General features: G+C 34.6%; 12 protein-coding genes, 1 long non-coding RNA gene and 1 other non-coding gene across 20 annotated transcripts; 6 read left to right on the top strand and 8 right to left on the bottom strand.

Moving 5' to 3' along the window:
* Window positions 1-4,677: 4,677 nt before the first annotated feature.
* On the top strand, window positions 4,678-6,778 carry LOC100248242 (probable membrane metalloprotease ARASP2, chloroplastic). Its single transcript, XM_010658904.3, has one exon. The coding sequence runs from the start codon at window positions 5,028-5,030 to the stop codon at window positions 6,396-6,398; it is 1,371 nt and encodes a 456-aa protein (XP_010657206.1). The 5' UTR covers window positions 4,678-5,027; the 3' UTR covers window positions 6,399-6,778.
* Window positions 6,779-9,809: 3,031 nt separating this feature from the next.
* LOC100253438 (transcription factor MYB101) lies at window positions 9,810-12,195 on the top strand. The gene is made up of 3 exons (XM_002268933.4): window positions 9,810-10,586; window positions 10,768-11,698; window positions 11,793-12,195. The coding sequence occupies exons 1-3, from the start codon at window positions 10,251-10,253 to the stop codon at window positions 12,083-12,085; spliced, it is 1,560 nt and encodes a 519-aa protein (XP_002268969.1). The 5' UTR covers window positions 9,810-10,250; the 3' UTR covers window positions 12,086-12,195.
* A 2,481-nt stretch (window positions 12,196-14,676) lies between these two features.
* LOC100258580 (2-alkenal reductase (NADP(+)-dependent)) lies at window positions 14,677-28,583 on the bottom strand. The gene is made up of 7 exons (XM_010658902.3): window positions 28,529-28,583; window positions 16,539-16,821; window positions 16,280-16,460; window positions 16,020-16,186; window positions 15,477-15,559; window positions 15,232-15,358; window positions 14,677-15,054 (listed from the first exon to the last, which is right to left on the bottom strand). The coding sequence occupies exons 2-7, from the start codon at window positions 16,809-16,811 to the stop codon at window positions 14,800-14,802; spliced, it is 1,086 nt and encodes a 361-aa protein (XP_010657204.1). The 5' UTR covers window positions 16,812-16,821; window positions 28,529-28,583; the 3' UTR covers window positions 14,677-14,799.
* Window positions 28,584-31,477: 2,894 nt separating this feature from the next.
* On the bottom strand, window positions 31,478-35,609 carry LOC100253369 (2-alkenal reductase (NADP(+)-dependent)). The gene is made up of 6 exons (XM_002268850.4): window positions 34,968-35,609; window positions 34,710-34,890; window positions 34,444-34,610; window positions 32,218-32,300; window positions 31,973-32,099; window positions 31,478-31,842 (listed from the first exon to the last, which is right to left on the bottom strand). The coding sequence occupies exons 1-6, from the start codon at window positions 35,238-35,240 to the stop codon at window positions 31,588-31,590; spliced, it is 1,086 nt and encodes a 361-aa protein (XP_002268886.1). The 5' UTR covers window positions 35,241-35,609; the 3' UTR covers window positions 31,478-31,587.
* An 8,551-nt stretch (window positions 35,610-44,160) lies between these two features.
* On the top strand, window positions 44,161-45,026 carry LOC132254748 (uncharacterized). The gene is made up of 2 exons (XR_009467077.1): window positions 44,161-44,203; window positions 44,553-45,026. It is a non-coding gene; the product is annotated as an uncharacterized LOC132254748 (long non-coding RNA).
* Window positions 45,027-45,137: 111 nt separating this feature from the next.
* Window positions 45,138-48,199, bottom strand: LOC100258507 (autophagy-related protein 8C-like). The gene is made up of 6 exons (XM_002268648.5): window positions 48,075-48,199; window positions 47,908-47,967; window positions 46,290-46,345; window positions 46,153-46,205; window positions 45,538-45,656; window positions 45,138-45,439 (listed from the first exon to the last, which is right to left on the bottom strand). The coding sequence occupies exons 2-6, from the start codon at window positions 47,942-47,944 to the stop codon at window positions 45,339-45,341; spliced, it is 366 nt and encodes a 121-aa protein (XP_002268684.1). The 5' UTR covers window positions 47,945-47,967; window positions 48,075-48,199; the 3' UTR covers window positions 45,138-45,338.
* Window positions 48,200-52,144: 3,945 nt separating this feature from the next.
* On the top strand, window positions 52,145-52,247 carry MIR171C (microRNA MIR171c). Its single transcript, NR_127784.1, has one exon. It is a non-coding gene; the product is annotated as a microRNA MIR171c (primary transcript).
* A 2,074-nt stretch (window positions 52,248-54,321) lies between these two features.
* Window positions 54,322-59,652, bottom strand: LOC100263657 (probable beta-1,3-galactosyltransferase 2). 3 transcript variants are annotated; one of them, XM_010658900.3, is made up of 11 exons: window positions 58,971-59,652; window positions 57,859-57,955; window positions 57,690-57,757; window positions 57,381-57,592; window positions 57,198-57,261; window positions 56,661-56,733; window positions 56,406-56,526; window positions 55,968-56,055; window positions 55,760-55,885; window positions 55,532-55,641; window positions 54,322-54,861 (listed from the first exon to the last, which is right to left on the bottom strand). In XM_010658900.3, exons 1-11 carry the CDS (start codon window positions 59,078-59,080, stop codon window positions 54,713-54,715), a joined length of 1,218 nt encoding a protein of 405 aa, XP_010657202.1. In that variant the 5' UTR covers window positions 59,081-59,652; the 3' UTR covers window positions 54,322-54,712. The 3 variants fall into 3 exon arrangements, with proteins under 3 accessions (XP_010657202.1, XP_002268282.1, XP_010657203.1); XM_002268246.5 differs by having other exon boundaries at window positions 57,690-57,763; window positions 58,971-59,528; XM_010658901.3 differs by having other exon boundaries at window positions 57,690-57,754; window positions 58,971-59,527.
* Window positions 59,653-65,660: 6,008 nt separating this feature from the next.
* On the bottom strand, window positions 65,661-67,291 carry LOC100256858 (probable protein S-acyltransferase 6). The gene is made up of 5 exons (XM_002268687.4): window positions 66,905-67,291; window positions 66,626-66,793; window positions 66,285-66,533; window positions 65,976-66,209; window positions 65,661-65,879 (listed from the first exon to the last, which is right to left on the bottom strand). Exons 1-5 carry the CDS (start codon window positions 67,190-67,192, stop codon window positions 65,739-65,741), a joined length of 1,080 nt encoding a protein of 359 aa, XP_002268723.1. The 5' UTR covers window positions 67,193-67,291; the 3' UTR covers window positions 65,661-65,738.
* Window positions 67,292-67,424: 133 nt separating this feature from the next.
* Window positions 67,425-75,313, top strand: LOC100261955 (protein RRP6-like 3). Of its 2 annotated transcripts, none has more exons than XM_010658898.3 (12): window positions 67,425-67,737; window positions 67,839-68,080; window positions 68,177-68,275; window positions 68,515-68,598; window positions 68,707-68,793; window positions 68,880-69,000; window positions 71,195-71,382; window positions 71,485-71,529; window positions 72,114-72,625; window positions 72,714-73,212; window positions 73,601-74,235; window positions 74,996-75,313. In XM_010658898.3, the coding sequence occupies exons 1-12, from the start codon at window positions 67,515-67,517 to the stop codon at window positions 75,066-75,068; spliced, it is 2,808 nt and encodes a 935-aa protein (XP_010657200.1). In that variant the 5' UTR covers window positions 67,425-67,514; the 3' UTR covers window positions 75,069-75,313. The 2 variants fall into 2 exon arrangements, with proteins under 2 accessions (XP_010657200.1, XP_010657201.1); XM_010658899.3 differs by having other exon boundaries at window positions 74,967-75,313.
* A 524-nt stretch (window positions 75,314-75,837) lies between these two features.
* Window positions 75,838-90,807, bottom strand: LOC100251665 (NEDD8-activating enzyme E1 regulatory subunit AXR1). Of its 3 annotated transcripts, none has more exons than XM_002267379.5 (15): window positions 90,674-90,807; window positions 83,794-83,966; window positions 83,559-83,722; window positions 82,726-82,836; window positions 82,479-82,558; window positions 82,136-82,286; window positions 81,956-82,049; window positions 81,111-81,199; window positions 79,852-79,925; window positions 79,580-79,742; window positions 77,763-77,848; window positions 77,292-77,375; window positions 77,004-77,184; window positions 76,263-76,382; window positions 75,838-76,167 (listed from the first exon to the last, which is right to left on the bottom strand). In XM_002267379.5, exons 1-14 carry the CDS (start codon window positions 90,709-90,711, stop codon window positions 76,299-76,301), a joined length of 1,572 nt encoding a protein of 523 aa, XP_002267415.1. In that variant the 5' UTR covers window positions 90,712-90,807; the 3' UTR covers window positions 75,838-76,167; window positions 76,263-76,298. The 3 variants fall into 3 exon arrangements, with proteins under 3 accessions (XP_002267415.1, XP_010657199.1, XP_059597075.1); XM_010658897.3 differs by having other exon boundaries at window positions 76,267-76,382; XM_059741092.1 differs by lacking the exon at window positions 90,674-90,807 and adding an exon at window positions 90,579-90,656 and having other exon boundaries at window positions 76,267-76,382.
* Window positions 90,808-92,657: 1,850 nt separating this feature from the next.
* On the bottom strand, window positions 92,658-93,807 carry LOC100241395 (uncharacterized). The gene is made up of 4 exons (XM_002267431.4): window positions 93,505-93,807; window positions 93,201-93,282; window positions 92,915-93,073; window positions 92,658-92,821 (listed from the first exon to the last, which is right to left on the bottom strand). The coding sequence occupies exons 1-4, from the start codon at window positions 93,688-93,690 to the stop codon at window positions 92,754-92,756; spliced, it is 495 nt and encodes a 164-aa protein (XP_002267467.1). The 5' UTR covers window positions 93,691-93,807; the 3' UTR covers window positions 92,658-92,753.
* Window positions 93,808-97,759: 3,952 nt separating this feature from the next.
* Window positions 97,760-99,261, bottom strand: GRIP31 (ripening-related protein-like). Its single transcript, NM_001281214.1, is given in 2 exon segments — window positions 97,760-98,646; window positions 99,167-99,261. Coding segments are annotated over 2 exon segments (522 nt in total). The 5' UTR covers window positions 99,182-99,261; the 3' UTR covers window positions 97,760-98,139.
* Window positions 99,262-109,383: 10,122 nt separating this feature from the next.
* Window positions 109,384-112,637, top strand: LOC100244819 (rho GDP-dissociation inhibitor 1). Of its 2 annotated transcripts, none has more exons than XM_010658896.3 (5): window positions 109,384-110,089; window positions 110,264-110,330; window positions 111,521-111,730; window positions 111,830-111,954; window positions 112,336-112,637. In XM_010658896.3, exons 1-5 carry the CDS (start codon window positions 109,859-109,861, stop codon window positions 112,411-112,413), a joined length of 711 nt encoding a protein of 236 aa, XP_010657198.1. In that variant the 5' UTR covers window positions 109,384-109,858; the 3' UTR covers window positions 112,414-112,637. The 2 variants fall into 2 exon arrangements, with proteins under 2 accessions (XP_010657198.1, XP_002268608.3); XM_002268572.5 differs by having other exon boundaries at window positions 109,397-110,089; window positions 111,521-111,739.
* Window positions 112,638-116,967: the final 4,330 nt, after the last annotated feature.

Genomic DNA, 116,967 nt, shown 5'->3' with positions numbered 1-116,967 from the left:
TAGAAATTGAAACTATTGAGATGATAAATTGTGAGTCCATCTCTCAGTTGATCTTTGGATGATATGTGAAGAAAAGCCAAATGAGCCTCGCACCAAAGACAAAATGATAATCAATAGAAATGTCTTTCATTTTTTAAGGAAACACCAGATTGACGGGCAAGTATGTAGCCCTAATATTCTCATAGAATATACTTGACTCTTGAGTGAAAGACATGCCTGTTAAGCTCACTAAGTAAATTTTGAAGCCAAAGAACTTTAGTTGCATAGGATGAAGTCGAGATAAAACAGCATAGGCTATCGTGGAAGTACAATCATCCCTATTGCAAGCCTAATTCGCATATGAAAAGGCACTTAAGTTAAGAACTTGGTTTTATTTTCGAAACAAGTCATAGTGAATGGTTTTGTTTCAAGTGTCACAACAATTGTTTAGCAGTGCTCAAGTGAGGTTCAGTGGGATTATGCATGAATTGGGCATTTGCTCATCAAGGCATAAGAGACATCAAGACATATGAGGAAAAGATATCGCATGTAATTAAGGCACAAATAACTTGAAAATACTTTGTGACATTTGCAAGTGGAGAACCAACAGATAGAGTGAGCGGTCAAGTATTGAACATTGGTGTGGTGATATCTATTTTGATGCAAATCTTGCTTGTTTTCATAAAGAGGTCATCATAATACTTACATTGTGTGAGTCGAAGACTAGTTGTAGTGGATAACACCTCAATAATGTGAAATAGTACAAAATCATTAAGTCTTTTACGAAAAACATGTTAGGTAAGGCTTGAAAAAAATTAGGCAATGAGAACATCATTATTTCCTATAACATTAAGGTTTTTAGTGTAGACAAGGAAGTACATATATAGTAATAGTCACAAATTTATAAATAACAAAAGAAGCGTCATTTTTGGAGTCAAGAAATCCAAAAGAAATTAGAAACCCTTTAAGTTTATTGTACTATGCCCATGGTGCTTGTTTTAGATCATAAGTAGCTTTCCTTAGCTTGAAAGACAAATGAGCAGAGTACATGAATCCTGACGGTTGTTGTATGAAGACTTCCTTGGTGAGACTGTCATGCAAAAAGACATTATTGATGTCTAATTATCGAATTAGCTAGTCATTTACAAGGGTAATACTAATAATGAGATGTATTGTGATTGGTTTAACAATTGGATTGAAAGTGTCATGGTAGTCCAAACCAATATTTTGATGAAATCCCTTAGCTATTTAATGTGGAAAACTCATTTGCAACCAACAACATTTTGAGTAGGGTTTGAAGCCACTAAATCCAAAGTGTCATTTTTGAGGAGTACATTGGGTTCGTCATACATAACTTACCACTAGTTGTTAGATTTGAGTGTCTTAGTAATAAATGTTGGTTCAATGAACTTGGTTATGGGATGCTTGATTGTGATGTGATTAAGGACCTTAGGTTTAAAGATGATATTCTTGAACTTGGTGGCCATGGTGTGGGTGGAGAATGAAGGTAATTTTTTTTTTGCTTTTTAAGGAGGACCAAGGCCAAGGTGGGGCTGTGGTAGAGAAAATGGACAAAGAAAAGGCTGGTTAGATAGAGGAGTAACACCTATTTTAGTTGTCATAGAGGTTGTTAGTGTCAATGACTATCGAGCAGCAAGGCATGCATTCAAGAAGGGTGGTAACATAGCAATATCTACATGGGGAGTAGATGGCGTGGTGGACTTGCTCATGGATTGATACAAAACTATAGTTGTAGGGGAGAAAGGAGTTGAGAGATGAGGATGAGGAATAGTACCATTCATGAAGATTGAGAGCGGTTTTAGTGGATGTGGCAATTTTGGAGTACGGAGAAACTGTTTTAATGAATTGAACATGGAAATGATATATTATAAACATTTTAGGATCCAAACAAATATAAGAATAACTTTGACTAGGAGAACATCCTAATAAGATGCATAGTTGAGACTTTGGATCAAGTTTGGTGGATGTATATGGTTTGAGCCACAAAAAGCATAAGCACCCAAATTTTTTTAATTTCCCATATCTATAAGATAGGTTATTGTGTGAAGCATAGGAACTCCAGTAGTGATGGGGGAGGAACACGTCAATTGTGCAATAGGGTAAGGCTTGTTTCAACGATGTGTTTATGATGTTATTTGACTAAATCATTATTTTGGGGAGTACGTGGCAACATCTCAAGGTGTTGAATTCTAAAGTCAGAAAAAAAGTTTTTAAGTGCAACATGCTCATCACTAAAAGTTTTAAAGTATTTTCTCAACAAATAATTTACAATGATGAAATGCTAAATAAACATCTAAGTTAAGATACAATATTGGAGGCAACCATGCATGCATATTTTATAAAATGATCAACAAAGATGATATAATAGTTATACCCATCATTAATTGACACAACATGAGGGGGCTCTTAAACATCTATGCAAACAATGCCAAAAGGACCATTGCTTTGAAGACTTGATCATTATCTAAATGGAATACAATGACTCTTATTACAATAACAAAACTCTCAAAAGAAACCAGGGGCAAAGTTAGATGACAACAATACAAGACCAAAGCAAGTAAGGAAAGTTGTAATTTTGGGAGAGGGGTGCCTAAGCTGAATATACTAAGTACTAAGTGATGCTTTTATGCTCACACATGCAAAGGAATTGTAGATCAACCATTGGATAAATGTTTAGGACTTGGCTTCTCATAGATATCATGCCCATTTGGATTACAAAGTAGGTATGTCATTGTGCACAAATCCTTAACACTAAAGAAAACTAAGAAAGAATTCAATAGATGCATGATTAGCTAGTTTTATGAAACTTGAAAATAGAAATCAAGTTCTTTTTCATAAAGGGTACACGTAACACATTGGAAAGTGAAAAATTATTGGACAAAAAAATATGACCAACATGGGTAATTGAAAGGCCTGAACCATCGCCTATCTCAATGTCATTGGGACCTTCATAGTCTTGATGAATAGAGAGATCAGAGAGTATGAAGGTGACACACACTTTACAATCCACAATCTAGTTTATGTTGGTTAGTGCATAGGTAGTGGTGAGGTTGGCTGATGCTTTAAAAGGGTAAAGATGAGGACAACAATTATAGAATTTATAGGCATCATGCCCACATTTGCCATAGATTTGGCAAATAATAGGTTAGAAACAATAGACAAAATGGTGAGAGAGAAATAATAGTTTTCCTATCATGGTAGATTGGTAGAGGTAAAAAGAGAAGCTTAGACATGTTTGAGGGGTAAGGTTTCTTATTGTTACGGGGAGTAGGCTTAAGTGGGTTAGTGCAATTGAGATTCACAATAGGTGATTTAGGTTCGAGAATGACAACAACATAGTAGAAAGATCCCATGGTATATAAGCTTATCATACAATTCCTTCAATAAAATGATGGACTTTGAGTTTGTAGACTACCATGAGCCATTTGTAGGCAGACCCTAGACCATAGGTACTATAAAAAACAAAGGTCAACATCCTTGAAAAGAGCACCAAGAGCAACAAGTTCTTAAAAAATACTCTTAATGGACAATAAGAATTTGGCAATAGATTTGGAGCATGAGTGATTCAAGATAATTAATCCTTAAGATAAATGATATAATAGTGAGATTTCTTCGTGTACAACAAGAATTTGCAACCCCATGCTACAATCAATAAAATGAATCAAAAGGTCAATTAAGTCTTCAAAGTTAGTGTCCTCTTGACATTGTTCATATGATATTTCTAAATAGATCAACAATTAAATTAAGGGAAAGAGTTAGTACAATACTATTATATATACTGGGTTTAACAATTTTTTCATTTTTTTTTTTTGCCTAAATCCAACCCAAATCGCAAATTAGGCCCAACCCAATTAAAATTAGGTGAGCCAACCTTAGAGTTGGGCCCGAGTTTATTGATTGTAACAACCAAATGTAAGAAATTCAAGTTTTCCCTTTTTCAAGATTGGTTGAAGCGAAGCCAACATAACATGGTTTAACATTTTAAATCCCTTTGCCACAAAAACAAGGATCTAATTTTTTTTTTTTTACACCATCTTGAGTAACTTCATCTTATAATTTAATTCAAATTACATTAAGAATGAGAATGGAAGATGAATTAAATGTTATACATCAACATGGTTGGATTGTTTTTTAAAATGAAAATTAGAGTAAAAAATTTGTTTCCTTGGAAACCAAAATTTATTTTTCTTGAGATTTCGGTTCATCTTTTTATGTGGTATTATGATCCACTTTTATTCGGATCTTGCTTTTGTTCATATTCCCGTACCATGCCCTAACATACCAAAAATCTTTCAAATTTGTAATTCATGTGCAAAAATATTCTTATTATTAAAATAAAGAATATTTGGTATATAAATACTATATTTTAAGTATAGTACACCAATAAAGTAGTTTTACTAACCAGGCATAAGGGATAAATGTTTTATAAATTTATAATTTATCTGTCACTAATTTTAGAGTTATCAATTTGTTAGTATGAGTTGAAAAGCCCAATATTTTTGAAGGTCACAATTACTTCTCTTTTTTTTTCTGAAGTATGAAATAAAAAATCAATGCCCCTCAGTAGATAAGAAGATCCTCCAAGTAGGTGATAAGTACAGGTGTCAAATTTTGATTGGAAAAAAATGTGAAAAGTCAAAGCTTCAACTCTTGCTTGACCTCTATTCTTCTTGTCCTCTCTTTCAGCCATTTCTACGTGGCAACCTTAAGTGAGATTCTCTTTCCCACACCACCAGTCAAAGTCGGCCAGATTCCGGCGATCGGCGGCCACATCTCCGGCGACCCAGATAAGTTGGGTCTCCACTTATGGATCACACATTTCAAACCCCAAAAAGGGCCATCCCAACGGCACAAATGGATGTGGAAAAGTAATGAGAGAGAAAAGACACCTCACTCACTTCTCCTCCACACAGACCCAAAAAAAAAAAAAGTGAATTATCCGATCTCTCTTGCATCTCCGACCATTCTCCTCTCATTATTAGCCCAAACTCTTCCTTCTTAATACCCTTGAAAAAACCCAAGAAAAGATGCTCATAACCTTCTCATCTTCACCACCATCTTCGTCCTTTTCACTCATCAGATTCATCAATTCAAAATCACCCATTTCAGAGTTGGGTCTAAAACCCAGAACCCATGTCTCAAAATCTCTGTCTTCTTCCATTTGTTATTCGTTTTGCTCATCATCAAACCTCAGTTTTCATTCCAAGAACCATTTTTTCTGCGAGAAGAGTAGGTACCCTCATGGGAAGAGAGGAAATTTCAGGTCTTGGGCTATGGCCGGGTTTGATTTTGGGAGCTTGGAGAGTGCTCAGTCTGTTGTGGAGGCAGCTGCTGTGTTGACAGCCATCATTATTGTTCATGAAAGTGGTCATTTTCTTGCTGCATATCTTCAGGGGATTCATGTAAGTAAATTTGCAGTTGGGTTTGGTCCAATTTTAGCTAAGTTTAACTCAAACAATGTAGAGTATTCCATTAGAGCATTTCCTCTTGGTGGATTTGTGGGGTTTCCTGATAATGATCCAGAGAGTGATATTCCGGTGGATGATGAAAATTTACTTAAGAATAGACCAATCTTGGATAGGGTTCTTGTCATTTCAGCAGGCGTAATTGCAAATATAATATTTGCCTATGTGATAATCTTTGTTCAAGTATTGTCTGTTGGATTGCCTGTACAAGAGGCCTTTCCTGGGGTGCTTGTGCCTGAGGTTCGAGCCTTGTCGGCTGCTTCCCGAGATGGATTGCTTCCAGGCGATATAATTCTTGCTGTTAATGGTATTGAATTGCCAAAATCAGGGTCTAGTTCAGTTTCTGAACTTGTTGATGCCATTAAGGGAAGTCCTAAAAGAAATGTGTTGCTCAAGGTTGAGAGGGGAAAGAAGGATTTTGAAATTGGGGTTACCCCTGATGAGAATTCAGATGGAACAGGTAGAATAGGAGTTCAGTTATCTCCAAATATTAAAATTTCAAAAGTTAGGCCAAAAAATTTTCTTGAGGCTTATAATTTTGCTGGAAAGGAATTCTGGGGTCTCTCTTCTAATGTTTTGGAGAGCTTGAAACAGACTTTCCTCAACTTTTCACAAACCGCCAGTAAGGTCTCGGGTCCAGTTGCGATTATTGCTGTTGGTGCAGAAGTTGCAAGGTCAAACACTGATGGGCTCTACCAATTTGCAGCCATCCTAAATCTTAACCTTGCAGTAATAAACCTTCTCCCATTACCTGCTTTAGATGGGGGGTCGTTGTTCTTGATACTTCTAGAGGCAGCCAGGGGTGGGAGAAAGCTCCCTTTGGAATTAGAGCAGCGGATTATGTCATCAGGGATCATGCTTGTTATACTTCTTGGTTTGTTCCTTATTGTTCGAGATACATTAAACCTTGATTTCATCAAAGAGCTATTATGATTTCTTGCAATGTCTTGGAAGCTCGAATATGGGTTGGCTTGGAAAAGGTTTCACTCAAAGCTCTTGAAGATCAGCTTGGTTTCCTGCAATGCATCATGGGCGGGACCAGACTGAGTTGGATTTGGATGCTTGACATGACTAGTTGCTTTGTACAAGACATTATGTGGGAGGTAGTTCACGGCTTCTTCTCCAATTTGTTTCATCCCTTGTGGATCATCCTACTTATAGTCTTGTCAATCATAATACTAGCATGGCTTATTCAACTCCAAATGTCTCATTTCAACTCTTATTACAATCTACAAATATACATGTAGCAATCACTATTCTGTTACAATTGATTCTTGGTAATTATTGGAATTGAATGTTATGAGTTGAAATTAGATCTTTGGTCTATATATTCTTCTGGGTCCAGTCCTAGTGAACTTTAAGATACAGAGAGGAACTGGAAGTGTTCCTTAGTAGTAAAAATTGTCAAAAAGCTTTAAAGTATTCCATTGTGTTTCCTTGATCCTATTTTGTTTCCTAAATTTGTTGCCAATGACTAATTTGATATTTGATAGTACGAGGCCTTACCTTGCTATGCTCCTTTAATGCCTTTTTGGTTTTGGTTTAGCATCAAGACTCTCCTTTCCTCTGTTATCAACATCATCAGGCAAATTAGACTTACCTTTCCTTTCTTTGTGAGCCATTGCCAGATCAATTAGCCCAAGTGTCAGCTAGTGCAACCATCCAAGAATGATCTGTACAAGAATTGAAATTGATGAATTATGACTAAAACCTAGATATCAGTTTAGAGGTTCATTGCATCCCCAGCTTTTCCTGTTTTTGGATAAATTTGGTGCATGAGTAAGTTACTAAGTTTGATCATGTGGTAAGTGTTTGAAACTTAAATGATTTTAGAACCTGTTGCTAATACCAGCTGGTATACTCTCTTCAAACTGCTACTATTTATTCTCAATTGCTGTAGATTATGTAGTCAAGTGGTTAGTCAATCTAGTATCAACAGCATCTGCAAAATTGTGGGTGTCGGCTCTTGCCGGAGACAAGAAAAGGAAGGCATTAAGTTGATCAAAAGAAAAGGGTGGTGGCTGTTTTGATCATCTACAGCCAAGCTATCTAAGATCAAAGTTTTGAGGCTGGTTTATACCGTGGAAAAGTTTCCCATGGTGTAGTCCACCGAAGCCTGAGGAGCAGGGGGACCGAGAACAACATCAGCCCTTTTGTGGAGACATGAAATTATCAATTAAAACATTGCAGATTGGGAAGCTGAAACTTTCTGGGATTGTTGTAAGAGGATACAGATGTTTTAGAGTTGCAGAGCTCTAGAGATTATATCGGTGTAAGGTGAAGCATAAAGATTAAAAAGGACACAAATAAGAGAAAGGTACTCAGTTATCCGGCAAATTTCATCACCCTATAAACCATTATTTATAGGCATGGGCTATGCGGTCATCCGCAAAACCCTGAATTTTAACACTTCCCCCATCCTAGTAGAAGGGTATGCCTCTTCATCTTCTTCAAAACATCATTGGGTAAAATCTTGTAAGAAAAACTTTAATAGAAGGAAATTGAAAAGTATAATATTCTTTAAATGCTATTAGGTTGCTATGATTGTCTTAAAATTTAGCAAAGACAAAGCTTAGATGAAAAGGGGCAGAGATTACGTTGGTTTGATGGCGATGCTGTCCCATGAAGTCGAGGCAACGTCAGAAATGTCGTCGTGGCATGACTGGCAGTGAAGTGGAGAGGTGCTCGCCGATGGACGGTGAGACCATGGGGCAAGTCGTGGTGCCATGTTGGTGTGAGGAGTCTAGAGAAATGGGTTGATGCTGAAAATTTGTTGACCTCATTGTAATATTTTCAAGTTGGGGCAAAACTATACATTACTGGAAAATTAATGGAGAGTAGTATGTTTGGTCATGTACAATTTGTTTAACACATTAATGTGCCAATTGCACTTAACGTAGGGAACTTCTTCTTTGTTTACTTCTTTAAAATGACATGGGTCGAGCCACATAAGAGATGAGTAAATGTGATTTGTTTATATGAAAGCATTTCAAAACTTTACCTATATATGTCAACCAGTAAAAGTAGTATTCCATTTAATGAATGTTCGATTTATAGCTCAAGATAATATTTTATTTCTAAAATTTTTTATTTCAAATTCTTTCTTTAAATAATTAACTATTTTTGTGAGCTATTTAAAAGTTTCTATAAGATTCAAATCATCCACATATACTATAATTATTGTAAATTTGATTTAATATTTTAATAAAAATATACAAGCAAATTCAATTATTCACCTACCTTCTTTTTTTTTTTTTTCACCATATACATTAATATTTTAATTTTATTATAGATTCACATCTCTTTAAATAGAAAAAGGGCCACTTAAAAAACCAAATAATTAAAATACCATGCAAATATTTTTATATTCATATTTTAATAAAATGTATATTTAAATTATAAATATACCTTAACTAGTATATAATAAATAATGAGCAAATTAATATCAATCCCTTGAAGGATACGTTTTTTTTTTTCATATAATTATTTTTTATATTTTCTCCAATAGAAGAAAGAAAGACATGTTATTTAATATTATTTTATAAATAAAAAAAGGTTATTTAAGAAAATAATAAACTATGATGCAATTAATTTTATATTTTCTTATTTTTTTTAAATACAGACCAAAAATAAATTACTATATTTAGAATACAAACACATAATCAATAATTTAACATTTCGTAATAATACTATGTGAAAGTAAAGCATATTATTTAGTGTTATTGGTGAAGTACGTGTGTGAATTAAGAGTCCATTCGACAATAATTATCGTAATTATCAAAAATATTTTTGGTTTAAAAAGTATTATTTTAAAAAAAAAATATGAAGTGTTTGACAAATTTTAGAAAGACTTTTAAAATTTTTTAAAATTATTTATAATATTAAAAAAATCACTTATAATATTTTTTGACTTAAAAATAGATTTCAAAAAAAAGTATTTCCACTAAAAATATTTCAAATAAATACACTTTTAAACATATTTTGAATATAGATAATCCTTATTGTACATGAAAACATAGTACTTGGTTGTATTGAATAAAAATTTATTATATGCATTAAATATTATATTGTCATTATTATTATTATTATTATTATTATTATTATTATTATTATTATTATTATTATTATATAGATGTAGTTATTATTAATTTTTGTTTCTTATAATTCCAATAAAATACGAAAAATGAAATAAATTTAATATTATAATCATTTTGGGTGTTGTCTCATAAATTGTTTATAAAAGAATTATAAAAAAATGTACCAAAAATAGAAAATGGGGGTGGGTTGAGAAAACGCGTATAAATTACGTATGCATGTGGGCTGTAGCATGCAAAACGGAGCGAATTACAAGCTTTCACCTCTAAATTCTCAGAAGCGTCTCTGTGGGGGGCTTCTCTCACCACCCCCAAACCCCAGCTTCGCTTTCCACAGCTCATCTCTCTTTGCTCTCCTCTCACTCTTCATCCTTTTTCCTCTATCAATTACCCTCTGTGTCGCTCTTTCTCTCTCTGTGTATCTGTTTTTCTCTATCTCTCCCCCTCTGACCCATAATCAGAAGAGGAGGAGGAGAGGAGGAACAGCCACAGCCCTCATTTTCTCTCTTTCTCTCACATTCTCTCCTCTGTTTTTTGTCTGTATTTTGGAGAGGGGAGAGAATTGAATTCAACTTCTCTGCCAAACCCTCTCCCAAGAAAAAGAAATAAATTACGACCATATATATATATATACATATCTATATAGATACATATATAAAGTTTTGTGAAGCAGTAGAAAGCAAAAAAGAAAATGATAAGCAACAGCGGTGGTGGTGGTGCGTTGAGCGATGATGCGACGTCTGGGATGGGCGGCAATGGAGGGGCTAATCAGGGGCTGAAGAAGGGACCGTGGACGACGGCAGAGGACGCGGTGCTGGTGGAGTATGTGAAGAGACATGGAGAGGGGAACTGGAACTCTGTGCAGAAGAATTCAGGGCTGTCCAGGTGTGGGAAGAGTTGTAGGCTGAGATGGGCTAACCACTTGAGGCCTAATCTCAAGAAGGGTGCATTCTCTCCTGAAGAAGAGAGACTCATTGTTGAACTCCATGCTAAGCTTGGTAACAAATGGGCTCGCATGGCTGCTCAGGTTTGATAATTATTCTCTTTTCTTCTTCTGTTTGTGTTTTCATTTTCCTCCTCTCACCATACCTGTTCAGATTTTGATGTTTCCATCTCTCTTTTGGTTTTTTCTTTGGTTTTTTTTATGACCCATCTGGACTTTTCCTCTCTATTTATCCTCTGTTGATTCTTCTTTTCTTTGTCTTCAGTTACCAGGTCGAACAGACAACGAAATCAAGAACTACTGGAACACAAGGGTGAAGAGACGGCAGCGAGCTGGTCTGCCTTTGTATCCGCAAGGAGTTCAGAAGGAAGCACTTCACCAGCAGCAGCAGCAGCCCGTACTGTCCCATTCTTCATCTTCTATGTTTTCACCATTCCTGTCATCACCTCAGCAGACAAAGCCCAGTTTCAATCCTACTCTCTCGCTTTTCGATCAGGTCAATTTCACAACTTCTGCAAATCCTATAAGCAGCCACGCCAATTCATCTTTTCTCAGCAACCCCTCTTCCCAGTTTAAGTTTTTCCCCAACAACAATGCCGGTTATACTATGCCGTTGTCCCCTGTTTCACCATTCCAATCCTCGATGTCTTCTCTCTACAACCATAGCCTCACTCCATCCCAACTTCTCTCCCAGTCTCCAGTTCAGTTCAATTCTGGCAGCTTTGACGGCAGTTTCAATCTAAATCAGCCAATTGTGGGATCCCAATTTCACCCAATTGTTGCAGTTCCGGGGATGAATCTGAAACTTCCTGCATCCCCATCTCCACTACAACAAACCACCTCTGCTTCCTCAGGCGCAACCGGGGACGATTACATGATATCACAGTCAACCACTGCTAATACTTATGTGGTTGCTCAGCCACTGTCACAGGACACTAGTGGTTTGCTGGATGATATGTTGAAGGAGGCTGAAACTTTGTCCCGAAATGAGAATTCCAAGGAGGAAAACTGTGTAGTGCAGTTTGGGAATGCGCAAGCTGAGGACAACTCCATGGCTGCATCAAACAAGGGAAAACATGTCCTTGATGGGATTGTGCAGAACGGAGCTGGTCAGCATATGTGGTCTGCTTACGGGAACCGCCAGGCCACTCCTGAGAACCAGTGGGCTGATTCCTGCGCTGCTCAGGCACATGCTGGTGAGTTCATGTAAAGGTGTTCGATGAAATTCGCATCGATTTCAATATTGTTTGTAGCTCCAGATTTTGAACATATGGCTTGTTGGTCACACAGGGATGAAGCGAAAGAAGGAACAAATGGAGGAGATTGCTTGCATGGATGATGATCTGTTGAGCCTACTAGACTGGCACCATGGCTATGGAGATGTATCAATTGGTCAGCTTACAAATGGGATTGGTGCTAACATGGGACTTGACCATACTTCACCCTTCTCAGCCCCCGCAGCCACCACCACCGCTGCCACTGCTGCCACCGCCACCGCCACCGCCACCACCAGCACCACCAACCCGAGCCTTAAACAGGGCATGGAGTCATGCGAATGGTACACCATGCCTAGCATTTGTTAAACAACTCTTTTTGGGAACACTTAACATTTTATTCAAAGGCAGTAGTTTTATGGGTCTTAAGTTCAATGATTGTTTGAGATTAACTTTTCTTACCATTTGCAAAAGAAACAAAAAAAGGAAAAAGATTTGTACATTATTGTAAAACTTTGTGATATTCTATACTTAGCTATTTAGAGTATGACATTCATTGTTGATTTTGATACTTTTACTGCAGAGTAATGCCATAAATTGCCGGACAACTTCTCCAAACAGGTTCTTCCAAGGGTATAAAGGCCTTAATTTTGTAAAAAGATTTCATGTGGTGCTACTCCAAGGAGTCTTTATTGAATGGGTCTCTTAAATAATTAGTTGCTTTGTGTGAAGAATAGATACAAAAATGCAAGTAGGTTCTTTTTCTTTGGTAGAAAAAAAAAAAAAAAAAAAACACATTGTGCTAGTCAAAAGAACCATTCTCTTTTGGTAAATGAATCCCAAATTTTGGGCATGACATGATAGTTATTTGAGATAGTGTGAATGGAGTTGTGGCATGACATATATTTTCCTCAATTTAGGGGTGGGGGGCAATCCGGATAGACCCAATTGGCCCATACATATCTTTATCCCGGAATCTCGGTATTTGCTAAATTTGGAGGAGCTTTAGTGAGGGGGCATGGCCTCAACATGGCTTTTATGAACTCTTTGGTTGTGAAACGTCCCTATTTTTAGAGGGAGAAAAGGGGGGTTCATGCAGGGCATCCTTTCCCCAGCTATGGCCCAATTCTCTCTATTCGTATGTGTGAGATCAGAAAACATAGGAGCTGCTTGGGTGATGGGTGACCATGGCAACACGCTTCACGTTCTCTTACCTTTCCCTTTTTGTATCTTGTGATTGATTTTTTATCATAGTGATGCATGCATCCCCCAAGTGGAGTGATAAGATCATAAAATTTGCCCCAAGTAAAAACCTAGGGTGCAAGAGACAAGTTCCTAAGACTTGTAAGGACAATTCATATGTTTTAAAGCAAAAGGGTTGGTGATCAAAGGAAGGCAACATCCATTCGTATCATCATAGATAGTTTCCGAGTCTATCCTTGACCAATATTATTTAGAATTTTATGATTCGTTTTCTCTTTAATTTACAATGAAGATATTTATTTATATGATAAAAAAATTATATCAATTTTTTTTAGTAAGAATGAATGTGAGAATCAAGAAGGTCACCTCATGCCTATTATAAACAATATTTTAGCATTGCGAAAATAATGAAGAAAGAAAAAAAAAACATTGATATATTGGGAAGGTACTAAAAAGGAAAAAAAAATATTAAAAGAAAATTATTTTTTAATATTTGGTTTTTTTATTAAAAATATGAAAGAAAATTAAATATAATTAAAATTAGTTTGAAAGTTATATATATATTTTCAAATCATTGAATACTTATATGGTATAGTTAAAATAAATTAAATAAATTTAAAATACGATATGAAAAGATTTATTGAATTTAAATATATTTTTTTATTTTTTATTTCTCGCATTCTCTTGGATTTTTCAAAAACCAAATTAAACTTATATGTTTGCTCATGACTTTTCAATAGAGTTTTTACTCCGTAAAATAAATTTCTAAAAAAAAAAAAAAAGGCACCAAGAAGATGTCAAATCAAACCATCCATGGTAAAAGATCATCAAAGGAAAAAAGTTCTATCTTTTTTTTTTTTTATATCACTTTCTAGATGTTTTAGTGGGCACAGAGATTGCATGTTTATATGCTGGTGAAGGCATTACCCACACCAGTGACACCACCCCATTTCAAGCCATTGATTCCTCTTCCCCACAAACCTTGTGTTTCCTTTGCTTCACTTCCTACTTTCCTAGTCTTAATTTTTCCCTTTTTCCAAACTTCTTCTGCATCCACATTAATTATTAACTATGAATCTTCAACACTCATATACTCTCTCTTTTTATGTATGGAATCTTCACTACATTAAGGACTAGTCTAGGATATAGAATTTCTTTTCATAAAGCCCACTTGAGAAAATCACACCAATTTTGTGGCCTTGATCACTTATTCAAGCGGAATTGAAAGAGGAAAATGGCATTTATAGCTTTCTCAAGGCCAATTTTCAAGCAAACCCAAATCAGCATTCTTCCCATAACACAACTAGAAACAAATAACCCTTAAAAGCATGAAATACTGGTCCATTTTTATTCGATTCTGGAGTTGAAAGCTTAATTCAGATTGAGAAATCAAAAGGGTTTCTTTCAAACCATCCATTAATTGTCTAATCAGATGTGCTTCACCATGTTTTACACCTATTGGTGTCAAAGAACAGTATGGCTAAAAGTCTCAAACCATTCCTCCTGAATGGGAGTCCAGCGCTTGCATGGTTAGCTTACCTCTTTGCTGAAAAGAATACCATTTCAAGCCAAGTATTGACTTGTCTCTTTGCAAAAGCACTTTCAGATTGGAATCAAGCTGTCCCTTCTCCACTGTAAGGTCTAACCATATGTTTCTTGATCTATTCCCTCGGAATTGAAGCTACTTCAAGATTTTCAAAACATAATATGAAAAAAAAAAAAAAAAAAAGCCTGGAATATTCAAACAATAACAGTCATTATTTCATATGAAGCACCAAGGCTTAGAAATCCAGAGATATATATATAGTGTATTCAATGCAAACATAGAATCCTAAAATATAGTCCTTGATCCCGAAAGAATAGTGTTGGTAAGGATAAAATTATGGCTTAACTTGTATGACTACTTTTCCAATGTTAGAGCTAGAGAATATGGATCCCAAGCTCTCAATGAAGCTCTCAATTCCATAGTAGATTTTGTGTTTGGATCTTAGCTTCCCTTCTTTTGTGTAGGTCACCATCGCCTTTGTAAAATCGTCAAACCGATCCATATGAGAACCCATCAAATACCCTTCAATTCTCACTTCCTTTCCCACAATATTCAGTAGATTCCTGACCCCTTCTCTTTCTGTCCAAACCTGCATAAAATGATTAATCAGTAGTAGAAAACCAACCAAAAATACAGGTAGCAAATATACTTCACATGTAAGTTTACATATGGGAGCATGTAAACTTCATAGAGGTGGAAGGAATGTTTTAAGCCTCTCAGAGTTACTCCCTGGCCAGGTCGTATTCAACTTGAGAAGATGATGTACCTGATTATATTGAGATATCATTCCAGAGACTGCTATGCGGGCACGGGCATTAACATGGTTGAGGACTGCCTCAAGCATTTTACCACCAACATTGTCGAGGTAGAGGTCGATACCATTAGGGAAATACCTGCATTATTCAATGAATTTCATCCATTCAGTCATGTGAATTGATGTTTACAGTAAAAATCTACATATTTGGCCATGCATGGACAAGTTATAATTGGCAAATTCATACGAAGTCTTACTTGCTTAAAGCAGCATCAAAATCTGCCTCTTTGTTGTAGTTGAATGCCTCATCATATCCAAACTCCTCTTTCAATAGTTTCACCTGCATGGAGTTCATTGAAAGGGGCAAAAGTAATCAAGACATAGAAAATAATTTTTTTTAAATATTTAAATTATTTATAATAAAAGTTTGTTTCTGCATATGATTTAAAAATAATTTTCTATTTTTAAAAACAAAAAATAGTTTTAAAAAATTTATAACATTATTTACTTCTTGCTTTTTAAAAATAAAAATAAAAATAAGATAGTGTTTATTTTTTTACTTAATTCTAAACATAAATTTAAGACTTAATAGTCTATTTTTATTAAATATTAAAAACCAAAGAAAAAATCAATATGGTTTTTTTTATTTGTAAAATAATTTAAAATAAGTCAAAAAATGAAAAAATAAACTACTTAAATTCTAAAAATAAATTATTTTCAACAAAAAAAAAACCAAAAAAATAAACACTCTCTAAATCTTTTTATTTGATATTTCTCGTTATCTCTATGTATTACCATACCTTTTCATCAGTTCCGGTACTACCCACAACTCTACAACCTTTGAATTTAGCTAGTTGTCCGGCGAACATTCCAACACCACCGGCTGCTGCGGAGATGAACACGTTGGATCCCGACTTAGGGTTGCCAATCACTTCAATTGCCACCCATGCAGCAAATCCAGGAACCCCTACCACGTGAGCCACATTGCAAGTGAGGTCAAACTGGGATTTTACCAAAAACGCCAGTGCCTAAATCAATAATTTCGTATCCCAACGCTTACCTAGAGCACTGAGATAAGTCGAAATTTCAATCCCAGCCGTTTGATCAACCACTTGCAAAGAAGTAGCCTCTATGATGAAGTACTCCGAGAAGGGGAAAAAAGAGGTACTAACGAGGTCACCCTTGGAAAATTTACTGCTTTTTGACCGAATTACCCTTCCGATTCCACATGTCGTTATCACCTGCTTTTCCAGTTTGAACTAAGAAAAAAATTCCACAAAATGAAAAAAGATATGAAAGTTGAGTTGTGATATATGAACCTCATCAAGGGCAAATTGGGAAAAGTAGAGCCCTTCGTCTTGACCGCTCATTCTTCCTCGGAGATACGGGTCGACGGAAACCCAGAGGAGCTCGACAGCCACATGGTCCTTGGGGATTGAGTCAGCGTCGAGTGATAGTTTTGTGGTGCGAAGTTTGAGGTGATCAGACGTTGGAATGCCTTTGGCGGCGTAGGCTACCATAACCCATTCTCGTGACTCCACCATGGTTAGGTTCTCATGACCACCATTGTCAACACCTTCAAGGCCAGCCATCTCCCACTTTCTGCGATGGAACTTGAGTGCCTTCAGTGAATGATCCTTATAGAAGAATGGAACTTCAGTGCCTATGGTGAAGGATACTTATAGAAAGGTGGGTGACGATGCGACTCATAGAGAAGAGTGAGACAGACACAAGCTCACGGCGGTGCCTTAACATGGTAGTGGTTTAAGGGAAATCATTCTATTCAAGGAAAATGAGACAGAAAAAGAAATAAAGAAAATATTATGGAAAAAAATAAGAAAAATTTGTAAATAAAAATTTTATGATCACCATTTTCTTTTCTTATATTTTTTTTTTCAAATTTTTTCATTACTAAATAAGAAAAATTTTAAGTAATATATAATAAGAAAGTCAATGCAAATAAATATAAAACAAATATTACAATAAAGTAGAAAAAAATATTACATAAATAATTTATAGTAAATAAAAATAATATGTTACTTGTTATAAATGGATACGGTAATGGTGTATTACAACACAATTATCCATGATGACTTTAACTTTCTTTTTTTGGTAAAGAATTAAATATCATATTTAATTGTGAATAACAATACAATTACGTGTCATCAACTCCTATGAACAAGAGACTTATATAAATTATATATAGAACTTTTTTTATAACCATGGTTGTTAGTATCATACAATATATCTGGATATATAAATACTTCAACAAGACACGGAAGTTGTATCATAAGAAAATTATCAAATCATACATCTAGATATATAAAGATTTTAATAGGACTCGTAAATTGTATCATGAGAAAGTTTGCATCGTGTAATGCAATGTGTGTATCGAATTATACATATTGTAATAAAATTGGATTTATATAAAATATTTTATTTGAAATTTAATTTTAAAATTTTATTAATAATTTGCAGTAATAATTTTTTGTTATTGATATTAATTTATTTAAATAATTAAATTTATTAAAAGTTATATTAATAATTTATCTTATCAAATTAATTTTAATTTATAAAATATTATAACTTCATTCATTTTTTTATATTTTAGAAAATTTTGAATAAATTTATATTTTTAATATTTTAAAATAAAAAAATTTATATATTTTTTATTTTCATCGCTTGAGCATATGTTACGATTGTATAGTCATATCAATGCAAATTTTTTACTCCGAAAGCCAGCCTGGGACAACAACTAAAAAGATAAATATTATTTTGTTTTAATATTTAATTTATATTAAAGTTCAAATTAATCTTTACACAAAGCAGAGTAGACAATCCCAAACAACTAAAAAGGCAAAATATTATTTTGTTTTAATGTTTGTTTAATATTAAAAATAAAAACAGTCTCTAACTAGGCAACCCAAATGAGAGTGTGGGTCAAGTGAACTGGCAAGAACATCCTAATAGTGTTTCTTTCATGGTTGTTGAGGTCATTTCAAAAGTATTTTCGAAAATAATTTTTAAAAATTCAAAATTATTATGGTTTATAGAACAAATGTCTCCTTTGGTACCTAAAATCCTCTTTAACTTGTTTTGTATTTTCTAAGTATGTTTTAAAAATAATGGTTGTACAAAGCACCTTATTTTTTATAATTTTTCATATTTATATAATAAATTTTTAAAACGGTCAACACAAAATAGCTTAAAACAACTAAAACAGGTGAATATAAAACAAACAAAAACAACTAAAACATGTTTTTTTGAAAACACCAACTTTTTTGTTTTCTAATTATTAAACATGTTTTTTAGTTCTAAACAATCTGCACTATGCCAAAAAATTTTACAAGGATAGTGTAATATTTTAAAATATTAAAACGAAAACCGTTTTCTCAAAATTAATTATAAAACCATTAGATTTTATGTAAATCTCTCTTTCATGGTAAAAATAAATAAATTCATCTTTTAAAAAATGAGTTTAGTATAAAAAATTTCAATGTAAAAATTAAACTCGTCATTTAAGAAACTAACGCTAAAAGTAAATTAAATGATCAAAACAAAGTATTTTTATATTTACCTTTTAAAAAATCAATTTTTAAAACTAAAGAAAGACCCACTCTATCCGATCACATATTAAGTTAAGAGCATATTTGGTGAATGGAAATAAATATTTTGTTTTTATTCCTATTTTACCTAAAATAAGAATGAATTTGATGATTCTAATCCATATGTTTGGATGCACCTAGAAATGTGGGGTTGGAATTTCTATTTTATTGTTAGGTAACAACAAGACTAGGAATGAAAAAAGAATTGGCAATAATATACATCTGCAGTTTAAAATAATTTATATTTTTATTTAAAACAAAACAACTTTGAGAGTTTTTTTAACTAAACAATAAATGTTTGTTTGGGCATAGAAACAATATTCTATTTTTAAAAACAAAATGGTAGTTTTAAAAAATTTATATCACTGTTTGGTTTTATTCCCTAAAAAGAGTTTAAAAAAAAATAAAAGACAATTGTTTCATAAAAAAAGTACATGTTTTTATTGGCTTTTAAAATTAAAAGGAAAACATAAAGAAATAAAAATAATTAAGTGGGACATAGTTAACGCTTTTAAATTCTTCAACAAATCTTCTAGTTTTTAAAAATAATTTAGAATTCAAGAAATTGATTAAGTAATTACAAAATAAATAAAAAATTTCAAAATGCTTTTGTGGATCCACATTTATTTTTCACATGTGTTCCCACTCGATGATAAGATTCGTTTTTTTTATTTGAAAATTTTTTATTTTTGAAAAACAATTTGAAGTCACTACTTATTTTTGTTTTATTTTTAAAAGGAAAAATAAAATAAGAAGTAAAAAAACTCTAAGTGTGACTCTTAGAAAGTAAAAGCATGTCTTAGAAAAATCGAGTCGGGTTTAGGGTCAGGTTATCTATTGAGAAGGTAAAGTGATGAACCATAACACCTCTCTAAACTCTAAAACCAGGTTTCTACTAAATAAGTTAAGTGTTGGTGTTGGTGTATAACCTTTTTAGATGTGATGATCTAGTGACTATTCGGGTCGCTGGCCAATCTTATAGTGTCACTTCTTCTGTTGGTGGGTGGCTTGGTTCTCTAGGAGAAGGATCCTCATATCTTGTTCTTTTTCCTCTTTTATAGGCTTGAGTGAAACATTGGAGGTTGTGTGGCGTACACGATTGGCTTGGCAGATCTGTATTAGGTGGCGCATGGTCGACCAACCCTGACGTTTCCTGTTAATGTGACAAGATGAGGATTTCCTTTAGGATTTGTTCATCGATATTTATACCACATGATCCATGTTAACGGCCCGACAGTTTCTTTCGAGTTGTCATTTTTAGTTATTCTAGGATCAATCGGAGGTCGGTTCTTAGATCATTGTAGGTTTAAATGGAGCCGAGAAGCGATATTCGAACGATAAAACATCCGACCATTTCCCGACACTCCTTAGGGGGGAGCTTATGTAGTGGAAATCTGCTACCCGACCCAAGCGGGCAGGCAGACTCATGAGTTGGTCGTCTTCTATGGCTGGTACCTCCAATGCCCTATTTCATGGCTAAGTGGGTTTGGGACATTGTGTACCGAGAGCTACTTGGGCGCAAAACCTTCGTGTTGTGGTTCGTATGAAGATATTAAGTCATGCACGTATCGCCTTGAGGAGCAGCGACGCTTGGAGATTTGCACAAGGTGACACAACGTGCATTACCGCCTTTTGATCTTTCTTTAGGAATCTTACTTTGGTTGAGCACTTTGCCTGGATGGGCATTTCACCTTGTTAGGCATTTTGCCTAGATGGGCACTCAGTCTTGATGGGTATTTCGCTTAGATGGACATTTCACCTTGTTGGGCATTTGGCTTTGATGGATATTTTGCCTAGATGGACATTTCACCTCGTTAGGTATTTCGCCTAGATGAGCATTTTGCTTAAATGGGCTTTTTGCTTTGTCAGGCACTTAGCCTTGATGGACATTTCGTCTTTTCTGATTCTTTGTAGGTTAGAACTCTATGGGTGGTGAGGTTGTGTTTTCCAAGTGTACACACGCGAGGGTAAGGCAGTACTACCTTGTCCCCTAGCTTTGGTTTTCATGCCCCAATTTTCTTCCTAGGACTTGAGTGTGTTGATAAGAATTGTTCTGATTCTTCTTGTTGTGTTTGAGAGTAAGTTAAGGTTTTTTTTTTCGTATTGTTACGTTTTTCCTCCATATTTCTGTCTTTTTTCTGTTGTGCAGATGAAGTGTGACATTAGGGATTTCGGTAGGCAAGAGGGCGAATTTTGTGACCTCATTGCTGAAACTGACCAACTGAGGCTAGTTAGGTGCTTTTTTGGCACCTAAGACTTTTGGTCGAATGTTTTCTTGGCACCTGACACTTTGGTTGGGTGCTTCTTGGAACTTAAGGCTTTGGCTGGGTGCTGCTTGGCACCTAAAGCTTTTTGATCAAGTACTTCTTTGGCACCTAAGACTTTATTTGCCGTTAAGTCTGGCCAGGTACTACTTGGGCACCTTAGGCTTTGTTGGGCGCTAAGCCTAGCTGTGTGCCACTTGGACACCTTAGGTTTTATTGGGTTCTAAGTCTAACCGTGTGCTACTTGGTCACCTTAGACTTTGTTGGGTTCTAGCCTTGGTCAGATGCTATTTAGGCACCTTAAGCTTTGTTGGGTTTTAGGCTTAGTCGGGTGCTACTTGGGCACCCCAGGCTTTGTTAGGCGCAAAGCCTAGTCGGGTGCCACTTGGGCACCTTAGGCTTTATTAGGCTTTAGGCCTGGTCATGTGCTACTTGGTCACCTTAGGTTTTATTGGGCATTGGGCTTGGTTGGGTGCTGCTTGGTCATCTTAGGCTTTGTTAGGCTCTGACCCTAATCGGGTGCTACTTGGGCACTTAGGTTTTATTGGGCTTTAGGCCTGGCCAAGTGCTACTTGGGCACCCCAAGCTTTGTTGGGCGCTAGGCCTAGCTGGGTGCCACTTGGGCAGTTTAGGCTTTATTGGACTTTAGGCCTGGTCGGGTGCTACTTGAGCACCTTAGGCTTTGTTGGGCACTAGGCTTAGTTGGGTAACACTTGGCCACCTTAGGCTTTATTGGGCTCTAGGCCTAGTCATGTGCTATTTGGGCACCTTAGGCTTTATTGGGCGATAGGCCTGGTCGGGTGCCTACTTAGGTACCTTAGGCTTCTTAGGCACTTTGGCTTGGTCGGGTGCTCTTTGCGCACGTTAGGCTTCTTAGGCACTTTGGCTTAGTCGAGTGCTCTTTGTGCACCTTAGTGTCACAGGATGCTTCAAATGACCCTCCCCATGGGCTTATATAGGAAGAGGGAAGCTTCTGAAGACTCCTGCAGCCATCTACACTAAGCCATTGGTGGGAAGAGTGTGGAAGGTTCTAGAAATGCCTAGAGATGTCCACACATCTCTACACTATGGTGGAAGGCATGGGAGGAGTCCAAGGCTTTCTAGAGACTTCTAGGAATCTCTTGTATATTCTTGTACATAGGGTTGTACATAGAATAGGGTAGGATGTTCTAGAATATTCTTGATTTGTAAGGAACCCTCCAAGGTTCTAGAGAGTTCCCTTGGTGCCTATAAATAGGTGAAGGCCTCATTTGGCCAAGACACCACCCAAATCACTTTCTAACCAAGCAAGTGAGCATCCAAGCACTTGTAAAGGTTTCCTTGAGTTAGTGAAAGCTTCCATTCTTTCAAGAGTTGCCTGCCAAGCTTCTTAAGCTTTTGAGTCGCGAGTGTCTTAGCCGAGCAAGCTAAACATTGGGGAGCAAGGCTGACTTAGCAAGATCAAGCGTCTTGGCTTGTCTAAGTGTCGCACGAGCTTAGTGAAGGACTAAGTCCGTGACAAGTGGTATCAGAGCGCGGTTACGAGGTGGGCATAGCAAAGGAAGCATGTCGGGCTCTAACGTGGAGGAGACTAGTAAGCAAACCCGAGGAAGGGAGACCGAGCCTACTGCATGGGGCAGGGGTAAGAAGGATAAGTCTCGTGACGCCTTAGCCAACATGGAGGCAAGGCTAGCCAAGGTGGAGCTAGCCATGGTGGACACCCGGGAAGGGGTGGACTTGATCGAGCAAGGCATGGAGAAGGGATTAGAGGATCTAAGGGAGCAGATCCAAGACCTTCGCGAGGGGGTGCTAGGCTCACAAGTTCAGCCGGTGTCACACGAGGAGTTCATGTCCTTCCAAGGCAAGGTCATGAGCATGTTCGCTAGTGTGGAGTCAAGGATGGAGGCCTTGGCTGCGCGCATGGAGGCCCGAGACTAGGAGATTCGGCAAGAGTTGGCCATTTACAAGGCTGCTGTGTCGGCTCGGGTCATGGCCACACAAGGGGCATCTAGGGTGGAGGTGCCGAAGCCACAAGGGTTTAGTGGCAAAAGGGATGCCAAGGAGTTAGATAACTTCTTATGGCATATGGAGCGATACTTCGAGGCTATCGCATTGACTGATGAGGTGGCTAAGGTAAGAACTGCAACTCTCTACCTTACTGACACATCTACTCTATGGTGACGTCGGAGGTTTACCGATATGGAGAAAGGCATTTGCACCATAGAGACGTGGGAGGACTTTAAGAGGGAGATTAAGAGGCAGTTCTACCCCGAGGACGTGGCTTACCTGGCTAGGAAAAACATGAGGCGTCTCAAGCACACAGTCTCAATACGCGACTATGTCAAGGAATTCTCTTCACTCATGCTTGAGATTCCTAACATGACTGAGGAGGAGTTGCTATTCAACTTCATGGATAACCTGCAAGGGTGGGCCGAGCAGGAATTAAGGCGCCGAGGCGTTCAAGACTTAGCCACCGCTATGGCAGTAGCAAAGTCTTTAACGGATTATAGGAGGGGAGACTCCTCCAAGATTGAGTCTTTGGAGGATAGGCACGCCATGGGTGGGGGAGACGAGGTTCCAAGGGACCACAATGCTCCTAAAAATGGATCAAGCAAGACGCCTAACGTCCGAGAAGGAAGGGGTAAGGCGGAAAGGAAGGAGTTCACGCCTAAAATCAAATGCTTCCTATGTGACGGTCCACATTGGGCACGGGATTGTCCAAAGAGGAAGGCGCTTAGTGCCATGATCAAGGAGAGGGAGCAGGGGGACGAAGCACATATGGGCTCAATGCAGCTACTAGGTGCCCTCCAATTCAACCCGAAGCCTAGTACGCCTAAGACCTCCTTACTAGCAGGGGTGCAAGTAAAGGAGGAAAAAGGGGAGCGAGCTGAGGTAGCCCGCACACACATGGAAGATGTCACCAAGGGAAAGGTGAACTCAATGGGTAAGAGGAAGCAGCACTCTAAGCATCGAAAGCGTACGGGTCTGCATCCATCTGAAGCCTCACGGGAGAAGGAGGTGAAGAATATCCTGGCTGAACGGGTCACCAGGAGACAAGGGGTCCCTCCTGTGATAAAGTATCTAGTCCGATGGAAAGGACTACCTAAGAGGCGGGTAAGTTGGGAACATGCGGATGCCTTGAGAAAATTCTGGAAACACATCGAGAAGTTTCAGAATGAGGCAACGACGAGGACGTCGACGGCATCAGTGGGGGCGAGTGTCACAGGATGCTTCAAATGACCCTCCTCATGGGCTTATATAGGAAGAGGGAAGCTTCTGAAGACTCCTGGAGCCATCTACACTAAGCCATTGGTGGGAAGAGTGTGGAAGGTTCTAGAAATGCCTAGAGATGTCCACACATCTCTACACTATGGTGGAAGGCATGGGAGGAGTCCAAGGCTTTCTAGAGACTTCTAGGAAACTCTTGTATATTCTTGTACATAGGGTTGTACATAGAATAGGGTAGGATGTTTTAGAATATTCTTGATTTGTAAGGAACCCTCCAAGGTTCTAGAGAGTTCCCTTGGTGCCTATAAATAGTTGAAGGCCTCATTTGGCCAAGGCACCACCCAAATCACTTTCTAACCAAGCAAGTGAGCATCCAAGCACTTATAAAGGTTTCCTTGAGTTAGTGAAAGCTTCCATTCTTTCAAGAGTTGCCTACCAAGCTTCTTAAGCTTTTGAGTCGCGAGTGTCTTAGCCGAGCAAGCTAAACATTGGGGAGCAAGGCTGACTTAGCAAGATCAAGCGTCTTGGCTTGTCTAAGTGCCCCGCGAGCTTAGTGAAGGATTAAGTCCGTGACATTAGGCTTCTTTAGGCACTTTGGCTTAGTCGGGTGCCTTTTGCACACCTTAGGCTTCTTAGGCACTTTGGCTTGATCGGGTGCTTTTTGGGCACCTTATGCTTCTTTCGAAACTTTGGCTTGGTCGGCTGCTCTTTGCACACCTTAGGCTTCTTAGGCACTTTGGCTTGGCCAAGTGCTCTTTGCGCACTTTAGGCTTCTGTAGGCACTTTGGCTTGGCTAAGTGATCTTTGACACCTTAGGCTTCTTAGGCACTTTGACTTTTCTTTTTTTTTTGGGCGGTCTTACGATGGGCAACAAATCCGTTTCGAAAAATACAATAGTTGAAGATCGTGCCTCCCTGTTTGAGGAGCTTTATTTCTGGATGGATCGGGCTATTTGGTAAGACTGAGTAGTTCTTCTTTGGCAGTCCTGTCAACACCTCTTCGTTTACTGATAGCGACTGGGCAGCTGCATCAAGTCAGGCCGCCAAGATCTAGTTCTTCTCCCTTTTATGCCAATCAACGATTCTTCTCAACTCGTCCAGCTACCTTCGGTACTCTGTCAGTTAGGGTTCAATCGTTCACTATGGCCACTCATAAGTTGTCGGGGCGACACCCTCACCATTAGTGTGGTTAGCTACCCATGTAGTTAGCTACCCATGTAGTCACCGTGGTTGGCTTTTTGTTTCATTCCCACAAACGATGTCAATTGTTAGTGCACAACATTTCCAGATGTGATGATCCGGTGACTATCCGGGTCGTTGGCTAATCTTTTAGTGTCAACTTCTTTGTTGGTGGGTGTCTTGGCTCTCTAGGAGAAGGATCCCCATTTTTTGTTCTTTTGCCTCTTTTATATGCTTGAGTGAGACGTTGAAGGTTGCGTGGCATACACGATTGGCTTGGCAGATTTATATCAGGCAGCACGTGGCTAACCAATCCTGACGCTTCCTGCTGATGTGACAAGATAAGGATTTCCTTTAGGATTTGTTTCTCAGTATTTGTACATGATATGTGTTAGCGGCCTGACAATTTCTTCCCAGTACAACATCCGGGTACCCTTTCTCGACACCTCCTAGCTAGGAGACAACGTTTGTAGTGAAATCCGCCACCCGACCCGAGCAAGCAGGCAGACTCATGAGTTGGTCGTCTTCTATGGTCAGTACCTCTAGTAAGTATGACAGTTAATTGATTAATTATGGATACCAAACAATAATAAAAGATGTACTATGGGTAAAGTACGCAATAGAAGGTAACCAAATAAATAAGAGAAGATAGGATGTGTACCTAAGCAACAAATCAATAATATGATATCATGAAAACAAAGTTAGTGGACAGGTACATAATAATTGCATGCATGTCATAGAGTAGGGCAAAGTCGATCGAGCATAGCAATCAATTGACAAACAAGAAAATCTCATATGTTGGGCCCCACCAAAGCCTAATTTGTTTTTGCATGGATTAATTTCATAAATTCCATTATTTTTGGAATTATGAAATTTATTCATGTTTATTAAAAAGAGAGAGTGGGAGAAAATCGGAAAATTTTTAAAAATTAAGGAAAATAAAAAGGTGCTGGCTGAGAGAAAGTTATTTGAAAATCAGTCTTTGAAAGCAACGGTGAAGAGCAGGGGATGAGACATATGTGCATTAAGAATGGCCCACCAAAGGTGGCCATGCACATAGAAATTTAAGCACGCGTGAGTGGGGAAAGCTGGAGACAGGTTAGGTGGTGGAAAGGTTGGGAAGTGGGTCCTGGTGCAGGGTGCTCATGGCTCTTACATCTGTGGCCCAACGGTGACTTGAACCATTCAAAGAAGCAGCAACCTTTTGGAGACTTTTCTATCTTGTTCCTCAAGCTCCTTGAACCTTCCCTGTGCATAACAAGCGACAGAGTAGAGGGTACTTGTAGCATCCATACTGAAGCCCCTGACACCAAGTTTAACATTAGCAGGTTCGGTTGACAACAGGCTCGCAATATGCTGCTGATGCACTTAAACCTTCCAAATCGCCTGGACCATCTTCTAAAAACTCTCCCAGATCAAACCTTGCAGTGCAAGGAAATCTGCCTAGTAGTTCATTCGAATGTTCACGGCCATTTTTCCAAAAGCACCCAAAGGTTGTCCATTCAGCAGCCTTTTCACCCAACTCAGCACTGCTATGAATCTAGACTGCTGCTCCATACGATTCACCAGAAGAGAGGATGGTGGAGGAGATGCATTGATTGCCCATTCACGAAGAACCACTAAAACTGAACGGGGAAGGCGTAATCTCAGGTTTGGCGATGGCAAAATAGCTCCATTTGATAACAATTGTTCATAAGTGTCTAATACAGGTTCGGTTGCACCCTTGCAAGTAGCGAGAACTCTCGCAACAGCTTCATCTCCAAGGGGTTCAACCCCAGGTGAAGACATAAAGATATATTATTTGCTCCCCAATTTTCAGATTTTTTTCAACATGGAAAGAGCAATGGCGCAGACGTAGCTGATAGAGAGAAACCCATGTGCAGATTGTGCCGAGGAGTGGTCAAGGTGATGGGTTTTGTGGCGAGGGTCAGCTTCTGTATAACAAGGTGGCCATGTTAGGAGAGCACGCGTACCAAGATGACAATGCATGGCCATGCAAAGGTGGGGGGCCCGGGATACAAAGGTGGCAGAGAGCATGGGATGGGGTTCTGATGACATGGCCCTAAGAGCAATTTCAAGGTTCTGACTGATTGAAAGTTATTTTCAGAAGAAGCTGAAGAATCAGCAAGTTGTCCCTCAAGTTAAGAAATGTGAAATGGCGCATGGGGTGTAATTCCAGCAGAGTGACATGCAGATAATGACCCATGGTAATCCCTCAAGCCAGATAAAATATATAGATTAGAATTGCTTCTCTTCTTTCCGGCATTATTCATGAAATCTCCATAAAGCAAGCCATTATTGGGTTGCTCTTGATTCCTCTGCTTTTAACTCCTCAATTTTCCATTAAGACCAGTTACATTTATGGTTCTTTCAATTTCCTTACCAATCTCCTCGTTCACCTTGCCAAATATCGGGAGCCAACAACTGGAGGAACCGTGGTGACTACTGTGGATCCAGATGGTTCATCAATTGCAGTGTTGAATACACCGGAGCCCTGTTCATTGGATGCGAATGGATACCCCATAGATGATGGTTGCCAAGCTAGAGTTAATAGGCTCAGAATCAACGAGTAAGGCACCAACTTCGATTTCTGGGAATGAGAATGTTGCTGGAGATAGGCAGTCACCATTTCTGAGTAAAATAACTCAGCAACTCTGTGAGTGATAAAACAGTAGCAACCCAAATTCAGGAACTGTCCCATAAGAAAACCAATGGCAAAGCTGACAAAACCCTTCTCCTTGGGGGTACAAATGGTCACCGGGAGCGGAAGTAAACAACAAGGGAGCAAGCATAAAAACAGAGCATAAAAAAAACCAAAGAAAACATTAAACCAAGCCCCATCTCATATTGAAGTCAATGGGCTTATGTATAGGTGGGGAAAACCAGGTCGAAATAAGATCGAAGGTATGACTCAAACACCCACAGGAAAGCTAAAAAGGAACTAGATTACACTTCAACAAATTTCACATAAGAATGAGACATGAATCTATTATAACACAATCACAGCAACCCAAAGAAAATCAACTGCAATAAATATGTGGTCTAGCAAACGTACCTGAAAATGCTCCCCTCCAGCGAGACTAGCTGGGCTCCAAGCTGCTCTGCTTCTTCTCCTCAACTTCCAGCCAAACCACCGCAAACCAGTTCCCCTTCTCTCCTCTGCTCCTCCTCTGTCTTTGGTCTAGCTCTCTCTCTGTTTTCTCCCTTTTTCTCACAGCCCCCCCTCTCTACCTTCCTCTCCAAGACTCCTCTACTCTTTTAAAACCCCAGCTCACTCTAAACCTCCACCTCTCTTTGTCTCTCTCTCTCAAAAAAGGCCTGGAATCCTCTTCCAACTTTCCCTCTCCTCTTTTCTTGCTCACCCGTCTTTTTGCTCGGCTCCAACCACCTGCAGAGAAACACTATATCACCTGTCTTCTTCTCTTGCAGCACATAACCCTCTCTCCTCTAGGCTCTAACCATCATCATTAAATGTCCTCACATGGAGTTGTCGAGAAATGAGTGACATTGGCCTAAAAATAAGCCAATTCAAAGACCAAAAAATGAGGGTATAATTCCTTTAAAAAAAATTATATTTTTAAAATTCATTTTAAACAAAATTAATCAATTATACTTACAGAAGGATGTATATTTTTGTAATGTTAAAAAAATATAATTTATGATTTTATGATATAATTATTATTCATATTTTATTAAAAAAAATATTTATTTTTAAATTTATTTATCATTACAAAATTATTTTTATTTTTAATAAAACTTCAATTAAATTTAGTTTGTATTATATAAATTGAATTTATGATTTTTTTTGTTATAAAATCAAAATAATATTTTTAATAAATAATTTATCCAAACAAGTTTTTGGTTTTTTATTTTTCAAATTGAAAAAAATTTCATTTCCGATGAGAAAAGGATTAAGAGAGTGATGATGGGTGCATGCAGTGGATTTACCTTTTCATAAGTATCGGTACTACTCACAATTCTACAACCTTAAAGTTTAGCCAACTGTTCGACGAAGTTTCCGACAACGCTTGTCGCTAGACTCGCTACGGAGATGAAAATGTTGGATCCCGACTTAGGGTTGCCAATCACTTCAATTCCCACCCATGCAGGAAATCTAAGAACCCCTATCACGTGAACTGTAACTGGAATTTTACCTGAAATGCTAGTGCCTAAATCAGTAATTTCATAGCCCAAGGCTTCCCTTGTGTGCTGAGATAAGCCGAAATTTCAATCCCCGTCGTAAAATAGGGGCTACATTGCAATACTTCGAGAATAGGAATAAAGGGCTAATGACGAGATCACCCTTGGAAACATTACTGCTTTTTGACCGAATTACCCTTCCGATTGCAAATGTCGTGATCACCTGCTTTTCCGGTGAACATTCCTCAAGATGAAGAAGATATGAAGGTTGAGTTGTAATATATGAACCTCGTCAAGGCAAATTGGGAAAAGTAGAGTCCGTCATCTTGACCGGTCATTCTTCCTTAGAGATATGGGTCGACCCGATAGAAAATCACATGATTCTTGGGGATTGAGTTTATGTTTCAAAGTCGTGGAATTAGTTATTAACTTGAAGGTCTTGAGGCATATTGGTGTGATATCTTGATTCGAACGATATGTAAAACATGTTAATTTAAATTTTTTAACAAAATTATTAAAATTATCATAAAAATATATACAATTAAATGGACTAAAAAAATTAATAAATATAAATAGAGAACATTATGAAATAGATTTTAATTTTTTTACTTATTATCTCATATTAAATATTAGATAAAACTAATAAAAAATATTTTTATTATAAATTTGTTTGAATTAAATATTTTAAAATTTTAAAAAATATATATATTTCCAACCATAAAAAAATAATTGTGAATCAGCTTTAAAAATTATAAATATCATTTTTTTCAATCAAATATATTCTAAATAAAAATGTTACAAAAAAATTAAATATGTATATACATATTTAATGATTCTTATACATTAAATTTAAATTTTTATATTAATATTTATATTCAATTTAAATATTTATAATTATAAATATAATATCTTATCAAACGCCCTTCTCTCTCCGGAACACACCCATTTCCCCCACATTTTCGGTCACAAAGCTCACTTTCATCTACATGACCGCAACAATAAAAAAAGTTTAACCCACAACCGCATCCCCTTCTTTCTTCTCTCTTTTTCTTCTTTGCTGCCTTTCCTTTTCCTCTTTTTCTTTCTTATGGCTTCTTCTGCATACTCATAGCCACCCTACTTCTCCTTTTCTTCTTTTTTCTCTACTTTCTTTCCTTTCTTTTCGTTTTTCCTTCCTTACCGTCCTGGCTATCTACCCACACTGGCGTTGTCGTAAAGCATATTTGCCAAATTTGGAGGAGCTTTAATATTGGGGGGCATGGCCTGAAGATGGCTTTTATGAACTCTTTGGTTGTGAAACGTCTCTATTTTTAGAGGGAGCAAAAGGGGGGTTCATGCAGGGCATCCTTTCCCCAGCTATCGACCAATTCTCTTTATTCACAAATGTGAGATAAAAAAAACATAGGATTTTGGAGCTGCTTGGATGATGGGTGACCATCGAAATATGCTTCACGTTCTCTTACCTTTCCTTTTTTTTTTTGTATCTTGTCATTGAATTTTTATCCTGTAGTGATGCATGCATCCCCCTAGTGGAATGATAAGATTATACAATTTACCCCAAGTATAAGGCTAGGGTGCAAGAGACAAGTGCAGGAATAATAAGATCATACATATGTCTTAAAGTATAGGGGTTGGTGACTGAGGGAAGGCAACATCTACTGCAAAAGACTTTCTGATTGGAATCAAGTTGTCCCTTCTCCACTATAAGGTTTAACCCCTGAGAAAGCTAAGTGTACATGAAATGAAACTCCTCAGCAGCACCACAAACTATAGCTTGATGTTTCTTCATTTCTTTGTGAAATGAGGCTACTTCCAAGATTTTCAAAATATCATATGAAAAAAATAAATAAATAAAAGGCTGGAATATTCAAACAATAACATTCATTATCATTTCATATGAACCAACAAGGCTTGGAAATCCAGAGATAGATTCAATGCAAACACGGAAAGAACATAGTGTTCGTAAGGATAAAATCATGGCTTAACTTGAATGACTACTTTTCCAATGTTAGAGCTAGTGAACATTGATCCCAAGCTCTCAATGAAGCTCTCAATCCCACAGTAGATTTTGTGTTTGGATCTTAGTTTCCCTTCTTTTGTGTAGGTCTCCATCTCCTTTGTAAAATCGTCAAACCGATCCAGATATGAACCCACCAAATACCCTTCCATTCTCACTTCCTTTCCCACCATATTCAGTAGATTCCTGACCCCTTCTCTTTCTGTCCAAATCTGCATAAAAATGACTAATCATAGTAAAAAAACCAACCAAAAATACTGCTATAGAGGTGGAAGAAACGCTTTTAGCCCTCTCAGAATTACTCCCAAACCAGCTCATATTAAACTTGAGAAGATGATGTACCTGATTATATTGAGATATCATTCCACAGATTGGTATGCGGGCATGGAGATTCACATGGTTGAGGACTGCCTCAAGCATTTTACCACCAACATTATCAAGGTACAGATCGATACCATTAGGGAAATACCTGCATTATTCAATGAATTTCATCCATTCAGCCATGTCAATTGATGTTTACAGTAAAAATCTACATATTTGGCCATGCATGGACAAGTTATAATTGGCAAATTCATACGAAGTCTTACTTTCTTAAAGCAGCATCAAAATCTGTTTCTTTGTTGTAGTTGAATGCCTCATCATATCCAAACTCCTCTTTCAATAGTTTCACCTGCATGGAGTTCATTGAAAGGGGAAAAAGTAATCAAGACATAGAAAGCTGTATACAGAAATAAGCCTTAAACTTCTTTTATTAAGTTTAAACTTATTTTTTCTTTCTCTTCACTTTTTATATCCATTTTTCATCCCTATACTCTCTCTCTCGTACCTTCTGTCAAGCTTTTTAAGATCTGATCATTGAAGCCTAAAAGAAGTAAGAAAATAAGAAAACCGCTATTTATGAAGTATAAGGTAAATTAATTAATGCACCAAAAGGGGTGTTTTTATTAATGATCTCCAACATCAGAATAAGAGGTAGAAGAAATCCAGTTTTAGAACTCTCATCAAATCAATTTATTGAAGAAAATCACATATTCTTCAATGTCTCAAAGGCCTAATTAGTATAAATATCATATGGAATATTTCCTAAGTTGATATACTATTATAATATTAGATATTTTTAAAGAATAAAGAAAGTTATTATGAATATCTTTATAAACATTCTAGATCATAAAAGGAAAAGGCTATGAGATGAAGATAGGCTTATGGTAGATAGAGATGTGAAGAAGGATGAAAACATCGGTGGAAGAATGGGACTCGTGGTTCATAACGTAAATATAAGAGTAGGGAAATATGAGATGTTTCGGGAACACAACGGTTATATCTAATTTCTATCCTTTATGATGTTGTTTATAATATAGTGAAATGATTCTCTCCGATTCATGAATGTAGGCATCATTTGTCTAATCACGTTAAAACCTCATATACTCTTGTACAAATTGTTTTATTTTTGTATTCTTGAACCAACATTATTTATATTAAAACTTCCACTTGCACGACAAGAATCAACCCAAATAATGAGGACTTGTTGCTTTCCCATATACATTATAATTTGTCGAGTTTTGGAAATCAATAATTTTCTCACGATATGGGTTCAAATGGGACAAACCTCAACCCTAGTAAAAACTGAATTGAAGAAGGGTGGGCATGATTCATGAGCCAAAGTACTTCAACTTAAATTTCAACAAACCTCTAATTATCCTTGCTACCTAATTAACTTTTAAAACTCGTACAACTTAGAAATTTATATATATATATATATATATATATTAATATCTTGAAAAATAATAAAACCTCTATGCTGGAGTCTCACAGGGGATGAATGGATGGTCTGAAAGGGTTGGGTAATGGGAAACAACACGTAGCGTGGAGCCTAGAGGCCACCCGTTGCTTCAATTGGTGGAATAAATCATTATCGTAGAGGATATTTCTCAGGGTTTTTTTGCAGGGGTAATTTAAATTTTTTTTAAATATTAAAATAAATGTTTTCTCAAGAATACCTTTAAAAAGATTAATTTTATTAGTCTTTTATAAGATTTTTACTAATACACCTAACCTATGATTTGACATTTTACCAAACGTTTCCTTTATTTACCAAGCAAGAAAGAGAGCATGTGGAGGATGGTGATAGAAGGGAAGGTGAGGACGGTAATGAAGCCAACGAACTCAAGATGGTGATGACCCATCGAAAGGTTGAGGATAGAGTGGTTGATCTACAAAATACAGATGTCACAAAAGTTTAGTTGGCCCATTTCTCTCAATGATTGAAATTTTTATTTAGGTACTTGACTTTTTTCCACTTGGCCTGCTTCTCGCAGTGAGTGAGTGGTTGGTCTGGGTTGAGAAGAGGAGAATCTGGAAAGTAGTAATAGTGGGAGACAGCAGGTGGTGGTGGAGTCCAGGAGGCCACTCCTTGCTTAAATTTCACAAATCTCAATGATGAGGCAGATGTCGAACTAGATGTATGCGCAAGCCCAAACGAGAGTGTGGGTCAAGTGAACTAGCAACAACAACCCAATAGTGCTCTCTCTTTCCCTTTGTCCTCTAGTGCAGTGCAGAGAGGTTAAACCTCTCTAACACATGCCCAAACACTTAGAAAATAAACGAGGTAAAGCTAAAAAGATTCCAAATGCACTGACAGCCTATCCTTGTCTGCTACACATGTATTATAACTTATTACTAATTAACTACTTATGAAAATAATAATAATGTCAGCATATTAATTAAATAAAAATCTTAGGAAAAAAAAATTAAGACCTTGTTTGTTTGTAACATGTAAAATTAATATTCCTCGTTATCTCTCTTTGTTATCATACCTTTTCATCGGTCCCGGTACTGCCCACGACTCTACAGCCTTTGAGTTTAGCCAACTGCCCGGCGAATATTCCGACGCCACCGGCGGCCGCCGAGATGAATACGTTGGACCCCGGCTTAGGGTTCCCAAGCACCTCAATTCCCACCCATGCTGCAAACCCAGGAACCCCTGCCAAGCGAGCCACGTTGCAGGTCAGGTCAGGTCAAATCTGGAATTTTACCAGAAACGCTAGTGCCTAAATCAGTAATTTCACGTCCCAAGGCTTACCAAGAGAGCTGAGATAAGCCGGAAGTTCAATCCCGGCCGTTGGATCAATCACTCGCAGAAAGGTAGGCGGTGCGATGCAGTACTCCGCGAATGGGAAGAAAGGGTTTATCACGATATCACCCGTGGAAAATTTACCATTTTTTGACAGAAATACCCTCCCGACTCCAAATGCCGTTATCACCTGCTTTTCCAATGCGAACTAAGAAAAAATTCCACAAAATGAATAAGGATATGAAAGTTGAGTTGTAATATGTGAACCTCGTTAAGGGCAAACTGGGAAAAGTAGAGTCCGTCGTCGTGACCGGTCATTCTTGTTCGGAGATATGGGTCGACGGAAATCCAAAGGAGTTCGACGGCCACGTGACCGTCGGGGATAGAGTTGGCGTCGAGCGATAGTTTTGTGGTGCGGAGTTTGAGGTGATCGGACGTCGGCACACCTTCGGCGGCGTAGGCTGACATTACCCATTCCCGTGACTCCACCACGGTCGAGTTCTCACCACCACAACCGCCGACACCTTCGAGGCCAGTCATCTCCCACTTTCTGGGATGAAACTATTGTTTGTAACCCGGTGGATGGTCGGAAACACCTGCAGAAAAGGAACTCGGGTGTGATACTGGAAATCCACCGATGAAGAAATGAGGTTTGAACGGTATGACGCGCGCTACGTAGTGGGTCAAGAAGTTGTTGGGTGCCGGCAGAAAATGATTAAAATGGAAGAGAGCTACAGAAACCAAAACCCTCTTTCTCACGCGCCTTATGGGGGAGTGGCTGGTCCGTGAGGCTCTGGCAGTATTGAAAATGGAAGATGATGACTTTCTCTGCAGTCTTCTTGGCGGTGGGTTTTGAGTTAGGATACTCACTTCCAAGTATTAGAAAGTGCTTCTAAGCTCCCTTAAAATCCAAGTTGGGTGACATTTGGTAGAATTGAAAATTAAGTACTCAAAAACCTTACTGCAAAATTATAAGTGATGAAATTATAAATAATGAATTAATAGAAAAGATTTGGCTAAATGATAATGAAAATAATCCAAGTTTGAAGCTGATCCATTTTTACAAATATAACATTATACTTATCATATAACATCTTTGAAAATGTAAGCATTATTATGGTTGAAAATGTCAGTTTTTTCACTAAAATTTCGTCCAAATTTCGTGTTTCGGGCATTGACGATACCAAAGAGGGTGGCAAAATGTTGATGAAAGAGACATCCAAAAATTTCACCAAAAATCGGTTGGAGCAGAAAAATCGGAGATTTTTTGAAAAAATCGCCGCCTATTGCAAAAAATATGCGATATTTCGATTTGTTTCGTTGATATTTCTCCAATTTTTTGAGAAAATCGGCGCCTCCACTTGCTGCTGATCCGACAACTCCCAACTTCCCCATGTTTATCTGGCGATCTAGATTTGGTCCAAGTTCCAACAGTCAATTTCAAGTGCATCTAATGGTCCAAATTGAAGTTAGATGTGATCCAACAGCTAGAATTGAACCCCAACAATTATGTGATGATCCAATGGTCAGATTTCGTCCAGATTTTGATCAAACGGCCAATTTTGTTTTGCAACAGTAAAATGAGATTCCAACAACTATTTTGGTCCAATTTTTTTTCTATAAATGGCTCATTTTTCACCAATTTCATCCACATTTCATATTTGATCTCTCATTGCTCCCAAGATTACCTATTTTGTTTTTAAGGTACATTTGTTTTAAATTTTAATTATTTTTTAATTGAAGTGTAATTAATTAGTATATTATTTAATTTTCAATTTTATTTATTTTCTTTTCAATTATCATTAATTATTACATCAATGTTTTTTTTCTTTTCATTTGTAATTAATTAGTACATTTTTTTAACTCTTGAATGAATTAGTAGATTTTCATCAAATTAATTTAGCTTAGTTAATTTATTAACTTAATTAACAATATTAGTAGTTTTCCAATTTCTTCAATTTTCTTTTCCTTTTCAATCGTAATTAATTAGTATATTTGAATTAATCAGTATATTTTTTTAACTCTTAAATGAATTAGTAGATTTTCATACAATTAATTTAGCTTAGTTAATTTATTAACTTAATTAACATATTAGTAGCTTCCCAATTTCTTCAATTTTTTTTCTTTTCAATCGTAATTTATTAGTACATTTGAATTAATTAGTACATTTTTTAACTCTTAAATGAATTAGTATATTTTCATACAATTAATTTAGCTTAGTTAATTTATTAACTTAATTAATATATTTTTAGCTTTCCAATTTCTTCAATTTTTTTATTCTTTTCAATTGTAAGTAATTAGTTCATTTGCAATAAGTTTGATTGACATGATTACTAGATTTGCAATAAGTTTATTTTTAATTACTTGTTTAATTTAAATTTTTATTCAATTGTAATGAAATAGTATATGTTCAATAGATTTGCAATGGCTAGTGGAAGTGGAAGTGGAGGTGGAGGTAGAGATGGAGGTGGTGGGAGTGGCACGTTCGGCTGAGATTTAGCTTGGAAGTATTGTTCACCATTAGAGGGAAACCGAAATGGGACAATTTGTAATTTTTGTGAGTTGGTGATGAAAAGTGGAGACATTAGTCGATTCAAGTATCATTTAGCGCATAGAGACCCGAATAACAACACCAAAAAGTGTATTTCAGTGCCACCCAAAGTGAAAGAAGAGATACGAGAGATGTTACATAAAAAAAAGTAAAGCAAAAGCAAAGAAAACTACACATATTGAAGAGATTTGAGCTCAATTACGTGGCACTATGGGGGTTAGGCATACACATGTCATGGATGAGGGTGATAATGATGATGAAGAGTACATGTATCCAGCAGATATGGACCTGGATGAACGGGATGCTTATCGAGAAGCGATTTGTGCATCAAAAGCAACAAAATAAGAGTGACAACAATATGAAACTCTTGTAGGAAGCAAGCGTAAAATAGGGGAGTCGTCACGCCCTAGTGGTGCACCGACAATGCGAAAATCTCAAAGTATGAGACATTCAGACCCATTACCGCCTATTACACCCTCCATCTACAAGTCTCCTATAGCAAAACAAAACAATATTAAAGATATATTAAAGGGTGGTTCAATTAAAGAAACAATTGGAAGCTTAATAAGATTCTTCATTTATGATAGCGTCGCGCCCAATAAAGCAAACTCTCACCACTTCAAGAATATGATTATTAGGGCACAACAAGCAGGTAATTTTTAAGTTCTCAAATTTTATATTGTTTCATACCTTGAGTAGGTGTAGTCTTTTGTGTCATGTTTTAAATATTTCTTACATATGATTTGTAGGAATGGGAATCAAACCTCCATCCCCATATGAAATAAAGAATAAGTACTTGGATATAGAGTACAAAGATATGGAAGCTTATGTAAACCAACAAAGAGAAAAATGAAAGACATATGGTTGCACCATAATGTCAGATGAATGGATAGGGTCCACAAGATTAAACATAATTAATTTCATGGTCTATTCAAAAGGGAGTGCGGTGTTCCTTAAGTCAGTCGATCCATTCAACAATATCAAAAACCACAAATACATATACAAGCTATTGAAAAATGCTATTAAAGAAGTTGGGGTAGATAATGTGGTCCAAATGGTCACAGATAACGGGTCAGCATTCCTGAAAGCAGGGAAGCTATTGATGAAGAAGTTTAACTTATATTGGACCCCTTGTGCGGCATACTACATCAACTTAATGTTTGAAGACATTGGAAAAAAGACCTAGGATTGCAGAGGTGATACACAATGCCCATAAGATAACTAACTTCATTTACAATCATGGTTGGTTACTTGCAGAAATGAGAAAGTACTGTGGTGGAAAAATTGTTCGATTGGGAGCTACAAGGTTTGCTACAAACTATATTGCTCTTGAAAGTCTTTTTTAAAAAATGGCTGATTTGAAGAAATTATTTATGAGTGATGAATGGGCACTACACAAGCTTAATTGGATAAACATTGGATGAGATATAGAGAAACTAATGTTTGATCATATGTATTGGGATAGAGTGAAACATGTTGTTTCATACTTTGAGCCACTATACGTGGTGCTTCGAATCATGGATTCAGAAGTTGTTCCAACAATAGCGTTTGTGTACAAGCTTATGCAAGTGACGAAAGAGAATTTCATTCGTCAACAAGTTAGCGATTGGATCTTCAAAGTACTCAAAGATCGTTGGGAGAAAACACTAAAACATCCACTTCATGCAGCAGGTACTTAATTTTCATCAATTGTTGCTTTGATTTTATTTCATTTTCTCTTACACAATACTAAATCTACATAATCTTATTGTAGCATACTTCTTGAATCCAAGGTTTCAATATAGGCGTGGAATTGGTAGTGATCTAGATTTAATTCAAGTAGTTCATGATGTGTTTGCTAAATTAGACCCAAATGTTGAATCAATTGGTCAATTTGGAAATGAGGTAAATAAAAAACTCTTATTTTACTCAAGTCTCTTATTTCATTCATCATTTTATTTGAACATTTACTAACAAATATGATATTAACAAATTAAATTATGAATACATAGCTTGTGCTTTTTCGAGATGCAAATAGATGATTCAGTGATTGAGCAATGGTTGCATCAAGGTTAACCATGGTGCCTGATGAGTACTATTTCTTAATAGAAAAAAGAAAATTGATTATCATTATTGTAAATTCATCACATAAGTATTTATATAATTATGAATTCCCTTGCAACTAAATGGTGGTTCATGTATGAAAATCAAACAACTACATTGAGAAATTTGGCCATTAAATTTCTCTCACAAACTGCGTCATCTTCTGCTTGTGAGAGAAATTGGAGCACATTTGCTCTAATCCACACAAAGCAACGCAATCGTTTGGCTTACCTCTGACTGCAGCAATTAGTTTTCTGTTACTACAATATGAAGCTAAAGTTATCTAATATGGAGGCAAAAAATGATCAAGTTGCTGAAAAAGATTACTTTGATCTTCTTGACATTTCAGCCAAAATGGGTGAAAAAGAAGATAATCAGTTATTCCAATGGGTTAGGCCTATACACTTAGATGATGAAGTTGGTAATTCTGATTCACGAATTGTTGCTCATGCTTGAGAATTTGGAGTTGATGTTGAATGTGTGTTGTCCAAAGAAGTTCATAGAGAAAGTTTTAGCAAAGATATTGAGGATTCAATTCAAGGGGCATTGAATTCCCACTAGGATGTTGACACCACAAGTGTTGGCCAAAGTAGTAGACCTAGTGTTGTTGGTAATTCTGCTTCTGGTCATGATGGTTCAAGAGGTGGAACTGATGATGGAAGTGATAACGCGGGAGGAGATATTAGGGAACGCCAACAAAGTCAATATCCAATGAGTCAATTCACTTGTGAAAATGATTTCACGCATTGCACATAAGATGAAGACCATGGCTCTAGAAGAGTTGGTCCAAGTATAGGAGCTATCGAGAAGCCATACATAGAAAGAGAATGGACGATGACTCCATATAATGAGAAGTTACTTTTAGAGAGTTTTGAATCTATGAGTATAGAAACTCAATTTAGTGACTCCTTGAATGAGGCTAACGTTTACTCTCCTTATGTGATGGGTTATGGTTAACCTTCAAGTTCAACTGATGAAGAGTATGGTATGTCGAGCTACCCCTCTACTGCACAAATGTCATACCAAGTTCCATATCAAATGCAAGGAGGATTTGACATGAACACATAGGTCAATCTCGAGTATCCTATCCATGTAGAAGTAGTGGACAGGACTCAAGAGATATATGCATGGCATGTTAGAATTTTTAACCGATATTATCAAGGCTCAATGAGTTGGTACCAATATTGTCTCCAATAGCAAGACGGGGTTCTTTCATCTACTAATTCCATTGAACCACATCGATCCTCATTTTGGTACTAAAGGGTCATTGCAATGTAATATGTACAAATTATTGATATTTAATAAAATCAAGTATTTCATGAAGCTTCATAATGAGTGTACAATTAAAAAATTCACATTTCTTATCGACCGACATGATATAATTACATATAATATTGCAAATCATGTCATACATATATCAAATTCTTCAACAAAACAACTTTAAATTGTCTATTATACTTCTAATTACATTGCTATGAGGTTTTTCTTACATTTTCATGAGTTTTGATCAACTTTTGGCCTACCAATTTTTTTTTTCAAAATATTCGTCGATATTTCTCTGATATATTCGTAAAATCAAGTTATCGATATATTCGTAATTATCAATATTTTCATCATTGAGCATTATCCACAATACCTCATAGAAATAAAAATATATATTCTAAGTGAAATGCTTAAATTGTTATTTCATAATACAATTTCACATATTATGGTTAAAACTATAAAGAAATTATTATTTTCTTTTATAGAAATATAACAACTATTTTTTAACCCTCATTTATTTCGAAAGTAAATATAAATATTTTAAATTTTTCTTTCAAGTTTCCTTTTTAGAAAAAAAAAAATTGACATAAAACCTTCCTTCAACTTTAAAATTTATGTTATAATAAAATTAATTAAGCAAATTTTTTATTAGTAATTCTATTTTTATTTATTTTTAAAAAAAGGTTCAATTTTCATTTAAAAAATTAGCATGCTTCACATAAATTTACTATTTTTGTTACTATATTTTCTATTTTAATTATAAATAACAAATAAATTATATATAGATTTATGATTAAACATAATTTAACTTTACCTTAAAAATATTTCACAAAACTAAATAATAAACAAAAAGGGAATGTTAGGAAAATCATTCTACACCAGGAAAATGAAAAAGATAAAATATATATATTATGGAAAAAAAATTAAAAAAAATATTATGGAAAATTTTAAAATATTTTTCTAAAAACATAAGGAAAGTTTGTGAAATTGCATTTATTAACAACTTAAATTTATTTCTTTCAAAAATTTTATGGTTAGGGACTAAAAGATTTTCCATTCACCATTTTTTACATAATATATAATAAGAAAATAAATAAAAACAAATTATAGAATAAAAATTATAACTAGCATTATAGACAATTTCTAACTATGGTATAAGCAGAATTGTTAATTAACAATTTTGTAGAATTTTATGGCTAGATTTTATATAGAATATATTTCATACTCTTATGTTCAAAAAAAATTATTTTATCATAACAAAATAATTCATAGCAAAAAGTTGTGACAAATTTATTCTTTCATTTTTATTGTTACTAAATTATTATGTTAGTTTTATGACTTTATAGTAATTATTTTACTTTATGAAAATATAAAAATATTGTTTCTCATAACAAGAACCTATGTAGAAAAGAAAAATATTTATTTTATTATATTACATAAATTCTAGCTATTTAGAGAAGGAAAGTATATATTTCTATATGTTCTAGATGTAATAGTTACTTTGGTGGCATGAAGCGATATGAAAAATAATTTGGGAATGATGTTTTAGGTATCAAAAAATATTATTATTTTTAAGAAGATCTAATAAAGTCATGGTTTTAAAAACAGGACTGGACCGACTGGTCCGGTCTTGTCATTTATGCCAGAAAGTGTTCAGACCGGAATTAGGCCAGTTAAACTGGTGGTCCAACCGGTGAATCGGATAAATCGAATGGTTCCCCTCGAACCGTCTGGTTCAACTTTTTTTTTTTTTTTTCCACCGTCGTCGTCCCCCGCCGGCATGACCCCCACCCCGCGTTGGAAAAGCCCCTTCTTGTCGTCCCACGTCGATGGAAAAGCCCCCCTCCTCGGCGTCTCTCGCTGGCAAGACCCCACCCTTCTTCCTGCAAAGCCATCCTCCCACCCCCCACACTAGAAGAAGAAATGAGAATCCAGAGTAATGGTCAAGTGCGATGACTTACAGAGAAGATTGAGGCGTCCATCGGAGAGACGACCAGTTGATCTACGGAAAAAGGTACGACCATTGGGGAAATTGACTGGGAAGCCAAGCCCGACGACGAGTTCGGAGTGTTAGAGTTGGAATCGCCGAAAGAGAATATAACGGGAGTGTGATGGCACTGAGAGAGAACTGGGTTTGGGAGAGAAATGAGAAGCCATGGAAGAAGAAGGAAGAAGACAAGAGAGCAATGGAGTGAGAAGCCATTGCTTTTTAGAGGATTTGCTCTTTCCTCTTTTACCTTAGGACGCGTTTGGCAATGTCCATTTATTAAAAATTAAATAAAAATAAAATTTTAATTTATTAGAATAAATTTAAGAATTTCTAAATATTCTTTTTTTTAACAAATAAATAATTAAAAAAAATTAAAAACTCAAATTCTATGTTTTTGCCATTTTTTTTCTTTCTAATTAGGCATGTGAGTTTTTCTTCCATGATTAAAGAAGAATCATGACTATTGAGAATAATTTAATAATTTTCACATAAAATTTTATTTTTTAAATAATATATAAATTATTATTTTTATTTTTATAATTATTTTAAATTTTAATAATTTATAAATTATATATTTATGACGTCATCAATTCGATCGCCAGTCCGACCAGTAAACCGCAAACTGATAACTTTTTCAATTCAATGACCGGTCTGATTCTAAAAATATTGAATAAAGTTTGGGTTAACACAATGTTCTTACCAACGTCATCAAACCTAATTTTATTTTGTTCATTTCAAAAGCATCCTCTCCACAAGTATAAATAGTTTATAGTAAATAAATATAATATATTACTTATTATAAATGTAATAGTTACTTTGGTGGCATGAAGCCATATGAAAAATAATTTATATATTATTACAATCTAAAGCTATATGAAATATTTAATATACATATTTTATATATTAAAATATGTATGTAAGAAATAAGTTTTAGGTATATATTAAAATATACTCTTAGAATTTGTGGTTGAGGAGAAATAAGTTGGAGCAAAGGAAGAAGAAGATGGATGTAAGAAAAAATAATGGGATGGATGTTTTAGGTGTCAAAAAAGATTATTATTTTTAAGAAGATCTAATAAAGTTTGGGTGAACACAGCATTCTTACCAACGTAATCAAACCTAATTTTATTTTGTTCATTTCAAAAGCACCCTCTCCACAGGCCCCGCTTGAAGCCCAACCTAGAATCCTGGCCCAAGCCCAGATATAAGGCTAAAAGCGGGCCTCCCTAAAGCCCAATGTACGCTACCAAGTCCAGATGGATCATTATCAGACAACTGCGGAATAGAATGATTAGCGTTATCACCTCTAAACTTGGAAAGAAAACAGCTAATTTACATGTCTACTTAGTTTTTCTTCCTATAAAGATGCTTTATTTGATTAAAAAGGATACTGAAAATGCAAATTCGGAAAAATGACCTCAATCTTTTAAAAACATGAAATATAACCTTTTTGAAGAAAAATTAAAAGGTTAAATTGTCAAAATAGTGCCTTATATGCAATTTTCAATACATGGAAGGTTTTTCTGTTAATATGGGTATTATTTTATCCCTTTTAATCAAATATTTAGGTATTCACCACCACCACCGCCACCGCCACTGTCACTCCTCATTCACAAGGTAGTGAAGGTACTCTCTCTCTACCCCTCTCTCTCTCTCTCTCTCTCTCTCTCTCTCATTGCCATTTCTCTGTCTAATTCATTTTCTTGTTCTCATTTGAAACAAATTTTGACTGAACAAACCAAAAGAATCCCCTTTCAAGTAAGGTTGCCTCCATCTCTTTCGCAGTTTTCACATCGAAGTTCCATTTTTGGTGTGTTTTTCTTCTTAGAATTTGATCGGATTTCGTCTGATACATGTTTGACAGCATATATTATGAGGTTTCTTTTTCCTTGTTTGCTTTGATGATTTGAGTAATTTGAGTGAACTGGGGCTTCCATGATCTGTTGTTCAAAATTTTCCTCTTCAGGCACCAGTACTCCAGGAGATTTCATTGCAGGTGAAAGGGTTTTGTGGAAAAACATAATCCCCAATAGTTCAGATCAGATTGCATTGTGGGTAATGAATAGATTGCTAATTGGGCGTCTCTGTAGGTAGAACAATATTGAAAGAATTATGCGGGTGACATCTCCAATTTGGGAAGAAGAAACTGGGGAAACTGCTAGTGAAGACTCCGATGACAGGGTCACTACTAAGAAGAGTAGCATGGGCAAGAAGATGGCACATGTTAAGGCTATAGCTTCAGTGGGACTCTACAAGGCCAAGGTGGTTGCAGTTGGGGGAGCCCGCAAGTTCAAGACAGGTATCTCTACTGGAATCAAGTGGATCAAGAATCAATACAGAAAAAAATTCTCTTCCGAATCCAAATGAATCGGCACATTTCACATTCTGTAGACTTGTTATTGAATTTCAATAACCACAAGCATTATTTTTTCTTTCTTCATCATTCAACCGTCACAAAAACATAAACACCATAATCATAATTGACACCAAGTTTCCATAATCAAAACAATAAAAATACCAATCTCATACCCTACCACAAACATAAGAGACCTAGTGTATGAAGTAATTCCATTCATTTCAGCAAATCCATTTGAGATGACATTAGATCAATAAGACAGTATTTGAAAGAGTATAAATAAGTTGTTCCAAGAGGAAGTGTCTGAGAGTAGGGAAGAGAGAGCATCATGGAGAATTTACAACTAACCTAAATTATTTCGTCTTTACGGGTCTTATTCACATATATTTGGCTTGATTACATTATAAGTGAACCAAATGTGTTCTCCCCACTGTAGGTCATGTAGAGAAAACCATCTTCATCCTTGTTTTCCTCATAAATTGCAGACATCATAGCCGCTAAAACAACAGAAACGTCACCCATAAGTACCAAACTTAGCATTCAGACAATGTTAGAACAAAACTTCAATACAGGGTGAAAATGGATTTTATCTCACCAGTTGGCGGCAGAATGTTCTTGATAAAAATGAATATCGCCTTCTCAGGAGTGAGCTTAATCCTCTTCCGGACAACATAAACAAACTGGCCAACAGTCAGATCCGCAGGAACCAGGTATCTGATCCAAACCCCAAAGAAAAGATAAAGCACATAGCAGAATTAGAAAATATGGAACCCCCATTACATGAATAGAAGCTGGCTATAAGCCTTCAAATACTAGACAACCAAATTATAATTATTTTTTGAAGAAATTAAGCAGAAAAGAAATATCACAATACCCCAGATCTAATTATCAAAAGCCCCATTGCCTTCTACTGGTAACAAATACAACATCGACAAGAGACACACTTGAAATTATTTTCAATTGCAATAGATGACAAGATGCTATTATGCTAATTGGTTCCGAGAAGCATCACAGCATGTAAGGTCATCCAGTTGATTAAAATAGCACAATAATCTTAGCATGGAAGTGCCTTGACATCATACAAAATTGATAGATTGAGGACATGAGCAACTTTACAATGATAAACAATGCTTGAAAAAGTAGATAAAAAGAACTTCCAATTCGGGAACTAGATTTGCACAGTCCCAGCAGAAGTCAAGAGAGCACTAACTTTTTCTTATCAATGTCAGGAATGTCACTCTTTTCAGCCCTTTCCACAATCACCTGCATACAGCAATACATACATCAGCATTTAAAGTTAAATAGAAACACAAAAACAGAAACTACAAAAAAAATAAAAATCCTAACTGGTATTCTGTCCGGATACTTCTCTCTGATGCGAGCAGCTTCTGCCTGCCTCCTTTCTGGCATGTAGAAAAGATTGAAAACCAAATGCACTAAGTAATTTGAGCATATGTATCAACTAAATTTCATAGCACAGGAAAATACATCTCCATCTCTTGCATAAGTCATTGGAATTTTTTTTTTTTTCAAATAAAAATAAAAGAAAACTTTCATAAAGAAATTCTCGTAAACAAAGCCTTAAACATGTGGCAAATTCTTCAACTTGGTTAAAAGCTTTGCATAGATGATCAGTATGTACAAGATATATACATGTACATCAAACACATACCAACATACCAGGAAGTACAAATTAAGTAACTGAGCAGGCTTAATTTCTCGTGGGTCAGTGAAGCCTTTTACAAAAATTAAATGATGCATTTTTTATTAATAAACCAAATAAGCTCATCGATGAGCAAAGGGTATGAGGATTGGAAACACTTGCAGAACTTGATTTGCAATAAGGGATCATCAATGCTATAATTGATTCTAGGAAAGTACTAAGGAAAGAAAAAAAATACTAATAAAATTAATTTTCTTATCTTTGGTTTGCCTATGGATAATATGGAATAAAATTAAATACAATTCAACTTAGTTAGAAACTATGCATTTTCAGATTATTTTAATTTTTATATAGAAGGGTTAAAATAAATTAAATGAGTTTGAAGTAAAACATAAAAATAATTTATTGACTTTAAATATATCTTTTATTTTCCTTCACTTTTTCTTTTCTTCTATTTTTCCCTCAAATTTTCCAGGAACCAAACATAGTCTAAAATGTCAAAAATAAGGAAACTCCATCATTCAAATCTACTATTCGCAAGCCTCAACAATGTTATAAAGCTCAATAAACAATCAGGTACTGACAAAGATGTTGCAAAGCCACTCATAAAAATTGCTTTAGATTCATATATCTGAATGATAGTCTGTGTTTATGATTCTGCACATCAAATGATCAGACTAGAGCAAACTATGATTCATAAAATCGAATCCAATATGAGAAATAGCATCAAACCCACTCATATAATTTGTTGTTTATCACCAAGTAATTAAAGTCAAGAACTTTCCATATTGTTAATTAAGATTATAAGGAAGAACAAATCAAGATGGTGGCACAGATTGCTAACCAACCAACCAGACCCATCATTGGTTATACAAATAATTTTGGTTATGCCACTTAGGGCTTTGCTCTAACAGTAGCTATTATACCATTTGCCCTGGTATAGTGAGAAAATTAAAATTAAAGATGCAAGATTTTGATTCCTATTATATTTCCACACATTCTCATCAACCAAACAAGGCAGAAACTATGTATAACAACAAACTAAATACACAAGAAATCACAATTCTAACAGAAACAAACATGAAAAAGAAAACAAAAAAGTGAAATTCCAGGTACTCATAAGCCTATTCAGAAAAATCCATTAACATTTTGCCCAAAATACAGCAAACCGAGATCATTAAACCTAGGGTTCCTCAAGATCAAACACCCCAGCACAAATCCTATTAATTTAGAAAAAAAAACATCCTTAAAAAGGAAAAATAAATGAAAAAAAGTAATAAATAACGGTAGCATATTACAGACCGAGAGGGTGCTCCATCTTGAATGAGATTTTGGCCATGGCAACACCTGTACGGATTTTTTCTGTTGTACAAGGAAGAAAAGAGGAAAAGGTTGTTAAATTTACAGTAATTGTTTCTAGATCGGTAGAGAGATCGATCAAGAGAAGAAAGGGAAGAATTTTTGCATACCAAACTCAGAGAGAGAAGGGGAAAAGGACGAATTGTCCTGCACGGAAAGGAAACTGCCTACAGTTGCAAACGCGGGGATAGTTGCTTAAAACGACGTCGTTTGAAACAGTGCATGAACTGAATTCATTATGCCATCTTTTTGAAATAGGGCACCAGCTAAATTAATTGGGCCAGGCTTTCCCAGCGTGAATATTGATCCCAGGGCCCAACCCAATTTGAGTTCTGCTCCCATCTTGGCCTAATTCAAAGCCCATCAGGCAATGGAAATGCCTCTTTTGGGTGGCAAAATTTGATACTATCCGCCAACATGAATCAAATTTGACATTTTTTTTAGGGTTTTTTTAAGGTGGCAAAATTTGATACTATCCACCAACATGACTCAAATTTGACATTTTTCTTAGGGTTTTAATTAAGTATAATTAGATTTTGATTAAATTTAGGAAACAAGTAGTTTTTAGGTGAATTTGTATGGTATAAATTTGATCTTAATCCATCTATTTACATTGAATAATCTAATATAACCATTATTTAATTCACATTTGATTTATTTAAAATTTGATTTTGATACAAGACAAACTCAACCCACCAAGACGAATAATCATCGATCTCAAGCAAATTGCTATCAAAGTCTCCATCAATTCAACGCTCCAATGGAGCCAAACCAGTAGGGAAGAAACCCTATGTCTCCAATCATGCGCGTGTACAGCTCAAGTAAGGAAAATGCACCAAAAAACAATCAGGGCCACCCCACCATGGCCCAAACCCGCCTCGATCAAGGTCACACGCCCCACAAGGGGTAAACAAGGTTCTAGTCCTTCAAGTCCTGTCACTTCCCTGAGCATGACCAACCATTGATCATTTGGCTAATGGCTGGCGTTTTTCTAAGCGTGATATGTATGCACATTGGCCACCATTTTAGACTATTTGCAGCCAAATTGATACATTATCAAAGTAGGCCACACCATTTGGGTTCATCGCAACCCCAAAACACCAGGCCCCCCACCTCCCCATTGACGTTTCACACTCTTCAAACACATAGCCATATTGTTCATTGCAATGTAGTAGCCCCCACCATGCCCTAAACTTCTTTTAAAGCCCATCTCTCCTTATTCTTTTCATATATTAAAACCCACTTCTCCATGCTCCTATCATCTCTCCAATTCAATCCTTTTTTTATCATCGAAGTTACTCTTATAAAGTCTCAACAAGGCATTTCTCCATTCTCCGTTCTCCTTTCTCCATATATATTGACATGGCCCTTAATAAGGTGGCGTTCAACCAGAACAAGAAGGATCAAGACATGGGCTGCTTCTATACGGAATCCAGGGAAGAGCGCAAAATGGAGGAGAGCTCGAGCTTTAGGAAGAGGAGTGCGGGCATGGCAAAGGAGTATAGGTCGAGATTTTACATTCTAAGGAGATGTGTTGCTATGTTACTATGCTGGCACAAGTATGCAAAGTAGTATGGTCAGATATTGTTGATGTATCTTAATTGTTCACCAAAAGTATTTGAAGTACTTTTTCTGATTACAATTCAAGCAAAGATATATAGATAGATGTGTATGCTGTGTGTGAGTAAATGTCAAGACTATGCAAGGCTTTTTCATGTGAAAAGAGTAAAGGGCATGATAATTAGCTTTCACGGGAAAACAGTTTGTCTCCGGAGTAAGGTCATAAAAGCCAAAAATACTGATGGTAGATTGTACTCCAGAGCCATTGAAGGAGTCAGCAACGTACCCATGGCCTGATCTCAGCGACCCAGAATCCATTTTGTGGAGTAAATGTGCATGTGCATGCACAACTCTAGTGGGTGGGTCTCTGCTGATCTTCATTTTCAGTGTATTTTCTTCCTTCTTTGTACAATGTGTAGAGTTTGTTTTTGAGTTACAGGCCGGTTAGTACTTGCTAAGAATGGAGATGACTCCAGCTCGATCTACCCTATTTTTTCACTAGAATAATGCCTTTGTGTAATGTGACAGCCAACTTTGAAGTTGGAATCAAGGAGCATGTTACCTCAATTGCTCATATTATGATTTGACTACTCTTTAACACATCTCCATATTCATCTTTTTGGCTCCTTTTTTTCTGAAAGTATCTAGAGTCCCTTCTTTCGATTTGGTTCATTCGAAGTGCACGGGTGAAAATGATAGAGAAAAAGCTGAATACAGTGATAGAGATGATTACTAAAAACCAGCACATTTTTGTCAATACTTCCACAGTATTTTCTTACTTACCAAGACTATTAGAGTCATCCTAATTATGAGAAGGATTTCAGCTAAGAAGGAATCTGATCACAGTAGAGAATTTGAGGGAAGCATGCGCCCAGCAAGAAAATCACGCCATGTTTGTACTGATATTGAATGATTAGTCCTTGATATTGTATCAACTATGATGTAGATTTAGATTTAGATTTGATCTTGGTTTGATTAGTCTCTATATAGTATCAACTAGGATTAGATTTTGATCTGATTTTAGCTTTGTTTATGATTTTTTTTTTGTTTTTCACCCATGAAAAGGAAGCTGAAAGCAAATGTGTCCAAAGAGAGAGCCCCCACCACTGGGACTATGATATGACATATTGGACTAACAGTTTAAACTTTAGTTTATCTCAAGATTGATTCTGATATATCCTTTTTTTCCCTTCAGCTTTGCCCTTTACAACTCTTGAAAATTTCTCCCACCTCCGAGGCCAATAATTCAGAGTCATCATATCTAGTTTTGTCCTCAATTTAAGAGTCTAAAAGCATTATCTCAAACGCTCCTTGGATTTCTTTGCACTTGATGAATCTTGTGTTCTGAGTCTTCTGACAAAACATCCCCCCTCCCATCCTCGTGTATATCATCAGTATCATAATGGATAAAATGTCGCGAAATAATGCAAATGATGCTTCGTTTGATTGCCAAGAAAATAGAAGAACATTATTTGTACTTTTGTCGAATCACTATTCCAGATCTCCTTGTGTACATGATTACAACTGGATGGGGATTTTTTGCAGCAGAAATTAATGGTTAAACTACTACAAGAAAACACCTCAACTGTTAGGAATTTACTAGAAAGATGGTGTGGGGCATTGAAAAAGTGTCGCATAATCATGAGTAAAATCGATCGAAGCATGCGCCATAATCACCAATTTACCTGTCTGGATTAGCAGGGAAGAGGAAAATCACGATCAACTCACATGGGGAAGGACAAAGGAAGATCTAAAGTGCCTGATTTGAGTTGAATGGGGCCTTACATTTTCAATAGCAGTGTTTGAAACAAGGCCAACCCCAATTCCTATGAATCTTTCTCCAAACAAATTGAATGTAGATTGCAGACAACAAAATGAGAAAAACAGTCACATATTCACTAGTTGGACGATTAATTGAACCCCTGAAATACCAAAATGAATCAAAATTTAGACCTGTAGGGGACCAAGCTTTCTCAACACAGCAAAGGGTGTTGTTTTGATCTCAAATTTTGAGAAAATAAATGCTGATTGAACAGAACCAACATCCCCTCTTCACCCCACCCCATCACCCATAAATGCAAACATTTAAAGCTCCAGATTTGTCTCCGTGAGCTTTTTCACGAATCTTGTACCTCCTTAAATTAATATTCCAACTTCCTTTGTTGTTGAGTTGTTGAAGCATTCAATGTTACTTCTTTAATGCCACCACCATCTGCTATATTTCCCTCACTTTCTTCTTCTCATAATAAAGCCCATCTCACTCTTTCTATGGCATGATAGCATCTCTCCCAACCCCAATTCCCACATCCACATTGCCTTGCTTCTCCTCTCCTTTTCCTACTTCTTTGGGTTAATATTTGGAAATTTGAGGATAAATAGTATATGCAACTTGCTTTATTTGCAAACCCCACCAAAGAATTGCTTTCTCTTTAAAGATGTTTAGTTAAATTTTATGGGTTTTCTAAATCCATCATGTAGTACTGTTTGTTTCTTGTGAATTGTTTTATGATCTTCATTTTTTCCTTCTTGTCTGGCTACTGGGTTTCTTCTGTTAACAGATGCAAAAAAGGTATGGAGACGTTGAAGCCAAACATCATGATTGGATTCGAGTTCCGCGAATTGGTATTACGGGATATTGGTGCGGTTCAATAAGAAAGCAGTGCTCGCAATCTTTTTGAGTTCTGGTTTTTGATTGAGCCGTGCCAATATCACGTGTCATTGCTTTTGATCATCTTTTGTACCTTTCTCTGTCCCATCAATGGATTCAAAGGTAGTCCCTCTCGTGTTTGTTGGTATATTTCTTAAACTAAATCTTGACGAAATGACTTATATTGCCTCCTAGTAACAGTGGCAAGATTTTTAGGAAGATTCTTAATAAGGGTTTGCCAAATCTTTCTGCCTACTTTCCTGTAACCCTTCTGTTATGGTGCATTAGTCATTGTTGTTACATTACATACATATCTCTAATCACTTTTCAGGATACAATTAGGAAACTATGGAGTCTGTAGGAATGCTTCATGTTTCAGGTTATCAAACTTCCACACAGGACAAGAACTCTACAAAGGAGATAAGCAAAGACTATCTATGCAGCCCACAGCTTGGATATAACTCTAAAAAGCTAGTCCATGTGTTTTGCAGGCACATTTTTTGGGCTCTACTTTTGTTCACTGTTTGCTTTATAATTTGCTTTCAAACTTGAAATTATGAAAAGTTGAAAGTTGAAGCTGCGAAGAGCTTTCTTACTATTCAATTTTGTTCTACTTTGGGGGGTTTTGGACATATGTGCAGAAGATGTCAGTGTAACTGTTGTAGCTATTTACCATGTTTGGGACTAACATTTTGTAGAGATGTATGAATGTTGGTGTTTGGACATTTGGTAGTTCATGGTCCATAAATCTTGAGAAAACTTGATTTCTTTGCTTGATTTCCCAACCCAACTTTTGATTTGGTTTCAGCTTTTGAACCTGCCAACTCCATTTTTCTGCTAAGAAAAGTGGAACAACACTTCCAATCTCATTATTAAGGACAAGGGAGGCACTTGGGTTTAGTTGTTTGAGCATTTTACTTTTTGGAAACCAGAACTGCAGAAAACAGAACAGGAAAATTTTTGTTTTCTTCTCTTTTCTTGTTTTGGATTGTCTCAGCAACCATTTGAAGTGTAATTAACATTATTCCTATGTCCCTATTAAAATCATCCTGGTTTCCAATGGCATACTCTGCAATTAAGTTCAGTACTTGCAGGAGTATCAGATTTAATACTGAGGTTGGGAACTGCTGAATCCTCTTTTAAGAAGAATAATTTTGCCCAGAAGGTACAACCTCGAGAACAAGAGGCTGTCCACTGTTTCTTACACTTTACTGCAGAGGCTTATCATTCAAGTATGTCTGCTATACCAAACCAGAGGCCAGTTGGAAAGTTATGTGGCTTAGACTCCAATTTTTGTGTATGTTAGTTGAGTCTGGAGTGGTGCATTCCCTCTGTTTGGTTCCTCTAGGTGAAAACATTGGGAACAACTTTGATTTTGAAATGAATGACAATTGAAGCTGTTGTTAACTTGGAACTTTCACCATTAAAGTAGCAGTCAGTTGTAATATTGCTGGTAGAAAACAAGTTTCTGGTTTGAAAATGATTTCACAAGGATCAAAGTGAACCTCCTCTAAATAGATTTTATCTACCCATCCAAACACTAGATGGAATTTGGTTCCCTTTCATATTGTAGGAGGAACTGTCAAATAGGAGTTGGTTTCAGGCATAAGGTTGGTGACTACATCACCCAAAGAGGAAAGGGAGTTTCCAACTTTATGTTGAATTTACTATTTTTAAAACATGGGGAATCAAATTACAGATCTGGCATTTGAAGTAGGATCAGCCTAGAAGTGGGGTACTGATCTACTTGAGTGCCCTTGACTCTAAAAAGGTTGGTCAAGTTAAGCTGTCCCTTTCATTAGATTTTGTTTTTCTTTTGATTTTAACCTAATCTTTCTTTGCTTACTATACTGTCTGAATATAGCCTATTTCACATGAAAAATCACCATTTTTCCAACAAACCAGCTATAGGGTTTTTTTAAAGAATTAAAATGATGGGTTTAATGAAGTAATTTCTCTGGGGTTTTGCTGGTTCTAGTGATACCTGTACAATATGGTTTTAAAAGTCTTAACAAATACTAAAATCTGATAATATGACTGATTTCTGAATTATACAAATCATTGAGTCCCATTGGAAGTCAACTTAGGAAAGAGATCATAGAAGAGAGAAACCTGGTCATCACCTCACAAGCAAAACAACAACCCACAACTTTATGAAGAAAAGGGTGGCAAAAGCACACCACAGATATTTGTACTTATTATATGCTCATTAGCCATGAACTGTGACTTACAATCCTTCCAAAGCTTTGTAAAGAACGGGTGGTCTCAGCCTCCTGCTTCCTTTTCAAGTAGCTATTGCAGTCAGTATCCTACACTAAAATGGAGTAGGACATTGACCACTTAGCAAGGACCCTCTCTCTCTTCTCTCTCCCCTCTCCCTCTCTCTCTCTCTCTCTCTCCCTTTCTTTCTGGAAGTTGTGTGACACAACATGTATTCTGTGTACTCTTACATAAAACACAAAAAAGCCTTGTATGCCTGTATTTTATGCAAAAGCTTATCTTATCGCCCTTCCTGAGTTTGGAAGAACCGCAGGTTGCCCCTTAAAAGACAGCATTCCACAAAGCATTCTCACCTTCCCCACAACGTCGATGGACCTCCTTAATCCTCTCAGATGACCTGCAAATTCCACTGCAGCTCCAATCAAATGAAGCAACACATGCATTGCCTGCCTGGGCCTTCCACTCACAATCTGCAGTAACAAGTTTCAATTAAAATTTCACAGATGTGTATAATTGTTGATTGTTGTCAACAGCTTGTCATGCAAATCTTTCCCATAGCTTGTACACGTGTTCCAAATAATTTTGTTTATTATATTCTTGCATCTTCCTATTGTGGCCCAAAATAAAAAAATGCAAGGCTCGTCTTGCCTCTTTCCATACCACAGAGTGAAGGATCATCTAGCCAAAATGCCAATTTCAAGGTCAAGATTTATATTAGGTTTGCCGTCCACCAACCAAAAGGTCCCATCTGGGTATATATACTATGAAATTTTTTAGTAGCTTGGTTGATCCTTAATTAGTTCCATAAATAAATATTTTGTTTTCAAGCTGTATTTGATAGATTCCTTTTACCTTTCCAAAAACAATTTTAAAAACTTATACAATTGTGGTTATCCAGTCAATTCATTTCAGGTATGATGTACCTCTCTTCAGTGATGAAGAATTTAAATGATAGAGGCTTGTCCTCTGCTGGTCTATGACATGTCAACCAGCATTCTTCAGCAAGATGGTAATTACATCTTACACAAGCCAACCAAATGAACCGAGAAACAGTTGCAGAAATACGCATTTTCTTGAAGCAATAACACTATACTGGGAGGACAGTTCAACTTCAAATTTTCAATAGTTTTAAAAGTTTACCAGGTGGGGTGCCACAACATAATCTCCGATCATCAATATGTTCCGCATCAAGACCAATAAACCAAGAACCCAGTGAAACGTCCTCATTAGCATACTTGTGAAGAACATGCCTGCAATAATCATGTACAAAATAACCATAAAAAGTGGAAGAGGATATTATGAAATACATCAATCCAAGAATTTGCTGATTCCTTTTTTACCCCTTGAAAATGGTAAGTGAAAACTTACTGGTTTATTGATATATATCTAGCCAAATCTTTTGAAATGGCATATAGCTGTCCTGTAGCGTGACGGAAATATTTGTTTCCTGCCTCACCAAATTTCCAATACTCGGGTTCATGGTATCTCACTCCCCTGTTACAAAAATATGGACAAATAAGAAACTAAGAACTAAACAGTTTCACGTAACCAAAACAATCTAAAGAAAGTCACTTACTTCTGAGCAAGGACTGGACCAGATTTCATGCATCCAATATACACCCGAGGTTTTTTTCTGTGTCTAACTAAAGTTTCTCCGAGTGTTGCTGCAACAATTTGAAATAAGTTGGGCTCAATTTAACAAAGAACTATAAATTATAAACAACAAACTACTGATGTTACTTTCAAAACACATCCACATTTGCCAAATTACAAGAGAAAGATCCCATAGCAATCATCAGACATGGGCCTTAGAGGCTTGGGAGAATGTGGATTCAGAGGAGGAATTATTCATAATAAACCGAATTATTCATAACAAACTGAATTATTGTCCTTAACACTTCCTATCGACTTTCATATCTAAAATAAGAAAGGAAAACTAAATTATAAGACTTTTCAGATTATTATGGATGACACCCACAAAAGAAATCATAATAGAGATTAACATATTAGATACCTATATTTACATGGACATCATCATCAACTTTAATGTAGAACTCTGCATCCCACAAAGCAACAGCAGTAGCAAAATATATCTTTGTCTTGGCAGACAGTTCGAGGTAACCTTCAACATGTTCCTGCTCACACAGTAACACAGACATGTGGGGCAAATTAACTTTATAATTATAGGTAATGAAGATGTTCCTTGGAGGCATCAAGCATACAGAAGAATACAGAAAGCAAGTCACAGAAGAAGATACAAAACCATTACCAGCCTCAAGAAGTCTCCATGTTTTTTGTCCTCTGCTTCGATAGCTCTGTCCAGTATACCCCCTGATGTGGCACTGAGTGATGAAAACAAAAGGTTGATTAATAGTATGCAATAAACTTATCATCTCATATTCATGTTATTCAAATGATCTATTAGTTGTTGGTAACACAAGGCATTATGTAGGCACAGGTAAAAACAGCATAAGTTTCAGGTGATGCCCTATTGTAATAAGAACTAAGCTATTAAATACAACAGTCCGAAAAGGTGCATAAAAAGACAGTCCTAAATATAGCATACCATCAGCTAAGATAAAATTCAGAAATAATGGAACGTTAGAAGTTTTGAGACTTCAATCTTAATCTTCAAGGAGTTGTTATTTTGTGCCTATCTTCTCCAATAAATAAATAAAATTTAAAAATAAGGCTCTTAGTAATATATTAGAGAAGAGGCTTAGCATGTCACGCAAAGAACAGGATAGTCAAGTAAAATATAGGCATTTACTTATCCAGTAGTTTGGGAAGAGAATTAACCACTCACCTATGACCAATGACAAAGCGAATGATAATGCCCTTCTCTTCCTCCAGCTTCTTCCTTTTTTCACCTATTTTCCATGTGTTCCAGAAGAAACAATCGTAAGACATCATCCAATAAGAAGCTAAAATAAGATATGAATAAGAAAAAAGAACTCCAGGAATAGAAAGCAAAGAAACATCCATGAACCTTGTGGCATCCACGTAGCACGAACTGAATCTCTTCGTTTCCGGCTGCTAAAAGCTGTATTGATTCCTACAACCATTAGATATCTTTTTCTCCCTGATGATTCAGTCTTCTGCAAGTCTTCTGATATTGGAGAACCGTTTACCATAGATTCTTGTGCAGCTCTGGCAGCAGCTAATTCCATCTCTAAATTGGAAATAGTTTTATCCAAAGTCCTACATGCAATAAGGTTATATGATTCATATTCAGGATAATTCAAAATCAAATGAAGTACGATATATTAGTAAATATATAAGCATAACAAAGACTTACTGTATAGCATGATGAGTTTTATGAACTTCCCCAATAATGTCCTTAGAGTCACGCTTCACAAACTTCTGCTGCAACTAAAGGCACCCAGTCAGATGGAATCAGACAACGATTATAAAATAAAGAATTACAATAAATGAAATCAACTTAATGAAATGTGAGAGAGACTCACAGTTTTTGGATCACAACCCTCGGAAACTAGCTTCAACTTTTCAGCTTCTACGGCAGTTGTCCTTGTGATGCCTTTAGATTCAGGGACAGCCCACATCCTATGACAAATTTTTTCATTCATTAGAATGGCATCATATCCCAAGAACTAGCTGCTTTAGTAATGAGATTTTCTAATCCTATAAGAATTCAAATTAGGAAAAGCATTTCCACAGGTAAAAGACTATTTCTTAAGGTAAGTAAGGAAGGCTTTAAGAACTTGAAATAGAAACTGGTGAATAACAGTAAGCAATGGGCTCAAGAAATGCAGAATAGATCATGGGATTTTTAAAATCCAAGGTCTTCTATGTCAAATTGTGAATAGAATTCAAGAACCTCAATATAAAAATTAAATATTATAAGTCTAGGGTATCCACCACATTCTCATCAAGGACTTGCAATTACAGCTACAAGAATTTTTAATTTTTAATATTATAAATGTCAGAGGCCTTCAATGAGGAATGGAACCTTTCCATGCCTACAGATCTAACAGACAGACCACATTCAAATCCCAATCCAAACAAAAATATTTTTCTTTTTTCTTTTTCTTTTAAAAAAAAAAAAGTTGGGTATTAATGGAAGTAGAGATAAACCATCAATAAATGATGATGGGAATGACAGGCACATGTGCAGAGGTACTCAAACTAGAGTTTCCTCCAATCTAAAAACTAAAATCAAAATTATATGGCTTGCATCCAAACAGAAACCCCATACAGATCCATCCCAACTTTACGATCAAAGGAGCAAACTACAAATAGAAGCACAATTCACCACCACAAAAAGCATCAAAATCTTTGAAAATTCAAAACCACCCAGCTCAATGAAATAAATAAATCTCCATCCTAAAACAACACTGTTATTATTGAAACAAATAGGAATCAGCAAAATATGAATATTGAATTTAAAAAAAAAAATCAATAAAACAGGCATTCGTCAGTGGACTAAGATTGACAAAAATGGCTTGCACCCAAATCTCAAAAATGCATAAATCAACAAATTAGGCAAACCCCACAAGCAAATACCATCAAAAGAAAAGTGAAAATTCAAAAAAATATATTCAAAATAAAATCGTTTTACCTATTAGTGAAGAACATTCCAGCACAGAAGCAACCTACGCAAAGTAAGAGGGTCCATTTCTGGGAGATAACACTTCTTGAAGGCAGCTCTCCTCTGCTCTTCAGAGACATCTTCACTCCAATTTTCTTCTCCCACACGTCAATAGCTTTCTGGAGAAAAACCCATACCCAAACCACAGAGGAAATCAAGCTCAAGAGACCCAGACCCAGAAGCAGACAAACGAACCCCCCAAGTGTCTAGAAATTGTGGCACCGACAATCCAATTTATGAACGAGCTCTGGTACAAGATTTGAGGCAAAGAAGAGAGAGAAAGTATCAGAACAGAGAGATGATGATGATGCTGCTGCTCCTGTGCCCCCTCTCTTCTCTTGCTTCTGATTCGCTCCTTCCCTTTTATCCTTTGCTTTGGCTGGTTCTCCTTCCTCTCTCTCTCTCTCTCTCTACAAGACTCCCTCTCTTTCTCTCTCTAGAAATCAACTCTCCTTTCTACTTTGCAGGCAAGGGACGTCGAACAGAAGTGAGAAGACCCACTAACTGTCCTCTTCATCTACGCACAATTACCAAACTGCCCCTAACCGGACCGCCCTTTATTAAATATTTTTCGGTAACAGTTTGCCGCAATGACGTAAATGCCCCCTAGGGACAGTTTTTAAACGTTAACGCTTGGAGAGACTTTGTCCCCATTATGGGACGGTTTCATGAAGAATATATGCTTCCTAGATGAGGTGATGACACGTGTAGAAATAAATTTATGACTATTTATACAGATTTTTATGGGAAACATTAGGTTACAATATTGTATATTTATACAAGCATTATTGAAAGTTTATTTCATTTAAGTTTCTAAAAGGGTAATTAACTTTCATCTCATCAAATTTATTTACTTATAAAAAAGTATATTTTCAATTAAACATTTTAAGGATAACAAAAGACAATATATATATTTTTCGTATTTTAATCATATTTTTCTATAATTTAATCATACTATTCATATTTTTTGTCAATTTCTTTTTAATACTTCATCATATTTTTGGTATCATGGGTCCTATTCTTATTTTACACATACCCCAATAAAATTGGATGGTGACATTCACTATGACCAAAAATTGTTATTAATTTCAAAGATTGACCTCTATTTGGAAAGTGTGATGCATTCATTAATAATATTTTGTATTTTTCAATCATTTATAATTCCATCAAGAGTGTGTTTGAATGGGTCATTGGTAATTTTTTATTTACTAAAAAAAATAAAAAGTATTTGGTGATTATTATGATATTCTCTTAAGAAGTAGAGCTTGGTGATGTCATGGCACAAAAATAACCCTAAAAATTGAAGAGATGTTTTGGGAAAGAAACTTTTGGTTAGCAATGAAACCATACCACAAACCAATACCAAGTACCCTTATTCAATAAAAAGATAAATAAATAAAATAAATAAATAAAAGTTTGATATTCTATGTATAAATTATAATTTTCTTCAAAAACCAACTACCTACAAATTGGAAAAAAAAAAAAAAAAGTTAAGGATTTATTTGACAACTATTTTTTAAGACAGTTTTATGTTGTTCAAAATAAAAAATTTGAAAAACTTGTTTGATAACAAAAAAATTATGTTTTCAAAAAACATTTTTTAATTGTTTTATATGGTTTTCACTATTTTCTTATAGTTATTTTAAAAAATAATTATACAAATATTTATAATGATTAAAAATAAAACACTATATATAAAAATTATTTTTAAAATAAATTTAAAAATAGATTTAAAATATTTTAGGTTTCTAAACAAACTTTTATTTTATAAAACATCAAAGTCTTCATAACTGTTTTTGAAAACAGTTATCAAACAATAGCTAAGGTACTAATTTGATACCTATCAAACTCTCAATCTCCTCTATAAAAAATGAACAAAAAAAATTAAACTGTTATATAAAATGTTCAAACAATAGGATGAAGTTCACATGTAACTATAATTTTAAATTTAAAAAATAAAATCAAAACCTTAACGACCCGTTCCATTCTAATTTCACTTAAAAATGATTACAATTTAAAGATAAATTTAAAATTATAATCACTAATTATAATTTTATGTTTAAAAATATTTAAATATGTAATTACTAGTTACGATCTTATCAAAAATTATTTTGAAAAGAGATCTATTTCATTGATTTTTTTTATAAATATATTATTTTTGCTCAAACCTCACAAAAAAAATATATGTACCTATTCACCTGATGTGAACAGATCGATAGTATCTTTTGATAGGTATCTATCCCTTCAATACTCTCTAAAATTTTACAAATTTTCAGAGGGTCACCACATGGGCCAATGGTGATAGGAGTTGAGACTACCTAAGCTTGAGATCATGAGAATGGTGCCATCTGGCTTGGGCTGCAGCTTCTTGAATCTTCCGCAATCAGCTGCTGTATTCGTATAAAATTAGGTGATCTTCCACCCTACACATGACTAAGATGCCTAATTATTTTGTTGACTTTTACAACTAATTGGATTTATTATATATACAATCTCAAAGTGTTAGTCAATTCATTCAACTTAACAATATGGCTCTGCAATTTGCTAACCCTCATGGAGTCAAAGTCTTGATCTTTCACATACTAATCTTGTTATAATATTTTTTTTTTCTTAAATACCAAATAAACTTTTAATTTTTTAATTTTTATTTTTATTGCTACGATTACTTCATTTAGATGTTCGGATCGAGTTTTTTTATATGATGAATGACGAGTTTCCCCATCTTATATTAATCTTATTATATTTTTAGGGTTTTTTTTTTGTTATAGAAAGCGCAATTACAATTAAGATGATTTTTTTAGAGTTTTATTATTGTACTCATTTTTCTTTTAATTATCAGATTGTTAAGTATAAGTGTATTTTATGGACATAACAATTACATTGATCGTTGAACGATTTTAAAAATCTTATGTTTTTCTTTATTTTATGCTCGTAGATAGTTTTGGTTAACATTTATTTTAGAAATTCTTAATTTCTTAAAGAAAAATGAGAAAATTCAAAACAAATTGATTATTTATTAAAATTTTCATAATTAAAAAAAAAAATCTATGGTTCTAGATTCCCTGTTCTTTCATTTCTTCAAATCTTCCTTTTCTTCAACTTCTCCAAATACCGAAGCGACATAAATCTGTAAATAACTCTGAATGAAGGTCTCAAAAATCAATCATACGTATAAATAGTCCTGTTAAATAAATAAATAAAAGTATTGAAAGACTTCTAAAAATATGGTCAAGGGCACGTGATGAGATCTAGAAGGTGAACAAGTGGCACCCCACAATTGGCTGAACCCCGACAGCTTCCACCCTTCCTCACGTGGATTCTGCAAAAGTCTGCATATGACGCGGGCCCCACCTCAGACTGACACGTGTCATCATGTTATGAACTCGATGTTTCTTCGAAAAATAAAAGAGGAATCCCCACTGTGTCAGGAGGGTATTTTCGTCATTTAACTTGCCATGAAATACTTTTTTCCTTGGAAACATACCCGCTTGGATTTTAGAGTAACGGAGGAGCCTGTTTATACCGAGATTTAAAAAAGAAAAATATTATAAAATTTTGAATAATAATTTTTTAAAAATATTTTTTTCAAATTTGGATCTATCACTTGGTCGGTTCAGAGCTTAATCAGATTAAGCAAACAGATGTCAGTCAATAAAATTTAAGTGAATTATTATTTTATGATTATTAAATTATAATTTGGAGTTGGATTTTTGGATTTATTATTTCAGAGTATAATAAAACAGGAGATTGAATTAAGTTATTTGTCTTTTTTATTTTATTATAATATAATGTTTTTAGCCCCAAAATGTCCTTTTTATAAGTATATATAATCTTATAATTTAATTTCATCTTAAAAGACCTGTTTTATTTTACAATTTAAGAAAATCCAATTTAACTTTTTCTAGGAAAAAACAAAATAAAATTAAAATTAATAAATTATTTTTATATGTTATTTGTATCGTACTTCACTTATTTTAATTTTTTATATAAAAAATAATAATTTAAAAGTATATAAATTTATAATTAATTTTAATTATATTCTATTTTCTTAAGTATCTTTTATAATAAGATCAAACATTATAAAATCATATTAAACATGGTGTAAGAGTCACTCTATTTGGTATAGATTATAGGAATCTCAAAAAATAATTTTTGAAACAATTTTTGAAACCATTTTATAAGCATAGACTTACATATAAGTTGTTTGTCCTGGCTTCCTTTCTCTATAGAAGACTTGTTAGAATATAGCTTGTACAGCTACCACCTCTTCTCTTGACTTTTCTTTGCCTCAGGTATATTAAGAGCTCTTTCTTAAGTCTCTATCCCATCCCCTTCTTCTACTAGCCGACGAGGACTTAGAAAGCCGGACATGCTTAACTACCATAGATAGAAGACTGCCATTACTACTTGACCTATCAAGTCACCGGCTTTGGCTCCTTGTTTGGTTGGGAAGGTTATTTTCTATGCACCAATCGGTCTATTGGCTTGGGACAGATAAAGGATGAACTCGAAAGTTTGCCGAATAACATAAACAAGAGTCGAAATATTCTTAACTAATTTTTATATTTTTAAATATATTTTAAAAATAACTTTTATCTTAATTACTTTATTTTTAATCATTCTTTATATTTATATAATTATTTTAAAAAATAATTTTAGAAAAATAAAAAAAATAATTAAAAAATATTATCTTAAAATTTCATAATTTTGGTTTTAAATAAAAAATTATTTTTATTTTTATTTTATGAAACATTCTTAAAAGAAAACTATTTAAAAAAAACAATTCTCAAACATATATAAATATCTAAATATGATATGAGGGAAGTGAGCAGGTGGATGGAGGAGGAAGGTAGATTGGGAAAGGAGCAAGGGTTAGATGGATGGGAGAAGAGACGAGCGCAGAGGGAAGCTTGCTTGCAAGGGGGAAGTGGCAGTCGCTTTACAACACCACAACCTCTTATTCTTATTCTGTCTAAGCAACCAAAAGCTGCCCCATGTTCCATGAATTTGATGCCCAAACACCCAACACTCACTTGTGTGTGCTCATGGGTCTTTCCCAACAAGTTAAAGGGCATTTCTTGGAACTCCCCATTTCCCATGTCTGCTCACCATTATCACAACAGCTAAAAGGGGGTCCCTCCCCATGCATCTACCATTCTCCCATTATGACCCCTTTTTCCAGGGTTGAGTCCCAATGGCCTCATGATAAAACCATGATTGCCTCTCCTTTCATTTATAGACATAGATAGATAGATAGATTCAATAGCCATAAAAACCCTTATCAATCTCATATGTAAAAATAATTGGGTGGTATGTCTTATCAAAAATTGATTTGAAGAATTTGTGGTTGGGAAGTGGCATTGATGACGAGCATGAAGTCATAGACCCATACGAAGAAATGTCCCACATTAAATACTAATGGGCCTCCATGAATTTTTTGAGATCAATTCCCACCTCAAACCCAGATCCCTAACCACCCACCGATCTGTCTATGAGCCCATCCACAATCCCATCATCCAATATATTTGTGAAACCTTAAAACTAGCGGCTTTGAAAAAATATAGCAGATCTCAACATGCAGATTATTTGGGATTTTATTTAAAATCATTATTTTAAAAGACGTGTGCATATCATTTGCCTTGAAATGGTGATTTCAACATGCCATTTAAAAAAAAAAAATTAAAATTAAAATTTTGGGATAATTTATTGAATCAAATAGAGCTTTAATATTAAAATATATTGATATTTATATTCATGGGTTTATTCAAGATTTACCCATTTGATGTCCAACTAACTTCTTATGGATTTTTTTTTCAATTATATTATTTTGACATTTGTATTAAATTTTAAATAAGAAATAATACAATATTTTAAGATAATAAAAAAGAAAATAAATAAATTTACCCCTTTTTCTAAAAAAATAAAATAATATATAATATAATTAAAATTAAAAGTTTTCTTTTAAAAGTAATTTAAAAAATATAAAAAAAATATCATTATATATAATAATATAAATTTATAAATATTAAATCATATTCTAGTAAGATGGCTTGAATTTGGGTTGGAAGCTAAGCCAACTTAAACACTAAGTAAGAAAATTAACAATTCTTCAAAATTACTTGTCTAAATATTATATCAAATTTGTGTTGACCCAAAACAACCATCCCAAAGTTACAACACAACCCATGTTATTGAATCGTTTTATAAATGAAATTTCGTGGATGAAATTTATAAAAAATGTTTCTAATTTTTCTAATACTATTTTAAGAGTGTATTTAATAATGATTCTATAAAACGTTTCAAATCTTTTTAATATTTAATTGATAAAATATTTGAAGTGTTAAAAATATTAAAAGCGTTTTCTAAAATTGTTATCAATCGGGCTTTAAGAATGTATTTGTTAGTGATTATAGGAAGCATTTTTAACATTTGAAACTTTTTATTTTTCAAGTGTTAGAAAGACTAAAAACGTTTCTTAAAATCATTGCTTAGGTTTTTAAGTATTAAAAAAATTAAAAACATTTTTTAAAATTATCGTCAAATAGGCTTAAACAAAATATAGCAAAAGACGAAAAGACTTTTATCCTAGCATTTTTTATGTTGTACTATGTTTTCTTAAAATTACTATTATGAGTAGTATTCTACTCTGATCAAACTATAAGCCAATTACAAATCCCATGAAAATATTATTTACTTCCAAATCTGTATACCACATACATCTACACATTTACATGTAGATCAAACCACTTCAGCTCGAAAATCTACTCGAGAAGATTGAAATGGTGGAAACAAAACTTCTTTAATATTACCTAATAATCCTTTATCGAATGGATTAATTCTGGTGCCCGAGTATCGCTGCCTGAAATTCTCATACGCTGTCTGCATTTCATCCACAGGAAATGAAACGAAACTGAAGTTACAAATACAAGCATATGATCAGTGTGTTGGAAATGTTATTCAGAGACTAGATTTAACCTGATTGATGGCGATGAGATAGACGTGAAAGCTGAGAAGGCCACCCAAAAACCCGATGCTTGCGAAGAGAAACGACGCCAAGGCCAGCGTTTCAGGGCAGTTTCTAAGCACTCCCAGCAGCCCAATGCCACTGTCTTGTAGTTTTTGGTGCATTCTCCGGCAAGAAAAGGCGAATAGGTAGATGCAAAAACACAAGGCTGAAGCCATGAACATGAGGTAGAATCGATAGTTTCGCTGGAAGGAAAAACAATATTGAATTTCAATATATAAAAGGGTTGAATTGATGTGCTTAAAAGAATTATTGTGTACCAGGCCAACACACTGGCCGATCCATGGGCAGTGATGATCGAATTTCTCGACACAGTTGTCGCAAACAGCACAGTGACAGCTCCTTGGTGGCCTAAAAATCTTGCAAATTCGACAGTATTTGAGTTTGAGCTCCACCCCATTAACCTTCACGCACTTCTTTGTGGTATCCACTTCTTCCACACAAGCCTGCTCATTCCTGGGAATGATTCCTGGATCCATTGTGCTGACCAAGATCATGTTTCCCAGAACCTGCATACAAAAATACACATTGGAAAAACATCTTCAAACCCCTTATTTTTTGGGGTCATATCGTTAATTAAACACCAATTTGAAGTACTGACTACTAAAGTTAGAATCAGGGAGAAAGTGATTATGAGAGTGGAGTGATTTGGCAAATCATCTCCAATGTAGACGGCGAAAATCCAACTTGAAAGAATGATTGAACTGGTTGTCAAGAGCAATCCTCTTGGATCTGGGCCACAGATGAGTCGCCCTCCGAAGAAAAATACCTATAAAACATCATGAAAAGAGAATTACCGGCGGATTACTGAAACTGCTTTCCGAGAAAATACAATTGATCAAGTCACTACAAGAAAATAATAATACTACTAAGCAGGTACATTTTTCCCTGGCCAAATTTGGTAAATCTTTGTTCTTTCTGAATCGGGGCCGCAACTGTGCTGTAGTTGTACCCATTTATCCTCTACAACTTTTTTTATCAGAAATAGTTTCTCCCTTATCCAAACAAGAATTTTCCTGCACTTTCCTGGCACTTTTGTTTCAGGTGCTGCACATTTCTTCTCCAAGCCACATTTTGTGAAGGTGTTTGAAGACTCAAATTCGGGTTTGGGTTCTCTGGCTTTCGAATCTTCCCCAGTTGCTTCCAGTTCTGGATTCATTGAAGCCATTTCATCTCATTTGTACTGGAATTTTTATTTTTCCTGTTTGGATGGTGAGAAACGGCAAGGAGAATTGAGAGGTGTCGAAACGAAAAAGGAAATCAATATGCAGTATAACCAACTTTTGAAAACTGAAAAGCGGTTACAAATTGTATAGCCAATTGGGTCTGGCCCAATTTGGGCCCATGGCCCAGCCCAATTTCAGACTATAACCCTGGTACGTCCATGCGCGCGTTAGAATGAGCCGCCGCCCCAAACCACCGTCTTGGTCCTTTCGGCGGTTCTGCCATAAAAACTAAAACACAAAAACGATAGCAGACCATAACAGAAAATGGAAAGTAAAGAGAAGATCAAAATCGTAGTCGCAATAGCTTCCTTCGCTGTTCTCTCGATCTTCTTCACCGCACAATACCGAAAACGCCGATACCGAAAATGCACTCAAAGTTCATGCTATTTGCATACTGAACCGAAGCCTCAGTACTCCTTCAAGCTCGTCTTAGCGGATAACTCCTACTCTGCCTTCAAGCACTTGAAGCTTGGCGAATCCAATAGCGGTACGCTTTTTTTTTCAGTTAATTTTGTTTTGCATATCCTAGCACTTTGTTTGGTTGCGGAGAATATGTAGGAAAAGTAATTTGTCATGTTTTTTTGTCAGAAACTTCATTGCACTCGCATCCGTATGAAGCGGAAATTTCAGCTTTATTAGAGAATGCTGAAATTGAATTCAGCTTTGGTACTGAAAGTATGGATTTGAAAATAAGTGATTCGTATGTTTGGGTTGAGACGGAGTTGCAATTAAAGGAGCTTGCTGATGTGTTGAGTAAACAGAGGGTTTTTGCTGTTGATACAGAACAGCATAGCTTGCGGTCATTTCTAGGGTTTACAGCTCTAATACAGGTAATGTATATAAGCTAATCGTTCTTTATCCAGTGCGTGCATTTATATTGCATTACTGATGTATTCATTTTTGTTTTTGTTTTGAGATTTGAGCAGATTTCTACTCAGAATGAAGATTATTTGGTAGACACAATTGCTCTGCATGATACATTGGATGTTCTTCAACCCGTCTTTGCTAATCCTAGTATTTGCAAGGTAATCTGTGTGTTGCATATTAAGGTCATAGCTTTTGTCTGATTTCTGTTTGGTTCCTAACAAGACAGAGTTACACATTCCTTGCTGCTGCAGAGTGGAGTGTATGAAACTGGAAACTCAATTTAACTTAGCTGAATGATTGCTAAGACAAGAGCTCTTTCTTAATAACATTGATGAGTTTTATTTTTTTAATCACTTTAGTGATGCAGTAATAGTTGGTAGAATATTTTCGGATGCAGGTGTTCCATGGTGCTGATAATGATGTTTTGTGGCTGCAGAGAGACTTCCATATATATGTTGTTAACTTATTTGATACTGCAAAGGTGATTTTTCAGTGTACTGATTTTCTACTGGAATTTTCTTACTTATCATTACCATTGTGTTGAATGACTAGTTTCTACCAAGTTGATTGTTATTCTATTCTGAGGCAGGCGTGTGAGGTGTTGTCAAAACCACAAAAATCACTTGCTTACTTACTTGAAACGTATTGTGGAGTAGCAACAAACAAATTGTTACAGGTTTGGGTCGACACTGTCTTGCTGTTGTGCATCTCCTTGCTTTTGGCAGACCAAAGTTTGCTAATTATTCTTCTTCTGAATTGTAGCGTGAAGATTGGAGACAACGTCCACTGTCAGTAGAAATGCTAGAATATGCTCAGACTGATGCACACTATCTGTTGTATATTGCAAATTGTTTAATTGCTGAGCTCAGGCAACATGATTCTGGTATGCCTTCTCTCTTGTATTCTTATTTCTTGTAAGCCACTTTATCATTGTCTTATTTGCATGCAAGTGGAGACACTGAATGAACAGATAAGACCCTGAAAATTTGTGTTCATTTCGTTATAGCAAAATCTTTAATCATTATAATTCTAGTCATCAGGATTTTCCTTCTCATTCTCAGGAGAGATTTTGATGGGAAAATTTTGGTTTTGACATTCTGAAAATTTAGTAAAATTTAATTTTGGCTTTAACCAAACATTCTGCAATTTGGAAAAAACTTTGTATGGGAGAATGGTGTGGACAAATCTCAGCTATGAATGGGTGGGTTGAATAGGTGTTTTTACAAATTTGAGATGGTTCCCAACCGAGGCTAATCATTACCCTGATTTTTTTTTCTTTTTCAATCTTTTCAACAGACAATCAAAAACACATGCATGAATGGATGCACCAACACTCTCCCAATAAGTAATCAATCCAATTCACATGGAAACGAATTAACCCAATCAAGATTTACACAAATTTTCAACTACACCAATCACATATCCAAATATCCATTAACTCAATAGCCAAAACAGAAATTATATCATAACTTTCGTAGGGTAAAATGATCAAATTTCAGCCCATACCCTCAACCAATCAACTCATTACACCAGTGTAAATTTCACTATCAAAGATAGACTAATAGAAATAAACAAATGAATAAATAAAGAGAAAGAGACAATGACACCAAGATTTAATATAGAAAATCTCTGAAGAGATAAAAAAAACCATAGGCTTAATAGTGAGTGAAAACATCTACTATGAAGAAAATCAACTGAATATAAGGATTGACCTAGCTCAAATCCACAAATTTTCTCTTGAACTACTTGAATAGTACCTTCCACCTTTAGCTATGCACCTTCTTCTTCAAGAACACACTAGGGAATCAACACCAAGCTTGATCTCAACCACTCATTGAAAGCCCAATCAAGAAGGAAATGACTTTTTACCCCAATACAAAGATATCAATAAGAGATGGGAAAGATAAGCCAATTGAATCAGCGTATATTTTGTGAGAAAATCCAATGAGAAGCGGTTTTATAACTCAAAATAGGGTTGATTTTCTTGGGAAACAAACACTCTCAATTTGGAATGAAAGAGGAGCACAATGGGGTGGTGTATGATGACAACTATGTTTCTCTTAAAAACAGAGCACAAAAATACTTGGCCAAAAAAAGGGTCACCCATTGAATCCCAATTAACTTCTATTGCAAATAATCAAGGCAACCATAGTTTGAAAACCTGGTTGATTCATTCATGTTCATCCACCCTCAACCACTTACCTTTGCCTCTAAAAGCTTTCAAACAACCTTGATTTCAATTAAGCAAGTAGTCCAGGGATGGATTCAAAAGACCTGAGCTGGGAGTATACTTAAGAATTTTTTTACCTGGAATTGCCAATCTACCTAAATCACTCACAAATGGTTTAGAATATTCAATGCTATGTTTCATGAAAGAAGTTTCTAACAGAAGAAAAAGTTTTTTTTTTAAATTATAAAATAAGTGCTGATTGTTTGATTTTAATTATCAACATTGGTGGATTTCAACACAATTTCATACTTTGATAGATCAATCATCAACCCATAATGTGTTTTCCCAAATGGTTGGGATTCTAGTATTTATTTTTATTCATATATTTTCCTTTGAAATTATGGCTCCTGCTCTTAAGGATTTCTTCTGTACATATGTTTCACCTTTCTTTAGGAACTTAATAATTTTTACTTACACAACTTGATGAAAAGTAATGTGAAGAGTGAAAAAGACACTGCTAAGGGACAATGTCCCCCATCCAAAGATCAGAAGAAACCGAGAAGGAGCCAGCTATTGGATTATTGCCCCATTTTTGCTATATGATTATAAGTGTAAGTAGTCAATCTTGGAATTCATGTAAATGAGATCACATAAAAAATATCCTGGTCCAGGTTGAATTTGTTTATCAAGGAGACGATTTCTTCCCTCACCTGCCTGGTAGTTGTTTCATACAAGTTCATTCATTAAACTGTAACCAGTTTTTGTTATACTGTTTGCATAGATTAAAATTAGTGCTTGGATGATTTGGTATAATCCCGTGCTTACCCATAATTTCCAACTGATAAACCCTTAATACCTTATTAATATTCTTCACAATATTGAAATTCTAAAGATATTAATGTATCAGAAAATTCATGTTGCCCCGATGACAAATTACGTTTTGTTCTCGAGGCTAGTCGGCGGTCGAACACAGTCTGTTTGCAACTCTACATCAAAGAAATTGAAATATCACCAGGAGAGTCTGCTGCATCATCAATAATTTCCCGTCATTTAAATGGCCAAGGAGGTATTTCATCAAAAGCTTGTGACCTCCAGGTGTGTCCCTTTCCATGGATGTTTCTTAGCGATCAGAAGAAGCTAGCAGTTATGAAATGTATAAAATATTTCAGTGGTTTTTTTCTTTTTTTCTAAATTCAGTTTCAGGATCTTGTGAGACGACTATGCACTTGGAGAGATTTAATGGTTAGTGATGACTAATCCCAAAGCTAGTTTCCAATAGCTTTATTACTGCATGAGAAATATAATTATTTCTATTTATCAAATGGGAAACTCCAGCAGTGAACAACACAGAAATAATTTTGGATAATAGGGCTTCTTAAACTTTTAAAGTAAGTTTCTATTCTTATAACTTGCACATATTTTCATGGCGGATTCAATATTAAAAAAAACAAAAAAAAAAAAAAACAAAGAGAAAATAATGATAGGGCTTCTTAAACTTTTAAGTTTCTCTTCTTCTAAATTGCATGTATTTTCATTAAGGATTCTTAGTATGTATGAAGAATCCTGGTTGACATGTACATGGAATCTATTGAATCCAAATGCTTCTTCTTTTTCTGCTTTTTTTCTTCATTTTTTTCCTCTGCCTTTTTTCTTCTTTGACAGCCAAAAATAAATGTTTCTTTTTTAAATCCTCAGAATGGAATCTTTTAAGTCAGCAGAAACAATGAGAAAAGCCCAGAGGAGCTTTCTAAGCCATTTCTTGATATTTAATAAGGGTGCTTTTAAAACTCTGCTAACTGCTTGTAGTTTCCATATCTTACTTTCAGGCCCGTGTTCATGATGAGAGCTTGCGATATGTATTGTCAGATCAGGCTATTATTGCTCTTGCAGATAAAGTTCCAACAACTCAAAAAGAAATATGCACCCTCATATCTCAAGCTGATCTAAATGTAGATTCGTTGAGTTCCTCTTCTATCCTCCCATCTCCATCCCCTGTGGTTTGCAGTCATTTGGAAGATTTTAATTATTTGTTCCAAGACAAGATGGGCAAACTGGATGATGTTTTTCTTGAGATTCTGCAGAAGCATCTTGGTCCTGATGGGAGTTGCCCATTGTCTGTTTTTAATTATGCTATATTGTCTAAAACCAACTTGAAACTGACAAATAGATTGGTTTCCAAGCAAAATGGAATTAAAAATTCAAAGCAAGTTGGTCAGAAGGCTTCTCGAGAGCTGTTTGTTAAAAAATTTTCCTGCAAATCACCAGTTTATCATAACTGTAGGATTTTTGCAAGTGATGGTCGATTGCTTTGTTATTGTGATCGCAGAAAGCTTGAATGGTCAGTAAACTTGTATTTCACCTTTGTATAAGTTGCAAATGTGTTGTATTTGGCATGCTTGATTTACATCACAATCCACTTATTGCAGGTATGTTCGTCGAGGCCTTGCAAAACTTGTTGATGACAACCCACTTGCCATAATGCTTCTTTTTGAACCCAAAGGTCGTCCAGAAGATGAAGATAATGACTTCTATGTGCAAAGTAAGAAAAATATATGTGTTGGCTGTGGTGAAAGGAATCACTATTTACGCTACCGTATAATACCCTCATGTTACAGAATGCATTTTCCTGAGCATTTGAAAAGCCATCGTTCTCATGATATTGTCCTACTTTGTGTGGACTGTCATGAAGTTGCTCATTCTGCTGCCGAAAAGTATAAGAAAAAGATTGCTGCAGAGTTTGGAATTCCTCTGTTTGTTCAAAAAGTAGTTGATTCAAGAGAAGCCCAAGTTGCATCTCAATTATCCACCTCTGAGGTGAACACTGTGGAAGCAGGTGTCTCACCTTTACAGTTGCGAACAGCAGCTATGGCCCTCTTGCGCCATGGTCCAAGAATGCCATCTAAGCGCTGTGAAGAACTCAGGCAGGTGTGAACACAATTGTTTAACGCTTGATTCTTTTCAAAGTTTATAATATCATCACAATAATATTCTACAGTTGGATAATAACTTCAAATATAACACATTGCATTAAAATTGAAGAAGTGGATTAAAACTCCACTGTTTGGATGATTATGAAAAACTGGATTTATTTGTTTCTTTCCACTTATTTAGTTCATAAACTGGTTGTAGTGATTTATTTGACTCTGAATTTATTAAGAGAGTGAATCAGCATGCTAGTAGCAAATCCACTACCATTGAATTCTCCTTTGCATAACTATAGATTATTTGTTTCTCAGTCTTTTTAAAGAAGTTAAATTTATGAACTTTCAGAGCTTCTCTCTGGATGATGTTGATTTTTTTACCATCTTTGCAGACTGTTATGAAATATTATGGAGGAAGGGAAATAACAGAGGAAGATTTGGAAAAAGCTTTACTAGTTGGCATGAGTCCTCATGAGAGAAAAAGACTTGAGAGGAAGAAAGGGATGTCTCTTAAACATTCTAAAGGGGCTGGTTTTCCAAATAAGGAGCAGGAAAGTAATGCCAGAAGCATGGGCACATCTCCCATTGATAATGCATTAAAAGTTGATGGTGAAGGTGGTTTAAACACAACTAAAGGGGAAGCATGTGGTAAACAAGAAAATGGAAATGACTTGGAGATTACTATGGAAGTCTTGGCTAGTGATAGCAACAATTTAAGCTCTGATAGAAGTGAAACGTCCGAGATGAAAGATATGTGTGTGATGGATACTGATAATTGTGAAAGTAGAAGTCAGTCAGAGGGAACATTAGACTTATTTTATCCTAAATCTAATGGAAATGCCTCACCTAAACATAACCCGAAGTTATCACTATTAGGACATGGACCACATGGGAAAGAAGTTGTGGATCATCTACTAAAGGAATATGGGGAGGATGGGATTCGTCAATTTTGCCAGAGGTGGAGACAAACTTTTGTAGAAGCTATTCACCCTCGTTTCCTACCTGCTGGCTGGGATGTAATGCACAGGTATGCTGCTTCATCATTGTCATTTCCAATAACTAAATTATATGATAGTATGAAATATGTAGTTACTGAAAGAATTGCGTAGTATAAAAATTAAAAGATGTACTACTAATACTCAAAAAATTGGTTTAGTTCCCAAAAACCAAGAAATGTGGGGATGTTAGACAATCAATTTTCCTTAAAGCTTAAGCTTGTAGGATTTAGGTCTACAATGTATATCATATTCTTTTAACATCCTTATGTGTGACCCAATGCCCGCATGTAGAGAGACACACAAGCCCATGGTTAGCCTCTTTTGGGCTTACACATGAACTTAATAAACTGGGGATACAAACATCATGCAGTTTGATTTAAACACATGATCTCCTTCCAAACAAGGCAGGATGTCATGTTAAACAACCAATTTTTCTAAAAACTTGTAGGATTTGGGTCCGCAATTTATGTCTCTCTTTAACAAGGGAGTTGTGGGTAACATGGAAATTGTTACACAAGTTGATTGAGAATTATATGTTGTTTCTAGAATCACAAATTCCATGAAATAGTAAAAAGTTTTGCACGTGCATACAAGGCATAATTTTGTAGAAGGCAATGAACTGTACTTCCGGTGGTTTCTTCAATCTTTTTACCAGAAAATGACTGTCCTGTACTCCTTTTTTTTAGATTCTTCTGTTTTGTTCTATATGAAATGTTGAAGTTATGTTCTAGCGACTGAATCTTTGTTCATTTGTTCCAAGGATTTGACATTGAGCACTATTTTTGTCAGCGGAAGAAGGGACTTTGGTGAGTTCAGCGTATATAATCCAGACAAGAAAGCTTTTGCTCCTGCTAATGGTTAGAGAACACATTCAGGGTTCTGGAAAATACAGAATATGCTTGCATTGCGTAGTATTTATCACTTAGTATCACAGATTTGTTTGCTTCTTTCTTCAGTAAACAGGAGGTTCTCATTCTAAAGCTCCCATGTTGTTGTAACGTTATTTTATTCCCAACATTCTTTTACATTCTCTGAGAAGACATTGTTTGATTATTTGTGATGAATATCAGACTAATCTGAATGGGCATTTCTCACATTCAGACAGTATCCTCTCTTGACAAGCCCCATGAAGAATGGTTTATGCTTATGTGCAATCAGCCTGAAATCCTAACGGATAACATAAAGTTGGTGCTGAGGGATGGATATCCGCCTCTATGGTTTATCATTGGGCTCATTCACTGTTTCTCGGCCCAGTTGTGATATTGAACCAACCAAATCAACCATTGTATCAGAAATTCGGCTCTAAGCTGCTGACAAATTAGCCTAATTTCTGATAAAGCACCATTAGTTAGACTGATGCTTTGAAGGGCGAGATGGAGCAAAGGATAAATAAATTCATTTTTTTTCTGCAGACGACACACAAGGAACTCAGCTCATCACAGACAGGGAAAATCAGAATCATTAGCTGCAGGTACCAAAGAACCATTAGCATCAGCAGTTGCCACGAATGCTGTTTGCTTTGATTGCAAATCCAAGGCAACAGCCATATTCGCGGGTTATGGAGTTTCTATATTCATTTTTGGTGCCATGACTTTCACAGAAAAGATGCCCAACTGAGAACAAACCCAAAAGAAGCTAAAAAAGGGGTCGGAATAGTTGTATGTAACTGCTTTATATCCTCAGCAGAAAAATGTGAAACCAATTCATTGTTTTTCTCTTTCTGGAGATCACTAGAAGATTAGATCTGTCTAAAAACAGCATGGATCGTTTCTTTTCTCCCACTCTCATTGGTTTCTTTTTCCATGTTTTTCCTTTCTTTTATCAAAGGAACAGGTACAATAAGGTAGATATCACAGGAGCTCTACCAGACTACCTGGGCGTAGACCACCTCTCATTGATGTAGAGAATGCTGCCGTTCACAAAGCTGTGCCAGTAACATCATGCCATCACGACTCTTAAAACTGCAAACCAAAACCATATAGGTGAATCTTGAGCATCAACAATCAATAGAGTACAATTGCAAGGTATTTATGATCAAATGGAGATGAGTGTATACCAACCGCTTTTGAAGCACTTCCAGCTTTAAACCCCATTATAGTGACAACAACTGAGACTTGTGATCGATGCCATTGAAGATAAAAGTCCCAGACATGGGGACAAATTGTTTTGTAATGAGCTGTAGGAAAAACCAGAAGTGAGACCTTAAGAGTTTCAAAACGACAATGAAGAATTACTCATGATGACAAAATTCCAGTGGTCATCTTTTCAAGCAACTGAAGATATGGCTGATTATGAACATCACTGAATGATTAATTTTTTATTTCCATTTTTGGTAGGACACCAATGGCCTGTTTGAGAATTGTTCTTAAAAATAGTTTTGTAACTTAAAAAACATGTTTGACAAATTTTTGCCTTAAAAACAGTTTTTTGAGTATTTGTTCTAAAAATATTTTTTGTTATATACAAATTTGAATTGTTTTCAAGTGTTTTTGTAAACTATTCTGACAAAAAAATAGAAAATATGAAGAATAATTTGGGAATTTTGTATTGTACACAGTACCTTAAAGGAGATTGAGAAAAAAAAGCCATTTTTCATATTTGCATTCCCAAATAGAATTTTGTTGGTGAAGATAGTTGAAAACTGTTTTTAAGAACGGTTTTCAAAAATTATTTTTGGAGGACTGCTTTTGAAAATGTTGCCAAACAGGCTCTACTGTTTCATCTTCAACTACCAAAATGACAAGTAACACAAACTTGCACGTGAACTTTAGCCAAATCACAGCCAAGAATACAAAACCTTGATCACTTCCTGAGATGCAATTCCCCCGATGAAGGCAGCAACTGCATGGAGCTCTGCAGCACCAAATCTGCACATTTCATTGATAAGGTCCTCTGTCAAGGTGGAGCCATTGCAACCTAAATCACTAAGTAGACTAACAGCTGTAGTCTTCAATCTCGATATGTCCTCATCCATCCCACTGCAGCAATTATCAAGAAGTTAACTCATGGAGTACGGTTTCATGAGGACTAGGTAAAAGATTTTCAAGAACAAGAACTGGTCATCTGTGATAGTATTAGGTCTCACCCATCAAATTGCCCAGGGAAACTGTTATAGTTAGCAGCAAACCTGTCGACAGCTCGAAGCAGAATATAAAACCCCACAGCAACACTGCAAGAAATATAGAAAGAAAACTGAAGGCTATAATTCAAGTTCATGTCAAGCTCAGAGTCAGAGTCGCGGAGGAACCAACTTCCCCAAGTAAAGTGCTATGAAGAATCAAGGAATCAAGAAATAACACGATCTATGCTGACAGGGCTACAAAATATTGAATATCTCATATTTTCTTCCGATTTCTACATAAGTGAAAGAAAACCACAAACCCCATCCACCAACAGGGGGAGAGAGAGAGATGAAAGATGGGAGATGTTGTGTTCATCCACAAGGGACTTCCTGGAAGATCTCAAACCCATTTGAACATGGGATTATAAAGCTATTGAGATAAAAATGCATACTTACATTACCATCTGACGGCAGAAAAAATAACTTTGACCTCACCTGTAATCCTCATCTGTCAAATACTTTTGCAACTCTGGTTGGATTGGAGAATTGAACTCTTCCTCAAGGAGCCGATACCGGCATACCTATAAAATAAAGAAATGCTGTCTTATGAGAAGAAACCTTTTGAAGATAATCTAAACTCTATCTACATAATCCTTTTGGAGAGCTAAAGTGCAATATTCCTATTTTCCAGCTATAAGTTTGTACGCGGATGGTTAGTTGAAGCCTGATTGATAGAGCAATGCCTATCCAGTTCTATAATTGGGATAATTAACAGGCTAATGCACAATGTTATGCCTACATTTTGTTCAATATTTGAAAAAATCATAAGGACTACAGTTAGTTCAGCAACAGAAGACATACTTGCAGATGGATAATTAGACTCAACAGCTTAAAAAAACAGTGAGCAGAAAGAGGATTCACTCTGGTGGAAGGTGTCTAGAAAGAGGGAGTTCTTGATCAAATCTTTCCCATTGGTGTCTCATAGGCTTTCCTCTTCTTCCTGTTTTGTTTAGTTTGGTGCTCTAGAGTCCTAAAAGGTAAACTGTTTCCAGTCAGGAATCCATGTGGGAAAACATTCTCACCATTGACCAACTGATGCAAAGTGGAAGGACTATGGTAAACTGGTGCTGTTAAGGCATGATGGAAAGGATACTGTTATTCTCCTGCATCATGAGATGGCAAGATCTTTGTGGGGGTTTTGCATATTATGGACGATGTCTCTTTCAGCAAGGGAAGCTCTAGAAGGTTGGCAGAGCAATGTTGTTGGGAAGGGACAGATGAAAGTTTAGAATTTGATGTTGTTAAGCTTGTTTTGATGTTTTGAAGGAACAAAACAGGAGCTTTTTAGAAGCGATGGAATTACAGGCAGTAAGACTTAAAAAAGCTTTAGCTAATGTCTCTTTTCTATTAGCTAACAAGGAAGAACATCCATTGTTGATACTTTAACACTGGACTAATTTGTTGTACTAGGCTCTTGTTTTATTTTGGTGGTGGCTCCTTGCACATTCCCTATATACCAGGGTCCACCCCCTCTTTGATGTATTTATATTAACATCATTTTGCCTATCAAAAACAAAAGAACAGTGTTCATAAAAAAATTACATGAATATTTACGGCATACCAGGCATGAAATTATGGTGCTAGGAAAAGGATTAGGTGAAAAGGTGCATGACCAACAGAGTTGACAAGAAATTCCTAACTGGGGTTCTTCAGGGAAAGACATCTCAGAATTATCAAATAGTTTCCTATGTAAAATGTGCAAATTATGAAATTTGTTGGGAATTGTAAAATGGCACCAACAATGAACAGGCAGTTTGCCAGAACAATGCAGGAAGATTTTTTTTTTATTTTTTGATAGATAAACACACAAGGATAAATTAGATAAAGGGTGCTTGAAAGGCGACCCAGAGCATACAGGGAGTATATAATTGTCGCCTAAAAAACAGAAAAACAAAAGGGAAAAACCCTCACCGGCCCTCAACAAGAACTCAACCAATCCACAAAGTTAAACAAAGTTAACGGGCCTACAACTATAGAAGATTTAGCCCAAGAAAAGAGATTACAAATAAAGGAATTTTTCAATCTTTGAACCACCAGGACCTCATTATCAAAAACTATCCTATCTGCCAGAACAATGCAGGAAGATATTGTTGGTTGCATCAGGGATTTTTCAAAATTTGAGGGCAAGGGACATAGAACAGTTTTTCTTTTCAGGTTAGCACAACATGAAGTTGGTCCAAGTATAAGATCGGTCTGATGTTAAGACTTCTTCTCAAAGTTGAAAACAAAGTGATCATTAAACACACACTTACCGTTAGTTTTCTTGCATTTTTACTGAAGCTCTTTATGTTTGCCTTTGAGATGCTATCTGGATCTCTCCCAATTTTCTTCAGTATATTTCTAACCCGTTGCTCAATAACAAGAAAATCAGCCTCAGCCTTAGCTTGGTAGATTTTCTGCAAGTTTACATAATGCCTACAAAAGAGTTTATAAAGGTGCCATATCACCAATTGATTTTTTTTTTTTTTCTTTTCATTTTACAAAACAAAAGTGGCAGCATATGCTTGAGAAAAGAGTCACTCACTCGGTTGAAGATGTCATATCTGGTATTGATCCTTCAAGGGGTGCCTCCCCGCCACCTTCATTCGCAATGAATTCCTGCAATGTGAAGAAAGAATGTCCATGATTATACCCTTTGTTAAATGTGAGTCAGGAAATGTAGATGATGATGATAATATGTAGCTGGATGGATGCAAATTCTATCAAAAAATAACAAGGATGGTTAGAATATTTAAAAAAACTAATAGCTAATCAATGTTTTATGGTCAATGCTAGAAAAATGTGTGCATTCCAATTTATAGATGGCTGGAGCCTGGAAGGAGTGCCTTCCAGGAGATGTCTGGAAACCAAAATTTGATATCAATGGATCACGTTTTTCAGACATTTTGAGCAAGCAAATTTAGCCCACAAACACAGAAAAGTTAATGAACATTTGGGAGTTAGGATCCTCTTCATAAGTTTGCAAAAGAATAACACAGAATTTGTTAACAGCAGAAAATGTGAAAGTAAAAAAAAAAAAAATAAAGGTGCCAAGGAGACTAACACCAAAAGCCTCTAAAGCAAATAAAAAACAAGAAGCCTATGAATATAAAACAAAGGTGGTCCAAGCTTTATAAAAATTAGAGATGTTGACCTCTTTAATTGATCTATAAGGGAGATTTCAAAAAGAAAATAAGCAAACATTTTTTTTTTTTGATAAGTAAGAAAATAAGAAAACATGCAACTTAACAAAGCATCTAAACCACAAAACCCAGCTAGTGTTTCCTTTGCAAAGGAAACACAAATACCACAATAAGGAGAAACAATTCCACACAATGTTTTTTTAAATCAGAAGCAATAAATTTCCACACAATGTTCCCCTTGGGATCCACACATGACATGATCAGGACAGACCATTGAAAAAACAAAATGAGCATAATGCAAACGTCCCAACCTTTTGAAGGACCTCTACCAAATAACTGAGTTGAAGAGACAAATATGTAATTGAAGATGATTGATACAAAAAGCAAAGCAAAGTAAAGTGATCAAGAAACAATGCCTGCCATCAAGATTTAGCAGGCCAGACCCACTTTTTGGTTTTCAATTAGCAGCAGAGCCTTGTCAATCCCAGTAGGAACTAATTTGAGAAACATTATTATGACAAGCTTTAGAACATACCAGCGCCAGAAATTTCATATAATAATTAATAGGAACTTGGTTGTGTACACATAAGCCATTATCACAATGACTGAATCTCACTGCTTATGGAAATCCTAAATGCAAGCTCACTCTGGAATCACCAACCTTTAAAGATGCCACCATCACCCAAAAATTTGAAGAGCTAGAATCAACATCAGCACGGCTATCATCGATTATCTGTTGCAGATTTGAACCTGGAAATGGAAACAAGATAAATTAATTGTACATGAAGCCTTACAAGTATAATTGACAGTTTTCATTCACTTGGTGCTCCACACAAAACAACACTAATAGCCTTCATTTGTGTAAATTTTACCAATTTAGATATAGCAAACTGGAAAGATAGCCAATGTTAAAATCAATCACCCAGGTCTGTTGCAACATAAAGATGCACAAAAAAGCCCCTTATTTGCATCCAACGTAATCGAATTTCAACTTTGAAATTTATCTTATAAAAAAAATCATGTCAAAGGCTTCACCAAACATAAATATGCACAAACAGATTGTTTCAGAAGGATCATAGCCAGCACATTTGCCTTTGTACTACAAGAGGGATTGAACTAAAAGTGAAAAGGACAATATTCTATCTAAATTTTGGGAACTTAGGATCAGTCCTGACAAAAATTAGCTTAGCCAAATACCGAACGATTTGAAATGGCTAGAAGTAAAATAAATTATTAAAAAGTATAGACATCTTTAGAGCCTTGCACCAATGTTTTAACTTTAGAGTCCTGGCTAACTTTAGATCATGGTTTGACATGTTGAACTACTGAACCCACTAGACAGACCATTGCACAGAAATGACCATCCATAGAACCTTGGATGAGTGTGTTAATTTTAAACCTCAGTTCATCAAATTGTAAAATGCAGTATCAATTTCAAGATGCAAGTGCCAGAGAGAGTCTTGTCCAAAGAAAGCTACTACTCATGCTTAAGAAAAGTACACTTACTAATTCCACGAGGGGCAAAAACTTTGAATGAGGCCTCAATAGCTTCTTTATAGTTATCTTCATCCATTGCAATCATCTTGGATTTGAGAAGGTCCTAAATGTTCAAGATGTCAACTAAACCATATAACTATACGGCAACAAAACAAGAAAGCAGAAACATATGGAACTAGATGTGGAAACCTTGAATTCCTTTTTCTCTTCCCTGGTTGAAGGAAGCTTGCCATCATGACTTTTGGTCCACTGCTCAGCCATCTTGACAAGAATAACAACATATGGTGTGTGCTTATGGACAACAGGATCTGACACATTTAAATCGATGGTCTCTGCAAACCTATGGTTGATACACAATCAGAATTTCTACTATAAAACTCCAGGTACTTTCTGGGGTACAAGATAGAAAGCTAGAGTCGTGCAAATACATGTCAAGTTCAATACACACCTGTAATAATAATAAATATACAAAAAGAAGACATGCACAGACAGAGTCAATAAAAAATATTAATATGGATAGAAAAAATCTTACCCTCTGAGCTCAGGCCATGGGTTATTTAACCGGAGATCATCTAAGAAATGATCAGGCTTTGACTCGATCACAGCATGTTCCTGCCACAAACAAGAAAAAGTGAAATTAGGTCTCCAGATTTCAAATTTTGACAAAATCTTGAGTCTCAGTACCCTCTTAAATGGTAGTATTTGTCAATCTAACACATGCTTCTGAGAATGGAAAGATAGAAAAAAAAAAATTTGACCATAAACTTGTAACAAATTACCTTCAAACTGATGCGAACAAAACCAGTAAGGCCATAGGAGCGTGCAAATATCAACATAACATTTGCCTCCCTGCAGATTCTATCAAGTTTTATCATTGAATCTTCCACTAGCTGAAAGTGCAATAATGGGAACTCCATCAAAAATATTGCAGTTAAAGACAACTGAGATAACAGTTACAAATTTAAGGAACTCTATGGATAGGATAAAAAACATCAAGCCACAAAATTATTAAAGAAATATTAAATTAGATAAATGTATAAAATTAATTGTTGTTATTGTTCTAATTATTCATGAGCATAATGAGCACATGCAATCTAAGTAGTGGGAAATGGGAATTGGCTCAGAAAGCTACATAAAAATCTGAGATCAGGATGCATACAAATCTTCCAGAAAAACCACCAAAAATGAGAACCTGTCCATAAAGTTCCATGCCTTTGAAAAGACAGCCCAACCCTGAACTGCCAAAACTTCTAGGTATTATTCTACTAATAATGCATCACAAATGAGAGCAAAGCAGTTCATCACAAAGAAGAGGAATAGGAATAGAACAATTTGAAGTCACCAGAAAAGAAGAATCTTCCTATTGAAGGATTAGGAACCAATGCCAACAACCTTGGGTTTTAAGTATGTTCTCTTTCCACAACACTGTTTGCCAGGAAGGTAGGAACAGCATAATTAACCAATACGTGTTCTATACCCTAAGAGATTAAATCCTAATAGAAAAGAAAAGACAGTTACGGACATAAAACAAAAATTTTTGGTAGCATTATTTTCCATTACCCACAATGATAAGCAGAAATTGTAGTTAAACATTGGCACCATCCATCCATACCTGAGTGGCTATTACCAAGGTAAACTGAGAAAAGAATGATGGGTTTGTCTCAATTAATGCCTCTGGATACTCTTCTATAAACTTGGCCTTAACAGCATCATTTAGCTCTTGAAGAGATGCACAGACACATTTTGCCTTTGATTGCCCAATGCTTGATTCATCCACTACCAACATCATATGTAACATAAGGACACAAAACTAAAATTAAGTAAAATTCTAGAATAGAGAAGCATACCCATAAAGTTGTTTCCAAGGTCGCCAAGTTCAACTTTAGATCCATCAATTACTGTGATACTTCCAATCCCACCAAGAACAAGATTTTTCAATGTTTCAGAACCGGTAGGACCACAATTAAGTAAACATATAGAGGCTTTCTCGAGGGCTTCTTGTCCTTGCTCACCCCATATTCTGGAATTAAGATTAAAAAATTGGACCTTAACAAAAAATTTGCAATCTTAAACATGCATAAACAGCAAACTCCAGAAATGCACTTGTGATATTCTCATTTTTTTAACAATAGAAAGTACTTGAACAGTCTATAAGTGACTAAATGCAAGAAAAGTACTGATTGCATATCTTTAAAATATTTAATGATTAAAAAAAAACAAAAAAAGGAAGTCTAAACACATTTTAAAGTACTAACTTCCAACATCGATCATATGGGAAAGAAAATTAGGTCTAACTGATCACATTGTTCAAGAAAATTTCCTTCCAATTGCAAACTGCATTTTGCATTTCAAGCAATTACTAAGAAACAATTCAGTTAGTTGATATCCCATTCCTGTTCTTTGCCAATGAAGCAACTTGTAAACAAGACTAACAACTCATTGTTACAGTTGGATGTCAAAGACATCTATCATTTAAAAAGAATCATATCATCTATCCATTCATTCTTCAAATGATACTCTTTTCATCTAAAAATAAATAAAAAATCAATGATGTTAAAGCAAAAAAAGCAAAAAATATTACCAAAGAAAGAAAAAAACAATAAGTGATTTTGTCAAAAATAAATAAATAAATAAAGAAGAAGTGTTTTTTATGTTTCTATTCATACAATATTTGAAAGAAAGAATTATTCATACTGATTGGCAACCTTATATCCTCATTAAAATGTATCTATCCATAGCATCTGTTGTACCATACAAATTGAATTGGTAGGTAAATAATCTTTTATTTAAAATGTACTTGGGCCAGGCAAATTGGTCGATTTTCTTCTCCTTAAAGAAGCATCACATAAATGGCCCTCATTTTTAAGACAATTTACATAATATGCTATGGAGTCTGTTTGAGAAGCAATCCAACCAAGCAAATTCGGAACTCAAATCATTTTTCAAATTTTCTCAATCTCGAACTCTCATTTGAAAGTTGTTATCTGATTAGGTTCCCTACCTTGAACAAAATCCCTAAGGCTACAAGAACATATTGAACTAGCATCCTAGCTACACTACCATTTAATACCGCCTCCGAAACAAGCTTTGAACCATTTTTTTTTTTTTTTTTGGAAATTTTGGCTTAATGTGTTGCTACAGGATTCGTTTGTTTTCTAGGAAAATAATTTCCATAAAACTTTCCCGAAATTACATAAGGCCCAATAGGCATCATGATGCGAACAGCTGGTAAACGACACCGTGAGGAGAACCATGTTAGTGATGCGGTGCGATTGATGAGAAGCGGCTTAGCGATATTCTCGGGAGTTTGTTAGAGAAGTTGTTGCAATTTGTTATAGAGATAGTATATGAGTGTGAGAGGGATGAAGGGTCAGGGTTGTGTGGAAATTGTGTGAATTGCTCACCTCCTCTCTGCTCTGCTCTCTTCCATATTGTCATCAATAAGATTGCCTATTCTCTCTCCATCCGCCTCTCTTCTTCTTCTTATGTCGCATTTCATTTAAGTTTGTAACAGTTGGTATCAGAGCCGACGTTTCTTCGCCTGTGGAAGGAACGATGGCAGAAGCAACTCGTTCACAGGAAGTCAGACGCGAAATGCTTGAGATGATGAAAGAGTTCGAAAGGAAACAGGAGTTGTGGCGTCGCGAATCAGAAGAAAAAGCTGTCAAATCTTTTGCTGATCTCAAAAGTTTGATCGGAGGCTTGAGCCTTCAGAACCAGGAGGTGATGACCAATAGGGGAGAAGAACGTAGGTGGGAGAATCAACTCGGTCATTCGACCAAGGTGGACTTTCCAAAGTTTAATGGAGGTGGATTAGATGGTTGGTTACTTAGGGTGGAGTATTTCTTCGAAGTCGATCGGACTCCTCCGGAAGCTAGAGTGCGCCTGGCAGCTCTTCACTTAGAGGGAAAAGCGATCCAGTGGCATCAGGGTTATATTAAGACGAGAGGTAATGAAGCCTACCTTGATTGGTCTGAATATGTCATTGCTTTGAATGCTAGATTTGGGCAACATGTTTTTGATGATCCGATTGCGGATCTGCGCAATTTAAGGCAAACAGGTTCACTGCAGAGCTATATGGATGAATTTGATGAATTGTATCCTAGAGCTGATATCAAAGAATCCCACGCCTTAAGTTTTTTCTTGTCTGGTTTGATTGATGAACTCCAGATGCCCGTTCGAATGTTCAAACCACAAACACTTGCTGATGCTTACTCTCTGGCCAGATTACAAGAAATAGCAGTAGCCGCTTTGCAGAACAAACCAAAACCAGTCTCCAAAGGACCTAGCCTATACTCACCCACCACTAACCATTACCACAAAGCCACGCCAATCACCTCTATTTCCCAAAATGCCACCAACCTCAGTAACACCACTTTCCCGAAAACTACAAATGCCGGACTGCTACCCTTACCACCATCAACCAATATACCTAAAACCAATCCTGGAATCACCACTAGAAACCATCGAAATTTCTCTAACAGAGACCTAGACGAGCGTCGGGCTAAGGGTTTATGTTTCTGGTGTGATGAGAAATTTACTCCTGGCCATAAATGTAAAAGGAAACAACTGTATGTTATGCAGATTCAGGTGGAGACAGATGGTGAGGGGCCTGAAGAGAATTTACAAATGGAAGGTTTGGGTGAGGAGGATGAACAGATTCAGCTGTCTCTTAATGCTCTTATGAGCAATGAAGACTCACAAACTATGACCTTGAATGGAAATTACAAGGGGCGCTCCTTATTTGTGCTAATAGACTCAGGAAGCTCTCATAATTTCCTGAGTTCTAAGGTGGCAAAAAGGGTTGACTGTTGTTGGCAGAAGGCTAGAGGGATAAGGGTGACCGTAGCAAATGGGCAAGAACTTCACTGTACAGCCCTATGTTCAGACTTCAGGTGGAGAATGCAAGGGCAAGAATTTATTGCGGAGGTTTATGTTCTGCCTCTGGAGACTTATGATCTTATCTTGGGAACTCAATGGCTTGCCACTCTGGGAGATATCTCGTGGAACTTTAATACATTGCAGATGGGTTTTGAATTAAATGGCAAACCATATCTCTTGCAGGGCAAAAATAAGCTTCAGGAGAGGATGTCACCTTGGGCAGATAAGCTAAAAGGCTTGGTAGAACAGCCTGGCTTGTTTGCAATACAGGACCTTTCAGATGCCACTCTCTGGGCTATTCAGGTGGCTGAAAACACTCATTTAGAGGAAACTCTCACCCCGCAACAGCAGGAGGAGTTGCAAAAAATGTTGCAGGCTTTTGCGGACGTCTTTGAAGAGCCCACAGGATTACCCCCGGTCCGGGATTATGATCATCAGATTGATTTAAAGGATGAAGCGGGACCAATTAATTGCAGACCTTACAGGTATGCTGCAGTGCAGAAAGATGCTATTGAGAAACTGATTGGTGAAATGTTACATGCAGGAGTAATTAGACAAAGCAGGAGCCCTTACGCAAGTCCGGTGGTTCTAGTAAAAAAGAAGGATGGATCGTGGAGATTATGTGTTGACTACAGAGCTTTGAACCAAGTTACTGTCAAGGACAAATTTCCAATACCTGTTATTGAAGAACTTCTTGAAGAATTGAGAGGTTCAACAATTTTCTCCAAAATTGACCTACGCTCTGGCTATTGGCAAATCAGAATGCATGAACCTGATGTGCCAAAAACTGCCTTCAAGACACATGAGGGCCACTACGAATTTTTGGTGATGCCTTTTGGCCTCACGAATGCTCCATCCACCTTCCAGAGCCTTATGAACAATATCTTCCAACCCTATCTTCGGAAGTTCATTCTAGTGTTTTTTGATGACATTTTAATATACAGCAGAAGCTTCTCTGACCACATACATCATTTGAGTATTGCCTTGCAGGTCTTACGGGAGAATTTGCTTTATGCCAAGAGCACCAAATGTTTCTTTGGCCACTCTAGTATTGAGTATCTGGGCCATGTGATTTCCAGCGGGGGAGTTTATACTGATCCTCAAAAAGTTGCTGCTGTTAGAGATTGGCCTACTCCCATTACACTTAAGCAACTTCGTGGCTTTCTAGGCCTCACGGGGTACTATAGGCGGTTTGTAAAGGATTATGGAAAAATTGCAAAGCCACTGACAGATCTGCTTAAAAAGGACGCTTTTCACTGGACAGAGGGAAGTAATCAAGCTTTCATGGCTTTGAAACAGGCGATGATAACCGCACCAGTGCTTGCCCTGCCAAATTTTTCAAAGGAGTTCATAATAGAAACAGATGCTTCTGGTCAGGGTATTGGAGCAGTCCTAATGCAAGAAGGACATCCCATTGCATACATCAGCAAGGCCTTATCTGACAGGTTTCAAACCTTATCCACTTATGAAAAAGAGATGTTGGCTATTCTTATGGCCATCAAAAAGTGGGAGTCATATCTGGTAGATCGCCATTTTGTAATCAAAACAGACCACCAGAGTCTGAAATATCTTCTTGAACAGCGAGTAACTACACCTACTCAGCAAGCTTGGGTTGCCAAGCTTATGCAATACAATTACGAAATTCGCTATAAGCAAGGAAAAGAGAATGTTGCTGCGGATGCTTTGTCTAGAATCCAACCAGCAGAGTTGTTTGTTCTATCTACAACAATTTTAAACACTCAGTTGTATGACTTGATCAAAGAATCTTGGGGTGTAGATCTTGAATTACAGAAGATCATTAAGGCTAAGGAAGCAGACCCCTCTGCTTATCCTAAATATTCTTGGCGAGGAGAGGAACTTCGGAGAAAGGGGAAATTGGTAGTTGGAGTCAATGAACAACTGCGACGAGAGATCTTAAACAGCTTTCATGATTCGCCAACTGGAGGCCATTCTGGCGTGTATGTGACTACAAAGCGAATATCTGCAGTAGTTTATTGGAAGGGCTTGAGGAAGTTTGTCCGAGAATATGTGAGAAATTGCTCTGTATGTCAGCGCTTCAAACCAGAAAATAAACCTTATTCTGGCTTACTGCAACCATTGCCTGTTCCAGAGGGAGTCTTCACAGACATCACAATGGACTTCATCGAAGGCCTCCCCAAATCTAATGGTAAAACGGCAATTTTTGTTGTTGTGGACAGGCTTACCAAGTATGGTCACTTTATGCTGCTACCACACCCATATACAGCCAAGATGGTTGCCCAAGTGTTCCTTGACAGTGTATATAAACTTCATGGTCTTCCTCACTCCATCACATGTGACAGAGACCCTATTTTCACCAGTGTTTTTTGGCAGGAATTTTTCAAATTACAGGGCGTCTCATTGCAGCTATCTACTGCGTACCACCCTCAAACGGACGGTCAAACAGAAGTGGTGAATAGGTGTATTGAAACCTATCTTCGGTGCATGGCAGGCGATAACCCAAGCCAATGGGCAAACTGGATCTCATTAGCAGAGTTTTGGTATAATACTTCATACCATTCCTCTTTAAAGATGTCACCGTTTGAAGCTTTGTATGGTTATGCCCCTCCGCTACAAATTCCCTATTTTCCAAAGGACTCAAATGTTGAAGCTGTTGATAGAGTGTTAAATGAAAGAGAGAGTTGGCTGCAACTGCTTAAACACCATCTCTCCAAGGCACAGCAGAGGATGAAAATTCAAGCCGATAAGAACAGGTTTGACAGAGAATTCAACATTGGAGATATGGTGTTACTAAAACTCCAGGCTTATAAGCAAGTCAGTATGCATTCAGGAGGTCCCAAACTCCAACCCCGCTATTATGGCCCGTTTAAGGTGATAGACAGAATTGGAACAGTGGCTTATCAGCTCCAGTTGCCTCCTGATGCTCAAATACACAACGTATTCCACGTGTCCCTTCTCAAGCCAGCTCATGCATCAATTCAAGCTTGCTCATCTTTACCTATCTCTAATACCAGCACCACCTTGCTCCCACAAGCTATTCTGGACCGTCGTTTAGTCAAAAGACACAATGTCCCAGCTGTTCAATTACTGATACATTGGGTTGATAAATCACCAGCTGATGCGTCTTGGGAATTTGCAGATGATCTGAAGAGGAGGTTTCCTGCTTTCTTCCTTGAGGACAAGGAAGTTTCTTAGAAGGGAGTATTGATGCGAACAGCTGGTAAACGACACCGTGAGGAGAACCATGTTAGTGATGCGGTGCGATTGATGAGAAGCGGCTTAGCGATATTCTCGGGAGTTTGTTAGAGAAGTTGTTGCAATTTGTTATAGAGATAGTATATGAGTGTGAGAGGGATGAAGGGTCAGGGTTGTGTGGAAATTGTGTGAATTGCTCACCTCCTCTCTGCTCTGCTCTCTTCCATATTGTCATCAATAAGATTGCCTATTCTCTCTCCATCCGCCTCTCTTCTTCTTCTTATGTCGCATTTCATTTAAGTTTGTAACACATCACCAATTCACCGGATAGTTTATCTTGGAGATTGGCCAGAAGGAATCATTTTATTTTTCTCCCGCGGAATTATTTTCCATCGAACTCAACAGAGGCTAAATAAAACCTAATAATGCTACAGTAACAAAATCAGTTACTCATAGTTCTGAGCTCTGAGCTCTCTTCAGTCCAAGAAATTATCGAAGTTCTCCACATACGCAAACACAAAAAACCTACATGTCCATACATACAACATGCATCCATACATAATACATACATACATACCTGCCACGAGTTTGGAGTAGAGAGTTAGGGTAAGGAGATGGCAAAAACGGAAACTGCGGAAATATTGGAGGGAAAATAGTTCATTGTCAGAGTACCTGAGCTGACGATCATATTTCGTTTTGGGTTCCGCCATTTTTGTTTGTGTGCAGAGAAAAATGGCTTCCTTCTCTTCTCTGGTTCGCTTGTTTGCTACGCTGAGTGTGATTTTGGGGAAGTGATGTATTTTGCCAAGGCTACTTTTGGATGAAGACAAGGAATGGGCCTGGATTTGGGCCCTGGACAACTTGAATTGGGCCCGATAGAGCTATCGGGTTGCCTCTCGAATGTTTGTCGGCCCCTTGGAGTTGGGACAATAAGAAATCGGTATTAGGACTCTTTAAAACAAGGGAAAAGTGTGCTTAGTATACACATTTAAAAAAATAAAATAATAAAATAATTTTTTTAAATTAATTCAAATTCTCGCCCTTTCAAATCAAAGATAATATCTAATTCGAAGATCATTTGGATGCTTATTTTATTTTATTTTTAAATGTGTAAAATCCTAATTATTTTTAGTTAAATGTATTAAGTTTGAATTTTATAAATTTAGATTTCTATTTTACAATTTTTTTTTGAAAAAATGTGCATTTAAAGGAAGTCAACTGGTGACCAACCTAATCTTCAACCACTCTGCTGCTGCCCCATTCTTTTGTCATTTTGAATCATTAAAATTAATTCAAATTTTTGTACTTTTAAATCAAAGATAGTACCTAATTTGAATACCATTTCTTATTTTTCTTTTTAAAAATAAAATTTTCAAAAATTTTATATATAATATATATATATATATATAGACTTACCATATCTCTTCAAAAATTTACTTTCAAAATTTTGCTAGTAAATTTTTTTTAATATTTCAATTTTTTAATCATATTTTATTTTAAGAGTTTTTAGGTTTTATATATAAGAGATTATCATTTTTTGTTTTTAAAAACAAAAACTATGAAATATATTCAAATAAACACTTGAATCAAAATAATTTTTTTGCAATGGAAACTCTTCCATCCTTTTCCAAATTGTTATGATAATTTTGGGGCATATACATGAAAGGCATTATTGACAATAAAGATTGATTCACATGTAAATGTATGAATTTATAAATAAATAAAATATTTTATTTTTACCTTGCTTTGTTTTCCAAAGTGCAAACCCCCGATAAGTTTATAGGCATGTCATTCTAGCTTTGTGCTAAAGGTTTTATAGAATTTTGAGAGTAAAAAAGAAAAGATATAATTTCATTCAATTTGATTTGCATTTTGATCAATGGACATATTCTCCTTTTATATGATATCTCTAATATGAACATGAATAGGGATATCAGTTTCTTGGTTCAAACGGGTTACTCGCTCTATCCCACCCGTATTGAGTATGGAAACATATTAATACAAAATGGGACAGGTATGGGGACTTATTCAAAACTTGGGTTTAGGATGGGTATGAATTTTGTACTAACTCGCCTCAACTTACCTTAGATGTAAATTTACCAATTTATTATTTAAATAAATAGATGTTTCAACATTTATTTTAAAGTTTCCCTCGATAGCAAACACTCCTCTTCTCTCCATTTCTTTTTCCCTTAAACCACAACCCATTTTCCAATTTGCAAATCCCTTAACCCTCTTCTCTTAAAATTGTCTTTCCTCTCTTCAATCTCAAAATAATTATATAAGTAGGATGAGAACGGGATATAGGCGTCTATCCCAAGCAACCCATTTAAATAATTGTTTTAAAAACCAACTTTTTTTGGTTTTTTTTTTTTAATTTACATTCAAATACTAAAAATACGTTTAACATTGATTTTGTGAAATGTTTTTAACATTTTTAATATTCAAAAAATAAAAAATTTCAAAATTTAAAATGATTAAAAATATTTTCTAAAATTAATATCAAACAAATTGTAATTCTCAAATGTTGTAGATGAAAATGCTTTCGCTAAAAATCAATCCCAAAATGGCTTTATGATTCAGGAGGGAAATTGACCTATTAACTTTCTTTTTTAACAAAAAAAAAAAATTAGAAGCTTTTTATAAGTTTTTGAAATTTTATGAAATTGAGAATCATATATATAATGGCCATATACTGATATACAGAAGCAAAAAAAATATATCCAATCCTCATACAGGGACAGAGCTGAGTCTACCTACTGATGCTGCTTCTCAGGCGCTTCAACACTTGTTTCTCACCAGTCAGGTACTCCACTAATCCTTCAAAGTAATAACAAACTAATTTCAGAAATTATAAAACAAAAAGATCAAATAAATTAATTTAAGGAAGTGATGAAAAGGAACAATTCCTACCATTGGTGTAATCCCTACAGTCATGATATCCAATCTTCAAATCTGTGTGCCAGGCTTTGTTGAACCTATGTGCTGCTTCTACACCATCCTCTCTGGAACATCCAATCAACCACCACTTGCTTCTTGGAAGCTTTGTGAGCTTCCTCTCAAGAACAGCACCTAAGAAAGGTAAAGGTAAAACAACTTCCTTCTACTATTTAAGGCTAAGTTCATATCCTCTCTCTCTCTCTCTCTCGTTTTTGTTTTTGCAGTGAAGAAAAACTAATCAAGATTCTTATAGGCACACCTTGTACTGCCCTACCAGACAGAGCTGCAAGTGCTACATACACATTTTCAGGATCTTTAGGTTGAAAATCATAAACAAAGGCCTACACAAAAATAAATATATGCATCAAAATTGAACAAAAAAAGGACATCCATATGAAGACTATCAGAACCCCTGTGAGGGGTTGAGAGGAGAACCTGAGAATTTCATATGTTCCAATCATGAAATCGAAAACCAATGTTAAAAAAGAAGTAAAACCCATTAAAAGAAAACCAAAATTGAAGAAAATGTGCAAAACCCATGTGGAGAGGAGATGAAAGAGGACCTGAGAAAGAGTGGGTGAAGAGGGTTTGATGATGACCATGAAGTGCTGCAAGTCCCAGAGATTGAGAGAGTAAGCGGCCGACATAAGCAGCTGTGGAGGTCCCTTTGTGGCTCTTAGAGGCATTGTTGCTACATATACTTCATCTCTACCTGCTTGTAGTGTTGGTTTTGAGAATAGAGAGGCCATTTCCCTTTGGTAGCTTATAAACCGTTGGAATATTTATCAGATTACAGTTGGGAAGTGTTGATGAATGCTATCCTTACTGATTGGTGTGGATCAGCACATGGTTGTATGTCAGTTGTTACCTTTGATTCACAACTGCCCAAGCTCATTTATGGGCCTGGGTACCAATATGTTACTGGGTTCGGATTTCTTCTTAGGGCAATCGGGTATTGGATTCTTCTTGAGCCAATTTGGAGAACTGCTTGACACGGTGAATATGACTAGAATTCGACACCTTTGTTGTGGGTTTAAGTATTATCATATCCAAGTCAAATTCAAATATTTTAATTATGAATATTGTTAAATATAAGATAAATTTAATTTTTTTTTAAATGAATAATATTATAATGTAATATAATTTTTATTTTAAATATTAAAAATGATATATATTTCATTTTTTTATTCATTTCATAAATTAAATATAAACATAATATAACATAATATATCCAATTGAATTCAAAATATTATGTCAATAGGATAATATCATATCCTAATATATATATTTATTATATAATGGAATTTAATATCATAAGATATATATCTTATCCTATCATATCAACCAAGTGTAGTCTTAGGATTTTTCTCTTCTTTTTTTTTAAAAATAAAATAAAATAAAATAAGTGATAATTTTAAAATTTTCAATTAAAAAATCAATTTTTTTTTACAATAAAACCAATTTAGGACATCAAATGAAAATGCATATAAAAAATGTGAGTCTACAAAATTGAAAAAGTAATATCTTATTCGAATAAATTCGTGTATTTATTCTTTTAGAAATAATCAGTTTGTTCCATAATGGATTTGATTCATAATTTTACATTTGTAGGGTTTTTGGTAAATTCTATACTTAATATTTCACATACATCATCTCGTGTATGAAAGATTTGGTATTCTAATACCAAGATATCACATACTAATTAAAGAAATTTGTAATTAAGTAAAAATTAAATGTTTGCACTTAAAATACAATGTCGTCAATTTACTTCATTTTATGTAGTTTTGACCATCAAGATAAAAAATTTTAATATTGATACATTAATTGGTGGTTTTTAATAAAAGTCTAAAGTGTATGTTTGATAGTGATTCTAAGAAACGTTTTTTATATTTCTAATAATTGAAAAATAAAAAATTTCAAATGTTAAAAAGATTACAAACACTTCCCACAATCACTATCAAATGCATCAAGTGTTTCTAACATTTTTATACTTGAAAGATAAAAAAACTTTAAGTGTTAAAAAAAGTAGAAACACTCCCTAAAATCACTATAAAACGCATTATAAGAGTGTTTTACAATGATTTTAGGAAGTATTTCTAACATCTTTAATACTTGAAAAATAAAAATTTTCAAATGTTAGAAAAACTAGAAACATTTCCTAAAATCACTCTCAAACGCACTTTAATAAGATAAAAGCATTTTTATGAAAGCACATCTTGATTGGGTAGGTCTATTCAGTCATTGGTCATGGTCATTATTATAATCTACTACAAATTTAGTGAAGGTATACCAAGCCTTAACATTATATAATGTTGACAAAAGTAGCATGGGGTAAATTGACGGCTAAGAGTACTATTTAGATGCCCTATTTCAATTACTTAATAAATTATTTGGTTTTTTCCTTTTTACATGCAAGGAAGATTCAAATTTAGGAATATTTGATGAATGGGCTATAAAAAAAAGAAAATTTTAACACATGTTGATGGATAAAATTTTTGGATTTGATCATTTTTGTAAGAAAAATTGTTTACTTTGACTTTTTATATTATTATGTGAATTAATATTACTACTTTTGATTTCGATATGATAATGGGTTGCTCGGGACTCAAACCAACTTGGCCTTGGAATTGGCCTATGTATGGTCTCTTCACTAGCTTTGGTCTACACACACTAGCTTCCTCGGTGGCTAAGGCCCCTCCGTTAGTTTTTCGTCCATTGTCTATGGTCGTAGGTAAGTAGTCTATAGTTTCACTTTTGTCCATGGCTTGCCCCACTCTCTTTTCAACATGATCATTATTATAATCTACTACAAATTTAGTGAAGGTATACCAAGCCTTAACATTATATAATGTTGACAAAAGTAGCATGGGGTAAATTGACGGCTAAGAGTACTATTTAGATGCCCTATTTCAATTACTTAATAAATTATTTGGTTTTTTCCTTTTTACATGCAAGGAAGATTCAAATTTAGGAATATTTGATGAATGGGCTATAAAAAAAAAGACAATTTTAACACATGTTGATGGATAAAATTTTTGGATTTGATCATTTTTGTAAGAAAAATTGTTTACTCCGACTTTTTATATTATTATGTGAATTAACATTACTACTTTTGATTTCGATATGATAATGGGTTGCTCGGGACTCAAACCAACTTGGCCTTGGAATTGGCCTATGTATGGTCTCTTCACTAGCTTTGGTCTACACACACTAACTTCCTCGGTGGCTAAGGCCCCTCCGTTAGTTTTTCGTCCATTGCCTATGGTCGTAGGTAAGTAGTCTATAGTTTCACTTTTGTCCATGGCTTGCCCCACTCTCTTTTCAACTTAGTTATTAGTACTTCGGAGTGGTGCAAACTCTCCGGCTTGGCTATTGAATGGATCTTATGCTTATTAAGTCCATTATTGGGTCTTCTCTTACCTATTGTCTACTTCAGTGACTCTAACCTTAGAAATATGATCTCTTCCACTAACCTCTTCACATGAACTTTCAGAGTTCCTATCTAATAGTCATCGAGATTTTCACACTTAAAAATAAAAAAAACTTAGGGCATATTATTTAAATAATTAGTTTGGTATTGGATGTAACCTTTCTCCTAGGCATGATGTCTGATATTTACAATGCACTGATAGTTAAAAGTCGAGATATTGCCATCAACAAATTAACATGACTTGTGAGGTACAACAATTATTAGGAAACAATCAAGTTAGAGTTGTGAGTCATATCATATTAAGCTACCAATCCACTTCAAAGCTTTAAACTGGTGGATGAAATAGTTTATTTATAACAATCCACTCCCTCACATGTAAATGTTGTTCATTCTAAGCTTCATAAGTTCTTAGAACTTTAAAACACATTTATATAATTATGAGAAATTCATACATATATAGTATCAACAACGTTTTCCTTATTTGATATAAGATATCACAATTACCTCCCTATATAGATATGACGTCTTCGTCGCATTTCACAAAATTATAAAACCAAACAAACACACATTTACAAAACCAGTTAGATAAAGGCTCACATCAAAATCGAGAATTGACTCTAATACTATTTATCAATTATAAAATGCTTGTTGGAGTCATTTTTTGCCTTTACAATGGTTTTTGATCTTAGACATTATGTCTATGTTTGGTTCCTGAAAAAATTTAAAGAAAAATAAAAAATAGATTGCAAGCCAATAAATTATTTGTATATCCTAAATCAAACTCATTTTACTTATTTAACTATTCTATATAAAAATTAAACAATTTAAAAATATATAAGTTTCCAATTAATTTTGTTATATTTGAGTTTTTTTTTTAATAACAGAATCAAACATGACAAAATCATTTTTCTTATTTCTTTTTTTTATTTTCCTTAATTTTTCCTTGGTAACCAAACAAATCCTATGAGGAGATCCATGGGAAGTTTCCTCGTGGCACTGAAAGCTATATATATATAAATAATATTTTGTAACAATGTTCCATCTCCATGGACCCATACAGTTCACAAAGTTTTAGTTCACATCTCACAATCATGTGATTCCGAATCATGCTGATCTCTTACCACCATGTGCAACCCACATTCTTTATTGAGTTTTTATCTGATTAACTGCTTTTAATGAAGAGGAAAAGGAGTTCAAGTGGGTTGAGAAGTTGACAGCAGATATTAAAAACAAAGTTTGGGTCCCAACACTAACGTGACTCAAAAGGATTTTTCATTAGTCTGCTATACCAGCTGAGCTATATATCCTACGCTAGCTGATGCATCAAACCACAATATATAGTAGCTGTTGTGAATGCGGTACAAAGAAGAAATTAACCCGGAAAAATTAGAAAACAAAAGCCAAAAGATGCCATTATATATATTATGATTTGATCACACACAATTACATAACCCATCTGGTCTCTCGACATACTTATGCACAGAGGCAAAGACACGCCACAAGCACCCTCCAATGAAGCTTGTGGGCAGCTTGGAGTATGCTTAATTTAATTCATATATGTACCAATGCAGCTGGCCCACTAGGTGGGCCAACTTTGCATTGGAGAGATCAATGTGGGTCATCCCCATACCTTGATTTCAAGCTCCATCCACCTCAACCTTCCTCATTATACTAAGAAAATTAATACTCCTTTAACTAGACATGCAACCTAGCAGACCCCTCATCACACAAACTTTTAATTTCACTCGGCCATACACTCATAGACTCATCACTCAGCCTTCTCATCTGTCTCAACTTTCACTTTAGCTTCAGCTGGTTTCTCTTCTTCTTCTGCAGCAGGACCTTCTTCTTTTGGAGCTTCATCTGCAGGTGCTGGTTCTGGTTTTGGTGCTGGTTCCTCAGCTGGTTCTGTAGCTTCTTTGGTTTCCTCCACAACTGGGCTGTTTGTTTCCTGATCAGGAGTCTCCTCTGGGACCTCTTCTGTCTTCTCTACCGCTGGTTCTTCCACCACAGCCTGATCAGTTTTTTCCACCACCTCCTTGGTCTCAACCTCAACTTGTTCTACCACCTCCTTGGTCTCATCCTGATCAGCAGGGGCTTCAGCTTCTGGAGCCGCAGATTCCTCGGGCACAGCTGCAGTTTCTGCTTCCTTTGGCTCCTCAGCAACAGGCTCTGGTGTAGGTGGTGCGGCCGCCACCTCTTCCACAGGAGTCTCTTCTGCCTTAACTGATTCTTCAGTTTTCTCCTCTGAAAGTGCTGGTGTCGCAGATACAACCTGTGGGATTAAACCATCAAACTACCAGATGATTACTGAAATACTAATTGAAACTATGAATAATATATAGACACAAAGATGAAGAATCAAAATAATTTATATTAATCATGATCAAGACACTGCCATGAAGTTGCATATGGATTGAATCCCCCACACATCTATTCATTTTTTCATTTCAATTAAGAAAACTATCTGTTTTTTCTTCTGAAGATCAATCTTTCTGCTACACATGTTACTCTTAAAACCCTTTTTACAACGCTCTTTGATTTCCAAATATAACAAACTTTGGATCATGAACTTCGTTCATATATCTAACAAGTTTCGATAGCAGTTGTTTGAGATCAATCACTGAACAAGATGATATGGTTGCCAAAAAAATTTCCCTGCTAGGAAACGGAAAAGGAAACAAACAGACACTGGAAAAGTTTTTTGATGAACACTGCACCTCAAAGAAGACCAAATCACATAAAGATGGATTCTATACAAATTAATCAAAGGTCAAGTTACAAAGCTGGATTACCTCAGCAGTGGCCATGGAAAGTGAAATTAATAGAACGAAAAATTAAGAAAGAAGAAGATCAAAAGAAAAGAAAGCAAAGAAGACAAGTAAGGTAGTAGGGAAAGAAATGAAGAATGAGGTGAAGAGAGATGATGAACAAAGGAGCCTTATATAGAGCTGGAGGGTGCTCAACTTGAAGAGAAAGAGGTGGGGTTCCCCAAGGGAATTCTTGGGAATTTCACATCCCCACCTGTCTCCATGACTACTTACCTCACTTTAACGTGACTTTTTGGTTGGCCTTCTAACCATTTTCACACATAAGAAAAGAGCAGTACATTTAGCTAAAATGTAGATTACTTTTTATTGGTAGAACTTTTGGGGAGAACTCAAAAGGAAAAGCTCTGTTAACCAATTTTTCTAAAAATTTTATGTTCTCAAAGTGTTTTGTCAAATAAATAAATCTCATTTTTCATATTTTTTCTATAAAAAAAATGTTTTATTTACATATATGAAGTTTGAGCATGCAGGGCAATGATGATGAAGAAAAATTGAAGTGTTGAAGATGAGGTTAATGATTGTATTTTTTTATTTGATTCATTCATTCTTCAATATAAGCTATCATCTTCTTTTGATTTAGTTCACTCGAAATTCCTTATTTTTGTGATAGCCACTCAAGAGCAAGTAAGAATGGCATCGGTTTAATTTCAATATAGATCACCTCATTCCAATTTCGTGTCATTTATTTATATTTATTTTTATGAGGAGAAAGAAAAAAAAACAAATGAAACGGGACAAGTATTAGAAGTTCTCATTTCCACCTTACTCGTTTAACCCTTTTATTTTTTTATTCAATTTTTTACTTTTTTACTTTTAAAATTTTAAATTATATTAAAAATAAATATAATTTATAAATTAATAAATATTATAAATATTTATAATTCATTTTTATAAAATTTAATATTTTATATATTTTGAAATTTTGAAAAATAAAAAAAATCAATTAAAATAATTTTTTATATATTATTACATATAATCGAGGTGAGATCGAAGAAATAAAGTGAAACCCTATCCTGTCCTAAACTCATTCCAAGTTCTAAAAAAAATTCTCAAACCCACCTTATATTTATCCCAAACTCATAATATTAGGGATAGGATGAGACGAGTATGGAAAAAACTTATCAAGACCTCCGATTCAAATCCGATCACATGATCAAAGAACTATCCAAGGTGTGCGAAGGTGAAATTCCTGAGCACGGGATTCCCCGAGACCTTCAAATTCGAATAAGAGTTTGATCAATAGTTAGTGCCCACGGATTAACCCACTAGCCTTTAACACTAGATAACAAGTTTTTCTTAATCATGTAAATCAAAAAAATTAAATCTAAATAAAATTAGTTAATTATATATTTTTAAATTTTTATATAAAATAATTAAAATAAATTAAATAAGTTTAACTTACACACACATATATATAATTTATTAAATTTAAATATATATTTTTTCCTTTTTTGCTATTTTTCCTGGAAATTTCTCATTAACTAAAGTGATAAGATTAAAAAAAACTTAAAAGAATATTTAATATAAGCTCAAATTTTGTAAAACTTTTCATCATTGGACTCAACTTATGCCGGGGCTTTAAATAAAAAATCTTAACTTTTTATTCTTCATCATCATCACGGAACCTCTCGTATAAGATAAGAAAAACTTTTAGTAAGAGCTAATATTATTAAAAATTTTATATTAATTTTTCAATCAACATCAACATTGTCATGAGTCATGACAAATACTTATTAAATATTTAAAAAAATATTTATATTTATTGTACTCCACTATCGTTATGAAATAATTTTCAATTATGTTTGGTTCGGAAAAATACTAAAAAAGATAAAGAAAAATAATTTTCTCATATTTGATTGTTGTGAAAAATATCAAATGAAATTAAATATAATTAAAATTAGTAAAAAATTTATGTATTTTAAAATTATTTAATTTTTATATCAATAAATTAAAATAAGTTTAAAATAACAAATAAAAATAATTTATTTGATTTTTAATATATTTTTTATTTTTTCTTTTACTTTTTATTTTTTTCATACATTTTCTCTCAAAATTTTCATAAATCAAACATACCATAATTGAAAAGATATAGACTATGTTTGATTTCCAAAAAATTTGAGGAAAAATGCAAGGGAAATAAAATGCAAAGAAAAATAAAAAAAATATGTTAAAAATCGATAAATTATTTTTTTTTTGTTACTTCAAACTCATTTTATTTATTTTAATTCATCAATATAAAAATTAAATAATTTAAAAATACATAAGTTTTAATTATATTTGATTTTATTTTATATTTTTCATAAAACAACCAAACATTAAAAAATCATTTTCCTTTATATTTTTTTTCTTTTCTTAGTATTTTTCGGGAACAAACATAACCATAATAAATTTTAGGAAATTAAAAATATATATATATATATAAATACATGGAACCAAATTACAAATAAGCATTATTACTAAATTATAAATGTGATTAGTCATCATTATTCTTATACTCAAGTTGAATATAAAAGAATGAGATTAAATTATTTTTGGAGGATTTTGCATATACGATATAAGGGAGAAGCGCCCCTCATTATATAGACATGGAAAAATAAGAATCCGACATGGGCAGACGATATAATGAATTGGAAGAAAATAACGAGGGATGACGTGGAAGGTGGTGTGACTGAATCCTACGTGAGAAACGGGGTTTTGTTTGGGAGGGGATTAACAGACGTGACGCTACTGACTCAGGCCCCACTTTCTTTGCCCCCTGTGCCATCCCACCATGCCCCCCCTTTTGTGTACTATCTTTACAAATTTTCACTTGCCTTTCCCCAATTTCAGCTAAAGATAAATATCATATCAAGGAATATTGTTCCACAATTTATTTATTTATTTTTTGTTATTTTTGTTCAGCATTGGGTTGAAGCATTTAGAGCCTATTTAAAAAAAAGCATTTGAAAAAAAAATTAAATATTTTAATTTTTTTAAAAATCATTTATAGTATTAAAAATATTTTTAGAAAAAAGAATTCTACTAAAAATACTTTAAATAAAAATAATGTTGATTTAAGAGTGAATTCCAAAGTGTTTTTATTTGAAATATTTTTAATGTATGTGTTTTTTAAAAAAATATTTAAGTACAAAATAGCATGTATAAAGTAATGATACAAAAATGTACATGTGGCACATTGTGTTGGGATATAACAATATTGCTCTAAGAAAGAAAAAAAAAACTTAAAAAGGAATCAAATAAATATTTAAGTAGAAAGGCATGACCTTGAGTAGTGTAATGCAATTGTGCATCCCAAGAAAGTGACGGGAAAACTTCGTACGCTAGCAGGCACCTGATTATGCCTCGAGATCCGTGAGAAAGCCATTATTGGCCCCACTTTCTATATAGGCAAGACCCCAGTCCTTGTTTCTATGCTCTGTAAAGCGGGAAAAGGATGGCCTATGGTTCTGGGCGGTGCGCCCTGGCCCACTTATGGACCCCACCTAGATGGCGGATCCACATGCGGGATGCCCCTCCAATGCTGGTAATCCACGTGGTGAGCAACATACCGACCACGTGGTTGGAGGTTGTCGGGACTCGATTATTCGGACGTGACTTGGCCTTCGGATTGGAATAAGTGGGGCCACTCAATTGATGATGAATTTGTTGACCCATTTCGAGAATTTGAAGCATTGTGGAAGTGGAACATCGACCCCCCGTTGCCTCGTTCTTCTTTTCTAACAGTGCACCACCGCTACAGACGATTGTTGGTGGGTGTTTTTTATTTTTTATTTTTTAAAAAACAAGGATCAAAATTAAAATTTGAAAATATATTTATTACCGTTAATAAAAGTTGAAAGCATAAACAAAAAATTTTATATTTTAAATGAAAACTCATCCACCTAACTGTCCACCTAGATAGTACAATTTGTAATTAATTCATTCATTTTGTAATTAATTTCAACTATAAAAATAAATCCATTTAAAATAATCTATAATCCAATAAATAAATAAAATACACTGCCCATATCAATATGTAGATATTGTTCATTTTAAGTATAAACGAGATTTTCATAATTTTAAAATGTATTTACAAGATTAAAAAAATTTCATATTTATTAGTATTATGAACTTTATCTTATATCCGTTATAGGACATCACAATCATAAAATCAAACTAGTGTCACCGATGTACTAAGTGATTAATATGATTCATATTAGTATCCCAAGTCATCCATTAGATAATGTCAACTTTTTAGTTAAACTATTTCTCAATTAATTTAAGTATAGTTCCCCCGTATATTTTGTCTAACATGATATATTGTTGGTCATTTAAGTATAACATGTTGAACTATTCCCTAAATTTTCTATTTAAATAATTTTTAGATATGATTTCAACATGAAGAATAAAATGGATATTTTGTCCCTTTAATACTAAAAATTGTCATAAAATCAAACTAGTGTCACCATTTTTAAAGCAATTGACTTACTGTCTAACTACTATAATTCATTTTAGCGTTTACTTAAATTATTTCTCAATCAACTTGAGTATAGTTCTCTTGTATAATCTTTTTTAATATAAACTTGTCTAATCTTAATAATTTTAGAAAATGAATTTAAAATATCAATATAAGGATCATGAATATTCAACATAAGCTTACCTTGGGTTGAAGCTTTAGAAACCCGGTGATTTTTTTTTTTTCCCATTAAATAGGATTCTTTCACTCAATGCATTTGGCATAATAAAAAAACTTGATAATTTGCCTATGAAACTTTTCAAACTTCCTAATGTGGCACCTATCACTAGAATGATTATTACAATGACAAAATGAACACGTATATGTGACATTAACGAGTGTTTGCACAATTGAAATTATCTTTTTAGCCTTAGTGTAGTTATTTTTCTACTAGTGGGAGTGATGGATCCATCAAGATATCCTAAGTCTCTCTTATCATCGGAAGACTTACACATATTTATTAAATTATTTAACATTTTAAATCTCATAATTTTAAAATGTATTCACAAGATTAAAAAAAAATCATATTTATTAGCATTATAAACTTTATCCCATATCCGATGTAGGACATCACAATTATAAAATCAAACTAGTGTCAATGATGTACTATAATTAATATGATTCATATTAGTATCCCAAGTTATCCATTAGATAATGTCAAGTTCTTAGTTAAACTATTTCTCAATCAATTTAAGTATACTTCCCTCGTATTTTTGTCTAACACAATATATTGTTGGTCATTTAACTATAACATGTCGAACTATCCCTAAATTTGTTATTTAAATAATTTTTAGATATGATTTCAACATGAAGAATAAAGTGGATATTTTGTCCCTTTAATACTAAAAATTGTCATAAAATCAAACTAGTATCACCATTTTTAAAGCAATTGACTTATTGTTTAACTACTATGATTCATTTTAGCGTCTACTTAAATTATTTCTCAATCAACTTGAGTATAGTTCCCTCGTATAATCTTTTCTAATATAAACTTGTTTAATCTTGATAATTTTAGAAAATGAATTTAAAATATCAATATAAGCATCGTGAATATTCAACATAAGCTTAACTTGGGTTGAAGCTTTAGAAACCCGGTGATTTTTTTTTTCCCCATTAAATAGGATTCTTTCACTTAATGCTTTTGACATAATAAAAAACTTGATAATTTGCCTATGAAACTTTTCAAACTTCCTAATGTGGCACCTATCACTAGAATGATCATTACAATGACAAAATGAACATGTATACGTGATGGTGACAAAAACTTAACAAGTGTTTGCACAATTGAAATTATCTTTTTAGCCTTAATATAGTTATTTTTCTACTGGTGGGAGTGATGGATCCATCAAGATATCCTAAGTCTCTCTTATCATTGGAAGACTTACACATATTTATTAAATTATTTAACAATTTAATACTTGGACGTATTTCTTCCTTCTAACTTATAAGGTAAGTACTTTTTCAATCTTAAAATTTTAAAAGAATAGCATCGCCCTTTTCAAGGATACTTTACATTCAGAGTCGAGATATTTCATTTTATCTAGTAAGTTTTTTTTCTTAAGCTCAAGAGTGTGTGTGAAAGTACATTCTTAATCCATGGAAACTACTGGAGAGAAGTGAATAGGTTGTCCAATTATATGGTCCAAAGCTCGAGTTTCAGATTTTCTAATTTATTAATTTAATTTTGGGGAAATCCAAGAATATGAAATTATATATTAACCCTAAATATGATTTTATGCATTATTATTACAATCAACTTGTTTAATATTAATGTTCAAAAATATAAAATTCTAATCACAATAATCGAAACACAAGATATATATAGAAATTACCAAAATCTTTCATATATCCCCATCAATGCAAAACAAATCCATTAAATACGAAAAGTATATAAATTTACGTAACCTACAACCTTCTCCCAACAAACTTATTATGGCTAGTATTTATACTTTATTGTCGCATCCACCACTAGCTTTCTACTAATAGGACTTTCAAGTTTTCAAGTCAAAAGATTTTTTAGAGTATAGAGATGACAAAACAATTTATTTATTTTGAAAAAGTATGTTTCCACGCATTCATTTGAAAAAACATAACATAAAATAAGAAATCTTTAAAAATAATTTAAAATTCTCGCACTCATGGATTAGAGATAGCACTTTTGATGATCAAAATAAATCATTAAAAGGAAAAACTTGAATGATCAAATGTAGTATATTTGATAGAAAAATGCACAAAATCTTAATTATTTTTAGATAGATATATGAAATTTGGATTTTATAAACTTGAGTTCATATCTATGAATTTTTTCAAATGATTGTGTGAAAACAGGCTTTTCTCTAATTTCTTTGGCTTTACTATTCACAAAACCCTACTTAGAATGGAATAAGAAATCCAATAAAGTTGGAAAGTAAAAAATCAATAAGGAAACATATTTTAACTTCTTTGAAAAAAATTAGACTTTTTTTTACATTAAATTTAATTATTAATTTTATCATTTTTAACCAAATCTTAAACTACATGCTTATCTTAATTTATAATCTATATATAATAAAAATTAGGTCTACTACAATACAAAAATGCACTCTTTTTTTTTTTGTACCTATCCAAAAGTTACCATCAATCGGGTGATGTCATGTATATATTTTCAAGTCTCATTATTTATACATTAATTTCATTTATTTATATTCTTTCACCTTAATATAATTTGTTTATATCATCATTCAATGACAAAAATCTCACTATACATATTTTAATTATTTGGATCTTTTATTTTATGGATATCACTACGCTTCCTTAAACTTATATAGGAGATGATAATTAGATCTTACAAAAAGTGATTAATTTACATAAAAATAAACAAAAATTCTTTGACACAAATAAGTATTTTTTTTATATATCAATTTTCGTTCTTTCATTTTTTATAAATCTTTTTATAAACAATATTATTTTTTTTTAATTTTCTTTTCATCAACTTTAAATAACCAAACATTAACTAAACATCAACACAAAATTGCCCCATAAAGAATTAAAAAATTGGTCACTATTTGGTAACACAATGATCCAAGTGGAGGGAAACAAGATGGTTGGTCTAGCAATTAGCAAATAGAGGGTGTGGTAGCAATTAGCATTAGCTAATGCTACTACCTTTTTTTTTTTTTAGCCAAGAATCTTACTAATTTTTTTTTTTTAACTTTTACACTAAAGTGTGATATGAAACAGCTGAATATTTGGGGAATATTGATGTGAGAGAAGGGAAAAATGAAAGAGATAGAAAGTAACATGATCAATAGTGGTTGAAATTAAGCCTCTATTGGATTGATTGAGCTAAATTATTATTTGTTTCTTTTACCTAAGAAATGTGGCTACATGATCTATGGCAAGAAGGACAAGATCCATTTTAGTTGGGTGGTTGATTTGTTCTTTTTAAGTCTTTGTCTTAAAGTGCTTTTTCACTACATTTGATCATGGCTTGTGAAAATGTTTCCAAATGAAAGAAGATTTAACATAAAGCATATTCTTTATGTTTTTTCTTCTCACCAAAAGTTGTACTAATTATTGTTGCTTTTTTTCATGGTAATTTTACTTATGGGTTGTTTTTTTTTTTTTTTTAACTTTTTATTGAAAGTAACTTATTTTTAGACTTTAGAATTTTTTTTTTTACTTTTTTTTGTTAACTTATCACTTATTTATTAAATTATTTGACTAAATAAAAAATACAAAATATTAATTAATGTTAAAAATAATCTTTTGATATTTCCTTATTTCTTAATACTTAATAAAGATAAAATATAAAAAAACAACAACTGAATACTTAATATTATTAAATATTATTTAGTTTTAAGTTATATTTAGGATTAAGCAAAAAAGAAAAGCAAACATCACCTTAGAAAATATTACTAAAGAGAAAAAATAGTTAAGAAAAATGATTTATATATATATATATATATATATATATATATATATATATATATATACCATAAAAGGGAGAAAATAATATTTAAAAAAATGTTTAAAGATTTTCCTTTTCAAGAAGAAAAATATTTTTTTTTAACCAAAATAAATGTTTTATGGATTTTTTTAATTTTTTTTTAGTTTTTCTGTCCTTCCATTTTTTCTCAATATTTTTTCCCTTTTTTTCCTCAAACTTTCCACCAACTAATCATAGCTCTTTTTTATAGATGATAATAATGAGCAAGTAATTTTGAAGAAATGAACACATTTTGGGGAGGTGTATTTGGGCCAGGAGGGATTTGGGATTTTATTTAAAAACTAGGGTGGAGTTGAAGGTGGGCTTGAGTTTTAAAGGCCCATTTTGTTTGTTTTCAGATGTAAAATTAAAATATAAGTCATCAACTTGTCTTAAAAAAAAAAAAAAACATAAAAAGTTGCAAGTAAGGCAGAAGGTGCATTTTGAGTATGGTTGAAAAGTGTGCTCTCCAAATCATAATTCAGCCCACCAAACCCTAGCAGGTGGGTTGGAGCCCATATGACTTCAAAATGGCCCACAACCAAGGCCCATAAAACCCTTTTTTTATTTTTTATTTTTAGAAGGGGATTATGAAATAGGTATCTATAAGTTTTGTTAAATGATGATTCACCAAATCTTTAAATCAATATTTTTTTCAATAACATTTTTAGTAGAATTTGACCTTAAGATTTGGGATGATCAGGTCCTAATTAATATCCTAATGCTATGTTTGGTTCTCGGAAAGTTTGAGGAAAAATATAAAATAAAGAAAATAAAGAGGAAAAAAGTAAAAGGAAAGAGAAAGTGAAAGAAAATAAAAAATAGATTTAAAATAAATAAATTATTTTTATATACTATTTCAAACTTTTTTATATTTATTTAACTCTTTTATATAAAGATTAAATAATTTAAAAATATACAAAATTTTTAATAATTTTAATTATGTTTAACTTTCTTTCGTATTTTTATAAAAAAACTAAATATGATAAAATCATTTTTCTTAAATTTTTTTTATTTTCTTAATATTTTATGGGAACCAAACATAATATAAATATATTCATTTTTCATCTTTATGTCCGAATCATATAACAATTGAGCAAATATATCAAACATACTTGGAAAAAAAGGATTTGAAGATACTAAAAATCACCTCACCAATGAGCAAGGTCCTCCACAAAAGATGACCTCTAGAACCAATCTCGATATTATTCATGATAAGTTATAATTTCGATATTATTCACATTTAGTACAATCTCTCTTGACAATCATGAACGAAGATGATTGGGCCTAATCATTCAATATGGGCACAAACTTAGCCTAAGCAGGGTGAGATTGTGGCTCACAAGTGGTCCGTCGGCCAGGCCAACCTTTGGCATTTGACTATATATTACGATTTCGCACTACAATGAGTATGAACTGATAGTATTGAAATGCGGGAGAACTGGCATGTACTCTGTTTTCAACAATACAAAATTTTATGCAGTGATATCACAATTTTTTATCAAACGCCTTCAAAAGTGAATAGATACAATAGAATTTTATGAGGTTGAAGAGAGGGTTGAAAAAGGAGCATTGAATGGGGGGCATGAGGAGGACCACGGACCACCTACGCATTATCCCTATGGCCAAGGCCTTTTCCAATTCTAAAGCAGTCCCCACAATCCTAGTTCTGCTTTAGGATTCTGATGATTTCGTGAATGCAAATGCGATAGTGACATTCACGTTCTCTCTCCTCTCTCTCTCTCTCTTATCGGATCACCTCTTGGCCGTTTCACTCGTCCTGTGATTGAACTCTCCCCCATTTATCTATCCCAAGTCCCAACAACCCAACACACAAGGCAAGAAGACAAACCCAGTTCCCTCTTTGTCTCTCACTTTTTGGTGGGTCTCTCTCCCTCTGTCTCTTCCTATTTCCTGGGTTTTTAGGACATTGACAATTATTACCTTTCTGAGATTCTTTCTTTCACGCACCAAGTCCTTTCACAAAATAAATCCTGTTTTTCGATTTCGTTCTTCTTCTTTTTTCCATGGCTCGGTCGTCCCACTTTCTCTGTTTTTCATGAACCAAGTCTTTCTTTGTTTTTGTTTTGTGGGTGTGGGGTTTTGTTTTCATGGAACAAAAGCTATGAGTTGGTCATTTTGGTGAAGTGGTCTTCTGGGGTTTTCATTCTGTGACCGTTGATGAGTAGAGTATATGGCTGTTGGAGCTGTGGGAAGTTCGAACAACATGGGGTTTGATGAAAAGATGGAGGCTGGAGACAAGAGTGGAGCTTTGGAAACAAAAACATCAGAAACAATGTCAGCAAATCAAGTGGGTGTTGATGAGTCTTCTCAGAATGCAGCTGAGGAGGAGGAGGAAGAAGTGGAAAGAAAAATAAAGTTGGGTCCTCAATTCACCCTCAAAGAACAGCTTGAGAAGGACAAGGTTTGTTTTTGCTGGCTCCCCAACCCAACCCTAAAAGCTTTTTTAAAAAATAAATCAATCCATCTGTTTCCTGTTCTATAGTTAGATTTTTTTTTTCCTTTTTTTTTTTTTTTGGTTGGGGTTTAAGTAGAAGTGTAATGATGCACTTTTGTTGGGTCAATTTTGTGTGTTAAGGATGATGAGAGTCTGAGGAGGTGGAAGGAACAGCTTCTTGGGACTGTGGATTTGGAAAATGTTGGAGGTAATATTTTTCTTCTTACTATCTATCTGCCTTTTGTGAACTTATCCAATTTGGCTTTTGAGTTCCTTTAATTTCATCTTCTTTGCTTCATGTTAAAGGGTCAAACTGCAATAATAATAGCAAATAAGACCAAAAATTAGTTCTATATCTATATTATTATGGGGTTGCAGGATATTGTTCACTTCCAGTAATTTTCCTTATACTAATATTGCTTTTTCCTGGGCAGAAATTTTAAATGCCTGCCTATTTTCACTCATATATTCCTATTATTTTACCTCCAATAATGCATCAGAAGGTACCAAATGTGGGCATCTTAGCTTTATTTTCATATCTTCAAGCAAATTTTTTAAAAATTTTTTGGTTGGATATTTATTTTTACAATGTGTTCCAATCAAGTTAAAGGGCCCAAGATCATCTTGACTAGGCAAAACTAGTAATTGTCTATTTTCAGAAATGGATTCATTGTATTGCTTTTCCCTTGTTGGTTTCTGATTTCTGTCTTTAATCTTCATGTTCAAAACTCAAAATCAAGCAGGAAAAGAAGTGGGTCCATGGTGTTGATTCTAACTTTGGCTTAAGCTATATTCTTAGAAGAATTTGCATGATGCATTATAATTAAAGTTAATATTTCAACCTGTTTTCTTTGAAAAAGAAAGAGGGGAATTATTTTCTGGAATTTTGAAAATTTTGGATTGATTTCAACCCAGAATTCAATTGCTGTAAGCAATACATAGATTGAGGATTCTTGATACTATTTCCAGGATCAACCTTTCTGTAACACCAAACAGAGTTCGAGTCTATGGTTGCCGCTAGCCTGCTATGGATGTCAATTTTAGACTATTATTGGGGGTTTCCTTTTTCTTGGTTTTTCTCAGAAGATTGAGCTTGAAAAATGGAAAATTATACCATTAGTAAAATATGTAACATTCAACCATCCATGATTTGAGCAGAAGATTACCGTTGAAATTGGGCAGAAGTTTTTACGCCGATACTGAAAGAAAAACCTATCATCATACTTCTTCTTAAAGAAAGCTGGTCTTACTTTTTATGCAGTTGATTATCAGTGCCTAGAATTTAGAAAAGTGTTCATTGCATTCTTTCCCTGCTGAAATGCTAAGTAGGAACCATCAACTTTTGTTTTTCTCTTTTCTACTTAGTAAATTTTTGTATATTGTTTAATTTGGTTGCAGAAACTCTTGAACCAGAAGTCAGGATCCTTAGTCTGTCAATCATCTCTCCTGGTAGACCCGACATTGTTCTTCCTATCCCAGAAGATGGAAAACCCAAGGGGTTATGGTTCAGTTTGGAAGAAGGTAGTCATTACAAATTGAAATTCTCCTTCCAAGTGAGCAATAACATTGTATCTGGCCTCAGATATACGAACACTGTTTGGAAAACCGGTATGAAGGGTAAGCTTAGCTATCTGCATCCTAGCTCATATTGACATTTAAAACCTCCAAAGACTTGAACATTTCACTCTTGAACAAATCTTTCTTCAGTGGACAGCTCAAAGGAGATGTTTGGCACCTTTAGTCCACAGGCTGAACCTTACACACATGAGATGCTTGAAGAAATCACCCCTTCTGGCTTTTTCGCTAGAGGATCATATTCAGCGCGATCAAAGGTAAGTTCCTCAGGGGACATTTCCTTTTGTTAGATATGAAACATTGAAGAACCTTCTCATGAACGCGAATTCTTCTTCCCCAATCTGCTGTTCTGTCCTCAACATGTGATCCCACACCCGGTCAATCAAATATAGTCTCATTTGGCCATCCTTGTAGCAAATGTGGACCATGCATAACTCTTTATGATGCCCTTACCTCATGGCATAGCCCTTAGTTTTGTTCGGTTTCAGCCCCAGAACTGGATCCGAGCTGTATGAAAAGGACTAGATCACCTACCTTCCTATGCAAGCAATGGAGTCGAATTGGCCACCACTAACTCTACTTTTTCTGGTCTTGATTATGTTTTTGCTAATGGGGCTTCGGTTTTTCTTTCTGTCCAGTTTCTTGACGATGACAACAAGTGCTACTTGGAGATCAACTACACCTTTGACATCCGGAAAGAATGGGCAACCCCATGAACCGAACGGAACAATAACTTCTTTGTGAGCATTAGAACAGGAAAGCTCCCTCATTAACTTATTTGACTCATCACTGCCTGCTTCCTCAGTCAGCTCACCCCTTCATTTTCTTCCAGAGGCCAGTTTCCAAACAAGCTGTTTAACAAGACCCAATGGGCAAATGCCTTTGATTCTGCAAAAAGTCCTTTCATTTTCCATCAATAAAAGGGAAAGCTTCACCTGAATTTTTAGGTCGTTCTTGTTCTTTCTCCATCGTCTTCAATATTGGTATAGTAGGCAGGCAAGTGGGTCTGATTCATATGAAACAAGGTCTGTATCCTCCATGCTCCATCAATCCATGAGTTTAAGTCCAAAATAATCCATTGGTAGAAAAAAAATGATAATAATAGTATCCATCTCAAAGTATTTGTCAACTAATCTTTTTGCATTTACGTAAGCATCTATATGGATTTTTTTTTTTAAGTGTGTAAAACCATCATCGGTGACTGTGATTTTAAAAGTTTCATAAATATCCTTAAAATCACAGTCTGTGATTGTGGTTTTACAATTTTCCTTAGAATCACAGTTACTAACTGTGGTTTCAAAATTATTTTTAGTTCATCCATGTTTTAATAGTATTATGATTTTAATATTATTTTTAAAATATTTTTTTATCATAATAATCATAAAACCATCGTTATTAAGGAGTAACCTAAAATCATAATTATTAACATTAATTTTTATATGAAAATATTAAAATTTTAAAATAATATAAATAATTTATTTAATTATTTTAAAATTTAAAAATAATATGAAAAAATTTCAAGGAAAATATGAAAAAATAAAGATAATATACATATAATTTTAAAACAGTCGTAAAGAAAAAATTTATTAAGGGTAATTTGTAAAAAAAAGTAATTTTAAACCGACAATGGAAAATTGTAAGAAATTTTGAAAATATCTTTAAAAATCATTGTCATAGAATGTGGTTTTACAATTTTTTTTCTTTTTTAAAACCACAGTTACTAACCGTGGGGTTTTACAAATATTTTAAGGGGAACTCATGTAACCATACATCAACTAAAAAAATATGAGATTTTAAAACTTTGGTTTTTTATTTTTAATTTTAGTATAAATTATGGATGTACCAAAATTTCTTAACGATGTACCAGATTTCTTAAAATTCTTTTTGGAGTGGGAAAAATTTCTTATAATTTTCCATTGTCAATTTAAAATTATTTTTATTTACAAATTATCCTTAATAAAATTTTTCTTTACGACTAATTTAAAATTATATATATATATATATATATATATATATATATATATATATATATATATATATTATCTTTATTTTTTCATATTTTCCTTAAAATTTTGAGAAAATAATTTTGCCTGCATTCCTATAAAAATTTATATATTTATGGTAAATAAAATATTTATTTGTTTTATGAATTTTATCATATATGAATCAAAGAAGATTATTTTTTCATATTATTTTTAAAATTTTAAAATAACTAAATAAATTATTTATATTATTTTAAAATTTTATATTTTCATATAAAAATTAATGCCAATTATTATGATTTTAGGTTATTTCTTAATAAAAGTGGTTTTATAGTTATTATGGTAAAAAAATATTTTTAAAATAATATTAAAATCATAATACAATTAAAACATAGATGGATTAAAAATAATTTTGAAACCATAGTTAGTTATTAACTGTGATTCTAAGGAAAATTGTAAAACCACAGTCACAAATTATGGTTTTAAGGATATTTCTGAAACTTTTAAAACTACAGTCACCAATGATGGTTTTACACACTTAAAAAAAAATTCATGTAGATGCTTACATGAATGCAAAAAGATTAGTTTGATAAATATTTTGAGATGGGTATAATATAAGCTATTAGGTTTCTTGTGCCCTGATTATGCCCTGAATAAAGGCAAAAAAAAAAAAAACCAACTGGCCTTAGAGCAATGAGTGGGGACATGAATTCAAGGTTTGAATTGTGTACTTGTTTAACTACACTTCACTCCTTTTATGACAGCTTCCCTACGCCTAACGGGGCTTTACAGCCAATCCTATTAACATGCCTATGACATCAAAGCCATGTGTTAACGTTCCGTTTGGATGACGGAGTGTATTAAAAAAAAAAAGAGAAGTAATTTCTCTTGTTTATTTTATTATGAAAAATATTAAGAAAACTTAAATGTAATAAAAATAATTTGAAAATTTATAAGTTTATAATTAAAATTGGAATAAAAAATATATACGATTTTTTTTTGGGTTTATTTAGAAATACGTTTCTAAAATAAATTTTAATGGTTTTTAAGAACAAAATTTTGAAAGTTTTTTCAATTGTTGCTTGGAACATTCTAAAAAAAATATCTAAATGTACTTTAAAAATAATCTACTTTAAGAATAAATTCTTAAAACAATTATTTTCTAAAAAAAAAAATATCAATTAGAAAATTATTTTTTATTCCAAAAAAGCATAAAAATGTTTAAAGCTTTTTTTGGACAAACAACATAAACTTTTCATAAAAATGTTATTAAATTTTAAATATAATTATTTTTTTTGATGTAAAATAATTGATTTGGATGTGTAAGGTTTGAAGAGCGTGGAGGAAAATGAATACACGGTATGGTGTCATTATCTTGGTAATCAATTTCGTTAAACCTTGATTAACCTATCCTAATTAGCAAGGATCATGCGCCAAAATCATAATCCTGACCCACAAATTTGTTGACTAAGAGATATTGCCGATCCACCGTCCTAGTTTATGACACAAATCTTAATTGTCAAAGTCAATTTCCATTTAATTATGTTAATTATGGTTACTTAATAGACTAACCCCACCACCACGTTCCTATTAATCTTTCATACTTTCGATCTCCCCCCGATCTCAAGCCTTTTCTTTATACACCAACTACTAAATCTTTAAATATTATTTTAGGGATATAATTTATTTTTAAAAATATTTAGAACCATGAAAATATAAATAAAATACATTTCAAGTTTTAAAATAGAATTTTATTTTTAAAAGTATAAAAAATATTTTATATAACTTTTTGGGAAAATTATTTTTAAAAAATTTCCTGAAAGAGATACTCTAAGACGTGTTCGATAACTATTTTCAAGTTTTTTATTTTAAAAAATATAAAATAGAGTGTTTTCAAAAAATATTTTTATTTTTTAAATTTATTTAAAAAATAATTAGACAAATATATATTATGATAAAAACTAAAACTATAAATATAAAAATTATTTTTAAAACATGTTTAAAAATGTTTTAGGATATGAGATAGACTTTAATTCTACAAAAGTACACGTGTCTTCAAAAACTGTTATTAAAAATCATTTTTAAGAATTATTTTGGAAAATAATTACAAATTTTTTTGTTCTCAATTTGAAGGAAATTGAGAAAAAAGTTTCATATTTATTTTTGTTTTTTCATGATTTTCAAATAATTCGGAATAACAATGGAATGACAAGCCTAGCTGAATATTCGTCGGCTTGTCTCATACTCATAGGGGGTGGTGGGGTTGGTGGTGCAAGGGTGTGTCGGCGGGGACACCTGGAAAACGGTGTCGTTCTGAGACGCGGTTGTTGAAACAGCCTGGGATGAGAGGGCACTGGGCACAGGGATTGAAGCTAACATAAACGTAGAGCGTAGTTATTTAAAATGGGGGTGCGCACGTTTGCCAAATCATTGAACGCAGTTGGCTTCTGGTGGGAGCGACAGCACAACAGCCCAACAGCCCAATCCTTGTTGGACCAAATAGCATGGTTGGGTCCACCACCCATGGCCCACCCCCTCAACCCACGAGATTTTCAACTTCATTTAACCATTGATTTACTAGCCCCTTAATCATCTCGATATTTTGCCTCCTTCTCCTTCTCGGCTACCGTATCGTGAGATTTTAGATCACTGGTTGAGTTCACCTCCAAGTTGGGTCATATATTTTTTACCATTCTATCAATTCCTCATCACTACATTTTCAAAAACACAAATAATATTCAAACGATAAATTTGAGTCACATGAGATCTCTTCCATAATTTGTAGGTCACTTGAATCATATGATAGAAATTGACAAATTTTTATGGTTTAATTTTCTTAAAGAAAATTTTAAGGTTCTAAATCAAACCAAAAAAATATAATTCAAATAATTAAAAATGTAAAGTGAAATTTCGATTGTTAGATACAAATATAAATAAATGGAATTAAATATAAAATAATAAGATTAAAATGTAAAATAATATAATTTAAAATATATAAATGATATGATCTAATTAATTACATTTTTGTAATATAAATTGAACGATATCATAACAAAACCCGTTTTAAAATTATTAAATCACTTTAAGTTACTGAATTATATAAGACAAGCATGCGACATTTTTTTTTTCATGAAATTAGGAGTAAAATTTTTTATACCTTTATTTAGATTTCCATCATAAGGAAAGATCAAGTTGGCTTTATGTCATGCCTATTCAATTCAACATTAATGTAAATGACTAGGCTTAGTTACAAAATAGGTGTTAGCTCAAAATGGAGTGGGCCTATGG

This window comes from Vitis vinifera, chromosome 12 (genome assembly GCF_030704535.1).
Source record: "Vitis vinifera cultivar Pinot Noir 40024 chromosome 12, ASM3070453v1".
Lineage (NCBI taxonomy): Eukaryota > Viridiplantae > Streptophyta > Magnoliopsida > Vitales > Vitaceae > Vitis > Vitis vinifera.
The sequence above is the reverse complement of the archived record's forward strand: the minus strand, read 5'-3'. Positions and strand labels throughout refer to the sequence as shown.

Coding starts and splice junctions, on each gene's coding strand:
- LOC100248242 (XM_010658904.3), top strand. CDS start 5,028: ATGCTCATAACCTTCTCATCTTCACCACCATCTTCGTCCTTTTCACTC.
- LOC100253438 (XM_002268933.4), top strand. CDS start 10,251: ATGATAAGCAACAGCGGTGGTGGTGGTGCGTTGAGCGATGATGCGACG. Junction 10,587..10,767: donor GGGCTCGCATGGCTGCTCAG/GTTTGATAATTA, acceptor CTTTGTCTTCAG/TTACCAGGTCGAACAGACAA. Junction 11,699..11,792: donor CGCTGCTCAGGCACATGCTG/GTGAGTTCATGT, acceptor TTGGTCACACAG/GGATGAAGCGAAAGAAGGAA.
- LOC100258580 (XM_010658902.3), bottom strand. CDS start 16,811: ATGGCTGGCCTTGAAGGTGTTGACAATGGTGGTCATGAGAACCTAACC. Junction 15,359..15,476: donor TTTGATGCTGCTTTAAGCAA/GTAAGACTTCGT, acceptor TGAATAATGCAG/GTATTTCCCTAATGGTATCG. Junction 15,055..15,231: donor TGATATCTCAATATAATCAG/GTACATCATCTT, acceptor CATTTTATGCAG/GTTTGGACAGAAAGAGAAGG.
- LOC100253369 (XM_002268850.4), bottom strand. CDS start 35,240: ATGACTGGCCTCGAAGGTGTCGGCGGTTGTGGTGGTGAGAACTCGACC. Junction 34,891..34,967: donor CCCAGTTTGCCCTTAACGAG/GTTCACATATTA, acceptor TTGGAAAAGCAG/GTGATAACGGCATTTGGAGT. Junction 32,301..34,443: donor GTACCGGGACCGATGAAAAG/GTATGATAACAA, acceptor AACTCCATGCAG/GTGAAACTATTGAAAGAGGA.
- LOC100258507 (XM_002268648.5), bottom strand. CDS start 47,944: ATGGCCAAAATCTCATTCAAGATGGAGCACCCTCTCG. Junction 46,346..47,907: donor CAAGATGGAGCACCCTCTCG/GTCTGTAATATG, acceptor TCTACATGCCAG/AAAGGAGGCAGGCAGAAGCT. Junction 46,206..46,289: donor AGTATCCGGACAGAATACCA/GTTAGGATTTTT, acceptor TGCTGTATGCAG/GTGATTGTGGAAAGGGCTGA.
- LOC100263657 (XM_002268246.5), bottom strand. CDS start 59,080: ATGTCTCTGAAGAGCAGAGGAGAGCTGCCTTCAAGAAGTGTTATCTCC. Junction 57,956..58,970: donor GGAATGTTCTTCACTAATAG/GTAAAACGATTT, acceptor AATTTGTCATAG/GATGTGGGCTGTCCCTGAAT. Junction 57,764..57,858: donor AGGGTTGTGATCCAAAAACT/GTGAGTCTCTCT, acceptor GGGTGCCTTTAG/TTGCAGCAGAAGTTTGTGAA.
- LOC100256858 (XM_002268687.4), bottom strand. CDS start 67,192: ATGGCTTCAATGAATCCAGAACTGGAAGCAACTGGGGAAGATTCGAAA. Junction 66,534..66,625: donor CCCTGATTCTAACTTTAGTA/GTCAGTACTTCA, acceptor TTTTGTATGCAG/GTTCTGGGAAACATGATCTT. Junction 65,880..65,975: donor ATCTCATCGCCATCAATCAG/GTTAAATCTAGT, acceptor GATGAAATGCAG/ACAGCGTATGAGAATTTCAG.
- LOC100261955 (XM_010658898.3), top strand. CDS start 67,515: ATGGAAAGTAAAGAGAAGATCAAAATCGTAGTCGCAATAGCTTCCTTC. Junction 68,599..68,706: donor ACTTATTTGATACTGCAAAG/GTGATTTTTCAG, acceptor ATTCTGAGGCAG/GCGTGTGAGGTGTTGTCAAA. Junction 74,236..74,995: donor GGCTGGGATGTAATGCACAG/GTATGCTGCTTC, acceptor TATTTTTGTCAG/CGGAAGAAGGGACTTTGGTG.
- LOC100251665 (XM_002267379.5), bottom strand. CDS start 90,711: ATGGCGGAACCCAAAACGAAATATGATCGTCAGCTCAG. Junction 77,376..77,762: donor TTGACAGATGAGGATTACAG/GTGAGGTCAAAG, acceptor TATTTCTTGCAG/TGTTGCTGTGGGGTTTTATA. Junction 77,185..77,291: donor TTCCCTGGGCAATTTGATGG/GTGAGACCTAAT, acceptor TAATTGCTGCAG/TGGGATGGATGAGGACATAT.
- LOC100241395 (XM_002267431.4), bottom strand. CDS start 93,690: ATGGCCTCTCTATTCTCAAAACCAACACTACAAGCAGGTAGAGATGAA. Junction 93,283..93,504: donor CTTCACCCACTCTTTCTCAG/GTCCTCTTTCAT, acceptor ATTTTTGTGTAG/GCCTTTGTTTATGATTTTCA. Junction 93,074..93,200: donor GTCTGGTAGGGCAGTACAAG/GTGTGCCTATAA, acceptor TACCTTTCTTAG/GTGCTGTTCTTGAGAGGAAG.
- LOC100244819 (XM_002268572.5), top strand. CDS start 109,859: ATGGCTGTTGGAGCTGTGGGAAGTTCGAACAACATGGGGTTTGATGAA. Junction 110,331..111,520: donor GGATTTGGAAAATGTTGGAG/GTAATATTTTTC, acceptor ATTTGGTTGCAG/AAACTCTTGAACCAGAAGTC. Junction 111,955..112,335: donor CATATTCAGCGCGATCAAAG/GTAAGTTCCTCA, acceptor CTTTCTGTCCAG/TTTCTTGACGATGACAACAA.